This window comes from Neovison vison, chromosome 2 (assembly GCF_020171115.1).
Source record: "Neovison vison isolate M4711 chromosome 2, ASM_NN_V1, whole genome shotgun sequence".
NCBI classification, from domain to species: domain Eukaryota; kingdom Metazoa; phylum Chordata; class Mammalia; order Carnivora; family Mustelidae; genus Neogale; species Neogale vison.
In genome coordinates this window covers 33086112-33201294 of record NC_058092.1, presented here as the reverse complement: position 1 = coordinate 33201294, position 115183 = coordinate 33086112, and the positions used below count along the sequence as shown (strand labels likewise).

General features: G+C 40.5%; 2 protein-coding genes and 1 pseudogene across 4 annotated transcripts; 1 reads left to right on the top strand and 2 right to left on the bottom strand.

The window, feature by feature from the left end:
• Positions 1-2765: 2765 nt before the first annotated feature.
• PPIH (peptidylprolyl isomerase H) lies at positions 2766-19705 on the bottom strand. 3 transcript variants are annotated; one of them, XM_044237984.1, is made up of 10 exons: positions 19595-19705; positions 19186-19250; positions 18840-18920; positions 18527-18571; positions 18216-18258; positions 15155-15247; positions 11182-11269; positions 10657-10697; positions 9842-9930; positions 2766-2966 (listed from the first exon to the last, which is right to left on the bottom strand). In XM_044237984.1, the coding sequence occupies exons 1-9, from the start codon at positions 19658-19660 to the stop codon at positions 9862-9864; spliced, it is 591 nt and encodes a 196-aa protein (XP_044093919.1). In that variant the 5' UTR covers positions 19661-19705; the 3' UTR covers positions 2766-2966; positions 9842-9861. The 3 variants fall into 3 exon arrangements, with proteins under 3 accessions (XP_044093919.1, XP_044093922.1, XP_044093920.1); XM_044237987.1 differs by having other exon boundaries at positions 18840-18863; XM_044237985.1 differs by lacking the exon at positions 2766-2966 and adding an exon at positions 7996-8257.
• A 2213-nt stretch (positions 19706-21918) lies between these two features.
• Positions 21919-84311, bottom strand: CCDC30 (coiled-coil domain containing 30). Its single transcript, XM_044236758.1, is given in 15 exon segments — positions 21919-22186; positions 22188-22280; positions 22618-22682; positions 28360-28459; positions 31134-31270; positions 34997-35138; positions 46756-46868; positions 47380-47542; positions 52207-52361; positions 56997-57206; positions 64518-64697; positions 69285-69528; positions 80601-80770; positions 82752-82889; positions 84192-84311. Coding segments are annotated over 15 exon segments (2127 nt in total). The 5' UTR covers positions 84303-84311; the 3' UTR covers positions 21919-22080.
• Positions 47636-49992, top strand: LOC122898503 (annotated as a pseudogene).
• Positions 84312-115183: the final 30872 nt, after the last annotated feature.

The window sequence follows — 115183 nt, the reverse complement described above, 5'->3', positions numbered from 1 at the left end:
ATTCAACCTTCCAGGTGATCTTTTAGCCATTGCTTCCTTTGAGCTATCACATACTATTCCCTCTACATATAACTCTCCCGTTCTCCCTTCTTCTCTTTTTCCTGCTTAACTTTTCAACCTTTGGGTCTTGCCTCAGATGTTACTGTGTTAGGAGACCCTCGACCCTCCTAACACAGTGTGTTGCATTACTTAAATCTTCCTCTCCTCAGACTGAGTTCCTGAAGCATCTGGACTGGTACCCGACACATGGTACGTTAATAATTTTGTTTTGTGAATAACATGGTATAGAGAATGGACAGGAGAAGGTACTGGCACCAGAGAGGTGGTCTGGGCAACTGCGCCAGTAACACCCAGTGAAAAAGGCTTGCAGCAATAATGTGTATGAACAGAATAGGCGGATTCTAGAACTGCTATTCATGTGTTCCAGCTCCAGGTAACTTTTGACTGTTGAAAAGAAAATGTTTCCTCAAAAGGCAGGTCTGCCAACACTGGAGACATTTAAAAGTGTGCCCTATGGGTTTGAGGCATTTTTCCCAAGGTGGAGTTACAAAGAAATGTGGAACAATGGGAGCAGCATCTCTGTGAGTAAATAAGCAATCTTCCCTATGTAACTGCTTTGAAGGGATGGCTTCCCAAACAGTTAAATTGTTATTTAACAATTCTGCAACATTTGTCTTTAAAATGTTACTTAAGGGGCCCCTTAAGGGGTGGTTCAGTGGGTTAAGCCTCTACCTTCAGCTCAGGTCATGATCTCAGGATCCTAGGTTTGAGCCCCACTCTCTGCTCAGCAGGGAGCTTGCCTCCCCACCCCCCCGCCCCCGCCCCCAACTGCCTCTCTGCCTACTTGTGAGCTCTCTGTCAAATAAAATAAATAAAAATCTTTAAAATGTTACTTAAAAGTATCATTACTTACCAGGTTATTTCATTAAGCTCTCTCTTCATGCTCACTGAGCATAAAGATGAGTTATTTAAGAAACTAGTTTCCTTGTAGCTGCCTCCATACCGCTGCAGAGATGGCACGGAAGCACTAGAGGATAAGTAGTCAAAATTCAACCCCTGGCAGCTCTCCCTTCGTTTTGCTGGCCCCTGCCCAGTGTGGTGAGCACAGTTTAGACAACTCCAGGGCTACCCTTAAGTGATTTGAAAGGCAAGGTTCATTCCATGAATCTCCTTTGCAAACTAATGTTCACCTTGTCGTCCATCTCTAACAGACTCTGGCCCAAGAGCAGAGTTCCTTTTCCTAGAAAGCCCCCAATCTGTCAATACTTAACTCAAATATTACCTCTTCCTTTCATGCTACCCTTCCCCCCACCCCAGCATACCATTCATTGTACATACCATTCATGCAACAATTATTTCTTGAACATGTACTAGGTACTAGATAATTACCTTTTCTAGGTACTGGGGGACATAGCAACAAAGCAAAACAGAAAACAACACAACACAACCGAATTTCCTGCCATCATAAGCGCTCACATTCTAATACCATGCTGAACTGAAATGCACCCATCTCCCATCACAAACCCAATCCTACTCATCTTGCAGCTCCTGTGCTCAGGACAGAGACTGGCCAAGAATGCAGGTGCCAAGTGTAATTGAATTCAACTGAATGGCCCATCATAAGAATGTCAGTCCAGGATCTGAGCTGCTCGTCCTCCCTCCTCTCTCTCTATAGTTCCACCTTGTCTAGTTAAAGATCTCCCCTCCACGAGGTCAGTTTTATCTTCACTTTGTCCCTCAACCTTGTTTACTTAGCTAGAGAGAGTTGCAGATATCTATATTGTGTAGAACCCTTGTATATCTCACTAGCTCCCTGTACCTCAAAACAGTGAAATGGCACTTTTTAAAAAAAGATTTTATTTATTTATTTGACACAGAGAGAGAGATCACAAGTAGGCAGAGAGCCCAACGCAGGGCTCGATCCCAGGACCCCGAGATCGTGACCTGAGCCGAAGGCAGAGGCTTAACACAGGCGCCCCTGAAATGGCACTTTTAGCCAGGTTCTCTTCTGTCACAGAATTCAGCTCTGTGCTACCTCTGCCACTGCCTGGAGTTATAAGTCATCCCTGCCCAGGAGCCAAGAGAAAAAAAGTAGGAATGGCATAGAAATGGCCTCATGAAAGGAACACCATGGAACTCTCTTTACCTCTTGAACGTAATGCTCAGTGGGATCTTTCAATATTGGGCTATGTCCTTTCAAGATAAGCATTTTCCAAGGTATGTTACTGTTTACCAGTTACCATCATAGCCATTTGCTTATTTGACCTTTTCAACAATGCTATGAAGTAGATAGGCATTATTATTCCCACTTTACAGATGAGAAGACTGAAGCTCTGAAAGGGGATGAGAACTTCTCAAAACCTCTACTGTTTAAAAAACGACCCCAGATTGAAACCAAGATTTTTGAGTAAATTATTCTCACTTCACTGTGATTGAGACACATTCTACCAAATGGTCTCTGATTCAAAAATGTCCCAAGTTAGTGACTCTTTCCTCAAAGGCTCTAGAACCAACCACATTGAACCTACTGGGGACATCCTTGGAATAAATTGTGCTTATAGCCCTGGGGCTTTGCCTTCTTTGCCCAGTCAGCTGGAGCCCAAGAGGGGACTACTACAATTGCTTGCAAATCTGAGGCATCACCTAACCACAGTGATGATTTGGCTCTGGTCCATGCTAGCCTCTGGTGAGACCCAGTCCTTCTGGCTGAAGCTAAGGCGTGAGGAGACAGGCTATCATTACAACCATTTTAAAAACAACACATATACCAAAACAAAACAAAACTTTATTTACAATTGAAAACTTAAACAGAAAATCTTGGGTTCTGAATCTGTGACACTTCCAAGGTCTCTTGATCAAAAAGGGCTGCAGCAGGCAGGGAAGCAAACACAGGGGCAATCCGGATTATCTTACTCAAGAGCGTCACCCAGAGCAAGGAAGGTCCACAATGGCAGAGAGGTGAAGGTCTGTTAGGGATGGAAGAGATAAGCAGCTCAGAGGCACTGGAAGGGGACATTCCATGAGAGACAATACTCCTAGCTCTTCTCTACACTCCTAACCTGCTTTTCCCAGAAGAGCAGAACTGGTCTGACTCTTGCCCTCCGTCAGACCTTTGGTTCCCCAGCATAAAGTTGAGAAGTATACTACACAAGAACAAAAAGAAAGAAACTAACATTTATGGCTGCACATATCATCTCATTTATTTACCATTCACAAATTCTGTGTATATATTATCTGTAATCAAGCAAAAGAGGAAACTAGGGTCCCAAGGGGTTTAATGGCTTGATGAGGCTTCCTGGTCTACTTGGCTCCAAAGTCTGTGTGCCTTTTGCCAGACTTCGATGCTCTCTGTGGAGCTCTAGAACAAAGAGCAATCCTTCCTCCTTACAGGTTTTGGTTCCAGTGCTATAGAGAAAGTAAAGTCCACACCCTCTGTTTATGGCCTTGGTAGTTAGTGTTACTTAATGAACGGAGTGAGTACACTCAGAAACTACTCCGTCTCCCTCCCCCTACACATGGCCACCCCCCTTTTCCTCCAGGGAACAAAGAGTCCTGGTGTCATACTGCAGGCTCAGGCTTAGAAGTTTAATCCTGGACCCCCAAGCAGAATATAAAGAACTGCATAAATGCACTTTGTAAGTTCCATGGTGCCCCAGGACCCAAGCTCTCTCCTAGACCAGGCACTGTGTTAGTCAGCATGGTTCCTGCCTCAAGGTGTTCTGTCTAGAGAAAACCAGGCCAACACATCTGTGATATGCTATGTTAACTGCTGTATACAGAAATGAACCAAGTACTGGGAGAGCACCCAGCAAGGCACCGCTGACTGTCCCAGACCTAGACCTAGGAGGAGATGGAGGGACCAGGGAGCGATTCAGACTGATGTCAGCCACATGCCTGGGAGCAGCTGGGTGCAACTAGAATCAGTTAAACTACGTAGATACAGTACGTATTTCTATCACGAGATACATGCTCAATATGGAAAATTCAAGCACATATGGGACAATAGAAATGGGGGGACAAAAACCTCTTGCTATCTCTGTACTACACAAGTAACCGTTACTAACAGTTGGCTGTACTTCACTATAGTAACTTCTGAAATAGTAATTCAAATGTACTAAATATTGACTTTGTCACTTAACATACCCTAAAAATCTGCTGATACATACAGATCTACTTTTTTTTTTTTTTAAGGCTATGTGGTATTTCACCAACTGGCATACCTCAACGTGTGTGAGATCTGATTAAGATGCTGGGTGCTCGGCCTTTGTACTGGATGGGACTGGAATGAAGCCATTCTCCCCTCCCCTCCCTTTATAGCTGGCAGGGTGTCTCTCTTTCAGGGCAGGGAACAACAGTGTCACACAGCCAGCAGGCATGCAAATATTTGCTGCCAAGTCTCTAGCACTCCCTACACCTGTATTTTCACGTGGAAACTTGTCTGTCGCCTGGCCTGCTGCAGTGGACACCTCACTGCCCTCAGCTTCTCCTCCACATTGCTGCCAGAGTCCCCTATGGAATAAGAAAATTCAATCACAGTGTTCTCCTGCTCAAAATCCTCCAGTGGCTCCTGCTGGCCTGGCTCTTTTTGGAGGGCTGGACTGGGCTCCCTTTTGACAATCTCTGGAGTCCGATGAACTCTCACCCCAGGGGAAAAAAAAATGTGCCCACTGCCCGAAGCCCACTCTCAGGATAACACATGAGTATCTCAGCCTGCACTGGTTCTCCCAGCTGGCCCTGGCCTCCTCCAGCCTTACCTCTTACCCTTTGCTAATATGGAATTAAGTGGTTTCCCTTATACTTCCTGCAGTTTCCTGCTTTTGCTCATGTTGTTCCCTCTGCCTGGAATGCCCTTCCATTTTAGCCACCTGAGAAGTTCTCTTCGTTCAACTCAGCCACAGCATCCTCTCTTCTGTAGTCCTCTCAGACGCTCCAGGAGCTCCAGCTTTCCTCACTCTGCTCTGAAGCCTCCAGTACAAGGCTTTACTGTGCTGCCATGGCCAGTCTCCCCAGAGACAGTTCCTTAAGGCAGGAACTGGGCTTTTTAAATTTGCAGCTGCCTATGCTGCACAGGACCCATCTTATTCCAACAGTGCATAGTTGTGGAAGGAATGAAGGATTGGTCCCTGTGCCACCAACATGTCCCATCATCTTCCTCTGTAGGACTATATCGCGTCTATGGGTAATCCCATAATGGGAGACAGGGCTTCCTAAAGCTCGGTCATTCCCACAGCACCTTCACCACGGTTTTAGCCACCATCCACAGGCACAATTTTTTAACCTAATCACCATATGACCTTTAATAATGCCTCACGATAAAATGGTGTGTCGCATTAATTACATATTTTTTTCTAAGATGCAATGTTAAAGGATACTCATCACAGTACTGCCTACAGCAGTGCGAACCCTGTTTCTCTGGTAAGAAGCATCTGAGATGCTTGTTATAGACATAGCTATCCTGGATCCTACCTCAAACTCACTCAAACTCTCCAGGGAAGGGATCTGGGAATTAGTTGCTTTAACAAATGCTCCCAAGTGATTGGCTTCTTTAGGGAAATTTGGGAAACAATGACAGAAGAAAGCAACCTACTGCTTGCTACAGGTACCAGGCTTAGGGTTAACTGGTAGAGCAGCAATTCAGACTAGCTGGGCTGCCAGAGCTCACAGCCACTCCCTTTTCCAAGAGACTCTGAAGCTTTCCAAACAGAAGCTCCACCAGCCCCCAAGTGGTTGTAAGTAGCAAAGAACCTGATCCAGATTACAGCAGGAGAATCCCGGGGGCCAAGGTTCACTTCTGGATTCCTAACCAAATGCATCATAAAAAGCTTTCACAGGACCCACTGAGATAAAACCATGGTCTCTATATTGAGAGTTGAACAGAAAACTTCCTGTTCGCTAAAACCAAAGTCAGGACCTAAGGCAAAACCAGAAAAAGCTTTAGGAGTGCTTCCTGGGGAGGTAGAGCTGATCATGTCACTGAGCTGTCTTCTATCTCCTTCCCGTCTTCTTTTATTTCCAGTGCCTAGACACAAGGCCTCCCGTGCGTGATTAGGTGATATCTTGATTTGAATGCAGCAGATTCCTGCGGGACCAGTGCCACCAAGAGAGGATCACCTTCTGGGTCTTTTCTGATTGGAATATGGTGGCTTTTCGATTAAAAAGCAGGCTCTGTTATCCCACTACAGTCTTGCATTAGCATCTGCTGAGTGCTGGTTAGAAATGCAAAATCTCTGGCCCCATCCGGACCCACTGAGTGAGAATCAGCATTTTAATAAGATCTCCTGGTGATTCATACGTGCATTAACGTTTGAGAATACTGCCCAACAGGGTCTAAAACCAGCATTTATATTAGCTGTTAGCCATTATATTGCCCCGGACAACCTGAGGGATCTGAGGGATCTGAAACACTCCCATATGGCAAGAGAAATTATGGGATGATACTCTGCTCCCCAGGGAATTAATCTCCACTTTTCCTTCCTTTCTCCCAAATCACATTACTGAGAAACCCAAAGTGGGGACACTTTACGTCAGACTGCCACCTAAATTCCCTAACACCTTAAAACTTATGATAAAGATTTTTGGGAAAGTTAAATGAGATAATTCAAGTTCTTAACTCAATATTTGAGCACAAGAAGTATGCAATAAACAACTGCCATTATGATACTGCCTCTAAGTATTAGCTATGAAAGATTCAGTGCTGAGCAAGTCACGGGTAGAAAACTGAATTGGAAGTACCACACTTATATTTAATTAAAATTAAATAAAAAATTCAGTCCTTCAGTCACGTCAGCCACATATTTCAAGTGCTCAACTGTCTCATGTGGCTGGAGCTGCATGATGGACACACAGATATCGAATATTTCCACCATCACAGGAAGGAATTTCTATTGGACAGTTCTGGTCTAAGAAGCTTCTGAAACGTCAAATGGCCCTTGTGGAATTTGTTCTGCTTGGGTTGTAGGCTGAGAAGAGAGGCTTCCTCAGGGGCAAAGGTTTACTTTGCCCTTTGCTAATAAGAGACGAGGAAGGGACGGTTGTGATCACCACCCTCAGGAATCAAGCCCTCGACAAGGATTTCCATTAACTTTCTAGAAGGGACTCAGAAAAATACAGAAAAGCCCCAATCAAAAAATTTCTTAAACACTGTTCTTTTTTTTAATCTCTGTCCTCTGGTAGTGATCAGTAGTCAATCCTTAGAAGGAAAAGGACCTAGTAGCTCAACTCAGGTTCAGCAAGGAGAAGGAGGGAAATGCTAGCCACTACTGAAGGAGGAGAACAGGCTGAGCCCTAGGGATCTCCTAGGCAGGAAAGAAAGCTCAGGGTGTCAACTGTGCCTCAGAAGGGAGTATTTATTTGGCTGGAGAAGAGAGGACCACGTGCAGTTTCTAGCACACACTTGTGCATGCCTGCCTCTGCATTTGCTCATACCAGTTCTCTGCCTAAAATGCCTGACATTCTCTCTCTCTATTAACTCATGTAATAAATTTTTGATGAATGCCTGTAAGTGCCAGATGCTGTTAACACAGAGTAAGTCACAGATAGAGGTATATACAGTTATTAAAATGGTCTGGCATTTGACTAGATCTCCATTCAGAAAAAAAGGCAGAGAGGGGTGCCTGGGTGGCTCAGTCGTTAAGTGTCTGCCTCCAGCTCAGGTCATGATCCCAGGGTCCTGGGATTCAGCCCTGCACATGGTTCCCTGCTTGGCGGGAAGCCTGCTTCTCCCTCTCCCACTCCCTCTGCTTGTGTTCCCTCTCTCACTGTATCTCTCTCTGTCCAACAAATCAATAAACTATTTTTTAAAAAAGAAAGTAAAAAAAGAAAAAAAGGCAGAGAAAAGAAAAATAGACTCTAGGTAATTTTAAAGTATATAAGTAAAACCATAGAAATATTAAAAAAATACAAAAGACTAACTTATGATCTGAGATACTAAGGACCTTCCTAAAACAAGATAAAACCACAAAAGCCGTAAGAGAAAAGACTGATAATTTTGACCTCATCAAAATTTACAGTTTCTTTCTTTCTTTTTTTTTTTTTTTTAATTTACAGTTTCTGTTTAACAAAGGATATCACCAAAGTTAAGATAAGCAACACAACGTCAGTTTTTGCTTAAAATGTGTTCTGGACAAAACAGTCACAACATTGAACTGTTCAAATCGTCAGAGGATAAAATAAGCTATATGCTACAAACACAGCATATTGTCAGTTTGTTTTCATATGAAGTAGTTTTATGTGATGGAAGAGGAAGTCTTCAAGACATCTGCCAAATGGAAAACAAATGAACAAAACAGTATGATGACATTTAGGAAAAACAAAACCGCCCCAAATAAGATAGGCATAGGGAAGGCCCTGATGGTCATACATCAGACTGAAAGCAGTTACCTCCTGGGACAGAAGTGGGATTGGATGGGGAGGACAGGCAATGACAAGGACTTGGAACTGTTTTCTTGAGATTATATTATGTTATTTTTAAGATTAAAAACAACCAAATAAAATATGTGAACCTTCACTGAATTTTTCTTTTTTAGAGCTATTAAAGTTACTATGTGGACAGCTGGGGAAGTTGGAACATGTATATTAAATAATATTACTGTGGTCATGTAGGATGCTATTTTTAGGAGTTGTTTGCTGAAGTATTTAGGGGTAAAGTGTCAAGAAGTCTTCAACTTTCAAATGGGAAAGAAATAAAACGATGGAAGGAATGAAGGTAAAAAGGAGGGAAAGAAGGGGAGCAGGAGAGAGGAGAGGGAAGAAGGGAGAGAAAAAACCAATGTCAAAGTAAAATGGTAACACAAGAATCTTAACCATTGGTAAACCTGGGCAAAAGGGAAATGGGTGTTCAGTATACTTTTCTTCCAAGTTTTCTGCAGGTTTGAGAATTAGAAAGAAAGAAGAAAGGAAGGAAGGAAGGAAGGGAGGGGGAGAGAGAAAAGCAAGGCAAAAGGCACCACCACCCCACACCTAGCTGAAGTGATCAATTTCTCCCTTGAACTCTGATAACATTTAGCAACGTCAGTTATATTACTAGTGATCACCTCTGAGATTGTGTCTTATTCCCTTTAAGCTCCTGAAAGACAGAGGCATTTTTCAACTCTTTGTCACCCAGCACAGAGCAGGCAGTGGCAAGTATGGGGAGGAAGTGAGCTGGTGCAGGCTGGGAAATAGGTTGCGTTCACTTATGAGTCTGGCAGATACAAAGTCAGGCCCTGGAAATGAGCAATGAGCATCACTTCCTTTTTTTTTTTTAGATTTTACTTATTTATTTGAGAGAGAGAGCAAGCACAGAGGGAGAGTGAAAGGAAGAAGCAGACTCTCCACTGACCAGGGAGCCCAACTGGGGGCTTAATCCCAGAACCCTGGGATCATGACCTGAGCCGAAGGCAGAAGCTTAACTGACCGAGCCCCCCAGGCACACTGAGCATCAGTTCCAATGAAAGAGGCACGACGGCTGTGTCTCCCAGCTGCCCAGCCTGCTCCCAGCCTGGAGTCGCCCAGGGGTGGAGCCAGGTTCTGCCAGCAGGGGCACAGGAAAGAACTAGAGTCTGACAGTGCTATGAGACAGATCACTGGCTTTCAGGTTGATACTTTGTAGACGACAAAGTGGTAGAAAAGTTAAATGCCCTAATAAACTTTTTTCTTCTGATCCTTACAAGGAGCCTAAGAAAGCTATTGTCCCCATTTGACAGATAAGGAAACGGGCTCAGAAAAGGGAAGTGATTTCCCCAAAGTCACACAGACAGGAAATGGGGCTCAATCCCATGTTTTCAAGTCTATAGTTCCCTCCACTAGACTCCTAGTCTGGGGGAATGCTGGGGACTCCTAACCAGGAGAAAGTCACACGTACCTGATTAGTCTTGCTCTGGACTACATCTCCCCACACTGTGAGATCACCACAGGCAGCTTGGGCTTATTGTTGGGGCCTGTGGGAACATTCTAGGAGAGAAAGCACAGTGGAGATTCATCGACTCAGACACACACACTCACCAAACACATAGGGATGCCTGCCAGCCCCCGTGCTAAGGACTGAGGACTCAGGGACTGAAATGTTAATAGTCCATGTCCTAGCTGAAGGGTAAAGATAATCCAGATCAAAGAGAAAATGTCCAACATTTAAAAAAATCAAACCTATGATATGAAACAATGCAGTAAATTATAAGACAGAGTTGACACAACAGAGCAGAGGAAGCAACCACTGCTTACACAGGGGACACTTGAGCTGGGCCTTGGAGGATGAATGGGATCCCACTGGAAGGAAAAGTAGAAGAGCATTCCAGTAGAGAAAATAGCACAGGCAAACGCTCAGAGGCAGGAATGTGTATGGCATATTCCCAGGAGAGCTAGTAGCCTGACGAGACTGGAATACGGACGCAGCAGTGGCAGAAGGGGCTGTGGAGACATAGCGGGGCCCAGGTCATGAAGGACCTTGGCTTCACTGCTGAGTAAGATTTTATCAAGTAGGTGAAGGGGCCACCAGAAGCCAAACCTCAGTGAGCACCAGAGGGGCAAACTTCAGGCCAGAAAAATGTGGGGGGGGGCGGCTTGGACTCCTCGTTCTTTCTGAGGGAGCCCAAGTAACTGGAGGCAGTAAAGACAGGGCCTAACACTCTCATGTTACTAGACTAGAACGGCCAAGATAGAGGAAATCAAAACAGGACTCACCTCGATCTTTCGCATCACTAGAAGTCCATCAATGATTTTTCCTGTAGGAAGAGTATGAACTAGACTTTATTTTTCTCATTTGCATAGCACTCTCCAGCTTCCAATGTCCACTCTTAGCCAGCATCTCATTGGAATCTCATACTACCATCAGAAAACTGAGATTTGATGGAAGTGAAATGATTTGCCCAAGGTCAGAGATAAGAAGGAGTAGCGGACTAGGTTTGGGCGATTGCAAAGCCCTACTGTATCGTGCTCCCTCTGTGTGGCATTCTTTAAGTGACACCATCCAGGTTTCCCTCCCAGACATACAGATCACCCCAGTGGTTACACACTACATCAGAAAGTCCCTCCATCCTTCTCTCTAGCATTCTAACCACAAGTTCTCCCCACCTCCCACCACTTCCACTTTCCCAGAGCAGTTACATCAGTCAAGCACTCTTGGGACTAGAGTCTGAGGACTGGCTCCTTTAGAAGTCCCACTCTGTGTGAACAGGGCCCGGACTCTGGGACAGGAAGAGGACTCACCAAACACTACGTGTTTCCCATCCAGCCAATCACATTTAGAGCAGGTGATGAAGAACTGGCAGCCATTTGTACTGGGACCACTGTTTGCCTGACAGAAACCAAGTATACCTTCAGTGAGTTTGCCTGGCCATGCTAGTCAAAGGGCAAGATTCTCAGGTCATGATCCCAAGGTCCCAGGATCGAGCCCCACATCAGACTCCCTGTTCAGTGGAGAGCCTGCTCCTCCCTCTCCCTCTATCTGCTGCTCCCCGTGCTTCTGCTCTCTTTCTCTATCTCTGACAAACAAATAAAATTGTAAAGAAAAAAAAAAAAAAGATTCCCCAAAGAGCCTGTAGCCCTGATTCCTTTCTTTCTTTCAGCAAACCTTACTAACTAACTACTCTAAACCAGGTCCTAAGCTAGGATCCAAAGATACCGAGAGAAACAGGATACATAATCACTGCCCTCAAGGAGCTAGATCCTTGAATAAATGTACAGTTCTCCTGCAGCCTGAATTTTTAAAATGGGAACAATTGTTCGAAGGGACTGATCTGCTGTATTTAATCCGACACTTGTTATACCTGGATTACAGTTACAAGTTAGGTACGATGGAGAAAAAGCCTGTTGCCTGTGCCATAAGCTCTTTTGACTGAATAGCTTTGTACTGCACCATAACAATGGTAATAAAAGACTGTAAGGAGGTGTGAAAAGTTGCTATGCTAGTGCCATGCTAGAAAAAGATGCTATTTAATCAATGATGCTTGCTTTTTATACCCCAAAACCTGTATTATTGAATTTTACAGGAATTAGTATTTTTTAAAAATTGAGAATCTGAAAGTCTCTAGCCCTATCCCCTCTCCTCCCCTGAAATTGTTTCTACATCATTACATTTCACAATGCATTACAAAAGAACAGGCTACGGTTATGATGCACGGAAAGGCATGGAACAGATACCGATGAATGACGAAAAGATCATCAGCATGATAGCTAACCTCTACTGGCCAGTTGCTCAACAAACACCATAGGAGAGTCATTCCTTTTAATCCTCTCAACATCCCTTTGAGATAGGTATAAATGAGAACACTGAGGCCTAGAAAGGTGATGTGACCAAACCGAGGTCACACGGTCATGAGGTCATCGTCTGGCTTCAGAGCTTACTCTTTTTTTTTTTTTTTTTAAAAGATTTTATTTGTTTATTTGACAGACAGAGATCACAAGTAGGCAGAGAGGCAGGCAGCAGAGGTGCGGGGAGCAGGCTCCCTGCTGCGCAGAGAGCCAGATGCAGGGCTCGATCCCAGGACCCTGAGATCATGACCTGAGTCGAAGGCAGAGGCTTAACCCGCTGAGCCACCCAGGCACCCCAGAACTTACTCTTGAAAGCAGTTAGCTGTACTGCTTTGTAAGGAGAGATTTGACTTTCTTATGAAGTGTACTTTTGTACTTTTTATGCTGAGACCCTGGAACTGGCTTTAATACGCTAAATTCAGGCTTTTGTACATCAGCAAGTCCAAGTCACCTTTCAGTACCACTGCCTTGCGACAGTGTCTGTCTCTGTGGACGTTTTATTGCATACTTCCATTGTTTTGGAAAAAAAGGAGTCGACCATGGGAAACTGAGAGTACTATTAAAAGCACAGGTCTCATACGATAACCATGACTGAGGCAGGACTGGAAATTATGAGACAGGTCGATAGCGGTAATCGGATGCTACGTGGATTTAAATCGGTTGGTTCTGTGTTGGGCTGTGTAGGAACAAATGTGTGCATGAAATACATTCATAGCACTGTCCAGGGGAACGCGCTCACTGCCTCACCAGGGATTTTGTGTTATACTTAGAAATGCCCCTCGTAAGATGAGGCTACTCGTGGGTTTTGTGCATGTACTTATGAACAACTCCTACCCGAAAGCAAGGGAATGCCTAAGCCAGTCAGAGGAGGCACATGCTGTGGAATGAGGCACAGGCATCCTGGGGCTCCCAATTTTTTGCTTCCTTCTTTTGACCAGTCAATCAAGCAATCACTCAATCTCCCTTGAGGCTGGTGCAGGGACACTGATTAGCAAGCAGGCAGGCAGAACAGTCATATACATTTTTATGGCTCAAGGGGCACTCTCTGCCCTCTCAGCCCCTGGGTTTGCTCATTCTCTTGAGGCAGTACAGCTCACTGCTTTCAAAGAGTAAGCGCTGGAGCCAGACGATGGCCTCATGATCATGTGACCTCGGTTTGGTCACATCACCTCCCTAGGCCTCAGTGTTCTCATTTGTACCTATCTCAAAGGGATGTTGAGAAGATTAAAAGGGATTAACCCTCCTATGGTGTTTGTTGAGCAACTGGCCAGTAGAGGTTAGCAATCACACTGACACTGACAATCTTTCCATCATTCATCGGTATCTGCTCCGTGCCTGTTTATCAGGTAGTAGGGCTTGGAGACCCCTGTGGCCCAGTCCCTGCCCTTGAGGAACTTAGAATATAGGGGAGGATGGAAACAAAAACAATTGTGCCACATGATCTGTGACAGCACAGCTTCACCAGCGTCAGCCCGAGGGAGCAGAGACCAACGTTTCATTCCATTTTCCTGACTCCTCCACAGATGGCATGCCCCTAGAAAGACCTAGCCCTCCTGGCGAAGATCCAAGCCCACCTGAGCCCACCTGCAGCATTTACTCCTGCATTTGCCCAGCCTGGCTCTCCAAAAAGGGGGCTTACACACTGTTTGCCAGGCAGGTCTCACTCAGTCCTCATGGCAGCCTCCTGACTGGCTTCTCTTACCTCCACCTCTCTATTCCCATCTGCCACTCACACCGCAGCTGGGGGCTTCTCTCTAAATCACGAAGTTGATCAACCCTGCTCAAAAAAGCATCCAGCTCACCATAACCTGTACTTCACCATAACCTCTGATTCTAGCATTTGAAGCCCTTGAGGAGCTAAACCCACTCTTCTCTCTAGTGTCTCTACTGGCCCTTCCCTTCCCCACTCACATCCTATGTCCTCATCTTCCCTCACCTTCTGTTGACCATGCCACCCTCCTCCGTGAAGCCGTGCCTGACCCCTCGGAATGACGCCTTTTATTCCATGGGGCACCCCATGGACTTTTACATACGCTGAGGGGCCCTCACCTCAATAGATGGTGGTGTGATTACCCTACGCTGGGCTTGTCAGTTTGCATGTGTGATTCCTCCACTAGATGTTAAGTGTCACAAGGGCAGGGATCAGGTCTATACCCCTGTACCCTACTCTGAGGCCTGAAACAGAGTGGGTGTTGGCAAACCTTCACTTGATGAATGCCTGCGTAGATAAGTGGAAGGGCAGTCAAGCAGGGCAGAGTGTGTGCCTGTAAATATAGGGTCTGGGGAGGGAGAATGGGGGCACTGCCAGGGAAATGGGTAATGTAGGGAGGTAGGGAGGAGACTGTAGAGTGAGAGGGAGGCAGGATGGGATGAGTAAAAAAAGGAGGGCATGATGAATAAGGGGAAGATGGGGGAGTGAGCACGCAGGAGAGTGAGCATGAGTGGGGCAGATGAGAGGGTTAAGTGGGGCAGGCGAGGGCTGAGAAAGGAGTGAGGTATGGAAGTGGGTCTAAGTAGGAAGGAGAGCAGGTCCAAAAGAGCAGGAGCAGTCAGTGAGCTCGGAGGGGGACAAGCCAGGCGGCAGCATGAGTGGACAGGTGCGGGGGGAATCCTGATGGGTGGAGCGCTGAAAGTACAACTGGCCACACTCTGAGCAACAGGCTGGATGCTGAGCACATTTCCCCGCTCAAACAGAGGTAGGAAAACACACATCAGAGTTCAACTCTGGCTCCCCAGACTGCTAGGGGCCCAGCTCAACAAAATCAAAGCCAACTGAAGAAGGAGGTGTACGTGGCAGAGGTGAGTCCTGGGACAAGTAAGAGAAGTAAAGAATTTGCTTTCATCCTAAGAGATAGCACTGGGCCTCAAGAGGGGCCCAGAACCTGGGGAATACGAATGTAACCCAAAATCTTGACTGGATCTTACTTACCATGGAAAGCAGGCCTGGAGCTGAGTGTCTGAGTTTAAAATTTTCATCTGCAAATGGCCCCCGGTAAATACTGGCAACTCCAGTACCATCTCCCTGAGCAGAAAAAAAAGGAAGTGTTCATAAGTTTTGAGTGTTGCCCCTCCTCCCCCATCCTGGAACCCAGAGGAGGGATGCTGCCGCACCAAAGCCAACTTTTTAAGGTGCGCTCTTAAGCTTAAGGTCACTTTGTGAGACACACCTCTCGGACCCTATCTTATAATCAAAGCCAGCACCATCCCAGGCAACCTGCAGCCCATGCACTGGCCAGGGCAACGCACAGGTTCAGTAAAATAGGTGACAGCTGGGCCTCTAGAAAGCTCAATTAAGACCCAGGCAGAGTAGGGAATGACAGTACAATGATCACATACATAATCCTTGCCACTCCCAAAGACTCTCATGCCTCTTGGCATATAAAATTATCCAATTAACTGACCACTATCTCCGCTCCAAGCTATGCAGGTGGATAGGCTTTTGGAAGCCTCGTCTGTGCAGATACCACCCTCTTGACCAAGGCTGATTGGTCCAAGAGAGGATGCCCAACTAATGGAGTTCCTTCTCTGGGAATTGTGAAGAAGGACTGAGGCTCTCTTTGAGGTTGAAGTTATCACGTGAGCCTGGAAGCTGCCAGTGACCATCGTCTGGTCTGAGAAGAGAAAGAGAAGGCAACATACTTGTATAGAGAACACTAGAGAAACAGAAAGAAAGAAAGGACTGCCTTGGTTCTATGTGGCCTACTAGTTCCTAGTTCGTTTCTTCCTTTGGGTTTCATGAAACACCTTATCATAAATCCCCAATTTCTGCTTAAACTAGCTTTATTAGCATTATCTCTTCGCTCTTCCAGTAACCACATGGAATAAACACTATTATTGTCCTCGTTTTCCAGGTGAGCCAACTTGAGTCAGGGTGATAAAGCAACTTGGCTACAGCCATATTTGTAGTACCTTAAACAGAATACCTGAGAGGGTGACAAAAGACCAATCTCTTCCAGCCAGTTAGCAAAGAGAAAGAATATTGGGTGCATGGCAGAAAGGAAAAGCACTGATGTAGGACAGAATCAAGGGGCCCTTACTGGGACAAAGATTACCAAAGACAATTAACATAAGCCAGACAAGGAAAAAAACTTTCAAAATCAAACTTTTATTTGATTACAAATTAATAAAACCAAGCTCTGTGTAGTAGAAAGATCTGGATGTGAGTTCCGGATCAATCCTTCATGAGCTGGAAAAGTCACTTTGCACTGCTGAGCCTCCCTTCTCTCAGCTAACAAGTGAAGATGAAATCACCTGCTCTTTACACCGCTGCCAGGAAGACCCAATCAGAAAAGACCTTGCAATTGATACGGCACTATAGTAAATGTGAACTATTTTATATATATATATATATATATATATATATATATATATATGATTTTATTCATTTATTTATTTGACTGATAGAGATCACAAGTAGGCAGAGAGGCAGGCAGAGAGAGAGAGAGGGGAGGAAGCAGGCTCCCTGCTGAGCAGAGAGCCTGATGCGGGGCTCAATCCCAGGACCCTGGGATCATGACCTGAGCCGAAGGCAGAGGCTTTAACCCACTGAGCCACCCAGGTGCCCAGAGCTATTATATCTTTAACTCCACACAAATACCTACGTACATACAGAAGAAGAGAAAAACAAGTTCACTTCCAATTTTCCAATAAACCTGGGGGACAGATCACTTCTTGCATCCTTAGCTATAATTACATTATTTATTGCTCTCCAGAAACCAGAGTAGGGAAAATGACAAAATTAATTTTTGGAGCAAACAACAGAAAGTGACTTAAAATTAATTGAATAGGAGCACCTGGGTGGCTCAGTTGGTTGAGCATCTGCCCTCAGGTCAGGTCATGATACCAGGATCCTGGTTTAACGTCCCAGTTTTACAACGTAACACACATGAGACAAACTGTATCTAAAAGCCTGGTTTGACCCAAAATCTGCCACTTTGTAACTTTACCCAGACAGGAAATAGGCCCTTTAAAAACTCCTAAGAGTTAAGCTGAATAAATATACACATGAAGGAGAAAGAACTCTCCCAGATTCAAGAAAACAGCAATTTGTCTTAACCAAATGATATTAATAAGAAAGACCACCATGCACGTGCATGCAAGTGGTTGGCTAAGGAAAAAAGTAGGTCTAAGAAGAGATATGGTTTATTTAGCACCCTCCAAGGTCAGAGAAGGAGAAGAGGCTTAGTATGAAGATACATACAGTCTAGTCACAAGAAATTTATACTTCACAGTAAAGAATTATTCTACTGGGCCCTGTTAGTAAATAGAGGAAATATCCCTCCAGAACCATCTGCCTCTGTTGTCTGATTCTTTGCCCACTAATTGATTTCTGGTGAAAAATGCAACTTTCCTGGGGCACCTGGGTGGCTCAGTGGGTTAAAGCCTCTGCCTTCGGCTCAGGTCATGGTCTTGGGGTCCTGGGATCAAGCCCCGCATCGGGATCTCTGCTCAGCAGGGAGCCTGCTTCCCTCCCTCCCTCTCTCTCAATGCCTCTCTGCCTACTTGTGATCTCTATCTGTCAAATAAATTAATAAAATCTTTTAAAAAATGCAACTTTTCAGGCACCTTGATACCAGAGGTAGAAGGGAATTAGAGCATAAGCACTGAGCTCCATGAAAAAGGACTACTGCCATTTAGAAAAAAAAAAAAAAAAATTTCATTTGATTTCAACCCAAGTGTCATGTGACTAACTAGTTTGTATCCCTAAAGGATCATCTATAGGTATGCTGGGAAAGTTCAGTTTCTGGCTCTAAAAGGCTGAAATTTGGAAGTCAGTGACTCGAAGTGCTAATGTCTTCATCTAGTGGTATAAAGAGTAGTAGCAAGTAACTCTAAAGGACATTCCTACCCCCCCCCCCAACTTACTCCTTCAGAAAACTTCGCTACTGTAGCGAGCCTTAGGACTGAGTCCTGTAGTAGAAGTAGTAGTAGCAGCAATAACAAAAAACAGTATCCCTAAAGGGCTTTGATAGTAAAGAAGTAGTACTTACATTAACAAAATCCCCACCCTGAATCATGAAATCCTTTATGACCCTGAAACAAAGTATAAAGGATCCTGAGAGAAGGTTCTGTCATTTAGAAAAACATTGCTTTAGTCATTATCCTTTAGATTAACATTGATTTAAAAATAAAATGTTTATCACTCTGGCTTTTAATAAGCCTTCAAATCAATTGTTGAGTTCACAAAAACATTCCTTCTTAAGATCTTGGAACTGTCCTATGGTTTTACTTCCCACTAAAGAGATGAATCCCCAAAGGAAGTAATTCTAAAAGCCTGCAGGATGGCTTGCCAAGGCCTTACCTGTGGAAGGTGCTCCCTTTGTAGCCTATCGGAACTCCATCTTTTCTATAACCAAAAAGAAAGAAACTTGGAATGATGATAGGTAATCAGAGGCCTGTCCAGTTTACCACCCACTAGAGCCAAGGAACTCTCCTAAAGATGGTCGGGAGAAGAGAAATAAAGAAGGCAAATGAACTGAAGATATTGGGGTATTACCTTCTATTACTGTCACCAGCAATCATTCAAGGCCTGCTGATGGTTCCCCAAAACCCCACCGCAGCCCCAGGACATCCTTGAGGAGCAAGCAGAGAAATCGACAATGTCTGACACTGACCTGAATTCTCCAGTGCAGAACTGCCTTAAAGGGAAAAGAGTGAACGAATCAGTTACCATGGCATCACAGCTGAGGGCATTCCTATTCGGGTGGGGATGGGGGGGGGGCACAGACATTAGCGCCAGAAAGCCCACCAACGGGCCAGCCGACGTCCAGACACCTAAGCATGCAAGTTAACAACAAAATTGATATGGGAAGAGTAAAAACGGTCACTATACAGAGCGCTACAGAGAAGACTCCGATCTCAAGGGCAGCGAGTAGACAGACAGAGGCAGGCAGAGGATAACGCCTAACCGGTTCCAGCTTCTGGTTCGGTTAACCCAGCAGAGCTGGAACATCTCCTTACCTAAAATTCTCGGCCGTCTTAGGCACAACGTCCGCAAACAGCTCGATCTTCATGCGGCCAACTTCCTGCAAGCGGCGGGAGATGGTCAGAATGCCTGGTCCAAGACCATGAAGGCCTCCGCGAGCAGGAACTGGAGCGGCTGACCCCTCTTCGCCCCCATGCCACTCGGTCTCTACCACCTCCACCTCCACAGCCTCTCCTTTCGCGCCGTCCAGTCCCTCCCGCTGCGCGGCGCTAGGATGGGCAAGACTTCTCCCCTTCCCGTGCCCGTGCCCCTGCCCCGCAGGTCGGTAGGTTCTGGACCAGTTTCGTTTCCTGGATTCTCCAGTCCGCTATCCCTGGGTGGGTGAGATCTTCCCGGCTGGTCCCGTGAAGTGTCCCTTCGGCGCCGTGGCTGCATGGACCTCACCTGGCCGCCAATGCTGACATCAAAGAACACCACGGGATTGACAGGGCTTGAATTTGCCACCGCCATGGCTGCGACCCGGAAGCAGAAGACCGAGGCGTGGGTTCCGGCGAACCTAATCCCCCGCTTCGCGGGTTTACGTGCCGGCGCAGGCGCAAGACGCAACGAAAGCCAGGCCCCGCCCCCGGAAGTCCCTCCCTGCCCCGGCTGCCAAGAGCTCTGTACCTCCCGTGCCGAAACCGGGCGTTGTGGCAGTACGTGGGACCAGGACCTCTGAGCTATCCTACGTGCGACCGGTCTGATCCCTGCCCATTAGTCTGTGAGCCCCACGAAGGCACTTGGAATAGCCTGGTATATGTAGCCCTTCGGTTAAGTCAGTACACCAGAATTTTATTTCTAGTTCTGCCACAAGCTTCCACTCTTGCCACCTACAATTCATTCCTGTAGAGCGGCTAGAGCTTTTTAAATAAATCTGCTTATAAATCATCCCTGGCTTCCCATATTTAGAATAAAATCCAATTCCTTAAATACAAAGGCCTACATTACATTATCTGGCCACACATATCTGGTCTCATCCTGTATCACCCTCAATTATGATTCTCTGGTTTTTCTGTCCCTTGAGGTCATGGAGATTGATACTCTCTTTAGAGTCTTGGTAACAGCTGTTGACAGTCTTTAACACTCTTCTAGATCTTAATGAAGGTAGGGAGTGCTCCTTGTAGCTCAGGGCTCAGCTCAGCGGTCGGTCACTTAACCTAAAGCAGCCCATAGTCACTCCTGCAGTTGCATCACTGGTTTATTTTCCTCTTGCCACACACCATCCAAAATTATATGGTCTGTCACCCCCCCCCGGTGTGTCCCTGTTGCACACACATATCTATCTTCCAACCTAATAGCATATTAACTCCAGAAAAGCAGAAACTGTCTTCACAGGTGTAGCTCTAACGCCTACTATTGAATAGCCCATAGTAGGGATTCAATAAATAGATTCAATGAATTGAGTGAAAGAAGGTGACCTTGGGCAAGGTTTGGAGTCAGAGCATGTATCTGTTATCATTATGTCCTATATCCATTGATCATCCCTTCTGGGTCAGTCATCTGAGGAAGTAAGAGTTACATATAAAAATTCAATATCTCAACTCACAGTGTCTTTTTAATTTTTGGTTACTTTTCCTTTCCTCTTGGTCTCCTCTATCTCCAGTTGAAGAGGAAGAAGAAAGAGGAGGAGAAAAAGGATGGGAAGAAAGAACAGCAGGAATCACCCTTTAGTATAGCTTATAGCAGCTATTTTAAAATAAATTTTTTGAATTGTTTAAATATCCAATGTTGATGAGATTGTGGAAAAACCAGTACAAAGTGCCAGTGAAAACAAATGATACCACCTAGCATTTCTTAAGTAGCTACTAAGTTCTAAATATACATTTCATTTCATTTGGTCCTCACAACTATATGGGACAGGAACGACTACTGTTCCCATTTTATGGATCAAGAAGTTTAAAGATGCTGACTATAGGGGCACCTGGGTGGCTCAGTTGGTTAAGCATCCCACTCAGTCTCAGCTCAGGTCTTGATTACAGGGTCGTGAAAGCCCCACACTTGGCTCCATGCTGGGCATGGAGCCTACTTAATAAAGAAAAAGAAAAGAAAAGAAAAAAATAAAGAGGTTGACTACAGAAACATCATGTTGACTTTTTTTTTTAAAGCAACACAAGTGAAATACCAAACTATATAACATTTGTATCCTCTGACCCAATTATGTCAATTGTTTCAGAATAACTCAAGAGAAAAAGAAGAGCTACATTCACAAAGACTTTCACTACAGCTTAATTTCAAATAGTGAAAAAGTAGAAACAACTTGAATGCAAACAATGAGAGAATTTATAAACATGATGTGGCTACTGAAGGAATAATTACGAAGACTATTAAAATATTGAAAAATGTTTTATGGTATGTTAAACTAAAAATCAGACTGTGAAAATGAACATACAACATAACAATCACTTAAAATATATGCATTTGATAAAATTTGTTTCTAAATTTAAAAAAATATTCATTTGAATAAAAACCAAAAAGGAATAAAACGAAAATAGCTGTCTTGAGAATGCAGGATTATAGGAGATTTCTCTTTCTTTTTAAAGTATTTGATTTAATACGATTACATTGTTTTTACTTTTAAAAAAATAAATAATATCCATGATAATGGGGGAAAGTGCTGAGTTAGCTATATAGGTGCTCTACTGAACAGACCTCTAATTAAACCATTGAGCTTAAGTCACTATTTCAGATCAATATAAGGATATTTGAGGATATCAAGCAAACTTGAGAAATCCATTTTTACAACTAGTTTAATAAATTTATCAGCAATTCTGAGGATGAGGACTCTTCGTTGATGTCCAGTGGGGATCCTTGGTAACTCTTTTACATGTCATGTTCCACCCTCATGCTTTAAGTTAGCAGCTTTATCAGTCTAGTTTTGGCCACCAGTGATTTTATGGCTCTGATTTTTGGTCTTGTTCTTGGATGTGCTGTGTCTCTTTCATAAAAGCCAAGTTCATGTATCCAGCTTCAGAATTCTGTGAACACGAAAGAGACTCATGGAAATTGGGATTTATCACTGCTGCTTCTGATGTATATTTTTGCAATCTCTTGAAGACTTCTGCCTGACTCTACCAAACCTGTTCCTTAAAAATTAAGAATGGCCATATGTGAGGATTTTGTGAAAACAGGATCCCTTGGTAGCACTTTGGGGTTACAGGGACAAGGCAGCCATAGGATTTCAGTTTTTTACAACTCTCAAACACAAAGGAAACCAAATAACATTTACCTTAAACTTATGTGTATGGATTCGAGATCCTGTAAGGTGTGGGGGTGAGGTGGTGGAAAAGAGAAGGGACCGGAAAAAAAATTCAAATACTAAATATAGAAACATTACTCCCAAATGCTATGCTCTGTTAAGCCAGCAACTCAGGATGAGCTAGGCGGTCATGACTCTCAGTCTTGCAGATGACTTTCCTGACTTTACTAACCTGGAGTCTTGTAAGGGCAAGATTTTATTCAATAATTCAAATTCAGGGATGTCACAAATTGTGTTCTGAAAGAAAAGAAAGGATGAATATTTAAAATTATAATTATAAACCATTGGTAATATGATCCTAAAACATGTACTTTATAGATACTTTTGGTTAAAAATTTAACACCCTCCCCTCCTACTTGCTAGAATGGCTATCATTTAAAAAAAAAGAAATAACAAATTCTGGCAAGGATGTGGAGAAAAGGAAACCCTTGTTGAACTGTTGATGGGCACGTACTTTGGTTTAGCCACTTTGGAAAACAGTATGGGGTTCCCTCAAAAAATTAAAAACAGAAATACCATATGATCCAACAATTCCACTTCTGGGTATCTGGAAAAAATGAAATCACTGCCTGAAGATATCTGTGCCCCACCCCATATTCATAGCATCATGATCTTACATATATGTACAATCTTAAAAAAAAACAAACTATAGAAGCAGAGATCAGATTTGTGGTTGCTAGAGGTGTGGGGGGGTCGTGGATGGAGGAATTAGGTGAAGGTGGTCAAAAGGTACAAACTTCCAGTTATAAGATACATTCTGGGGATGTAACGTATACCATGAAGACTACAGTTAACAACAATGTACTGTATATTTGAAAGTTGCTAAGACACTAGATCTTAAAAAGTTCTCATTGCCAGGAAAAAAAATAGTTTTACTTTTTTATACTTTTTAACTTATACAATGAATGTTATATGTCAATTACATCTCAATAAAACTGAAAAAATGTAATCCCTAAATACCTATAGAATATCTAGTAATTATAAAAATATAAATCTTATACTTTTATATTAGCACTTCCATTGTAAGCCTTCTTATTATATCTATTGTCCTACATGTATTACCTCATATTAGCTGATATAATCATTCTGTTCTATTAGGTAAGTTTTTACTTAATACTCTGGTAAACATTTTCTGTCCCTTTAAATCATGAAAAAAAGTATCTTTTTTTCTGAAAAATCTGTGACTTTAAAAACCAAATACCTTTCTTATAGAAACTGATCAACACAGATCAAATATTACATACAATTATGGGGTTTACCGATTCCCCTAAACTTGGACCTCTGTTTAAACTTTGATACACACCAACCCAATTTCTGTGAGAAATTCTTAGTTATCCTGAAATAAATGAGGAGCTTCTATAAGGAAGAAAAAACCACCATTCAGAGAATTTGAATTCTGGCTCTACTAGTTAGACTAGTTAGACTCTTGATATGTCCCATCACCTCTCTGAGTTTTGTTTCCTACATTTAAAGTGTGAGAATAACAATTAATCACTAATTTTTCAGGGTTATTGCAAAAATTAATTAACATAAACATACCTAACATATGGGAGGAACTTAGTAAGTGTTCAATATCGAAACAAGTGTATTCACGGAGAGAAAGAAGCTGCATTTATTGAATGCCATTAATTTGCCAAGCAACACACCAGGTACTTTATATGCATTATTTTAATTATTCTACTTTAACCCCACTAGCCATCTCTGAAATTCAATCATTCATTCATTCACTCACTCTTGTAATAGTTTTATGGAGATATAATTCACACACTATACAACTCAGTCATTTAAAGTACATAATTTGGGGTGCCTGAGTGGCTCAGTTGGATAAGCATCTGACTCTTGGTTTTGGCTCAGGTCGTGATCTCCCAGGTCATGGGATCAAGTCCTGTGTCAGGCTCCTCACTCAGTTTGGAGTCTGCTTCTCTCTACCTTTGCTCCTCCTCCCAGTTGCACTTTTTCTCTCTCTCTCTCAAATAAATAAATAAAAATAAAGTACACAATTCAATGGTTTTTAGTATATTCACAGGGTTGTACAACCATTACAATAAATTTTAGAATATCTTCATCACCCCCGGTATAAACCTAATACCCTTTAACTACACCTCCCATCTTTCAGTGCCTCAGCCCTAGGCAAGTACTCATCTACTTCTATGTCTATATATTTGTCTACTCTGAACATTTTATATAAATGGAATCATATAATATATGGTGACTGGATTTTTCTCATTTCACATAATATCCTTAAAGTTCATCTGTCTTATAACGTGGATCAATACTTCATTCCTTTTTTGTGACTAAATGATATTCCACTGTATGAATGGATATATCACATTTTGTCTACCCATTCCTCAGCTGATAGACATTTAGGCTGTTTACACCTCTTAGCTATTATCAATAATGTTGCTATAAATATTAATATACAGATTTTGGTGAGGAATGGCCACCTTTGAATATTATAACTTCATTTTCCCAGATGAAGGAACTATAAGGTAAATGAGGTTTCCTCCTTCCACACAACTAGTAAAATGCTGAGCCGGTATTTGGGACATAAGGAGCAGTGAGAAGTCCTATCAAGGACACAAAGCTATATTTGGAGATGGGAGGATTCAGAAAAAGCGTTATGGAAGAGAAGGTATTTAGGTTAAATTACGAGGGACAGTAGGAAACAGCCAAGAGAAAATCTGGGGCAAGGAAGTCATGGGAGACGGCAGTGGAGGGAGAGGGATTTCCAAGAAGAGCCTAAGGAGGACTGCGGTAAATCCTTGTATGGCTTTGGGTCATATGCTCAGATTATATTTTGTAAAGACCCTTCTGGCTATAGGCTAGCAGAACAATAGTATTTCAAAAAAAAAAAAAGCCAGGAAGATGAAAGAAGGAAGGAAGATGGGATGTGTCTTTCCAAGTAAGGGAAATACATGATCTAGTGGGAGGAAACCAGAGTTTGGGGGGAAACAGTAAACAGATTGGTTTCCTTTGATCAACTTTGTTTGATATCAGAAAGTTATTTGGACTATGGGAAGTTCCTATGTGGCTTCAATTCTTCTAACTCTGGAAGTATAGCTCTGAAAGCCTTCCCTAACCACCCCAGACAGGTTTAGATGCCACTCTTCCTGTTTTCACAGCATTCTGGGCCTACCATTATGGTAGAACTCATACAGTGTATGGCAGTTGCTGGTTATATCATGGTCACTTTCATCAAGGCTGAGTTCTCTGAGGGCAGACACTCTATATCAAGAGTGTCTATACAAGATAGATCTTGTATATCACCATATCCAAACCACAAGGGAGGGGCAGCATGAGGCCTGGCACTCTGTATATGCCTAATAAATATTTGTTGAATGAATGAACTTTATCGGATAGACAAAACAAGTCTCTGAAACTCTATGGGATGAAGTACTGTGAAGACAGGCAGTGCTTCATGAAGATTAGTCTGGAGGCATGGGCAGGACAGATTAGGAGGAAAGACTGAAAGGAGATGAATTAAGTTGTTGCTCTAACCCAGGTACTAAGTGCTTGGGATGCAGAGGGTAACATGATGGACATAGTTCCTGCTCCTATAGATTTTATAATCCAATAGAGAGGAAAGATGGGATTACAACACAGGATACAATATGGTCTCTTACAAGGCCATGTCCCTGGTTACCCCCATATCCTGAAAGGGAAACAGTAGAGTCGGGTATGATGAGATAGTGGCTAAGAATAAGGTACCACAGAGAGTTGGCTTCAGTCCCTGTTCTTCTACTTATTGGTGATGTGCCTTGGCCAATGATGTCATTTTACCTCTCTAAAGCTCAGTTTCCTCAGCTGTGAAAATGGGCAGAATAGATTGTAGATTAAATGAGATAATGTACATAAAATGTTTAGCACAGTACCAGGCACATAGCAAGCACTCAACAAATGTCAAGCTCCTACCATTTTAGCCTCTGAGGTGTTGCAAGGAAGGAGAAGATCTAGGATATGTCTGATCTCAGGGATCTATATAGTGATCCATTTGTAGTATGATACTCAATCACCGAGAATCAGGAGATGTGGGAAATGTTAGCAGTGTGACTCAGGCATACCATTTAGCCTCTCTTGAGTTTTATCTCCTTCCTGTATAAAATGAGGGGATTGAATTGGAAGATCCTTAAGATTCTAAGTTTAAAAACAATTTTGGAGTTAACACGTATGAAGATGTTACAAGTTGGTACTTTTTTCACATATGAAATGTGGAGCTTGACGTACTATAGTCTTTACCCCATCACATTTTTATCTTCTTTGAGGGTAATGTTGTGGATCTCAAAGCTATCAGGTCTAGTGTATATACACCATTAAGACTCATCAACTATTGGGGCGCCTGGGTGGCTCAGTGGGTTAAGGCCTCTGCCTTTGGCTTGGGTTGTGATTCCAGGGTCCTGGAATCGAGTCCCACATTGACTCTCTGCTCAGCAGAGAGCCTGCTTCCTCCTCTCTCTCTGCCAGCCTCTTGGCCTACTTGTGATCTCTGTCAAATATATAAATAAAATCTTAAAAAAAATAAAAGACTCAGTAACTATAATACTGTAGTGCTTATTCATGTATGTCTCTGTCCTTCTCTACTAAAGACTTCCAGAAACACAGTCTATCTTCATATCCCTAGGACTTAGCATAGTTGAGAACAGCTGTAGCACAAGCAAAAAAATAAACTACTGGAAATTAAGCTGCATAATCTGGCAGTTCTAATTTGGATAAAATCTATGAAACAATTCATGTAGTTTGGAAATAATCACCTTTCTTTTTTTAAAGATTTTATTTATTGACCTGAGAGAAGCGTGTGCACTGGTTGGGGGAGGGGAAGAGGGAGAGGGCAAGAAAGAATTCCAAGATTCTGTGCTGAGTGCAGAGCCCAACATGGGGCTTGACCCCAGGACCCCAAGACTATGACCTGAGCAGAATCAAGAGTTGGACACCCAGCCGATTGAGCCACCCAGCCACCCCAGAAATAATCACCTTTCTGAGAGCAAGCCAGATGTGGGTCCTATGTTCACAGCAATAGTACCCAACAGGCAGGATCTACATGAAGTATCCTGGAAGTAAACATCTAGCAGGTGATACAAACTAGGGGAGAAAGCAAGCAGCCTCTATCTTAGATTCAGAATGCAACTCTGCTCATTGAAGTCCCTCTCCCTGACACATTTACCAGCCAGACTCTGGACCTTCTCTGAGGCTATACTATTGGCTGCATATATCTGGACTTGACTACTTGTCTGCTTGGATCTTTGTGACATCATTGCTTTTCTCTGACTCTGACCTTAGGTTTGACTACTTGCCAAACCAGACTATCTTCATTTAACTCTCAGGGCCTCAGATTTGCTCATTTCTGAGACAGAGCTAGAATAATCCATGGCAAACAGGGTTGAGAATGAGGCATACATGTGAAAATATTTAGTAGTCATTCATTCTCAAATATTTATAGAGCACCTGTCTATAGTTAAAATGACATTTGAGATATAATCCTTGCCCTCCAGGATCTCACTGCTGATTTGATGAGATAGAGAAGCAAAAAGACAATGGTGATACACTGTTGAAAAAGATATGAGACACGCACAATCTCTTTGGGATCACATAGGAGGAGAGTGTTTACTAAAAGCTGACCCAGGAATGCCTGGGTAGCTCAGCTGGTTGGGCATCCTACTCTTAATCTTGGCTCAGCTATTGATCTCAGGGTCATGAGTCCAGGCCCCAAGTTGACCCAATGAAGACCAAAGCTAGCCAAGAGCAGTCTCAGGGTCTACTGCTCTGGTGTAGCCAATGAACTTCTTTGCCACAGGCCACCATGAGGCCAAGTGCAGCCTACAGCTACATGAAGATGGAGACAGAACACAATAACCTTAGCAAACTAAGCTTTATATGAAGGACATGACAGAAGCATGCATCTTATCTCTCCTCTGTAAGCCTGGATGCTCCTTGTGATACGCTCTAAGATACCAACCAGCTGTGTAAGCCGGATGCTGGTTTCCTGCAATTGCTTATTTTCTTTATCCAGAGGAAGTACTCTAAAATGGGATAGATCAGAAGAGTAGTAAAAATCTCTGTATCATTACTAAAAACTCAAAACTATGTCCCACTTACCACTAGCTCTGGGTCTTAGCCCACTGCCTAGATTATGGAACCAACTTTGGCAGAACAACTCTCACCACTTTCCAAGACCAAGTAGAAATGAATAAGCTTTGGCCTGTACACAGTCACTAAAAACATATTGAGAACAGAGACATACCATATGCAAGAGTATGAAAGGAAAGGCACAATTCTAGTCTTGAGAAACTTGATGAAGGATATGATCTCATTTAGGGGTGGGACTGAAATAAGAGAGTCTGCATCCCTTCAAATATTGTAGCTACACAGCCTGTGTATGGTTCTGATCTCATATAGTCATCCCATACTTTTGTAATAGTAGTTGCAGTAGTATTAGTAACCATAGCAACAGTAACAGTGATAGTAGCACCAGTACCAGCAGTAGCAGCAGCAGCAGTAGTAACAGCAGCAGCAATAGTAATAGTAATAGTAATAGCAGCAGTATTAGCAGCAGCAGCAGCAGTATGGTACTAGCAGCAGTAGTCATAACAGTAGTAATAGCAGCAGCTGTAGCAATGGTAATAGTAGCAGTATTAGCAGCAGCTGTAGTAACAGTAATATTAGGAGCAGTAGTAATAGCAGCAGTCACAGCAGTAGTAGTAATAGTAGTAGGTGTAGTAGCAGTAACAGTAGCAGTAGCAATAGTAGTAATAACCATAGTAATAGTCATAGCAGCAGCGGTAGTAGCAGCAACAGCAGTAGTAATAGTCATAGCAGTGGCAGTAGTAGCAGCAGCAATAGTAGTATCAACACAGTAGTAATAGTAGTAGCAGTAGTAGCAGCAACATCAGTAGTAATAGTAGTAGCAGCAGCGGTAGTAGCAGCAACAACAGTAGAAATAGTAGTAGCAGCGGCAGTAGTAGCAGCAACAGTGGTAGTAATAATAGTAGCAACAGCAGTAGTAGCAGCAACAGCAGTAGTAATAGTAGCAGCGGCAGTAGTAGCAGCAAGAGTGGTAGTATTAGTAGTAGCAGCAACAACAGTAGTAATAGCAGTAGTAGTGGCAGTAGTAGCAGCAGCAGCAGTAGAAATAGCAGCAGTGGCAGTAGTAGTATTGGCAGTAGCAGCAGCAGCAGCAGCAGCAGCAACCATTTACCAAATACCGACCGTGTACTTCAGCACCGTGCCTTACCCACAGAGTAAACACTTAAACCTGCTCATGCATTGTGTCATCTGATCTTGTAACAACTCCATGAAATGGATATTGTTATAAAGCCTATTTTACAGATGAGGGAACAGAAGCCCAGAGAAAAGCAACTTGTTTTAAGGACCAAAACCCAGAAAGTCATAGAGCTGAGATGCCAATCTGGCTTTTTTAGATGTCTAAGCCCGAGTTCCTACCCACTCTATAAGACTCGCTTCTCCTGGGCCATGGTTTATTTGGGACACAAGGTGGTACAATACTGTTAATCAGAGATTTGTGTTTGAGTTTGGGTTCTGTCACATACTAGCTGTGTGACCTTTGGCAAATTACCAAATCTGAGCCTCAGTTTACTCATCTGTGAAAGAAAGAAGTATCCTGTAGAAGAAACTTATTCCAAGGAAAGCATACAAGTCCAATCCAGATGGCCAGAGTGTGTCTTTAGGAGGGCAAGATGGGAACATCATTAATGTTAAGGCACGGGTAATAAGTCAGTTGTGTTGGGAATGTCAGAATCAATGACATAGTTTGAGAAGGGCAATGGCTTATACAGAGTATACAAAAAGGGAGACACAGAGAGTAAGAGATTATCAGAGACTCTCCAGGCCTGCCCTGAGAAGTGTGTGCCCACAACAGCAGGAAGGAGAGTTCTAGTGGGCATATCTCCCCACAGACTGCGGTGCTATGGGCTCTACAGCCAAGCTACTGAGGGTCATACACTGCTCTGTCCCTGACCAGGCTGTCTGAGTTCCCAAGTGTCCCTGGACCTTGGCTTTCTCACCCATAAAATAAGGCTAGTCCCAGAGCCTCCCTTGTGGGATTGGTGTGAGAGGACTGGTGAGAGAGAGGGAGCTTAGAACAATGCCTTGCACATCATAAGTGCTCCAAAAATATTAATCATTATAGTTATTATTGGTGACTCTATGTATTAAGATCAAACCATTCTCTTTGCCCTGATTCTGTGCTCCAAGAAAGTTTTTCATTGTAACTGGAGTTTCCTAGTAGAGGAGAGAGCGCTTGGGCTGGCTGATGTGTGAATTCTTCTCTGCTGGGACTATCTCTCATTATAAATGAATACAATGGGTATCCTAAGGGTTTCATGAATTTAAGGCACGAGTATGACTGTTCCTCTCTTGATCTACTTGATTCCACAGGTATCAGATGACAAAAATGAGTGTCAACACACGAAGCAACAGCCAGGACAAGCACAGCTAGGTCCTCAGTCAGGCAATGCCCACGTGCAAGAGCCCATATGAGTAGCTGACCCATCTCCTCCATGATCTTTTTCTCTTTAATTTCATAACATTTCCATGAACTGCTGAAAACAGCAGGCAGCAGAGCAACGATTACGAGACAGGCTGCAAACCCAAATAATAGTCTCTGGAACAATCTCTTCATTGAGGGAGAAACATCCTTGCAGAGTTCATTGGCTCCTCAGGCAAGACCACACCTACCTGTTCTGGACTGAAGATATTATCAATTTATTGTTGTAGATCAATTTTTCTTGTTCTGTGACTTGTTCCAGAAGTTTCCTTTTCTCTAGGAGCAGTATATTATTTTGAGCAATGATCTCATCCTGGAATGCCCTTTTCTAGAGAAAATAAAGCCCTTCATTACCACAGCAGGAGGAAGAATTATGAAGTTGACACCAAATTTCCCTTCTTTACTTTTCCTCTCCTGTCCCCTTGTCTGTTTTTACCTGTTTGCTGACATTGTCAGCTGGATAGTTCTTCTGTTTATTTTGGTTATATTAGGTCCTGTATTCTTTTTGAACAATTAATCATTCTCCTGGGTTAACATTTAAAAATATCGGAGCACTCAACTTCCAAGAAGGTCCCAAGGCTTTCATGTGTATTCTAACACTGTAGGTATCAAATCACTACCAAATGCAACTGGATCCCCCAAAGCTTCAGTTTGACATTTTCCCATATAATACATCTCCATCTGCATTGTGGCAATAGTCTTTTTTTTTAATATTTATTTTTTTTCAATTTATTTATTTTCAGAAAAACAGTATTCATTATTTTTTCACCACACCCAGTGCTCCATGCAATCCGTGCCCTCTACAATACCCACCACCTGGTACCCCAACCTCCCACCCACCACCACTTCCAACCCCTCAGATTGCATTGTGGCAATAGTCTTTTTAAGGCAAAGGGAGGAGATGCGAATTTAGCCCCCACTCTTGGCAACCAGCATCAGGATCTCAGTAGCCTTGGCACATGGAGCAGGTAAGGTGGCTACGGAGAATATCCTTACAGTGCTCATGCTGAAAAGACTTCTAACTTGACACCATGTCTCATTTTCTACCAACAATTTCCCCAGAAAGCAATAGCTAGCAAAGTTATAGCTAAAATGACAAAGGGGTGTATCTTGTGAAAAAATAATAATGTTCTTGTATTGAAAGAGTCAGTAGCTATTAATAAATATCACAGTGGGTGAGGAGTTTAGAAGCTCGAAAGTGTAGAATTGCCCTTCTCACTTCACTGATGCCCTGTCAATGGTAAGTGCCTTCACCCTTCTGTGTTGACACCCCACCTGGCAAAGGTGGGAGTGAGTGGGGATGGGAGAAGGATAATGAGCTGCTGGCAGCTGGTGAATCATAGTTAAGAGGGGCAAATTCATTTCTTTCTTTTAAATAAGGCACTAATATAGATCATCCAGAAAAGATGCCATCTATTATTCAAGAACGGTAAGAGAGAATATCACATTATGTTCTGAAACAAACCACTCCAGATTTTTAAGTTCCACAGCCAGGACCTTTCCATGTCTAACAGCAGTCTTGTCTGCTCTTATTTAAATACATTTTTGGTAAGGATTGAGAATAGAAGCAGTAATCCCACCAACACTACTCTGTGGCTACAACTGGATTAGAAAGGAAACTGGATGGGGCAGACTACTGACATTCTACCCTTGGAAGTGCCCTATTTTTTTTTTTTTGAATGAGAAAATCAGGATGCCTGCTTTAATAAAAGGATAAAATATTTGGAGAAATCTGGTTCGGATGTTTACAACAGTCAGGAGACTCAAATGGCTCACTGTACAAAGAGAAGGCTGAAGGAATGAAATCCCAAAACAGGGGCATTACTTTCTAGAGACTTGGTGCTTGGAAGGTGAGCCCAGCTTTTTTAAGCTCGTGGCTCTGATCCACAGGCCCTAAAATAAGTAAAATCAGGACCTTCAGGTTTGTAGCACTGTGGCATTAAAAGATCTCATACCAGTCTTCTCTAGGTTAAGTATTTCCTATTCTATTAACAATTTCTCTTGTGAACTGTACATCTACCGATCAGCATGTTTTTAAGAGAGCTTATACCAAAAGAAAAGAAAAGAACATCTCTGGAAAGTTGTCTGTGTTAGGTGCCACTTCGGGCATTTCCTATTTTAACTGCACAAAAGCCTCGTGAGGTGGGGATTAGTTCTGCCATTTCATGGACAAGGAAAATGATACCCAGAGATTTGTGCCAGGCCACAGAACTATGAAGTGGCAGGTCTAGATTTTGTTTCTGCCTATGACCAAAGCCCCCAGCAGCCTTCAATGGCAGTGAGCAAAGGGACCAACTGCTCTTCCTTAGCCTCTGCTTATTTGCCATTTCTCCTGGAGATCTGTGGTTCTCTGGGTAGATGTATCAGTTTCCCAATACTGTTGGAACAAATTACCACACACTGGATGGCTTAAAACAACCAGAATTGGTTTTCTCACATTTGTGGAGGCTACAAGTCTGAAATTGGGGTCTTGACTAGGTTAGTTCCTTCTGGGGGCTCCATGCCTCTCTCTCAGTTTCTGGAGTTTACAAACAATCCCTGGTGCTCCCTGACATAGCTGTGTCCCTCTGAGAGCTGCCTGCATTGTCACATGGCCTCCTGCCCCTGCATCTGTCTACACGTGCCTGTTCTTCTTATAAAGACACCAGTCATATTGGATTTAGGGCCAACCCTAATCCACCATGACCTCATTTTAACTAATTACACCTGTGAAGACCTTATTTCCAAATTAGATCACATTCTGAGGTTCTGGATAGACACGAATTTGTGGTGGACACAATTCAACCCAGTACAGTCAGGAAGAAAGAAGTAGGGGGCTGTTTCTGTCATAGAAGTCTAAGAGTGGAAGGCAGGCTATCAAGAGAGTGGTAATGCAGAAGCAGACTGCTATTTCCAGTGGGTCCATGAACCAGGATTTCTCCTTACTTCTGTAGTACTTTTCATGTGCTTTTCCTAGTTGTGAGTCTAACTTAGATCTGAGTCTTTAAAAATTTGACAGTTTAGTGCCCAAAGAGAAGGATACTGCAAAATCCAACTATTTTCCTCTCTCACTACAGTGTAGAGTATCAGGAGGAATTTTTTTTTAAACATTGGTGACCCATCTGTTATAATCCAAAAATGTTTCATTGTGTGTAGTCTAGAATTCTGAACCATCCCATAATAGCCCATGGAATGACTGAAATTACATGAATTCTTTGGGGATCCTTGGCACATACACAAATATGAGTATTTTAGGAGTGAGCACAGAGTTTTCAAAATTCTGATGGGCTAGGCATCTCGAGAAGGGAAAGCATTACTGGCCTAGTCAGTTGAATTCATGTAGTTTAATGATCTCAAGACCGTTCTGCAATTGATTCCATGCCATTGGTCTCACTTTCCTTCTGCCTACCAGTAAGTCACAGGGGCAACGGGACAAAGATGAAGACATAGATATTTAGAAAAAAAGCCTGCAGATACTATACAGGGACTGATAAATAGGGGTCACCAGTTTTCCCTGCCATTTAAAACTGATGGAAGTTTTTTTTTTTTTAAGATTTTATTTATTTTTTTGACAGATAGAGATCACAAGTAGGCAGAGAGGCAGGCAGAGAGAGAGAGGAGGAAGCAGGCTCCCTGCTGAGCAGAGATCCCGTTGCCCAGAACCCTGAGATCATGACCTGAGCCGAAGGCAGAGGCTTAACCCACTGAGCCACCCAGGCGTCCCCAAAACTGATGGAAGTTTGAGGCAAAATGAGGGCACTGTGAAGTAGGATTGCGCTGTGGAGGGCAGTCTGGAAGTCTCTGCTGACGGATATTTAAGAGCAGACATTGTCATTTGAAGACAAGACAATGACCAGAGTTGGAAGTGCAGGATATTTTCAGTGTCTGATTCAGTTTACCAGCACCATGAGTCTTACATACTTTCTGGCAGAATTATTCACATCAAAAGAAGATACAAAGGAAGGAAACGAGAACCTAGGGTATGAAGAGGCCACAAGAGAATCAAAGCACGAGTGGGTTTTCTTGAATGAGCTGAGCCACAGCACACTGGGGAGCTCTTCACCTTTCTGCTCACCTTTTCCATTTGCTGCCGCAGACCTCTGATTTCATTTTCCAGTTGTTCAATTCTCTTATCTCGTAGTTCTATTTTGTGACTTAAACAGTCCTTGACTCTGCGAAGCCTGGCTTTGTGATGGTGATGTTTCTCATTATAGATTCTATAAAAGTAAATTTAAATAGAGGTTCAGCTGAGCACAGTGGATATTTGTGTTGCTTTCTTACTGTGCACCTTTCTTGGGTTTTCTCCTCTTGCTTTCACCAGAGGCAGGTACTTTCCTGCCTTCCATCTGCAGGACTTCTGGCCCCCATGTGGGGGAATGGACTAAGGGTAACCCCCTAAACAGCACCAGCTTTAGTCACCTGCAACTTGACTTTTGATCCCTGTAATTCTGAATCCTGTTCCATGGAGTTCAGTCATTAATTTGTTTCGAATTCTTGTCTATACCCTTGGACAGTGATATAACCCACTTCAGTCTCTGATAACTGAGTCCACTCCTGGTCCTTGCTCCGAGTCTGGACATTGGAGGCCAATTCTAGGCAGGTCTCTGTTCAAGACTCTAACTCAGATTCTGACATAAATCAGACTTATTGCCAATAAACACGTGAATGATGCTCAACATCATTAGCTGCTAAGGAAACATAAATCAAAGCTACAGTGAGAGACTACTTTCCACCCACCAGACTGGCTAAAATAAAAAAGAAGACAATAACAAGTGCTAGAAAGGATGTAGAGAAATTGGAGCTCTCAAACACTTCTGGTCAAACAGTGCAGCATCTTTGGAAAAAGCCTGACTGTAGGACCCAGCAGCTCCACTCCTAGGCATCTACTCTAGAGAAGTGAAAACATTTGTCCACAAAAAAGCTTGCATGTGAATATTCATAGTAGCACTATTCACAATAGCCAAAAGGTGGAAACAATCCAAAGACCAACAACTGATGAAAGGATAAGCAAAACATGGAATATCTGTACAGTGGAACATGATTGTGCCACGAAAAGGAATGAAGTGCTGATGCACGCTATGACATAGAGGAAACATGAAAGGATTATGCTAAGTGAAAGAAGTCACTCATAAAGGACCACGTGTTCTATGATTCCACTTTTATGTAATGTCCAGAAGAGGCAAATATTGAGGATTCCTGGTTGCTTAGGGCTGGAGGTGGGGAAGGAGATGGGGGATGGCAGATGATAAGTAAAGGGTTTCTTTGGGGGGTAATGAAATGTTTTAAAATTGATTGTGGTGATGGAGGTACACTAAAAGCCACTGAATTGTACACTTTAAGTGGGTGAGTTGTATGGTATGTCAATTATATCAATAAAGTGTTTATTAAAAAAAAAAACAAAAATCTGCATTACCGTCTCAAGCTGCTGTTATAGCTAACCTGAGTAAACAAGAAAAACAGATTAAAGTCTCAATACCACCACTAGGCAAATGTCTTTGAAGATGCTATGCTTTCCAAATAAGAATATTGTAACTCAGAAAGCAAATGAAAAATTGCGGAGAAATTTTACTTTGAACCTATTAGGTCTGATAACACAAAATCACTTTAAACTAGGATTTCTTGACCTCTGTCCTATTGACATTTTGTGCCAGATAATTCTTTGTTGCGGAAGTCTGAACCATGCATTGCAGAATGCCTAGCATCATCCTTGGCCTTGACCCACTAGATGCCAGTAGTACCTTCTACAGTGTGACAACCCAAAATATCTCCAGACATTGTAAAATGTCCCCTTGTCCTGGGAGGCAAACCGCTGCCCGCTGAGAACCCTTGTGGCAGCTAACGTTCCTAAACAGGTTTTTCTCTAAGCCTACAGCAGGGATTCTCAAACTGTGCTCTGATCGGCAACATCAGCCTCACCTGGGAACTTGCTGGGAATGAATGCAAAGTCTCAGGCTCTGCCCCAGAACTACAGAATCATAAACTCTGGGAGTGGAGCGGTTCTCTGGGGATTCCAGTGCAGGCTCAAGCTTGAGAGAAAGCTCTGGGCACATTGGGGAGGGAGCCACTCATCACTTCCACTTCATTATAAACAGACTACTTGTGGCGGGCTATAAGGTGCAGGTATATATTCTTTCTTCTTTCCTGCTAACAAAACCCAGATTTCATTCAGGGAGCCCTTGATCTCAAGAAAAGTGGGTAGAGTGCAGGGGTGTGTGTGTGGGATGGCTGGGGGATAGGCTTGTGAAACAGGTACACCTGCTGCGTATTTCTAGGAACTTGAAAAACCATCCCTCTCTGCCCTGGTTGCCCTCTGCTGGGGCTGTGCCACTGGCAACTGAGGTCACTGCCTTGTAACCATGATATGACAAGTCTAAAGACTAAGGGACTGATTCACCAAGCATGGCAGAGCAGAACAAAGGGAAGAGCCCGGTGCCTAACAACACTGCTGAGCCGCAGAATCTACCTCAGCAATCACCTTCCTCCAGATTTCTTGTTCTATGAGAAAAAAATTTCAGTCTAAATATATGTCGGGTGGGTTTTCTTGTTTTGTTTTGTAGTCAATTACATCCTGTTATTTTTTTTTTAAAAGATTTTATTTATTTATTTATTTGACAGAGAGAAATCACAAGTAGATGGAGAGGCAGGCAGAGAGAGAGAGAGGGAAGCAGGCTCCCTGCCGAGCAGAGAGCCCAACGCGGGACTCGATCCCAGGACCCTGAGATCATGACCTGAGCCGAAGGCAGCGGCTTAACCCACTGAGCCACCCAGGCGCCCCCATCCTGTTATTTTTAAAACAATAAAACTACTCTAAAGAAAAATCTTTCTTTCTTTTTTGGTATATAACTTAGTTTAATGTGAAAAACATCCTGGGAGACATATGTATAAAAAAAGAAAACAATAGAAACCTGATTTTTCCTTAAGTTTTCTTTTTTTTCTTCTTTCTTTTTGTAATTTCAATTAATTCATATATAATGTATTATTAGTTTCAGAGGTAGAGGTCAGCGATTCATCAGTTGTATATAACACCCAGCACTCATTACATCACGTGCCTCCTTAATGTCCATCACCCAGTTATCCCGTCCCCTCACACCCCTGCCCTCCAGCATCCCTCAGTTTGTTTCCTATGATTAGGAATCTCTTATGGTTTGTATCCCTCTCTCATTTCATTTTGTTTTATTTTTTCCTCTCTTCTCCTATGATCCTGTTTTTTTTTTCTTAAATTCTACATGTGAGATCATATGATAATTGTTTTTCTCTGATTGACTTATTTTGCTCAGCATAATACCCTCTAGATCCATCCACATTATTGCGAATGGCAAGATTTCATTCTTTCTGATGGCTGAGTAATAGTCCATTGTATGTATATGTATATATATATATATATATATATATATATATATGTCACATCTTCTTTATCCATTCATCTGTTGATGAACATCTACATTCTTTCCATAGTTTGGTTATTGTGGACATTGCTGCTATAACTATTGGGGTGCATGTGCCCCTTTGGATCACTACATTTGTATCTTTGGGGTAAGTCCCTAATGGTGAAATTGTTGGGTCATAGGGTAGTTTCAACTTTTTGAGGAAAAGCAAAAAGTATTCTAATGAGGGGAGCCTAGGTGGTTCAGTCAGTTAAATGTCTGCCTTCACTCAGGTCATGGCCCCAGGGTGCTGGGATTGAGCCCCATGTCAGGCTACCTGCTCAGCAGCGGGAGTCTGCTTCTTCCTCTCCCTCTGCTCCTCCCCCCACAAATGTGAGTAAGTTCTGGCCATTTATTTGTGCTCTCTCTCAAATAAATAAATAAAATATTTTAAAAACTATTCTAATGGTCTCTATAGTCCCTGACTCTCCCTGAATGGCTAGACATTTAGGTAATGCCATTCTAATTGGGAAAAAAAAAGTGTTTAAGGAATGAGAAAACAAAAGCGTTTAAGGAATGAGAAAATAAAAGTGTTTAAGGAATGAGAAAGCTATTCTTTGTTACTGTAGGCACTTGAGGGCATAGTCAGTCAGGCCTGTGATGGCAGGCAGTTTACACATGTCGACAATCTGATCTTACCGGATCTTACCTCTGGCACTTAAACTGGGGGAAGCCCTAACTTAAGTGAAGGGAACTAACTAAAAACCTGTACTCCAGGCTTTTCACAAGACACCTCCTTTGATTTTAAAACAAATTTGTGTAGCCCATCTCCATACTCTATGAATTAGGAGACAGGCTGTGCAGGAATGCTAACTTGGTGGGACGGGGATATCCAAACCCTTCACATTCCTTGACTGGTTCCTGGGAGACAATCTCTAAGCCCTTGGAATATGCTGCTTGGTAATAACAACTTTGTTCACCTGTGGCCTTGGGCCACACCAATATTTCATGCTAACAGTATGATTTATGGTGAGTGCATTTTTGTTCACCTAGACCCCTGGACCATGTTATGTCAATATGACCTTGGGCATTTGGGGGACTAGAGACTGAGTAGTTAAGGTTAATCACTGGAGCATTCCACGTCTCTGTGACTGACCCCTGATAAAATCTCTGGATGTTAGGGCCCAGGTGAGTTTTCATGGTTGGGAATACTTCATATATGTTGTCATATGCCATTGCTGAGAGGATTATGTACTGCCCATTCTACTCCACTGGGAGAGAGCATCGGGAAGGTTGCTTGTGTCTGGTCTCTCCTGGACTCTATCCTATGTGCCTTTTTCCTCTGCTGATTTTAATCTGTATCCTTTCACTGTAATACAAACCATAACCATGAGTATAACAGCTTTTATGAGTTCTGTGAGTCCTGATGAATCACCAAACCTGAGGGTGCTCTTGGGGCCTCCTGACACAGAAGGAATTACTCCTACAGAGAGAATCAACCCCAGAGCCTGTGATCTCCCACTACACAGCAATGCTAAAATAACAGCAAAGCCAACCCAACCAGATGCTGCTGATTTCTCACAGTAACATATCAATTCTTTAACTTTTGAAAATTAAATTAAATTAAATTTTCTTATTTTAAAAATTGGGATGCCTGGGTGGCTCTGTTGGTTGGGCGTCTGACTCTGGTTTTGGCTCAGGTCGTGATCTTGGGGTTGTGAGATCAATCCCCACATTGCGCACTGCTCAGTACAGAGTCTGCTCAAGATTCTCTCTGTCCCTCTCCTTCTGCCCCTCCTCTCTTTCACTAGTTTCTCTAAGAGATAAATAAATAAGGGGCGCCTGGGTGGCTCAGTGGGTAAAGCCTCTGCCTTGGGCTCAGGTCGTGATCTCAGGGTCCTGGGATCAAGCCCGAATCGGGCTCTCTGCTTGGTGGGCAGCCTGCTCCACCACCCTCCCCCCTGCCTGCTTCTCTGCCTACTTGTGATCTCTGTCTGTCAAATAAATAAAATCTTTTAAAAAAAGGAGATAAATAAATAAGTAAATACTAAATTAAATAAATAAAAAATAAAATCTTTAAAAAGAATAAACTGAGGTATAATTGACATATAACATTATATTAGTTTTAGGTACATAACATGATGATTTGATATTTGTATATATTGCAAAATGATCACCACAGCCTGATTAACATTTGTCACCATACAAAGAATTTTTTCTTCTGATGAGAAGTTTTAAGACTTACTCTCTTAGCAACTTTCAAAGATGCAATACAGTATCACTAACTATAGTCACCATGCTCTACGTAACATCCCCATGATTTATTAACTTTATATCTGAAAGTTTATACCTCCTAATCTTATAGGAAAAGCTTGTAGCCTTTCACCATTGAATATGATATTCAATGTAGGTAGGCCTACATTCCAGGTCCTGTATTCAAGTCTTTAATCCATTCTGAGTAAATTTTTGTGTATGGTATAAGACAGTGGTCCAGTTTCATTCTTTTGCATGTAGCCACCCCATTTCCCCAACACTATTTATTGGACAATCTGTCCCTTCCCCACTGTATATTCTTGGTTTCTTTGTCATAAATTAATTGATGATATTTGCATGGGCTTTTGTTTTATGTAAGAATTAGGCAGGAACCAGATGGGAGGGAAGGAGCAAAGCAGACTTATCTGGATGCTAATTCTAGTCAAACTGTGATGGAAGAGCTACTCCAAGAGCATCTTCTGGTCTTGCAAATTATGTCTTACCCCTAAAAATGTTTTTGCAAGACTCTTCCAATTTTCAAAATAGTGTCCCTCTCTTTCCTACTTGCTGATTGTACAGGAAAAAATCATTTTGCATGCTTTCCCTTAGAAGATTAACTTAGCTGTTAGTTAGATACCCCGCTGAGAAGTTCGGATTCCTGGAGGCCAGAGACATACATACCAGGCTCGATACAGAATGTCAGTGTATTTGGCAGTGACTGGTTGCTGGGGTTGTCCCCAGTCCATGTTCTCCTTCTTCTACCATTATAGACCCCCAAGTTTTCAGCTGGGCATTTGGTTGCCCATAAAAATGACCTACTCTTGGGGCACCTGGGTGGCTCAGTGGGTTAAAGACTCTGCCTTCGGCTCAGGTAATGATCCCAGAGAGCTGGGATCAAGCCCCGCATAGGGCTCTCAGCTCAATGGGGAGCCTGCTTCTCCTCTCTCTCTCTGCCTACTTGCGATCTCTGTCTGTCAAATAAATTTTAAAAAAATGAACTACTCTTCCTGACTTTCCTTCCAGGTAGATGAAATGGAAATGTGAGTAAGTTCTGGCCAACAGGACATGAGTTGAAGCAGTGTGTCCTAAAGGCAAATGGAACATCCTTGCTTTCCCCTCTTCCTTTTGATTGGCTTGAATGTGGATAAAGGCAACACGTTAAAGATGCTGGAGCAATGAGATAAAGGAGTCTAGACTTCTGTTATACTGACGCACCAAACCCATCCTGGACTGCTTATGTCTGTGCTGTTATGTAGGAGAGAAACCTTTTCCTTTCAAAAGACGTTGTTATTCAGGATCTCTGCTCCAGCAACTCAGCCTACATCCTAATTAATAGAGTTGGTCTAGATACTTGGGTTAATAAAACTGCCCCAGGCCTGCTCAGTTCTGTGACCCTTGTAGTAACCACTACATAAGAGGAGGTACATACTTTTGCAGAACTGTGTTCACGATTACCGCTCTGTGACTTGGGTTCTCGACAGGGAGATGTCTACATCTCATCAATGTTCTTATTTCCCTTTTTACTAGAAAGAGCCTGGCAGAAGATATCACCGGGGTTCAGCACCCCTGGTCCGTAGCTTCAGAGGTGTAACATCTAGCAGTGTACAAACAACCTCCCTGTGATCCTCCAGGTTTCTCAGCTGTTCACGGTTACTCTGATATTTTGACATCACTTGAAACACGGCGTGTATTTCTGGGATTTATTTTACGTGTATATCTGGGATTTACAGATTTATTTATCCTGCCTGAGGATATTAAAACCCAAATCTTAGCTGCTTTCTTTTTTATTCTGCCATTTGGCCTATTAAGAAACTAATCTTTAAAAAAGATTTATTTATTTGAGGGGGAAGGGGCAAGAAGAGAGGGAAAGAGAGTCTTAAGTAGACACCCCGCTGAGCACAGAGCCCCACGTGGGCCTTGAGGTCATTACCCTGAGATCACCACCTGAGCTGAAAACAAGAGTCGGATGCTTAACTATGCCACCCTGGTGCCCTGAAATTAATTTATTTTTAAAACTAAGAGGATATGCTATAGAAAATTTGGGAAGAAAACCCAACTCCCAGTATGATCAGTATTAAAATAGTGTTGTAGGGGCGCCTGGGTGGCTCAGTGGGTTAAGCCTCTGCCTTTGGCTCGGGTCATGATCTCAGGGTCCTAGGATCGAGCCCCGTATCGGGCTCTCTGCTCAGTGGAGAGCCTGCTTCTCCCTCTCTCTCTCTCTGCCTGATTCTCTGCCTATTTGTGATCTCTGTCTGTCAAAGAAATAAATAAAATCTTTAAAAAAATAGTGTATTTCTTTCTAGTTTTTTTATAAGTGTGTTTTGTTTAGACACTGCCTGCATTAAAATTTTCATCTTACACTCTCTCCATTTATTATATTGTAAGCATTTCCCCATGCCACTGTCTAGTCTTCAGGGCCCCCATCTTTTTCAGTTGACAGGACTTCTATTAGGTAAGTATAATACGCTTGACCTAACTAGCTCCTATTGCTGGATACTCAGGCTTCTGTCTCTAGTGTAATGCATGGCTGGAAGAGTATGTCGATGCAGTACAGCTGGTGAGGGCTAGGAGCCTTCTCTCACTATTGCTGGCTGGCTACTTGGCACACTTCTTGGTTTGGGCAGAAGCTCAGTTGGCCAACTTGCCTGAAGAACATGTGGGTTTTCTAAGTTTATTAACTACTAGATCTATGAGGCAGCACAATACTCATGTTCTAAAATTTAGGGACAATTTCTTGCTTATGTTTAAGCAAAACCATATAGACTTTTCTATTATTTTTCTTTCAAAAGGGCAAAAACATGGAAAAAACAAACATTGCCTGTGAAGGTCAGGGCTGGGATCAGGAGAATGAAAACAAAAACGAACCTAGAGTTTTGACAATTCCTTCCATTTTCTTTCCTAAAGCTGTTTTTTTAACGTTGGATGGCACATCAGAATCACATGGGGAAGCTTTTGTCAAAATGCTGATCCTTAAGCCCTATCCCCACAGATTCTGATCTAACTGACCTATGTTGGCGCCCAGGCACATGCAACTAGGTTAAAGACAATGGGCAGGGGTGCCCGGGTGGCTCAGCTATTAAGCATCTGCCTTTGGCTCGGGTCATGATCCCCAAGGTCTCTGGGATCGAGCCCTGCATCAGGCTCCCTGCTCAGTGGAAAGCCTGCTTCTTCCTCTCCCACTCCCCCTGCTTGTGCTCCCTCTCTCGCTGTGTCTCTCTCTGTCAAATAAATAAATCTTTAAAAAAAAAAGGCAATGGGCAAATAGCATGGGAAAATATTCAGTTTCACTAACCATCAAAGAAATTTAAAATAAAATGACAAATATTTATGACCAGAAGTGAGCATTAAAAATCACAGAATAGGTTGAGCAAAAGAAGTCAGACACAAAAAATTACATGTGCTAAGAATCCATTTAAATGAAGTGCTAGAAGAGACAGAGCTCAGAAGAGTGGATGTCTGGGAGGAGGCAGGGGACTCAGGAGATGCAGATTAACGCCAAAAAGTCCAGATAGAACCTTAAGGGATAATGGAAATGTTCTGGATCTTGAATGGGGTAGTGGGTATGCAGGTGTATACATTCGAATCTCTGCCTTTATTTTTTTTTTAAGATTTTATTTATTTATTTAACAGAGAGAGAGAGATATCACAAGTAGGCAGAGAGACAGGCAGAGAGAGACGGGGAAGCAGGTTTCCTACTGAGCAGAGAGCCCAATGCAGCGTTCGATCCCAGGACCCTGAGACCGTGACCCGAGCTGAAGGCAGAGGCTTAACTCACTGAGCCACCCAGGTGCCCCAAATCTGTGCCTTTATTTTATGCCAATTATACCTCAATTAAAACAAAGAATATTGGGGAAAATATCATCAGAGCCCTCCCTATAATAGCAGCACCCAATGCTAATGAGGATGGTGTAATTGCTACTCTTATATGATAATGGCAGAAAATTTTGGCAGGATGTTTCCAAATGTTTGTCAATACATTTTAAGATCCAGTGTTCCAGGTTTTTGACCAGTAATTCCACTTCTGGGAATTCATTCTATAAAAATAATGTTTAAAACAAAAAGTGTGTGTGTATATATATATACACATATGTATACACACATATCAAAAAGTGTACATAAAGATATGTATACAAAAAGTGTATATGTACTTATATATGCATACACAAACCAAAATACTTTTTTAATGAATGAAAATATCATTCATAGGACCAGTGAATAACTCTTAACTCAATTAGGACTGTGTTGTGAGGGTTGATTCCAGCAGGCCTAGAACTGACCTGAGCTGTTTTGCTAAGTTTTTGCTTGCATTGACCACTGGTCAAGCAATGAGACATGCTGATTAAAACCACGTTGGTTTGTAATCACAGGACTGAGGAGTCTGACGGCAGTTTGCCCCAGCTTGTCAGCACTTTCCTGATAACAGTGAGACTGAGGATATGTACTTGGTCTCAGCAGACCTCCAGAAGGCTGTGCTGTTGAGGCTGGTTACCTAGCAGAAATACGCTCCCATGACCAGCAGGAAAAAAAAAATCTCAGCTGGGACTCCATTGCAGATCCCCGGTTGTGAGGTGTGAGGTGCACACATTCGTAATTCCTGACCCCCAGAGAGGTAGTGGATCCCAGCATGGCCCTAACATAGGGAGTGCATCTGGGGGCCCCCGTGGAACCTCTTGGGACTGTCTGCCGTGAGCCTGCCGTGGGAGGCAATGCACATCCTGACCCTAATTCTGTTGTGCTACTGCATCTTTCTCCTGCAATGAGCTGTACCTTTGGAAGGTACTGTTAGTACCTGGGTTATGTTAGTCTTCTTTAGCTATCAGAACCCGTTTAACTGCTGCTATTAGTGCAAGGGCATAGCAACTTTACGATATATTATGTTCTACAGAAATAAGCAAATTCAAAGACTGTAGCAACAAAGTACAATGCTTATGAGAAAACACGAAGAGGAAAAGAATGTAAAATTGTACCCAAGCTATGATAGTAAAATCACAAAGCTGTGTTTATTGCCAGAGACTAGGCGTGAACACAAGGAGGATTCTGGGCAAGCAATGGATATACACATTAGATTCAGTATCAGTGTATCTGGTAGGCATTGTGGCATTTTATATGCTCTGGATCTAGCACTTCATTCTTCTAACTCTAATACCAAGATAAGAGGTGGAAAGAGCACTATATAGGTTATTAGAGGACTGAGTTCTAGCCTTAGATTTGTAAGCAGCATGAACTGAACCAAGCATACTCCCCTGACCATGGTTTCTACATTTCTCGGTAATGTGGTAATCAAAGCAAGATAAGGAATAGAAAAAATACTCTAAAGAGCAGTAAACAGTGGTTTTTAAATCAGTATCCTTAATACTATCAACATCGTAGGTGAGTAAGAATACAAAAGAATAAGAAATTTCAGCCTAACTGAAGGAATAGAGTAGAAGACTACAGAGCTGGGAGCAGAGAGGTGGATCATGGAAAAGGAACTAAAAAAAAGATATAATAGTAGCTGTGTGTTAGACATTGATCTAAGCAAGCGCTTTATGTATATTTATTCATTTAATGCTCATAACCACTTTATGAGAAAGTACTGTTATTTTGTCCATTTTAAAGATGAAAGACCTCAGGCACAGAGAGGGTACATAATGTATCCAAGGTCACACAGCTAGTTTCTAGTAGAACCAGGATTTGTACCCAGGCAATATGGCTCCAGAGTCCATACTCTGAACTACTATGCTACATTCCAGAAAGGAGGAGAGTGGGAGGAATCTGGTAGAATGATGAGCAGGGAATGTAAGAAAGAACTGGAAGTTCAGAAACACATTTTTTATTGAGCACCTACTATATACTGGAGACTATGGATAAAAAGATGCATAAGACCATGGTCCAGGCCCTTGAAAAGCCTACAGTCTGGTGAGGAGGACAGGTAGTAAAACATAATATTTCAAAAGAATGCGGCAAGTTCTGAAAGAAATACAAAGAGGCATGTACAAAGGCTATAGTGTACAAAGAATGAGCACTTCACCCAGTCCAGGCTGGCGGTGTCGAGAAAGGCTTCTTGGAGAAGGTGATTCCTAGTCTAAGAATTATGAGTTGAAATGAGTTGAAACAAGGAGAGGGTGGTCAGACAGAGCAAAGAATGCAAGGGGAGAAGAGCAGGAAGGCAAATGAAAAGGGTCTATTTGGGGAAAAGCATGAATTCCCCATTCGGAGGGAACTCGTTTTCATTTACCTCACATGGACATCAAGCTGCTTCAGAAACTGCCCGTATTCTTCACAGAGCGCTTTTTTCTCCCGCTGCAGCCCAGATATCTTTTCTGATAATTCTCGGTTGCTTTTGAGATGCTGAAAAACATTTTTTAAAAAATGAGACTATTCTGTGCTGCAAGATTAGAAGTCTGAAAACTACACTTTCCTTGACAGCAGAGTTCCAACAAAGGAGAGGCACTTGCACACAGTCTAGAGGGCAGTGGGAGGGGAGAGCCGTCGTCCTCCAGCTCTAGTGGGGAGGTGACCAGGCAGACATCAGAGGAGGCATTTACAGGGGCTCAGGGAGTGTTTCTGCAACTCCCTCTCTCTGGGGCTGCAGGAGTGGGTTTCCCTGGGGTTTCTGGACTTCTGGAGTTACCCAAAGTTCTCACATTCTGACATTCTCCTCATCCCAGCATCTCCCTTCCAACAGTTTGCAAGCATGTTATTCCCTGTGTTCAATCCTTTCCTGCTTAAGATAGCTAGAGTAGATTCTGCTTTCCTGATAAACTTAAGGGGTAAAATGCTGGGCTCTCAATAATGATTAGCTGTGTCTCGGGTCTACAGGAATAGGAAAACTGAAAAGTGCATCCATTTACTTTCTTACCTCTTCCGATTTTCTTTTTTCCTCTTCCAGTTGTTTGAGTTGGGCCTCCTGTTGCTGAATTCTGGATTGCTGCTGAGAATTGGTTATTTCCAGTTGGTTCCCTTTATCTTGTAAGATTCTCACTTGCTTTTGTAACTCTTTTAAATTCTGACCCAGGAGTTTCCTGAGGGCAATTAATGTACATCAAATTACACTGAATTTACGAAATTCTTTGACCTAAAATTATTATATCATCACAAGGGATTTTACTCGTTCAATGAGGTAAGCTATGTGTCCATAAAATAAAGAGACCAACACAGGGGACCTCTTTTGTGGCAGATGCTCTTCTTAGTTCTTGCTTTCACTCATCAAAACAACCCTCTGAAAAGGAAGTAACTTCCCTTATTTCACAGAGGAAGCTGTGGCACAGAGAGCTTTAACCTGCTAGAACAAGATGGATGTAGGGCTCTAATCCTGAATTCCCTATTCTTTCCCCTCATCCTCACTGCTTTACAAGTTGAGTCCCTTGATCTTGGTTCAATATGGTGCTGTTCGTTACACACACTACTGAGACTAAGGCACACGTGTTAATGTTGCAGAAGCTGAATCATAAATGAGCCTGTGTTTGATGAGGAAGTTCCCTCTTTTCCAGAAGGGGCATAAGTACTTAACTCCTTCAAAGGGAATTTCATCAGACCACCGTTTGTGGAAGAGTTTCTGAAGATTTCCAGCAAGACTCTTTGGATTTAGGAGATTATCTAGAAGAATACAATAAGCGTGATGGAGTAGTACCTACATGCTAGGTCACTACTGATGTTGGACAAATGAGCTCACTTTCTCTAACTTCAGTTTTCTGAAAAACCAGTGGATTCCTGGGAAATGTTAAGAGATTTGAGACATGGGACTCGTACCTCTCAACCTCCAGCACCTCCAATTCTTCTTGTGGTTCCTGATATAAGTGCAGGCTCTGTAAGCTTACCTCCTGCCATTCACATCCACTCCTGCACCAGCACTGCCCTCTTCATCGCTGTTTTCATTTCACTCATTACAGACCCGAGCAATTCCTGCCTCTTACTGTCTACTTCTTTTTTTGGTTCCATTCTGAATTTCTGATCAAGGGGCCAGACTAAGTAATAAGATTTTGAGCTGAAAGGGAGGTTTTTAAATTGCTGGCACTAAGGAAACTTGAGTTAGCTACAATGGAATTTAGGAGTTGGAAACTGTCATTGAAATATAGCAAGTCAAAATTTAAAAAGCAATTGATGAATATGTTAGAAATTAATTCCTACATTACATATAGTTTGAGCAAAGACGAAGAGATAAACCAGTTATGCCAATGAATGAAATTAAGAATGCTCTCTGCTGGGGGCACCTGGGTGGCTCAGTGGGTTAAAGCCTTTGCCTTTGGCTCAGGTCATGATTCCAGGGTCCTGGGATCAAGCCCCACATCAGGCTCTCTGCTTGGCAGGGAGCCTGCTTCCTCCTCTCTCTCTCTACCTGTCTCTCTGCCTACTTGTGATCTCTGTCTATCAAATAAATAAATAAAAATCTTTTAAAAAAAAGAATGCTATCTGCTTCTCTCCATTAGACCAACAGCCACATCTTCCAGGGCAGTGCCAGCCATGTCCATGAGACACAATTGTCTGAGTAAACAAATTTGGTCACATTGGGCACCTGGCCACCAGGGCTACTTTTAACTCTGACAAAGTGGATACTGTCACCATCAATGGCCCCTTCACTGACCTCAACTACACAGTCTACATGTTCCACTATGATTCCACCAATGGCAGATTCCATGGCATAGGCAAGGCTGAGAATGGGAAACTTGTCATCAATGGAAAGCCCCTCTCCATCTTCCAGGAGCAAGATCCTGCCAACATCAAATGGGGTGATGCTGGTGCTGAGTATGTTGTGGAGTCCATTGGGGTCTTCACCACCATGGAGGAGGCTGAGGCTCACTTGAAAGGTAGGAACTGAGAGGGTCATCATATCTGCCCCTTGTGTTGATACCCCCATGTCTGTGAGGGGCATGAACCTTGAGAAGTAAGACATCTCCCTCAAGACTGTCAGTAATGCCTCCTGTATGACCAAATGATTAGCTCCTCTGGCCAAGGTCATCCATGACAATTTTGACATTGTGGAGGGACTAGTGACCACAGTCTATGCCATCACTGTCACTCAGAAGACTGTGGACAGCCCCTCTGGGAAGCTGTGGTGTGATGGCCAAGGGGCTGCTCAGAACATCATCTGCTTCTACTGGCACCATCAAGACTATAGGCAAAGTCATCCCTGAGCTGACTGAGAAGCTCACTGGCATGGACTTCTGCATACCCACCCCCAACATGTTAGTCATGGATCTGACCTCCTGCCTGGAGAAAGCTGCCAAATACAATGACATCGAGAAGGTGGTGGAACAGGTATCGCAGGGTTCCCTCAAGGGCATCCTGGGCTACACTAAAGACCAGGTTGTCTCCTGTGATTTTTCACAGTGACACCCACTCTTCTACCTTCAGGCCCGGGGCTGGTGTTGCTCTCAATGACCACTTTGTCTAGCTCATTTCCTGGTATGACAATGAATTTGGCTACAGCAACTGGGTGGTGGACCTTATGATCCACATGGCCTCTAAGGAATAAGAGCCCCTGACACCAGCCTCAGCGAGGGCAAGAAGAGAGAGGACCTCAACCACAGGGGAGTCCTTGCCCCAACTCATCTCTCAAAACACTGAAAATCTCCTGACCACCACAGTTTTCATCGCAGACCCCTTGAAGAAGGGGAGGGGCTTGGGCAGCCCTACATTGTCCTGTTCCATCAATAAAGTATACTGTACCCAGCTTAAAAAAAAAAGAAATTAAGAAATCAGTAGATTGAGGAACTCCCTGTCTCCCCAATAGCTTCAACCTCTCAATCCATTCCTTACGTAGCAACCAGAGTACTCTTTCTACATCACAATCTCATCATATCATAAAGTCTAAGCACTTCAATAGAGCTTGTTAGCTAGCTCAGCTTTCCAGCCTAGTTTTCTTACCACTCACTTCATCCCCAAACATTTTGTTACAGGCAAAATGAACTTTTTTCACTTCCTGAAATAAGTCATCCTCTACCCTTATTCCTCCCCTACAACTCCAAGCTTTTCCTTATCTTCCTCTCCTAGGACTTCTTTCCCCTAATATTCTCTATTGAGCCATCCACCCCAAATACCTCACATTCAGTTTAAATAGCTTTCTTTGAGCAAGGCTTTCTTGAGCTTCCTAGACCAGATTAAGTGTCTCTGCTATGCACTGACACAGCACCCTAAACCTCCCTTAGTATAACGCTCACCATAAAGTCTACGCACAAGGATATTCAGCATTATTTGTAACAAAATGTAAGGATATGCAGCATTATTTGTAACAAAATGTCTAAGAAGCATTTTACATAAATTATAGTATATCTATGTAAAGAATGCTATACAACTGTTTAAAATAATGTCATGGAATTAAAAATCAAGGTTGCGTGGGTGGCTCAGTCATTAAATGTCTGCTTTCGGCTCAGGTCATGATCCCAGGGTCCTGGGATTGAGCCCCACATTGAGCTCCTTACTCGGCAGGTAGCCTGTTTCTCCCTCTCCCTCTGCTCTTCCCACTACTTGTGCTCACTCTCTCTCTCTCTCTGTCAAATAAATAGATAAAATCTTTAAAAAAAAAAAACCTTATAATATGGGAATCCTTGATACCTAAACTGAGTTGTTTTCCCCCAGAGATAATTTGGGGAAACCATGGGGCTGTCTACTGGGGAACACTTCAAGACTCCCAGCTTAATACCAGAGTCTCTAGTTTACATCTCCCACTTTGGGGCAAACTTCCTCAGCAACTTTTTCCCAAACCTGGGGCTGATGTTATTACTTGCCCCCTGACTTAGAAGTTTATTTACATTCATCGTTTTTGTTTGAGCTTATTATATGTTTGCTGTTAGTGCTTTCTCTTGCTTTATCGTGGCTAATACTTTAAAAGGTATGCTCATAGTTTATTCGGGATCTAGCTGTATCATAACAGGAGGAAGGCCTACCATCCTGTTAGATGTGGCAGTGAGGCAAGTGTTTTTCCACTGTACCTCACTGAGTGAACTCATTATTCATTCATACGTTCACTCACTCACTTACTAAAAGATTCATTCAGTCACGATCTCTGAGTATCTACTGAGTGCTGCGCCCTTTGCTATAGCTTTTTACTAAAACCAAAAGTAAATTTCTCAGCTTCATAATACATGTGAATGTCCGCATGTCTTTGCAGTGGCTAAAACCATATTTTTCTTAAAATATATGCGAATCACTCGAAGTGTCATAGAAGTAGGAAGCATTGGTTACTGAATTTTAGGTCATCCAGGAAGGTCATTTAAGTAAGAATTGTGATAGTAATAATTTTAGAAAAAAAAAATGAAAGCTCCTAACAGGTTACAGATTCTTGATGTAATCATCAAGAATGATGCCTCTAAAGTACTTGGAAATTCTTTGAAGAAAATCAGCTAATAAATACAAAAGTCAATTTCATTTAGTTTGCATTTTACGCCAATCATGCTAGAACTAGAAAAGCAAATCCCAGAGTAGCATATTTCATAGGTCATCCAGTCATTCAAGAAAACTGACTGGTGCACCCTGTGTGTCTCAGAGCAACAGAAGTAATCCCAGGCTTGAAGAAATCTGACACTCTGGTGTGAAAAGCAAACAAGGCAAGCAAGGAGAATACAGTGTGATAAGAGGTTGCGTGCGGAGTTCACGTCAGTGGGAACAGTGAGGAGATGCACAGGAACACTGACAGGCGGGTGCGCTCAGTGGTTAGCCCCCACGACCCTGACATCTCTGTTCCTCTTACCTCTTGTGCTGTTCTTCCTGATATTGCTGCTTTGTTTTAGCTTCATTTTCCAACGCTGCTTGTATTCTTTGCTCTAGTTGCTTCATCCTCAAAATACAAGTGTCGGAGAGACAGACTTTTTGAGCATGTTCTAATTTCTGCTGCAGATCCAGGATCTTGAAGGAAATATTTTGTGAATAAAACATTAAGAAAAGTCTGACCTTTTTTCCAGTTAGGGAAATACCCCACGAGCAACCAGCAAACGTCACGCTAACAAACAAATCTGGTCTAAAGTAAAGAGCATGGCCAAGTTTATTTTAACTTTAAAATAAATTACCTATGTTTTACATTATATGATACATTTGCATAGTTTAGTGTATGTTTGTGTAAACGAAGTTATATAGTGAAAACTCCTCATCTCTATCCTGTCTTCCTGCCAGTTTTCCTCAATCATGTAGGTAATTAATCACTGGTATTAGTTTCTTGTGTACATTTCCAGATATTTATTGATGCCCACATAAATATTATTATGCAGTTCTCTCCCATATACATATTTTTTTACACAAATGATGGCATATCATATGTACTTATGCACCTTGCCTTTTAAAAAAATTTGGGGGAGCGGAGGGGCAGAGGGAGAATCTTAAGCAGCCTCCACCCCAGTGCAGAGGCCCCCCGACAGGGCTCGATCTCATGACCCCAAGACCATGACCTGAGCCGAAACAAGAGTCAGAGGCTTAACCAACTGAGCAACCCAGGCACCCCTGCACCTTGCTTTTTTAAAGTAATAAACTTGGTGATTTTTCTGTATTACATGTTTATGTAGAATTGCCTTCTCTTTTATAGCCACATACTATTCTACCATAAGGATATACTATAACTTACTTAAGTAGATCCCTACTGATGGGATATTTAAATTGATTCCAATCTTTTGCTATTACAAACAATTGTTCTAGAATAAAATATGAGATAAGAATTTGCTATGGCAAAGGCTATTACTTGTTTGTTTAATAGATAATGCAGGGGCATCTGGGTGGCTCAGTGGGTTAAGCCTCTGCCTTCGGCTCAGGTCATGATCTCAGAGGCCTGGGATGGAGCCCCACATTGGGCTCTCTGCTCGATGGGGAGCCTGCTTCCTCCTCTCTCTCTGCCTGCCTCTCTGCTTATTTTTGATCTATCTCTCTCTCACACACACAAATAAATAAAATCTTTTAAAAAATTGATAATGCCAACCTGGCTCTATAGGTATTAGGCTAATTTATACTTCCAACAGCAATGTGTGAGCGTGTCCAGTTTCTTTAAAGTGTAGCCAGATTCACAACAAGATTTTAAAATAAAGCAGAAGCCTCTTACAAACCAAGTACTTATTAGGATATCACCTAGCACCAGTAACACATTCTTCAATGTACTGGTAGAACTAAAAATAAGACTTATGAATTTGATAGAGAGATGTATCATATTATTTCAGAATTTACATGTTAGATTAAAAGTATCATTAAAAACTTTTTTTGGTAGGTAAGTCTATTTTTGTTTAGCTATTTTTTATAAACCCTTGTGTCACCCAAAACTGTGACACAATTTTGTATGCTATGTACTGGTACATAGTAGATGCTCAATAAATATTTGTTGAATGAATAGTTTTTAGCAAAATAGTTATTGTTTCCCAGATGTATTTTTTTTTTAAAGCTTTTATTTACTTATTTGACAGAGATCACAAGTAGGCAGAGAGGCAGGCAGAGAGGGAGAGGGAAGCAGGCTCCCTGCTGAGCTGAGAGCCTGATGTGGGACTCGATCCCAGGACCCTGAGATCATGACCTGAGCCAAAGGCAGCACCTTAACCCACTGAGCCACCCAGGCGCCCCTCAAATGTGTTCTTGATCTGACAATGCATGCGTTACAATGGTTTGGCACCACATTCCCCACAAACATTCACTGAATGCCAGTGAATGGCACTCCTTTTTTTAAAAGCAGGGCTTTGTGCATCAGTCCCAGGTCCTTGCAGAGCCCATGAACCATAGGGGAGGTGAAGATGCAGAATGATTCAAGGTCAGTGGTAGTGGACAGCCAGTCATCATGAGGTCAACTCAAGTTCCTTTGAGCTGCCCCACTTAGTTCTGCTTAGGGAAAATGATTCCTTAAACATATGCACTCTTATTTCCACAAATGACAATATCACCCTGTTGGCTTCTCTGCCAACGACATATGCAAACATTTGAACCTGTCACCCAGTTTAAGAAAATAACATTTCAGGGTGCCTTGATGGCTCAGTGGGTTGAGCTTCTGCCTTCAGCTCAGGTCATGGTCTCAGGATCCTGGGATCAAGCCCCGTGTCAGGCTCTTTGCTCAGCAGGGGGCTTGTTTCCCCTCTCTCTCTGCCTGCCTCTCTGTCTACTTGTGCTCTCTCTGTCAAATAAATAAAATCTTAAAAAGAGAGAAAAATAACATTTCCAATACTTTTGAAGTCTAATCTGAGACCTTGCCGATTAGTCCCCTTCCCTCTCCACTCGAGAAAACCAGTATCTGAATTTTGTATTAACCGTTTCCTTGGTTTTTCTTTAATATATAAGCTATATAACATGGATTTTTTTTAAATTTTTAAAAGATTTTATTTATTTATTTGACAGAGAAAAATCACAAGTAGACGGAGAGGCAGGCAGAGAGAGAGAGAGGGAAGCAGGCTCTCCGCTGAGCAGAGAGCCCGATGCGGGACTCGATCCCAGGACCCTGAGATCATGACCCGAGCCGAAGGCAGCGGCTTAACCCACTGAGCCACCCAGGCGTCCCTAACATGGATTTTATTGTATACCATTTTGACCTTTATATCAATGGACTCGTACTGTGTTTCTGGTGATTTGGTTTGTTCTTTTTTTGTTTTTGTTTTTGTTTTTAAAGATTTTATTTATTTGACAGACAGAGATCACAAGTAGGCAGAGAGGCAGGTAGAGAGAGAGGGAAGCCACTCAGGCGCCCCTTGGCAATTTGGTTTTTATTCAATATATGTGGAACTACAACATGTACCTATAATTCATCTTTTCTCACTGTTTTACACTATTGTATAAATATACAGCTATTTATTCTATCTTATGTCAGTGGACATTTGGGTTGCTTCCAGTTTTCTGCTATTTGGAACAATGTTCCTACAAAAATGATTATATTCCTATCTCCTGACACATATGTGCAATATGACATTTTCTCCAGTATTTCTGCCTAGTGGCAGAAGTGTTGGGTTGTATGGTATATACATCTTTAATGTAACTAAATAAATACAAATGCCAAATTGCTTTCCAAAGTGTTTACATTGGGGTGCCTAGGTGGCTTGGTTAAGTGTCAGGCTCTTGATTTCAGCTCAGCTCGTGATTTTGGGGTCCTGGGGTCAAGGCCCACATGGGACTCTGTGCTCAGCAGCAGGGGGTCTGCTTGAGGATTTTTCTCTCTCCTTTCCCCCACTACACCTCTCCCCCACTCTCATGTGTGCTCTCTCTCTATAATAAATATATCTTTTAAAACCCCCCAAGTGTTTGTACTAATTTGTTCTCCCAATTGCAGTCAATAAATGAGTCCTTGTTGCACAAAATCCTTACAAATATTTAGTACTGTCTAAATTCAGGTTTTTTGTTTGTTTGTTTGTTTTTACTAATCTGTATATATATATATATATATATATTTTTTTACTAAACTTAGGGTTTTGTTTTTTTTTTAATAATCTGTAATTACCAACTACTTTTTAAATGGAGTAATAACATACATAAAGTGTGCATATCTCAAGCATACCAAATGAAGTTTTACTTAAACAACCACCTCTCACATCAAGACATACAATACTCCGGGGCACCTGGATGGCTCAATGGGTTAAAGTCTCTGCCTTCGGCTCAGGTCATGATCCCCGGGTCTTGTGATCCCAGGAGCCCACACTGGGCTCTTTGCTCAACGGAGAGCTTGCTTCCCCCTTTCTCTGTCTGCCTCTCTGCCTACTTGTGATCTCTCTCTCTCTGTCAAATAAATAAATAAAAATCTTTAAAAAAAAAAAGATATACAATACTCCCAGCACCACAGAAGATTCCCTCTCATCCTCTCCCAATTAGAAGCCCTCATAAAGACAACCACCATCTTCTGATCACAGCTGAGTTTTGTCTATTCTTAAACCTCATATCAATGAAATTACACAGTATGAACGCTCTTGTTCTGGTTTCGTTAGCTCAAAATTAGGCTTCCAAGCATAATTAAGATTGCTATCATCTACTTTTTGATGTTGGTTTTATATTTATATGGTCTGATGAAATGATTTACTTATTTTATGATTTTTTTTTTTTAATGTGAGATTGGACTCTCAAACCCACAAATCAAAATGTGCTACTGTTACATATCACTGCCACCTGGTGTTAGGCAGTATGAAATGCAGGGGCATGATTTCCAAACATGCTTTTCACAACACAAATTGCCTCCCCAAGTTACAAGATTAAAAATCATATAAACAAACAAATGAGAGGTGAATCAGTTTTTTAAAAGTTGAAAGCATAAAGCAAAACTCATATGGCTTCAATCAGTTACTTTAGGTTCATGTTACAGCTTTATTAAACCTACCTTTTTTTTTTTTTTTTTTTTTTTAAAGTTCATGCAGTTTAAAGAAACACGAGCTTTACTGAAACTGCAGGAGCAGGTGAAGTCAAGAGAGAGGAGAGCATGGAAGAGCAAAGAAAAACCCTAGAATTCTATCAAGTCTGCATCGCAGCTACTTCTTAGACTCTTTAGGGAAATGGGATTTCAGTAGTGGAATCCAGTGCACGCTATTTATTAAGCATGAGGATAATTACCTTTGCCTCCGCATCAGCAACTTTTGATTTCTCCTGAGCCAGCTTTTCCTGCAGGTCGTTCTGGGATTTGATGGTCTGAGCCTGTGTAAGTCCCTCCAGCTCCAGTTCCCTGATTTTCTGCTGACTGTGATTCCATTCTGCTGTGAGTGAAGAGCACATCTTTGTGCTATCTAATAACTTCTGCTGGGCCTGCTTTAGTTCAATTTTGATCTGGAGGTGGGGAATAAACAAGAGTGATAGAAAAAAGCATGGCAAAAAGGTGAAGGTGAGCCAGAACAAGCACTTTTCATAGTAGTGCTGTCCCCCAAGAGCTGACAAATAACCAGTGTCACACGCATGATTACCTCTCCAGAGCTGTCATGTGTTAGTAAGGCTTGCCAAAGTCTATCTAGCCAGATGGCAGCTGGACAGAGGAATTTTCCCGAGAGTTTCTATACATGCCTGGTCTGAACATTTTCCATCCTTTTGTTCAATCAACTGCAAGCTGGCTTTCATTCCCACTACTCCGTGAAACTCTCTATGCCAGGGCCACTACTGATCTCCCTACTGCCAAAATGAATCCAATGGACAACTGAGCTTTTAGGTAGCATTTACTCCCTCCATCTCAGAAAGTTCTCTTGGAGTCTATGATACTGAAGTCTCCTGGTGTTCTCCTGCCTCTTTGCTGTTCCTTCCTGGTTCTTCCTGTGTAGACTATTATAATGTGACTCAACTTCTAAATATCACTGGACTACTGTAGGCCTTGAGAGTGGCTCATTCTCTCCCTAGGTTCATGATTTGAAATACCATCTTCATGCCAATGACTGCTAAAATAAAACTCCTTGAGTCTGTCCATATCAAACATCATTTTTCTCTGTCTTCCTGATTTCAGTAAATGATGCCACCATCTAAGGTTTTGTTCAAGCCAGTAGTCTGAGAGTCATCCTGAGTTTTCCTTACCTATCATGAGCCCATTCAGCACCCACTGGCATGTTGCCTCAACAACATGTCTTGCATCTGTCCATCCGTGTCCACCACCCTTGTCTATGACACCATCATCTCTAGCCTGGGTCACTGCAGTAACAACGTGGTCCTGCCACTTCCATCCATTCTCTACATTGCTGACCAAGTGTCCTTTTCTCTTTCTTCTTCTTTCTTTCTTCCTTCTTTCCTTTCCTTTTCCTTCCTTTCTTTTTTTTTAAGTTCATGCAGTTTAAAGAAACACAAGCTTTACTGAAACTGCAGGAGCAGGTAAAGTCAAGAGAGAGGAGAGCATTCTTTATCTCTTTCTTTTTTTTTTTTAATTTTTTTTTTAAGATTTTATTTATTTATTTGAGAGAGAGACAGTGAGAAAGAACATGGGCGAGGAGAAGGTCAGAGGGAGAAGCAGACTCCCCATGGAGCTGGGAGCCTGATGCGGGACTCGATCCTGGGACTCCAGGATCATGACCTGAGCCGAAGGCAGTCGTCCAACCAACTGAGCCACCCAGGCGTCCCTCTTTATCTCTTTCTTTCAAGAGCAAGTACACAGGTTAGGGGTGGGTGGGAAGAGAGTGAAAGGGAGAGAATCTTTTATTTATTTATTTTTTATTTTTTTAAAAATATTTTATTTATTTGACAGACAGAGATCACAAGTAGGCAGAGAGGCAGGCAAAGAGAAGGGGGAAGCAGGCTCCCTGCCGAGCAGAGAGACCAATGCGGGGCTCGATCCCAGGACCCTGAGATCATGACCTGAGCCGAAGGCAGCTGCTTAACCCACTGAGCCACCCAGGCGCCCTGAAAGGGAGAGAATCTTTTTTTTTTTTTTTTTTAAAGATTTTATTTATTTATTTGCCAGAGAGAGAGAGAGCGTGAGCACAGACAGACAGAGAGGCAGGCAGAGGCAGAGGGAGAAGCAGGCTCCCTGCAGAGCAAGGAGCCCGATGTGGGACTCGATCCTGGGACCCTGGGATCATGACCTGAGCCAAAGGCAGCTGCTTAACCAACTGAGCCACCCAGGCATCCCGAAAGGGAGAGAACCTTAAGCAGGCTTGATGCCCAACATGGAACCGACACAGGGCTCCATCTCACAACCCTGAGATCATATCCTGAGCCAAAATCAAGAGTTGGAAGTTTTTTTTTTTAAGATTTAATTTATTTATTTGACAGAGAGAGAGACACAGTGAGAGAGGGAACACAAGCAGGGGGAGTGGGAGAGGGAGAAGCAGGCTCCGTGCAGAGCAGGGAACTCAATGGAGAGCTCCATGTGGGGCTCCATGTGGGAGGCTTGATGGGGAGCCTCATTGCAGGGCTTGATCCCAGGACCCTGGGATCATGACCTGAGCAGAAGGCAGATGCTTAACGACTGAGCCACCCAGGCACCCCAAGAGTTGGAGACTTAACTGACTGAGCCAACCAGGTGCTTCCTCCCTCCTTTTTTCCCCTCGCCAACCTCTTTTATTTAAATCACAGGTTATTTAGTACCATGAAAGTAAAAAGGATCATCTCCATATTTAAAAACTGATGACTAGGGGCGCCTGGATGGCTCAGTGGGTTAAGCCGCTGCCTTCGGCTCAGGTCATGATCTCAGGGTCCTGGGATCGAGTCCCGCATCGGGCTCTCTGCTCAGCAGGGAGCCTGCTTCTCTCTCTCTCTGCCTGCCTCTCCATCTACTTGTGATTTCTCTCTGTCAAATAAATAAGTAAAAAAATTAAAAAAAACTGATGACTAACTTAACTAAAAATTTTGAAAATCTAAATGAAAAATTTCTATAAAAATAAAATATACCAAAGTTGATACAAGAATTCTTAAAAAAGGTAACTTCTTATAACTATTAAGAAATTGAATAAGTAATGGAAAATCTTTCCCAGAAGAAAACTCTAGAATCAGAAGGACTCAGAAATGAGTTCTTATAATTATTTAAGAAGAAATAATTGTAATTTATTTTTATGAACTCTTCCAGAGAATAGAAAAAGAGGGTATGTTATCCATCTCATGTTAAGGGGCTAGGGTAACCTTGATGCCAAAATCTGACATGGATATTATAAGAAAGAAAAAAGACAGGCCAGCCTCATTTGTGAACTAAGATGCAAAAATTCCAAAGAAATCTTGGCAAGCTAAAATCAGCAATGTAGAAAAAGGATAATGATTTAGGATGAGGTTGGGTCTATCCCAGGAATGCAAAGTTGAGTTAACATTAGAAAATCAGTCAATGTAATTCACAATAACAGATTCAAAAAATCAAAATATGCAGAAAAAGAATTTGATGAAATTCAACATGTGCTCATCATAAAACACTGGAAGTGTTCATCACATGAACACTAGAAAAGAATTTTCCTAATGTGATTCTTAAAAATCTATTTTTAAAAACCCTATGGGGTGCCTGGGTGGCTCAGTTTTTAAGTGTCTGCCTTCGGCTCAGGTCATGATCCCAGGGTTCTGGGATTGAGCCCTGCATCAGGCTCCCTGCTCAGCGGGAAGCCTGTCTCTCCCTTTCCTACTCCCCCTGTTTGTGTTCCCTCTCTTGCTGTCTCTCTCTCTGTCAAATAAATAAATAAAATCTTAAAAACAAAAAAACAAAAAACACCAGCCTTGGTCTCCAAAACTTAAAAAAAAGAAAAAACAAAAAACCTCTAAAAACATACTAAATGAAATATGAGAGCTTTCCCCTTGAGACAAGGAAGGAGAAAATATACCCCATCACCAGCTCTATTTGGCGCTATACAACCCACTGCTTCGAACAAGAATAAAGAATAACAGGTATAACATGTGGAAGGGAAGAAAGAAAATTATATTCTTAGGTGATATGATTGTTTACATATAAAATACAAAATGACAGAAACATAAATTATAAGAAGTAATTTAGGGGCACCTGGATGGCTCAGTTGGTTAAGCATTTGCCTTCGGCTCAGGTCACGATTCCAGGGTCCTGGGATCGAGCCCTGTATCAAGCTCCCGGCTCTGCAGAGAGCCTGCTTCTCTCTCTCCCTCTGCCTGCTGCTCTGCTTATTTGTGCTCTCTCTCTCTCTCTGTCAAATCAATAAATAAAATCTTTTTTAAAAAGTAATTTAAAAGTATGGCAAGGTTTTTATTAGAAAAAATTTATTGCATTTTTATGTATTAGCAATAGTCAGAAAGTGAAATTTTTAAAAAGTTACCAATTACAATAGTGTGGAAAGTATCAGCACCTAGGAATATGTCTAGCAAAAGATGTATAAGGGGTGCCTGGGTGGCTCAGTGGGTTAGAGCCTCTGCCTTCGGCTCGGGTCATGATCCCAGGGTCCTGGGATGGAGCCCCGCATCGGGCTCTCTGCTCCGCGGAGAGCCTGCTTCCTCCTCTCTCTCTGCCTGCCTCTCTGCCTGCTTGTGATCTCTGTCTGTCAAATAAATAAATAAAATCTTTAAAAAAGAAAGATGTATAAGACCTCTACAAAGAAAAATATGATATTGGGAGAAATTAAAGAAGACCTAAATATAATACACACACTTTTAAAAAAAGATTTTATTTATTTATTTGACAGACAGAGAGAGAGAGAGAGCACAAGCAGGGGGAGAGGCAGAGGGAGAGGGAGAAGCAGGCTCCCCGCAGAGCAAGGGAAACCCGACCATGACCTGAGCCGAAGGCAGTGGCCCAACCAACTGAGCCACACAGGCGTCCCTACACATACATTTAGCAGAGGATTTAATACTGCAACGATTTAAATTCCTCCCAGATTTGAGATGCCTGGGTGGCTCAGTTGGTTAAGTGGCTGCCTTTGGCTCATGTTATGATCACAGGTCCTGGGATCGAGTCCCACATTGGGCTCCTTGCTTAAGCAGGGAGCCTGCTTCCCCCCCTGCCTGCTCTGCCTGCTGCTCCCCCTACTTGTGCTCTCTCTCTCTCTCTCTGGCAATAAATAAAATCTTTAAAAAAAAAAGAATTCTTCCCCAATTTATCTATAGATTCAGTGTATAAATTCAGTGTATAACTCTCAAAAGGTCATTTGTGTATATATGTATGTGTGTGTGTGAGTACATGTGGGTATGTGCATTTAACTTGACAAGCTGTTGATAAAATTTTTATAGAATTTCAAAAGGCCAAGAATGCCAAGGCATCCTAGAATAAGAACAAGATGAAAAGATGTGTTCTATCAAATATTAAGATTTACATAAAGCTAACATAATTAAGATAGCATGTTACTGGCACAAGAATAGACAAAACAGGACAATGGAACAGAATAGAGACCTTGGAAACAGACTACATATATGCCAATATTCTTTTTTTTTAAGATTTTATTTATTTATTTGACAGAGAGAGGCAGGGAGAGAGAGAGGAGGAAGCAGACTCCCTGCTGAGCAGAGAGCCCGATGTGGTGCTCGATCCCAGGACCCTGATATCATGACCTGAGCCAAAGGCAGAGGCTTTAACCCACTGAGCCACCCAGGCGCTCCATATGCCAATATTCTTATGACCCATGTAACAATATAGTAATGTAGGAGAATATCTTTATGACTTTGAAGTTGACAGATAACTCTCTTTCTTTTTTTAAAGATTATTTATTTATTTATTTATTTGAGAGAGAGAAAGCAAGAGTAAAGGGGAGGAGCAGAGGGAGAAGGAGAAGCAGATTCCCTACTGCACAGGGAGCCCAATGCAGGGCTGGATCCCAGTAGAATCACGACCTGAGCCAAAGGCAGATGCCCAACCAACTGAGCCACACAGGCGTCCCTCAAAACATATATTTAGAGAGTGAACATAAAAGCCATAGAGTAGAAGCTGTTTGTAATACACACCTGATCAAAGCTTCAGATATAAAGAATTCCTATAAATTAATGAGAAAATGAAAATGACAGAAGCCCCCCAAAAAGTAAGCAAAATCTTGAACAGGTCTTCACAAAATAGCAACTCAAATGTCAAAGAAATATATAGAAAGCTGCTCAACTTCATTTGTAAACAGGGAAATGCACTTTAAAACTGCTAGGAGCGGGGCGCCTCGGTGGCTCAGTGGGTTAAGCCTCTGCCTTCGGCTCAGGTCATGATCTCAGGGTCCTGGGACGGAGCCCCACATTGGCCTCTCTGCTCAGCAGGGAGCCTGCTTCCCCATCTTTCTCTGCCTGCCTCTCTGCCTATTTGTGATCTCTCTCTCTGTCAAATAAATAAATACAATCTTAAAAAAAAAAACTGCTAGGAGCTACCACAATACACGTACATGAGATTAGCAAAAATTGTCAAGTCATAATCTGTGTTGCTCTGGTCATTACACCTTGAGAAAGATGTAGTATTGCTTGAATATGTTCAGAGTTAGACAGTGAAAATTATCTCAGAAATGTGTTTAAAAGGAAAAGTGAAATGCTGTCTTACAAGGAAATATGATCAAGATTTGGAATTTAATTAACTACTACAAAGGCTTGAAGGAATATGGTCAATATTCAAAAAATCATGAAGGGTGAGGAACAAGGAAGCAGTTTCTTCAAATAATCCTGGAATACTAGGACTCTCTAGAAGGGCCTCCCTTCAAGTTTGACGTAAATGACTACTTGTTTTCCTCTGTATCTCCCCCACTGTGTTGTGAGTTCCTAAAAAGGAGGAACCCTTCTTAATCTCTTTTTAGGTCACTTTTCCTATAAAGGGCCAGAGAGTATATGTTTTAGCCTTTGTGGGCCACATGGTCTCTGTCAGAACTACTCAGATCTGCTATTACAGTACAAAAGCAGCCATCCATAATATGTAAACAAACAGGTGGGGCTGTGTGCCAATAAAGCTTTATTTACAAAAACAAGAGGCAGGCAGAATTTGACCCATGGACTCCTACTGACCAGAGGATAAGCACTTTATCGGTTTTACCTATGGTTAAACCCTCAGTATCAACAAGATTGCCAGCCTGGATTATGACCAATGCCTTGTACATATTTGTTGAATGCTGAATTCCAGAACTTCAGATAGGGACTTATAGAAAACTAGGTCCCTAATATATGCTTACAGAATTGAACCTCAATTAAAAGGAAGCACTATTTTTATATGATGGTTCAGTTTGAATATTTGTGTGGTTCATAAAATTTAGATGAACTCTGTGGCTGGCAGTTCTACATAGATTATTTTAGAACAAGCATGTTTGGGAGATGTCCTCCTAACTTTCTGATAGAGTAAGTTTTCCCTCCTATGAATTGTACTTTGGTGCAGTTGATATTTGATTCAATCAATAATAAGGGATACGGCTCTTAGGGATAAATAAGCCTATAGATAGAACTAGGGCAGGACCTTCAGCGTTTGGGATCAGGTCATTCAAATTTAGTTAAGTGTGAAAAGTTTTAGCTAATGATTTCAAAAGATTGTGTAACTTTAAAAAGTTTGTCTCCTTTATAAGTTGACAGTATACACACAACTTCAGCAGCAGGGAAACAACTGAACTGTGAGCCTACTTGGTGGGGCAGAGTCAGAGTGAGTTATCAGAGAGCTCACATCGCCCACACATCTGGGGGTCCTACCACGAATTATGCGTTTATTATGGGGGATGAGAACGCGTTTATCTCTAGGGCTGATTAGCAACTGAGACCCTCCGATCCAGGGTATGCCCCGAGAATCACCTTAAGGCTTTCTTCCTGAAGTAAGCTATTATGCTGTTTCAAGTCCAAGTTCTTTCCTCGCTCATACCGGAGCTCTTTCTCAGCCGAGTTACACAGAATCTGGAGCCGGTGCAAATTCTGACGAAGCTGGTCTACACCATCTTGCTGCTGGTATTTCACCTTCTCTCCAGATGATGGACACTAAGCAAACATTTTTAAAAGAGAAACATGGGCAATTTGAAAGAATATTGGTAAAACATGGGTTCCAGCTCTCAGAAGCAGAAATGTCAGAACTATTCACACATAAATATTCTTGGGAGTTGGCTTACCTCCAGCAAATTACTCTCTTTTATACTTATGGCCATTTGGTACATGTTCACATAATTTAACTCCCGTTATTTTAGAGTGAAAATATCAATGAAATTATTTGAGCAAAGCAGTTAAGCATAGACAATTAACTTTCTTTTCTTATGAATGAAGGGAAAGAGAAACATGGACCATTTTAGAGTAAAACATGCTTTAAGTGGGGAGTTCAAAGAGCCAATATGTGAAGAAGGAAAGTGTAAATGTGTACGCATTGTGTGTGTGTGTGTGTGGGGGGGTATCTGTTGGCAAAAAGAAAGAGAACATTTAGCAGAAGATCTTAAATTCCCAGTCTTCCTCATTGCTTTCCTGTTACTTTCACATGATTCTTCTTCAGTTACTATACAACCACACACTCTCCTGCAGGTCTCCAGGGCAATAAAACCACCTTGATCAAAGGAGGAATCATGGGGTTTTCTAAAAGGTAGTCTCACATGGGTGTGCTATGTAGATAAAGAATTCAACCTTATCCAATTCAATAGATAACATATATTTAGAGTTTCCTGAGTCTTGGTCCAGGGTCCTTCCTGCCCATGACTTTCTGGAAATCCCATGTCATTAGTCCAGTTCTTTCTTGCTTACAACAGAATTGCAACACAGAATTCCCCAAGTCCTATAAAGCCCTTTAACTCCTATCTTGATTTAGTCAAGAAGGCAGTCTAAATCCAGTTTGCTTGTCCTAGAGCTTCAAGTGTCTAAGATCTCTAGAAAAAATCCTTTAATAGAATTATAATGTAATTATTAAGAACCCTAGCTTTGGAATTAGTTTCAGTCCTGAATCTATCTTGAAGAAGTTAGTTTCTCTGCTTTTTATTTCCTTCATCTGAAAATGGGGATAATAATGATAACTGCTGGATAGAGTAAAAGATATGTAAGATAATGCATGCAAGAACTTAGCATGATGCCTGGCACACAATAAATACTCAGTAACATGACCCAGGACTGTGGGTGCTACCCAGCTTTATTTTAACTGCCTTCCAGTTCCATCTGAAAACAAGAATTCCCTGAAACCTGGAAGTCCTTGATCACCAATGTAGCTTCTTATTTAATTATCAGACAGCAGCTTTTAATAATCAATGGATAACCAGCAGCCCATATGGCCACTGAACACGCCCAAACAGACATATACAAGAGAAGCACTCCCTTAATACCAGTGTACAGAAATTTTTAACCTGTTTTGAAGATGAGAAAAGCCAGAACAAAAGTTCTTCTGGCCTACGTTTTCTAGTCAAGTCACTTAGCCCGAGCAGAAATGCAAATTATTTTGCATGAAAGGCAACTAACTAGTAAAGAAGCTACCAAGCAACCAGTCAAGTGGCCAACGTAAAGGGTCTCTATTTTCCCCACGTGTAAATGGCTTCCTGGCAGAAGGTTATTACAGAGACATTTAGACTCACTCAGGCTACTAGGAACCATGTAGAACTGCAAAGTAAAGTACTTAGCTTCCTTTCTTGACCAATCAACAGATTTATTAAGCCAATTACTTCTCCGAGTTCAGCTGACTCATCTGCAAATTAAAGGCATAAGACCAGATGACCCATACACAATGTCTCCTCAATTCATAATTCCTTAAGAATGAAAATGAAACAAATTGGAACCAGCATTAATTATCTTAATTTTATAGGCTTAAGATCTAGCTTTTAATATTTTCAAATATTATCTTCACACAATAAAAATTTAATATGAACCAAATCCATATACTGGTGCCGATGACAAGATCATTCCTTTTGTGGAAACAATTAAAGCCTATGAGCCTTCGAAACTCTCATTCAGTGGGTGTGGATGGAACAGGCTATCCAGCCTGCAAAGATGTCAAGCATCAAACCAAGTCCACTTATTTGGACTCCCTACTCATCAAACATCCTTCAAATTTGAGTTTCCTTCTGAGCTCTCTGTAGGTAAACATGTGTTCATTTAAACCTGTTCAAGTGCTATTTATAACTAGTTATTACAGATAATAACTAACTGACATTTTGGTTTTAGCCAATAGTCTTGAAAGTTTGGCTTAATGTGAATTCATCCCCAAGATACAGATCTATTCTAGGGGGACTAATGCATCAAGTTTTAGAGCCTGTGAGCCAAAGGGCCAAACCTCAAATAAATTCATCAAGATAATCAATAACAGACACCTTGGGAGGGCTTTTAGAAGATGGCTTGCCAGCCTTCCTTAGGAAATTAGCTTTACAGGAGAACTGTATGCTTTCTTTGACTTTCTCAGCAAGGGGAGACAAATGACAGGGGTTAAGACAGGTCAAGTTCTAGGGTAGACAGACCCAGGTTCCACCGCAATGTGTCATTTTGGGAAAATTATTTAACCTCTCTAAAGCCTCAGTTTCCTCATTTGTAAAGTGGCAACAACACCATCCTGCCTTGTTGTGTTGCTTAATATATACAAGGTATTTAGTGTAGTGCCTGGAACAGAACAAATATTCAATGATGTCATGGAAAAACATGAAGCTAGATTTTTAAACCTATAAAATTAAGCTAATTAATGGTGATTACAGTTTGTTTCACAAACATTGCGGAAGTAAAAATCTTGAATTCAGCTCTTACAACCTTACCTGGAATGCTGTTGAACAGCAGAAATTAAGGCACCAAAGGTGATCAGCATCCCCAGATGATGTCACAAATACATAAGAGCAATAGAGCTCACCTACTTACTCATAAAAGAGGAACTCACAGTTCTTTTTTTATGTATTTGCCATCTATAAGCATTCTTTAGAGTTTGACATCTGGTCTCAAGCCACAGTTGCTTAAATGTGTATGTTAGATTAAAACAATAGAGCAAAAAGGAGGTAGGCACTAGACACTAATGGGACAATAGGGGTGAAGACCCAAAACTTCACATACACAAGAACTAAAAGGCAGAACAATTTCTAGCCACCAGTACATCAAAGTACCCTCTACACAGAGAAAATTTCTGAAATTATCATTGTACAGAACCCTGGAAACAAACAAAACTTGTCTAAAATGTCTTTTCTCCTTTGCCTGCTTAAAGAAGTGAAATTGTGTGTGTGTGTGTGTGTGTGTGAGAGAGAGAGAGAGAGAGAGAGAGAGAGAGGGAGAGAGATACTGCTTTGGGACATGTAAAGTTCTAAATATAAATATGTTATTTTTTCCCAAGAGGCCCACATCTATCTTGTTTCCTACTATAACACAGGGGCCCAACACAGGTCCTGGAAGGTCATAAATACTCGGATAAATGAGTAAGAGCAAATTACCCTTCTTTCACTTACTATGGAGCAAAATTACTGAACTCTGCAAGAATTCAGTGAAACCCTAGAGGCTATGTGGTTTAAGGACCATTTGTCCTTTTACAAAGTGGCTCTTCTCCCAGATGACCCACATAATTTTTATATATTTAATCATTTTTCACCTCCCTCCTGTGTATTGAGAGATGATTCTTCAAATAATGAGAAAGGGTACATTAAATAAAATTAATAAATGAACCCAGGTGTTGTCATACTCTCCAACTCATTGTTGGAGAGTAAATTGATCATTTTAAGCTCATTGATCATTTTAAGCTCTTAAACCAAGATTTTATAACCTATGTGACCACAGTGTCCATCCTCTGCCCAAGTCTCTATGTTGCTCAGTGCCCAATAAAGGGACTGCCTGGGGGATTTAAAATTAACCTTTTTTTGAACATTGGATGTCATATCCCCCTTTGGTCTTCTCAATAAATGCAATGGCTCCCTTCTCTTTCAAACGTGTGTGAATCTCCTTTCAGGGATCTATTTTCCTTCTTTACTGTGACTTGCCTTATTTTCAGACCCTATATTTGCATTTCTTTTCAAATGTACTTTTGACTTTCTTTACTATTACTCTGCCTTTTTTTCCTGTGTGTATTTGAAGCCATTTTTAAATGTGTATTATCAGTCTTTTGAAGTTGGCCTATGTATGTGTACAAAGGCCTCCCTCTAGGGATCTCAAAATAATTCCTAGAAAGGCATGTGTACAGAAATCTTAATTTGTACTAGGGGGAACCTGCAAAATTGAGGTGTAAGAGCTAAGGCATGGTTGAGAGTCACTCCCGGCATTTCTCCAGCAGGCAGATCTTGAGTAAGTAGCAAAAGCCAAACTCAAATCAATTCCATGTCTGTGGTCTTTTACCCACCCAAACTAACTATTTTGTAATTCTAAGCCAGGCACTGATGAATAGAAAATGTGGCACAAATCCTGCCCCTCCCTACCCTGCCTTCCTGTGGGAGATGTTAAGGACCAAGCATTTCTTCCTGCTGAGCCTAACTGGAGCCTAAGAACCCTTTAGAACAAAGTGTTTCTGTTGACTGTTTTATCACCACTCAGGCCATGGTGATGATCTTGCTTAACAACTTTCATGAATGTTGATATAAAAATGGTACTTACATCCACAGCTGGCCAGAGGAAATGGACCTAATCAGAGTACGTGTTTACAGCACCTACCTTGGCACTATTGTCCTCTGAACTATCCCCCGAGCTCTGAGATTGCAGGAGGCTTTGATTTATACGATTCAGCTCTTCTCTAAGCCTCTCGATTTCCTCAGGCTTCAAGATCAACTGCTGTCCTTCACCCTCCATATTTTGGTTCTGTTGTGAGTCCTCCTCCTTCTGCCTCTCTCCTGGCAAAGTGCCCTCCTTTACTGACTCCTCTACATTTTCCTTCTGCTTACTTTCTCCTTGTTCAGGACTTGGTACAAATATAACAACAGAAAACTGTCAAAATTCTCATTATAGTAGCAGAATATGGACCCCACCCTCCAAAAATCAACCAGTACTGCAAGCAAATCTTTCAACTTGAATTCTGTAGCAGAATAGTTCTCTTACTCTTATACAGAAATTTTTAAAACAAATGAGTCATATTTTTTTACTCACATTCAGGGAGATGACCCATCAGAGAGTTTCGTTTATACCAAATCAACCAGTTTAAGGGAACTTTTCACTTTTTCAACATTAAATATGGCACTGGGCAGACACAGCTTATAAAGATTTTTTAATTACTCAATAAGCTCCAGGCACTTTGGCAGGCACTGGGACTACAGTAGGACATAATCCCTGCCCTAGAGGGTTTACAATTTGGTGAGAAATAAGGATATTAAGGGAGTAGATTACTCACTCGTAGTAAGTAATCTGAGACCTGATGGATGACTAGGCACAAACCAAGCAAACATAAAGGTACCATTGTGTGCATACTAGCATGTGTATGTGGGTATGTTGGGTGAAGGTGCTGGTTGGTATAGATGGGAACAGAGAAAAATAAATCCTGGTGCTCCAGGATGACTTAATGAATAAAATGCCTAAAAGCCTAGAGGTGAAAGAGAGAACGTCCTTTAGAAAGACCATCTGGATGTCACGGAGTGGGGAAACCAGAGATGGTTAGTGATTGATGCGATTAACAATGATGTCTAGAACAGGAAGTGGGGATGGAAACAAGCAGTGGATTCTAGAAATATTTACAAGACAATATTGGTAAGATTTGTCATGAATTTGATGTGGCAGGAGAGGAAGAATAAGGTATAATGGATGACACTTGGTTTCTGTCTCTGGCAAATAGGCAAGTGGGTGATAGACCAAGAAGGGGGAATGTGGATATGGATTGCGGAGTTGACTCTGGTGAACATGCAGAAGAATGTGAGCAGCAACCTCAGGATCTGGTAACAGGAGCCAAGGAGAAGGGAGAAGGTGAGAAGACCATTCTAGACAGATGTCTGAAGACTCGTAAGGAACAAGCAGAGGAAGGAGAACCTGGAGAGGAGGCTGAGAAGCCAGAGGGAGGAGGAAAACCAAGAGACTGTGAGCCACAGAAGCCAAGGGGAGGGAATGTACCTCCATTGGTCAGACAGTGTGGATGACACAAATATGCTGAGTTTATTGTTATTTGTTCATTTTAAATTTGTTTAGCTACCATGGAGCTGAGATAGCGTTGCTTCACAAATTATAGTTGGTGCTCAAATTCTTCAAGAAGGCAGTTTGGCAATACAGATCAAGAGCCATAAAAATGTTCAGAAGCTTTGACTGAATAATTGAATACCAATGAATTTACTGCAATGGAATAATTCATAAGATGAAAAGAGCTGAATGTATAATAATGCTCATAAGCATGCTATTTAAAACAGTGATTAAATGGAGACACAGAAATGGCTAAAAGAATTAAAGATAAATCAAATTGAAAGTGGTATAAAGATATTCATCAACATGAAAAATACTTATTAAAATAAAATGGCAGAACAATAAACTATATAAATGTGTATGTATGTGTATAAACATACATAATACCATGGGAATGTATATATAGAAAAAACTGGAAAGGAAGAGGGGAAAAATTATGGCTAGGGAGTTTTTTTTCCCTTTTTAAATTCTTTTGGCAAGGACAAAAAAAGAAATAAATATTTTATTTTTAATTCAGCACGTTTTTTGTTTTTGTTTTTGTTGTTTAGAGAGAGAGAATGTGAGAGGGAAAAAATGGGAGGGGCAAAGGGAGAGAGAGAGAGAGAATCTTAGTCAGGGTCACCCCCCCAGACAATATGAAATAAAGACTAAAATCCTTTAAAAATAAATTTCTGATAAAAATAACAATGATTTTTTTCTATCTTCCATGAACTTTTTTGCTTTTCCTACTCCCAGTGGAAGCCAAATACACTTGGAAGACTGGGGAAAATGCAAACATATACTTCATAATTTTTAAAATGGAAAAACTAACTTCTGCTTCCAGGAAGATGGAATAAACCTACTTTTTCCTGTTTCTCCAGCCAAGTGCAACTAAAAACCTGGGCATTATATATAAAACCAACATAAGAAGACTCTGAAAGGTAGAGAGAAGGCAGACCAACTAGGGTACTCAGGACCTGAGGAGTGAGATGACTGTGGGCTTCCTGGGTTTTAACTGCTTTACTCTAGCCAAACACCACAGGAAAAATCTATGCTCCCCCCACTCATGTCAGCCAAGGTCAGGAGCCTATACTTCCACCTTTACCAGGCTATAATGAGGCACCCCTTTTGGGGTGGTGTCACAAGTCAACAGGGAGCGTGGACTTTCATCCCTGCCAGGCAGCAATAGACACAGGGAGTCTGGACTTTCACCTGCACCTGGCAGTGATGAGACGCCTTGCTCCTTTTCCACGGGGCTGGTGTCAGATGAGGCCTAATGGAGAGTAAAGACTTTCACTAACAAGACCACCCTTACACATCTCCGTGTGGTATCATGGAGACCCAGTGGATAGCAATAACAAGGCACTCCTCCCTCTCACAGCCAGAGCACTATAAGCAGAGGCCTCCCACCCTCACCAGCAGTAATGAGGAGCCCATGGAGTTTGAGTGGGGAAGCTCAACTTGTACCCCCAACCTGGGGTAGTAATGAGACAGCACCCTCCTATTCCCCCTGCCAGAGTTAGAAGAAGCCAGTTAAACTGAAGGTTTAAATAAGACCTAGAGTCTCATAATAACCCAAGTACTCAGATTTTAACCTAAAATTACTCCTCATACCAACACCCAGGAAAATGAGAAAAGGTAAAAATAGATGATAAAACTAACTTGTCAGAATTATCTGACAAAGATTTTTAATCAGCCATCATAAAAATGTTCTGATGAGCACTTATGAACACAGTTGAAACACATGAAAACAAGTAAAGTCTCAGAAAAGAACTAGAAAGTCTTGGCACAGAAATAGAAAATATAAGGAAGAACAAAATGCAAATTTTAGAACTGAAAAGTACAATAATCAAAATAAAAACTCAAATGCAAAATGGATTTAAATTATAAAAATATACATAAAACAAGGTGTGTCTTCAAGATTTAAAGTTAAGCAGAGTTCTGAGACCTAACACTGAAAGTATGAACCATAAAAGCAAAGACTGATATGTCATCAAAATGAAAAACTCCACGTTGAGAAAATTCTCGTAAGAGGGAGGACAACAAGCTATGAACTGGGAAAAAATATTTGCAAATCACATACCTGACAAAGGACTAATATTAGAATTCATAAAGAACTCTGAAAACTTAAAAGTGAGAAAACAAACCCGTTAGAAAATAGGCAAAGACACAAAAGGAGACTTCACTAAAGAGGACAGACAGATGAAAATAAGCACATCAAAAGATACACAACATTATTAGCTTTCAGGAAAATGCTGATTAAAACTACAATGAGATACCACTGTACACCTATGAGAATGACAAGTGACATTACAAATTTACAAGTGACAATACCAAATGCTAGAGAAGATGCGGAGAAACTGGATCACTCCCATATTGCTAGTGGGAATGTAGAAATGATACAGCCACTGGAGGAAATGAGTTTAACAGTGTCTTGAAAGCAACAAAAAAACCCTAAACACATAGTTACCATGTGACCCAGAAATTGCACTTTTATCCCAGAGAAATGAACAATTATGTTCATATAAAAACTCAAATATTTATAGAAGCTTTATTCAAAACATTCCAAACTAGAAATAAACAGGATGTTTTTCAATGGATGAACAGTTAAACAGTGGAACAGCCATACTATGGAATACTATACAACAGTCAAAAGGACCCAATTGTTGATTCAGAAATCTAGATGAATCTCCAGAGAATTATGTTGAGTGAAAAAAAGGCAGGCCCCAAAAGATTACATATTGTGTTATATTTCTATAACACTCTTGAAATGAAAAACTTACAGAAATGGAGAATAGACTAATTTGAATTAGAATAGGGCCTAGAGTTAAGAAGTGGGTGAGATAGGGGGAGTGTTGGGAGGGAGGGTCTATAAAAGAGCAACATGAGGGATCTCTGTGGTGATGGAAATGTTCTGCACCTGGACTATAGCAATGTCAATATCCAGGCTATGATTTTATACTATAATTTTATAAGATGTTACCAATGGGGGAAACTGATAAAAGGTACATGGAACCTCTCCATTATTTCTTACAACTGTATGCATGTGAATCTACAAGTACCTAAAAGTAAAAAGCTTTCTTTTAAAAAAATGGCAAATAAGAACTGGTCATGTAGGCTTCATATGTATGCAGGTTGCTTGATTTGTTACATTTAGAAGGGTAAATAACTTTATAAAGAGTAAACTTAGCCAGACCTAATGTAAATTCCTTCTATAATTGCATAGCGGCCATGTTGACACAGAAGAAAATTAGCCTTCATTATGTTTCTATAGTTCAAAGATAAAGTTTAAATGGTCTTCCTCTCAGGTGGGTTTATGAGATGTGCCTGTAAAGCTATACTGAGAGCAAGGCAGTCAGTAAGTCTTCTCTGACTTGGAGGGATGATAAGCAAGTGCTCTCTAGGGCACAATCCTGGGGCTGATGAGATTTTACATCTTCATTAAAGGACTGAAGAAATTAACAGCATTCACATGAATTCGTTAGTTGATTAAGGAGAATTAGTAATATCGTGGAATATGGGAATTTAAAGTGATCTTGATACATGAGGACAATTATCCTTTAAATAAATGCCCTCCAAAGAGAATAGGCTTTATTCTTTCAAAAGACACAGAGAAAATGTGCAATTTAGAAACAAAAGGTAAACTGAACAGATTTTTAAAAAGTAGTACATACTACTATATATTACTTATTTTACTTTTATGTAGTAGTAGTAGTAGTAATGACAATAATAATGATAATGATAATAACATAAAAGGTGTATGGGCAAAAGGAGACCACCAGCCAGAAATGACATGTTGCTGAGAACATGTCTTTCAGTCCTGCACACCTGTACTTTAGGGCCTGGAAAACTCACCATGGCTCTCAAATTTCTCCTCTAACACAGACCTATTTCCCTCCTGCCCCAGGAACATCTTTCTTTTATGTTTTATTAAACGTTTTGCTTTAATCCATTAGTTAACATACACTATATTAGTTTCAAATGTACAATAGAATGATATGGCCCTTCCATACAACACCCAGTGCTCATCACATCACAAAGAGTGCACTCCTCAAACCCCATCACCTGTTTCACCCATCTCCACCCACCCCTCTGGTTCTTAATCTTTATTTGAAAGGATCTGTTGCCCACTTCTGACCGAAACTCACCCCTTCTGTGATTTTTATGTCATGCTATAAGTGTGCAACTATCACCAAGCTTCAGCTAGTAGGAGGTGCCTAGGGAGCACCCCTACCCTGTTCTTTTTCTAATAACGTAGATACATAGTCTTGAACACATAGAGAGATTCAGGAAAGAGACTGTGATGCAGTAGAAGCTATGAGTCCTGGTCCTGGATCTTCTACCTACTATTCACATAACCTTTGGCAAGGCACAATTTCTCAGAGTCCTAGTCTCTTGAGTTGCCTTACTCATAAGATTGCTGGGATCTTACGAAGTAAAATGGGACAACATTTTGGAAACCTACAAGTATAATGTGTGATTAAAATGAATTCAAGCCTAATAGAACAGAATAGGGATGGGTAGCAATAGAACTCTGTTTCCAGAGAGGAAGGAAAAGATTCATTTATTCATTTTTTTCATCAAATATTTATTGAATATCAACTACATGTCAAGTGTTGTTCTTTTTTTTTTTTTCCAAGATTTATTTATTTATTTTGGAGAGAAAGAGAGAGAGCCTGTGAGCTGGGGGAGGGGCAGAGGGAAAGAATCTCAAGTAGATTCCCCACCCAGTAGAGAGCCAGATGTGGGGCTCAATCCCATAACCCTGAGAACATGACCGGAGCCGAAATCAAGAGTCAGATGCTCAACTGACTGAGCCACCCAGACGCCCTGCCAAACACTGTTCTGTGTGCTAAAAAGTCAATGGTGATCAAGAGAGCCAGGTCCTTGCTCTCAGAGAGCACACACCCATAGGAAGAATATGAGGACAAACAACAAACAAGTAAAGATAATTAAATTATAAGTCACAAATAAGGTGACATGGTAGAGCAGGAGCTAGGATTTCCCCATATGTGATATTTACTGATTACCTCTCTGAGAAGGTGCAAAGGAGTTAGCCCCATGAAAACCTGGGGGAGGGGCATTCTGGGCAGGAACAGCTTTTCAGTGCAAAATTCCTAAAGCAGGAAAGTGCTTTAAGGGCTAGAGGCTCTGAAAGACTGCATGATAACAAGGCAGAGAGTGGTACAGTGATGAAATTGAGGAGATGGACAGAAGTTAAGTCATGGAAGGCCTTACAGGTAATGGTAAGTGTTTAGATTTTATTTTGAATGCAATGGGAAAACACTGAGAGGTTTGTAAGAGAGAAATAATCTCATTCAACTTTCATTATTAAAAGATGACTTTGGCTGTTCTATGGAGAATGAACTGGTAATGAGGTATGGAAGCAGGTATGTCAGTTAAGAAGATATTGTGATAGTCCAAGTGAGTGATACCAGTGTCATGGAGTAGAGTAGTAGCCGTGGATATAGTAGAAATAAACAGATTAAATATTCGTTATTTTCATGGTGGAACTGACAGGATTTGTGATGGTTTAGTTGTGGGAAGGAATCAACAGTGACTCCTTAGGTTTTGGTCTGATCAACTGTGTGAATGGAGGGGGCTCTTCACTGAATGAATTGGACTGGAGAAGAAATAGTTTAGAGGAAGAGGAAAAATGTATCAGTAGTCTCTAAAATGGATATAAATTCACTATCAAGTTGAACTGGAAACATAAATAAACTTGAACATTTATCAAATAATTCTTGATAAAGGTAGTAAGAATGCAAGGAGATAGTGAATGAGAGTGTGCTAGAAAAATACACAGCTCATTAAGGCATTAAGGTCCAGAGAAGCTACTAGCTCCTCTGGCCCACGCTTCCTAACAAAGCAAACCCAGGCTGAGATCAGCTGGGCTCTGTAAGCTTAGGGCTGCCATCGGAGGTCCATATTTGGGTTCAACTGCAAGTATACAGTGAGGGTAGAAGGAAAACTTCATTCACTCCAATATTTTTAAAACACCTGCTATGTGTCAGGCATTGACATTGTTCTGGAACAGTCCAGAACAAGACAGATGGGACTCTATTCTTACCCCTTCTACCCATGTTATACCTATACAAAGACTTTATGGTATTTTTAATACCATAAAGCTCACTTTCATAGCAACTACCTAGAACCCAAGTGTCCCAGCACCTTCTTGCCCTTGAGATATTTGTGACTATGCCCTCTCCAGAGTAGATTTACTGCTAACCTCTGACTCAGAGTTAGGAGACTTGGGAGCTCCCATAGTCTTGATGATAACTTGCTAAGTATGAGACTGTGACCAAAATAGTCACTTCAGTTCTCTTGGTCTCAGAGACCTCTTCCATGAAAGGAGAAGACCAGCTAAATAGCTGTTTTCAAACAGTTGTTTGAAATAGTTCAAACAACTGTTTGAACAATAGTTCAAATAGTTGTTTTCAAACATTTCAGCTGTGGCCCCTTTCTTGAAGTAAAATCTTACACAGATTTCCACATATGAAACAGATAAAGTAGGTCTTCTCTGGCTGAAAAGGATGGAGGGCTCCCAGTCTCACTCATCAGTCTTTCCTCATCTCCAACGGCAGTTTCTGAGCCCAGCAGAGAGCTCCTCACCCCTCAGTTTACTCCCATTTACCATCCCATAAGATGCGATCTAGGAAGCCATTTGTTTTTTGCCTTTCATTGGAACAACTCTTACTAAATAAAGTCTTCAACCACATTCTTAAACCTGAATTCAATAGTCACCTTTTGTTCTTTATTTTCTTGGCAATACATGACACTATTTACTATTTCTTCTGGAAACACTCTTCAATCTGGCTTCGGTAGCACACACTGTCTTGACTTTTCTTCTACTTCTCTGGCTGCTTTGTCTAAGTTACCTTTGGGATAATTATTTTTGTCTCTTATAGAGAGGCTTCCCTTACATTTCTACCTTTGGGTACTTTCATCAAGAGACTTACAGGACCATATCATCCATCACAGGATTTCTGTTACCATCTACTTATTGATGATTTTCAAATTGACCTCCAGCCCAGGCTTCACACTTGGCATGGCTGTTCTAAAGACACTTCAAAGTCAACATATCAAAAGCTGTACTCCTTTCACTCCTCCCTCAAAACTATGTTCCCTAACTCAATGGATGACACCTTCAAACCAGAAACTTGAATGTCTTCCTTGATCTCTGCTGACACCCAAGTCCCTACCTACCATCCCTTCTTCCTCACTTCCTATACTCATTAGTTCCTAAGTCTTGTTGATCCGCTTCCATCCACTTTTCTCTAACCTCACCAACACTATCCTCTCTCACCCAGATTATAGCAACAGCTTCCAAACTAGTTTCACTACCTCCAGTCCTATACGAACAATCTATTTCCCACACAGCAGGCCAAGTGAACAGGCAAATCTGTTTTGGTCTCTTCCATGTTACTAAACACTGAGGGAGTTTCCTACTGTCCAAACTTCCCCATTCCTACTGTCCAAACTCATGTTCCCTCGTGACAGGGTCCCTGCCTACTTCCTCACTCTCATTGTCTCCTTCCCCATTTCTTCTCTTCACAATCTGCGCTGTAGCAGCACCGAGGTCACTGAGTTCCTCCAACAAATCATGCCTTCCCTTGCACATGTCATATCTGCCCTGAAAATTACTCCCTCACTTTTTGCTTGGCCCTGGGTTATCTATACTTCAGGACTCAGTCTGTTACTTCCTTTAAGAATATTTTCTGGTTTCTGGGCGCCTGGGTGGCTCAGTGGGTTAAGCCGCTGCCTTCGGCTCAGGTCATGATCTCAGGGTCCTGGGATCGAGGCCCACATCGGGCTCTCTGCTCAGCAGGGAGCCTGCTTCCTCTTCTCTCTCTGCCTGCCTCTCTGCCTGCTTGTGATCTCTCTCTGTCAAATAAATAAATAAAATCTTTAAAAAAAAATAAAAAAAAGAATATTTTCTGGTTTCTTAGCCTGGACAGGGCACCTCCTTTGTGCTCCCATTGTATCCAATACTGCTTTGTTTAATTGTCTATCTTCCCCCTGCAGGCTATACGGACCATGAAGGTAAGAGCTATGTCTTATTTTGTATCCTCAGTATCTCCCTACAGTACCTGGCACATGGAAGATATGCAATTTTACTGTCAAATGTTATTATGTAATGGATCTGAGATAAATGGAGCCTGGGAAGTAGGACACAGGAGATAAGTAAACAAGGAAACATTCCAAGAAGAGGAGAGAGGGAAACATAGGGCAGATACACAGACTTCTCACAGTCCCAGTGATGGGAAGTAATTTGGACCAAGTAAAGGAAACAGGTAGCAACAAGGAGCTCTTTAGAGAGAAGTCTAGTATCTTTATAATGGCAAGGTTCTCCACCACCAACTGAGTTAAGGCCACAGCCTTCCTCCCTGTGGCAAATATCCCTACCAATGATCCTATGTCAGCTGGGTGGATTTTTGTCAGCTTTGATAATTAATGTCAGTATCTCCTCTGAAGATTGGCCACTTCAACTCCACTGCCACCTACTCAATCTAGGTCACTATCTCTTCACCTGTGGCTCATATCTGGATTAATTGCTGTTTGCTCATATCTGGATTAATTGGTCTGTTTTTCTTCTTCAGTTTATCTCTTCTAGAGAACTAGATCAATCTCCCTTAAAACCTGGTAATACACTGTTCTAGTGCTCAAGAACAAGACTTCCACTTTCCCCTACAGCAAACCTAAATACTGTGACCAATCTTCTTGGCTCTTCACTCTTGTGACCACTATCGTGCCTGTTACCCACCATGTCTCCAATATGCTTTTCCCACTTCTGCAACTAGGTTTCATGATTGTGAGTCTTGGACTCAGAGCACATTCTAAAGTTAAAGGCAACTTTTGGGAAGGCATAAAATTCAGCAGTCCAAAACTAGCAAACAAACAAACAAAAAACCCTCCTTCTACATTAAAATGTTTACAAAGATAGAGCTTAGGCTGCACCTAGACTATATTTTCCTAAATCACTGATGATGTATCCTTCAGTATATGGTGTAAAAGTCAAAATTGCCATCTATTATTCCTTCTGATGATCTAGTTCTAGGCTTTTGCCCAGACAAAATTTGATTGCATCTATTCGTTTTTGTGGCAGAGTAATGCATTAGCCCAAAAGCTCAAGAGTTTCTGTGAAAGATACTTCTGGTAAGATACTTCTGGTGAAAAAGAAGCAATACAAGAGTTTGAGGGCAAGATTATCAAAAAAGGAGGGAAGGAAGGAAGGGAGGGAGGGAGGGAAAGAAGAAAGAAGGGAAGGAAGCTTATCAAAAACAAACCATGAGAGACTATGGACTTGAAAGACTAATTGAGAGAATACGGACTCCGGGAAACAAACTGGGTTTTAGAAGGGAAGAAGGTGGGGGAATGAGTGAGCCTGGTGATGGGTATTAAGGAGGGCACAGGTTGCGTGGAGCACTGGGTGTTATATGCAAACAATGAATCATGGAACAGTACATTAAAAACTAGTGATGAACTGTATGGTGACTAACATAACATAATAAAAAAGAGAGAAGGTTATCAAAATGATTATCAGATATGATGTTAAATAAAAACAGCAAAAAATCTCTTGGCAGAGTATAGTTAAATTAGGACATTAACAGATTTCCTTAGTGAAACTAAGGGTTATTATCAATCCTTTTATTTTTCCATGCTTTCCAAATTTTCCTCAAAATGCATAAATTTATTTTAAAAGCAAGATAAAATTTTAAAATGCAGTAACATATCAAAAGACAAACTCCTTGGGGGAAATGCTTGCTTATAATTAATTTTTCCACTCACACCATTTAGAAGTGAATGTCAAATTCTTACAACGATCAAGCCAAATAAAGTAAGTGTATCTCTCCCCCCAAATAATTAATGTGATATGGGACTTTCTCAATTTACCAGAGTTCCTCTTTCTCTTCCTTTGGGCTTTGAATCTCTGCTTCCAAAATTGTTAGTTTAGACGCAAGATCTTTACAGATATTTTCACTTGCAATTAAATTAGCAGGTGTAGTATTTCTCCCTACAGTAAAATGATTTAATTGTTCAAATTCTTGTGAAAGCTTCAAGATCTAAAGTGAGAAGACAAATATTCTATTTTGTATATTCTAATATATAATTATGAGAAAGTACATTGAGTCTATTAAATGTTTAAATAATTATTGACAAATAACATAAATAGACATCCTATTTGAAGTCATCTTCTAATTTAACTTAATGCTTTGCTGTTGTTATGTAATCTAATCCATTTTTACCATAGGTACAAGGATGCAGAAATCCGTGTGGTTTTAAAGAAGGGTATCTTTGGAGAAGGGAAGATGGAGAATGATAAAACAAATGCGGTACACCATGCTAATACTGGAGGAGTGAAGATACATGGGAATTCTTCGTACGATTTTTATAACTTTTCTGTAAGCCTGAATTTATTTCAAAATAAAAAGCTTTTTAAAAAAGCGAGCAAGGGAGAGCCAGATTACCAGGATAGTGATCTGAATCTGTTTTTACATTATATTCCTGTTGCCACAGTTCATCTTCTGTGTTGCACTGTCCAGTGATATTTCATAAGACAAGATCCTTTAATTGTACAGTGTGATGACTGTACAACCCTTTGCTGACAAGGTCCTCCAACAAAGCTTAGGCTGTGCCCCATGTATCCCCCTTTCCAGGTAGCAAACCCCGTGTTCTGGACCTTTCCATTACTAGGTCATATACTGTTTGCTCCAAGTCCCAATCCCTCAGCAGCCAGCACCTTGCTTTCAGGATAACAACTTCACAGAGGATAAATGAGGCCTGGGCTTAGTCCTTCATTTCACATGTGCTATGAAAATATAACCCAATATATTTTAGTTGTGTGTTCAAGCCTTCACTCCTCCCTACCTTTTTAATCAAGACCAAGGGAGTAACCAAGGAAGAGAATTTTCAGCCAGGAGTAGTTAATAAGTGGGACTCCAGGAATCACCCTGCAGGCAACCTCTCCATCTAACTGTGGTCTGGTAGCCATTTTTATACTTGGGAAACGTATCAGGGGCAGGACATTTAAACATTTTCCTAATTCTAAGTATGAGCCTGACCTTCAGTATAACTGAAAAAAAAAAAAAAAGCTTTGATTTGAAGATTTAAGGTTGCAGATACTTAAGTAAACTTTTGTTTGTTTTGTATTTCGGGGGGTGGTAGTAAAGTACACATAACATAAAATTTACCATCTTAACCTTACACACTGAAGTGTGCCTTCAGTGGTATTAAATACATTCACAGGGTTGTGTGACCATCACCATCAACCATCCCCAGAACTCTTCATCTTATAAAACAAACTCTATACCTATTAAACAATAACTCGCCCTCACCCCTCCCCCAGCCCCTGAAACTACCATTACACTTCTTGTCTTTATGATTTTGCCTACTCTAAGTATCTCACATAATTGGAATCATACAGTGTGTGTGTGTTTGTGATGGTCTTATTTCACTTAGTGTGATGTCCTCAAGATTCGTCCATGTTGTAGCATCCTGCAGGATTTCCCTCCTCTTTTAAGGCTGAATAACTTTCCATTGTGTGTTACATACCACAGTTTCCTTTTCTATTCATCCATCAATAAACACTTGGGTTACTTCCACATTTCAGCTATTGTGACTAGTGCTGCTATGAAATGGGTGTGTAAATTATCTCTTCAAGGCCCTACTTTCAATTCTTTTGGGTATATATCCAGATAGTGGAATTGCTGGATCATTTGGTATTTCTATTTTTAAGTAAACCTTTTACATTATAATATGTACTCTAAAAATTAAACTGTTTGGAAACTGATCTAAAGTAAAGAATTAACAGCGTAATCCTAAGAGTGAAGACTGAAGTCTATTCAGAGATGCAGATTGGCTTATAACCTACACAATATGGCAATTTATTCTATAAATTATATAATTTTATATATATGTAATTATATGAGTAAAAGATATGCCAATTTCCAAGTCATCTTTTCCTGAAAATTAATTTCCTTTTATCTTATCCTAATAAAAGATAAAGTCAAACACTGAACATTTAAAGAATTAATTCAGTCTCACCTTTGTTTCTAATTCAGAGTTCTCTCTTTGTAGCTGGTTATATTTTACTAAAAAATAGTCTCCATTTTCTGACGCCCCTGGAATACTTTGAATTTCATTGTAAAGGTATATAAGTTCTGACTTTGATTTTTGCAATCCCTGATTAAGAAACAAAGATATTTAATAAAATAAACTAAGACTTTCCCATAAAAGGTATAATACTTCTAAATAGAAATCTTAGAATTTCTTTTGTTGTTTTAAATATTCCAACTTATTCTTCTGGCAGAAATACTTTCTTAATAATTAAAGTTTACTTAAATCAATTAATTAAACTGAGCATTCCTAGTTTCTATCATTCACAGGTTGAAGGACGGGGTTTCTAGAGTCATTCCTACTTTCAGCAAGGCTTCTATAGAGGTAAATTCTTCAGCAACTCCTGCATTAGTTATATTACCTGTTTTAAAATATATCTTTTTTTTTAAGTTACCTTTTACAGAACCACCATGCTTTAAATTTTGTGACAACCCCATGCAGTCCGGTTACTGATACAGGCTCAGAGAGTGTAAGTGGGCTGCCTAAGTTCACATAGCTAGGAAGTGGTAAAGCGAAGATTCACCTGTCTGACCAACTTCAAACTCTGTGTTCTTAACTACAGAGTATGCTGCCTTACTTAATAATGTACATTCAGTGACTTAATCAACTCTGATTTTTTTTTCTTTATCTGTGAGAGAAAACACTTCACTTATATGTAGATTCTTATCAAATTTCTACACTGATGATATGGAATATACATTTTGGTTGGTGGGTGACTGGGACCTGAGAATCTGTGGTACCCTATGAAGGGAACAGGTGATATGAAATTTACTTTAGCAGAGGAGTTACTTGGTATTTTCCCAAAGCCTTGAGATCAGAAAGGGAAGACAGTGTTGATGAGGAAGGTGTGGGGCAAAAAGGAGAGAAAATGGAGAGTGGCCACCTAAAACCACAAGAAGAGGGCAAGTGGCATCAGTTTCCTGCCTCATTGCATTGAAAATTCCTGTAGGTCATCAGGATGGGATTTGGGGCGTTGCACAGGCTGTCACCCACCCTGCAAACTGATTAAGTGTCACCATCCTCTAAATTGGTGATCTAGACTTCCATGGACTCACATCCAGATCTCTCTTCCAAATATAGGCTGGTGGTCTCCTGATAGACCTTTCCAAGATGGTGGGGCAAGCACTTAAAAGGAGAGACAAGTCCATGACTCTATGACCACCATAATAATCAAACACCTGCTACTTCAGGCCCCTCTTTGGCTGGTGCTGGAACTCAGCTTGTGGAAAGGACATTCACCCCATTATTACTAACAGAAACACGTATTCTATAGCTATGATTTAGTTGAAAACCAAAATAAATGGTAACATGAAATCCCTAAAGTAGGAATGCAAAAAGAGGGAAATAACATCCTGAGTGGCAAAATACCTCACTTTCAACTTTCAAAGCCTTCTGTATAGCAGTAAAATCAGATACCAATTGCTTTCTCCTTTCTTCTGACAACTCACTTTCAAATATTTCAATTTTTTCTTGGCTCATTTTCAAAATCTGCAAAAAGCATTTTACATAATTAATTCTATATACAATGATCATGTTTAAATTAAATCATGTGTAGATTCTGATAACAGTAATTTCCTGCCTAACTCAATTATAAAGTCATCTAGGGGAGATATGAAGCTAGGAAAAGTAATTCATGGTACCATACCTCATAAGAGACATTTTTCTCTCTAAGCCTCTTTCTCAATTGTAAAATGGAGCTGATGCTGTTCTATTATATACATTATAACCATCAGAGTAGGAATGAAGTGAGATTTTGAAAGTATTTTGTTAAGCAGCTATCAGATATAAAGTCTTGTTAAAATCTTTCCAGATTAATTGATAATAATAATTGCAATAATAATGAAAGTAATTACTAGTTAGTGTTTGCCATGTGTCAGACATCATGATACATGCTTTACTTGCATTATCTCATTTTGTTTTCCAGGACCCCTACGAAATTGGAATATATATATATGTATATATATATATATAAATATGGTTAAGTTATAGACTATATAATATATTATATAAATATTTATATAAAGTTAATAACATATAAATATAATTAAGTTATATGATATATTTATATAAATATAAGGTTATATAAACATAATTAAGTTATATAATATATATAATATATAATTATATATATATATATATTTTTTTTTTTAAACAGAGAACAGAGGTGAGGCTCAGCTATATTAGATATTTTTCCCAAGATCAGCACTGGGATTCAAACCAAATTTAACTTATAAGCCCTTACTTTTAATATCTACTCTATTTGAACTTACCAAAGCATATTTTCTCTTGTTACAAAAACCTAGTAGGAAATTAAATTGAGGCCAAAATGCAATTTGGTGGCTACAGACTGAGAACTGAGCCAGTTCTCATAATACTGCCATCAAGCTGTGGATCCTTCTTGTTGGTCAGAGCACACCTGTCAGGTGAGCTAACTACTCCCTTGTACCACCCCACTAGGGAGCAGCATGAAATGGATAGGTCTCTACTCTCCAACTTGGGAAACCAAGAATGATTTGTGGGGGAAAAAAGTCTTACTGGTCTTGTTCTATTTACCAACAGCGGAAAACTGAGTCTGTTACTTAACTTAGACTCAGTTTTGTCATCAGAAAAATGAGGACAATGATCCCTACGCACATGTGGGCACCTCACTTACAGCGATGCTCTGTAAATGGTGGTTTGTGTTATTGGGTTGTTCTGAATTTTCACGTTTACTCAGTTGCAAGGCAGTACCTTTAAATACCCTTCCAATTTCAACACACTAGTCTATCCAAAATATATTTTACTGGGCTCCTTCCTAACTGACCTGTGACCACTGATTACAATCATAAGATGTAGGTTTACCATTCCTGCAGGTGTATTTTCTCCCTTTGCCTATATTCAGCTATCCTTAAGCATCCTTATGGAGTGTGCCGCAACTGAATTAGCAGCTGTCACTGGAAATGACCTTTTTATGTCTTACCTCATTTAAATCTTGTATTTGCACTGTCTCTTGACTTTCCATACAGGGTTCTCTGCTGTTTTCCTATATTACTGATAACTCAGGCTCTAAGAGGGAAGTCTCAATTCAAATAAATCATCAGTTAAAATACATACATGCATGTTTTATTCTTAAAAAAAATGAAAAAATAAGCTATAGTTTTTAAGCATCCTTCCATGAAGATACAACTTGAAAACTTTCTGTACCGACAAGTTTCACCTCCTGTTTGGTCTTGGATCCTTTGAAGAGTGGCTTTATGAAGTGTTCGAGCCCTCACTGCTGTTTGGCAGCTGAACCAAAGGAACCAAGTGTTAGAAGAATATACTACAGGATCTTCATTGTCCTGATATAAGTTGCTAATGTGCCCTTTTTTTTTCACTTTTGAAAAGTAATATTTCATTGTAGATTTGGCCCAATAACAAAACTATAGGCAAAGGAAGCTTCTGAGTATTTAGATGTAATTTAGAAATAGAAGACACCAACACTGATACTACTTTTTCTCAGAATTCGGTTTCAACAGAATCTTCAATTAAGTTTTTAGTTTAATTCAGAGACAAAAACACTCATTCACTTAAGCTGAAGAGGAAAGCATTGATCCACCAGAGTTCTACCCTAATTAAATTTTGGAGAAAGTATTCTGGGGCTTTGCTGGTCCTTCTGGATTCATATTTATTGCCAGATATGTATTAAATTAACCAACAGGTTTAAAAAAAATTACTTTCTTAGTTTATTATTAATAAAGTAATATTTATTAATATTAATAAATATTATTGATTATTATTGATTATCAGTAATTTACCTTTCTCGTGTTTAATAGGAAGCGATGGGTTAGAAAGAATGGGACAGGCAACAGTAAAAATGGATGCTGAAACCCCAGTGTAACTTTTACAACTCCTCCTGTCTGGGGGTATAGAAAAAAGACATGGTTAAGAATTAGGTCGACTTCCTAGCAGGACTGGGCAAGGACATAGGAGAGGGCAAAGTTTTCCCTCAGGACAGCTTCTCCCCTTCACCAGCCCCCCTTTGTCCTGATAGACATTTCTGCAGGTCCACAGATGAATGCTGATGCATTCAGCACCCAAAGCCAGAATCTCCTTGGCTCCACCGTATATCACCTGAGATGCTTCAGTACCAAGTGCGAGAACCATTTCAACCCTTAAAAATGAAAACTCCCATCATTTCCTTCATGTTTTCCCTTGTGTAATTCAGTATAAGAACATCATGTATTTTAATGCTATTAGTTTTAAAAGATAGCTTTTCAAAAGAATATATATATATGAAATTTAATGTAATTTGTGGCATATATGATGGTTATGCATTTAGGCAATGTGTGTCCTTTGTGTACTGCATGGTGACCAAAGTCTAAAGCAGAAAAAGGCAGCAGAGGGGCAGCAAATACTGTAAGAAATGAGCAGTGGGAGAAAGAGAGCTCTGGGTAGCTGATGGGTGCCTACCTCACCTGTCAGGCAGCAGTAGGCAAAGAGAAGCAACCAGGTTTGCTAGGGAATTGCCCCATTGGCATGGGGTAGCCACCAACGACTCTGGAGAAAGGTGTAACAGCTCAGAATTTTCCACTTTCGGTATTCTACTGCCCCAAAGGTGGGGATCATCTAATGCTCTGAAGCAAACTGTGCCTCCCAGGCGCCGTTTGACAAGTGCTACTACCATCCCCACCACATGCCTGCACTCTGCCCACACCCTCTCGCAGGCACAGTCCATGGGGTGGCAGGTGCAGGCAGTGGGCAGGATGGAACATGCGCAGTCACCACCTCCAGGTTGACATGATTTATGTGCTCAGTGTGGAGTATATTGTAACCCCCAGGAGGTATAATTAATTCCCTATATAAACCCTCCATAAATCCTCACTAGAGTTGACATGATGTGTTGTGATGAGCCCTGGGTGTTACATGCAACTAATGAATCATTGAATAATACATCAAAAACTAATGATGTACTATATGTTAGCTAACTGAACATAAAAAAAAGAAGAGTTGATCTGATGTACATAATTAGCTCTAAGTCCAGACTAAACCCAGAACAACTCCTAGCTCTGCCTCTCACTTTGTTCACGTCCCTTTAAGTTCTCTCAACCATGAAATGGGAATAGCCCTACTTACCTTGGGGAGGGCTGTTACAAGGATTATTGGGATTATGTAAACATGTCATGGCATATTGTGGCTATTATAATTTCTTTTAAAATTTAATTTATTTATTTGACAGAAAGAGAAAGAGAGAGCACAAGCAGGGGGAGTGGCAGGCAGAGGGAGTTGAGCAGGGAGCCCTACATGGGACTCCATCCCAGGACTCTGGGATCATGACCAGAGCCGAGGCAGATGCTGAACCGACCGTGCCACCCAGGCACCCCAGCTATTATCATTCCTATCAGATACCTAGAATTTCTTCTTTTCAAGCATTTTCCCTGAGAATATGCATGTTAGCAGCATTAAGATGGTCTAATTAGTGGTAAATCTGTCTACATATAGAAATAGGTAAGGAATACAGGTCATTGTCTTGAGGAGCTTGCACAATTTAAGGGATTGGTTTTCTAAATTATTTGTCTTTTTAAAGTCATCCCCTCCCATTTATTTTCAAAAGAATTCTTATGGGAAAACTGTCTACAGGGAGCCCAGAAATGGAGGCTTCTCTGGCTGATGTGGAGGCAGAAGACCTGGAACTCTGCATCTGTGTAACATCAAGGATCCTTGAAACACAGTTTGAAAATCACAGTGGCAAAAACATGGGTTTTGTAGTCAGTTGAAATTTGAAATCTTCAGGGCACTTGGGTGGCTCAGCTAGTTAAGCATCTGCCTTTGGCAGGTTTTATCCCAATGTCCTAAGCTCAAGCCCCACATAGGGTTCTCTGCTCAGCAAGGAGCCTGGGTCTCTCTCTCCCTCTGCCTGCTGCCCCCACCCCTGCTTGTGCCCTCAATATATCTCTCTGTATAAAAGAAAGGAAGAGGGGTGCCTGAGTAGCTCAGTGGGTTAAAGCCTCTGCCTTTGGCTCAGGTCATGGTCTCAGGGTCCTGGGATCAAGCCCCACATCGGGCTCTCTGCTTGGCAGGGAACCTGCTTCCTCCTCTCTCTCTCTATGCCTGCCTCTCTGATTACTTGTGATCTGTCTGTCAAATAAATAAAAATCTTTAAAAAAAAAGAAAGAAAGAAATTTGAAATCTTTACATTTATGAATTTGTGATCTTTGTTTCCTCACCTATGCAGGGAGTTGAATGATACCTATCTCCCAGAATTTTCTGTTAACATTAAATGAATTATATCAAACCCACAGCAGAGTCATTACAATATTGTGTAGGCACTGAAATCTTAGTTTCCATCCTCTAACTTCCTTTTTTTAGGGAACAGAAAGTAAAGTAGTAAGAGACCAGGAATGATGGCATGAGGCACCCACACACTCACTAAAAAGCTGAAGATCCATGCTGAGGGAAGCATGACCTTGCATCAAGATCTGAAACTCCTAACCTACTGATTACAGCACTCAGTTCACTCAATTCCATAGCTGAGAATGAGCCCTTAGTGAATACTTAGTGATATCTCCATTGCTTGGCATTAAACTTGATCAAGAAAGCTTGAGTCTTTTTCTTCATGGAAGATCAAGAGATCAGAGAGAACTCTGATCATAAAAATATATTCAGTATTATTTTAGAAATCACATATTTCAAGTCTTGATAACAAAGTAAAGAAAGCAGCCTAGAGGACTGAGATTACACAAAGAAAAAACTTCTGGTATTTAAAATTAAACATGAGAGGGATATGTATGATCTTCTTTTCTAAACATGTTTTAAAATATGACATATACTCATTTATTCAGAATGTCATAGATGACATCTATCATAGAGGGAGGTGGATTAACCAGTCACTCTCCAAGGATCTTTTCTACCATCAAGAATTCTGTGACACAGAGAGCCACATGGCAGTCTACCACTGGTAGGTATCTCTCCCTTCAGGGAAGAACTTGGCACACTCTTCCCAGGTAACCTCCAATGAATGACTAAGCATGCTGGGGATAGTAAGACCTGTCCATTTCTGGTTAATGTGGAATTCCTTCACAGGTTATCACTGTGCCAAAGCCCTATTGGTCTGAATGAGACTTCTTAGAGTTACACCACAGTCTGAGGGTCTTCCTATCCAATCTTCCTTCCTTCTCCCTGTTTAATGGGTATCAGAGCTGCACCATGAGCTTAAAGGCTTTGCTAGCCCACAGCTTCCATTCCCTTGATCCTTCTCAGGTACCACCCCGAATAACTCTCTTGTAATTCTAGGTTTGTTTTGGTCCTGGTTCCCAGATCAGCCTCCTCCCAATGGATATAAGGGTAACTGAAGAAGGAATGGGTCACAGACATGGTCACCATCAAAGACAAAAGAAAATGATATCTTGGTTGAAGACATGAATATAAACATCCAAGAAGTGCACTGAACTGCAAGAAGGATTAAATCAAAGAGACCCACACTGAGACATATTATAAACTGGCCACTGAAAGCCAAAGATAAAGAGATAATCTTGAATGCAGCAAGAGAGAAGTGACTTGTCATTTATAGGAGATCCTCAGTAACAGTACCAGCAGATTTCTCATCTGTAACTTTGGAGGCCAGAAGGCAGTGGGCTGATATATTCAAAATGCTAAAAGAAAAAAAAAACCTGTCAGCCTAGAATTCTATAACCAGCAAAACTGTCCTTTCAAGAGTGAGAATGAAAGTAAGACATTCATAGATAAACAAGACCTGAGGGAGTTTGTCACTGCTAGACCCACCCTGTGAGAAATCCTAAAAGGAGTCCTGCAGGTTGAAATAAAAAGATACCAGACAGTAACTCAAAGCCATATGAAGAGAAACATCTCAGTAAAAGTAAATATATGGACAATGATTAAAAACTAGTGTTATAGTAACAGTGGTTTAAAACTACAATTTTGTTCTCCACATGACTTAAGAGATTGGTATATGGCTTTAAATATTATTATTACCCTAAAACCTAATATTATTGGAACTTTCACTCTAATCCCACAATTAAAATTCTATGTAATTTAAGAGACTAAAACATTTTAAAAAGCAATTATTAATTCATGCTTTTGGATACACAATATATAAAGATGTAATTTTGTGGGGCACCTGGGTGGCTCAGTCGTTAAGCCTCTGCCTTCAGCTCAGGTCATGATCCCAGAATTCTGGGATCAAGCTCTGCGTCGGGCTTCCTGCTCAGTGGGAAGCCTCCTTCTCTCTCTCCCACTCCCCCTGCTTGTGTTCCCTCTCTCACTGTCTCTCTCTCTGTCAAATAAATTTTTTTAAATCTTTCAAAAATTCTCAAAAAAAGATGTAATTTTGTGATGTCAATTACTGAGAACAAAGCTGTAAATGAGCAAAGTTTTTGCATATTATTAAAGTTGAACTGACATAAATTCAAATTAAAGTATTATAACTTTAGCATGTTAAATGCAATCCCTATGGTAACTGCAAAGAAAATAGTTACAGAACATACTCAAGAGGGAATGAAAAGGAATTAAAATGTTTTATTACCCCCCAAAAAATCAACTATATACAAGAGAGACACTTAAGCAGGAAATGAGGAAAACCAAAAGCTATATGATACATAGAAACAAATGATGAAATGACAGAAGTCCTACTTTAATAATTACTTTAAAAGTAACGTAATCTCTCAATAAAAACACAACTTGGCTCAACCATATACTGTCCACAGATGATTCACTTCAGATCCAAAGATGCAAAGAAGGGGCAAGCAAAAGTATGCAATAGTAGCCAAAATAGGGCAAGGCTAGTAAAACTAACATCAGACAAAATAGATTTTAAATCAAAAAAGATTACAAGAGACAAAGAAGGGCATTATATATTAATAAAAGTTTCAATACAGCAATAAGATATAACAGTACTTAATCACTGACCAAAATATATAAGGCAAAATTGGCCAAATTAAAAGAAGACGTAGACATTTCTACAATGAGTTGGAAACTTCGATACCCCACTTTCAATAATGGATGGAACAGATATAAGAGAATTAAGGAAATAGAGGACTTGAACAACATAATAAATCAATAATATCTAACAGACATATATAGGACACTATTCAATGACAGAAAAATACTCTTCCCAAGTACACACAGGACATTCTCCAGGATAGACCATATTTTAGGCGATAGACCAAGTCTTAATAGATACAAAATGTCTTCTCCAACTACAGTAGGATGGAGACAGATTTAATAACAGAAGGAAATTTAACAGAAGGAAAACTGGAAATTTCATATATACATATACATATATACATATATACAGATATATGTGGAAATTAAACAACTACTCTTTTTAAAAGATTTTATTTATTTATTTGACAGACAGAGATCACAAGTAGGCAGAGAGGCAGGCAGAGACACAGAGAGGGGGAAGCAGGCCCTCCGCCGAGCAGAGAGCCCGATGTGGGGTTCAATCCCAGGACCCCGGGACCACAACCAGAGCTGAAGGCAGAGGCCCTAACCCACTGAGGCACCCAGGCACCCCTAAACAACTACTCTTAAACAACCAATGGATAAAGAAGAAATCACAAGAGAGATCAGGAAATATCCAGAGATGAATAAAAATAAAACATGAAACTACAACATTCAAAACTTAGGGGATGTAATGAAAGATGTGCTAAAGGGGACATTTATAGCTATAACTGCTTGTATTAAAGAATGAGAAAGAACTGAAATCAACAACCTAACTTTATGATTTAAAGAAGTATAAAAAGAACAACAAACTAAGTCCAAACACAGCAAAAAGAAATAATAAGAGCCAGAGCACAGATAAAATACAGAAAAACAATACAGAAAATTAGTGAACCCAAAAGTTGCTTCTTTGAAAAGATCAAAATTGACAAACCTTTAGCTAGAATGACTAAGGAAAAAAGAGAAGACTCAAAATACTAACATAAAAGTTAAGAATGCATTCTTACAAATTTTACAGATAAAAAAGCATAGAAGAAAGTATGTTGAACAATTGTACACCAATAAACTGGATAACCTACATGAAATGGACGAATTCCTAGAAACACAAAACTAACAAAGACCAGGGATACAGAGGCACCTGGGTGGCTCAGTGGGTTAAGCCTCTGCCTTCAGCTCAGGTCATGATCTCAGGGTCCTGGGATAGAGGCTCACACCGGGCTCTCTGCTCGGTGGGGAGCCTGCTTCCCCCACTCTCTCTGCTTGTCTCTCTGCCTGCTTGTTATCTCTCTCTCTCTATCAAATAAATAAATAAAATCTTAAAAAAAAAAAGACCATCTGTACCCCAATGTTTATAGCAGCAATGGCCACGGTCGCCAAACTATGGAAAGAACCAAGATGCCCTTCAACAGACGAATGGATAAGGAAGATGTGGTCCATATACACTATGGAGTATTATGCCTCCATCAGAAAGGACAAATGCCCAACTTTTGTAGCAACATGGACGGGACTGGAAGAGATTATGCTGAGTGAAATAAGTCAAGCACAGAGAGTCAATTATCATATGGTTTCACTCATTTGTGGAGCATAACAAATATCATGGAGGACAAGGGGTGTTAGAGAGGAGAAGGGAGTTGGGGTAAATTGGAAGGGGAGGTGAATCATGAGAGACTATGGACTCTGAAAAACAATCTGAGGGGTTTGAAGTGGTGCGGGGTGGGAGGTTGGGGTACCAGGTGGTGGGTATTCTAGAGGGCACGGATTGCATGGAGCACTGGGTGTGGTGAAAAAATAATGAATATGGTTTTTCTGAAAATAAATAAATTAATTAAAAAAATAAAAATAAAAAAAAATCTTAAAAAAAAAAAAAAGACCATGGATACATATGTGGTTCAATCCAGTTAGTTGTCTGCCTTCAGCTCAGGTCATGATCCCAGGGTCCTGAAATCAAGTCCCACATCAGACTCCTTGCTCAGCGGGAAGTCTGCTTCTCCCTCTGCCTGCTGCTCCCCCTGCTTGTTCTCTCTCTCTCTAGCAAATAAATAAGTAAAACCTTAAAAAAATAAAAAAGAATCATGCTATAACTAGTAGGATACTGATTCAGTAATCAAAAAGCTCAGGTACAAAGAAAAGCCCAGGCCTGATGGCCTCACTGGTAAATTCTACCAAACATTCAAAACAGAATGAACACCAATCCTTCTCAAACTTTTCCCAAAACTTGAGAGGGAAGTAACACTTTATAAATCATCCTGTGAGGCCAGCTTACCCTGACATGAAAGTCGGACAAAGATACAAAATGGAAGAAAAAACTACAGACTAGTATCCTTTATGAGCATTGAAGCAAAAATTCTCAACAAAACATTATCAAATTTAACACCATATTAGAAGGGTTATATACCATGACCAAGTGAAATCTAGTCCTGAAATTTAAGTATGGTTCAACATACAGAAGTCAAGCAATGTAATATATCACATTAAAAGTATGAGGGAACATTGACATGATCATCTCAATTGATGCAGAAAATGCATTTGACAGAATCCAACACCCTTTCATGATTAAAAAAAACATGAAATAAACTAGGAATAGAAGAAAACTATCTCAACATAATAAGAAATTTTTAAGAAACTTACAGGGAACATCATATTCAATGGTCAAGGATTAAATGCTTTTCCTCTAAGATCAGGAACAAATCTTTCACCACTTCTATTCAATGTAGTATTGGAAATTCTAGTCAGAGCAATTAAGCAAGGAAAAGAAAGACATCCAAATTAGAAAGGAAGAAGTAAACTTATTTCTATTTGCAGATGATATTATCTTACGTAGAAAACCTTAAAGATTCTACAAACAGTTAGACATTAACAAATGAATTTACCAAGTAATAAGATCCAAAATCAACACACTTCTACACACTAACAACAAGGCAATCTGAAAAGGAAATTGCAAAAACACTTCCATTTATAGTAGCATCAAAAAGAATAAAATAGTTAGGAATCAACTTAACCAAGGAGATGAAAGACTTGTACAATGAAAACTATAAGACTTTGCTGAAAAAAATTAAAGAAAACAAACAGAAACATATTCCACGTTCATGAATCAGAAGACTTAACATTGTTAAGATGTCAATACTACCCAAAAGATCTACAGATTCAATGAAATTCCTATCAAAATCCCAATGTTATTTTTGCAGAAATAGAAAAACCCATCCTAAAATCCATATGGAATCTCAAGGTATGCTGAAATCATCTTGGAAAAGAACAAAGCTTCAGGACTCATATTTCCAGATTTTAAAATTTACTACAAAGCCAGAGTAGTCAAAATAGTGTGGTATAGGCAGAAACACAGACATACAGAACAATGGAATAGAATACTGAGACCAAAAATTAACCTTCATGTATATGCTCAAAAGATTTCTGACAAGTGTGCCAAGACCATTCAATGGGAAAAGGCCAGGCTTTTCAACAAATGATGCTGGAATAACTGAATATCCATATGTAAAAGAAGGAACTTGTACCTTAACAGCAAATATAAAGATTAACTCAAAATGAATCAAAGATTTAAGTGTAAGTCTTAAAACTGTAAAACTCATAGAAGAAAAAAATGGGAAAATCTTTACAACATTGGATTTGGCAATGACTTCTTGGATATGATACCAAAAGCACAGACAATAAAACAAGAAATGGACAAACTGAACTTCATGAAATTTAGAATTTTTTGTGCATCAATACAGTGAAAAGGAAACCTATGGAATGGAATAAGATTTTCAAGTTATATATTGATAAGGGATTCATATAATCAAAATATGTAAAGAGCTCCTAAAACTCAACAACATAAAAACAACATGAGTTAAAATAGGCAAAGGGGAGGTGAACCATGAGAGACTATGGACTCTGAAAAACAGTCTGAGGGGTTTGAAGTGGCGGGGGGGTGGGAGGTTGGGGTACCAGGTGGTGGGTATTATAGAGGGCACGGCTTGCATGGAGCACTGGGTGTGGTGAAAAAATAATGAATACTGTTTTTCTGAAAATAAATAAATTGGAAAAAAAATAGGCAAAGGAGGGGAATGCCTCAGTGGCTCAGTCAGTTAAGCATCTCCCTTCCCCTCAGGTTGTGATCCCAGGGTCCTGAGATTGAGTCCCACACTGGGCTCTTTGCTCAGCAGGGAGCCTGCTTCTCCCTCTGCCTGTGGCTCCACCTGCTTGTGCCTGTTGTCTCTCTCTCTCTCTCTCTCTCTCTGAGAAACAAATAAAAAATTCTTGCAGCTGCCTTCGGCTCAGGTCATGATCCCAGCGTCCTGGGATCGAGTCCCACATCGGGCTCCTTGCTCCACAGGGAGCCTGCTTCTCCCTCTGACTCTGCCTGCCACTCTGTCTGCCTGTGCTTGCTCTCTCTCCTTCTCTCTCCCTGACAAATAAATAAATAAAATCTTAAAAAAAAAATAGTCAAAGGACGTGAATAGGTATTTCTCCAGTGAGGACATATGAAAAGTCAATGAGCACATGAAAAGATGCTTAACATCATTAATTATGTAAATGCAACTCAGACCACAATGAGAAACCACCCTGCATCCATTAGGATAGCTTGCACCAGAAAGATAGAAAATAACAAGTGTTGATGGTGATATGGAGGAACTGGAACCCTTGTGTACTGTCAGTGAGAATGTAAAATGGTGCAGTCATTATGCAAAACGGTAAAATGGTTCTTCAATAAAATGAAAAAGAATTACCATATGATCCAGCAGTTCTACATCTAGGTATATACCCAAAGGAATTGAAAGCAGGGACTTGAACAGATATTTGCATACTCATGCCCATAGCAGTAAACACACAGCCAAAAGGCTGAAGCAAGTCACGTATCCCTTGAGGGATGAATAGATACACAGAATGTGGACTATACAATGGAATATTATTCAGCCTTAAATTGGAAGGAAATTCTGACATATGCTGCAATGTGGATGAACCTTGAAGACATTAGCTGCTTGAAATGTGAATCAGAAAAGGACAAATAGTATATGACTCCCCTTTTATGAGGTACTTGGAGTAGTCAAAATCATAGAGATAGAAAGTAGAATGGTGGTTGCCAGTGCCTGGGAGAAAGGCAGAAGGGGAGTTACTGCTTAATGAATATAGAGTTTTAGTTTTACAAGATGAAGGGAGTTCTGGAGGTGGATATCAGTAATGGTTACACAACAATGTGAACGTGCTACCATCACTGAACTGCACACTTAAAAGTAGTTAAAATGAGGGGCACCTGGGTGGATCAGTGGATTGAGCATCTGACTCGATTTCAGCTCAAGCCATGATCTTAGGGTTGTGAGACTAAGCTTCATCTTGGGCTCTGCACTCAGTGTGGAGTCTGCTTCTCTTTCTCTCCTATGCCCCTCCCCCTGCCTGCATTCTCTCTAAAATATATAAATAAGTCTTAAAAAGAAATAGTTAACATGATAAATTTTCTGTTATGTGCATTTTACCGTGGTAAAAGGCTTTTTGGGAAAAAAAAGGCAAAACAAAGACTTTTGCAGACAAACAAAACCAGAAAGTTTATCACTAGTAGATCTATACTAGAAGAAATGTTGACTTGTGTTCTTTAGGCTAAAGAAGTACCGTACCAGATAGAAACTTGGGTCTATGCAAAGTAATGATGAGCTTTAGAAATGGTCAATATGTGGTTAAATGTGAAAAACTTGTTTTCCCTTTAAAAGGTAATAGGCTGGGGTGTCTGGGTGGCTCAGTCAGTTAAGCATCTGCCTTTGGCTTAGGTCATGATCCCAGGGTCCTGGCATAGAGCCCCTCATCGGGGTCCCTGCTCAGCAGGAGGCTTGCTTCTCCCTTTCCCACTCCCCCTGCTTGTGTTCCCTCTCTTGCTGTGTCTCTGTCAAATAAATAAAAAAATAAAATCTTAAAAATAATAAAAGGTAATAGGCTAAGGAAAAATAATAACAATGTATTATAGGGTTTAGAACAATAAGTGTTGTTCCTTTTTATTAACCATTAATTCAACTTACCTCTTTCCTCTCACATTTTACCATAAGCATCAAGGTTAAACCATACCTTACACATTTTGTTTGGAAATCACCACAGATAAACATCCAAGTTCATCACTTAAAGGTTCTACTTTCCACTCAATGGTGAAAGGTAACTCAACCACATTCTCTGTTACTTTATAACAAGGATTGTCTCTTTTCCAGAGTCAAACAGTATGTTGCTCATTTCTCTCTGAGGCCTCACCAGAAACACCTTTGACGTTCATATTTCTAGCAAGATACTGGCAATATATGTGTTCTCTGAGATGACAGTAGCTTTCCCTGTAGCTCTCACTTCTTTCTGAGCTCCCACCAGAACCACCTTTAAGTTCATATTTATACCAACAGTTACTTCAAGGCAATTTAGGCTTTTTCTATCTAGCACCTCAAAATTATTCCAGCCTCTACATATAATACAATTACAAAGACACTTCTCCAGTTTTAGGTATTTGTTATAGAAGTACCTCACTTTCTGGTACCAAAATGTCAACGAGTTTCCTAGGATTGCCATAACAAAGTACCACAAATTAGGAGGCTTAAAAAAACAAAAATATATTTCTCATAGCTCTGGAGTCAGAATTCTGAAATCAAGCTGTCAGCAGAGTCAAGTTCCCTTTGAGACACTGGGTAAAATCTTTCCTTGCCTCTTTTAGCTTCTGGTGGTGGCTGTTGATCCTTGGCACAGCCCATCACTCCAACCTCTGCCTCTTTCAGCACATGGCACTTTCTGTGCATTTCTGTCTTCACACAGCATTTCCTCTTCTTATAGATACACCAGTCATACTGGAGTAGGGCCCATCCTAATGCCCTCATTCTAACTTGGCTACATCTGCAAAGACCCTGTTTCTAGATGCAGTTGTATTCACAGGTACCGGGGGTTAGGATTTCAACACATGTCAGAGGAGGCACAAGCCAATCTATGACAGAGACGAATAAATAGAATATATAAAGAGCCCTTGCAAAAAAAAAGACAAATAATGTCATTAAAAATTGGCAAAGGATATAAAAAGACATTTTCTAAAGAAGATATACAAATGGCCAGTAAGTGTAAGAAAAGATGCTTAATATCACTCAGGGAAGTCAAAATTACATTAAGATACTACTCCACACCCACTACAATGGCTATAATAAGAAAGACAGAATATAACAAATATTGATGAAGGTGTGGGGAACTCATAGAGTGCTGATAGGAATGTTATATGGGGCAGCTGCTTTGGAAAACAGCCTGGCATTTTCAAAAGGTTAAACATAAAATTAACATGTGACTTACCAATTCTACTCCTACATACATACCCAAAAGAAATGAAAATATGTCCACACAAAAAATTGTACATGTATGTATATAGCAACATTATTCCTAATAGCCATGAAGTGGAAACTACCAAATGTCCATCGACTGGTGAATGAATAAACAAAATGTGTTGTAACCCATGCAATGAAGTATTATTTAGCCATAAAAAGAGATAAAGTACTGATTCATGCTACAATATGCTTCAGACTTGACAAGATTATGTCAAGTGAAAGAAGCCAGATGTGGAAGACCACATACTGTATGATTCCATGTGTATGAAATGTACCAGATAGGCAAATTCTTAGAGACAAAAAGCAAATTAGTGGTTGCCAAGAGTCTGGAGGCTAAGGGAATGGAGATTGACTACTAATGGATATGGGGTTTCTTTTGGAGAGATGAAAATGTTCTGAAATTAGATAATGGTGATAATTGTGTAACTTTGTGAATATACTAAAAACCACTTAATATACTTTAAAGGGGTGAATTTTATGGTATGTAAGTTATAGTTCAAATTTTTAAAAGAATAGATGAGGGACGCCTGGGTGGCGCAGTTGGTTAAACGACTGCCTCCGGCTCAGGGCGTGATCCTGGAGTCCCGGGATCGAGTCCCACATCAGACTCCCAGCTCCATGGGGAGTCTGCTTCTCCCTCTGACCTTCTCCTCGCTCATGCTCTCTCTCACTGTCTCTCTCTCTCAAATAAATAAAATAAAATCTTAAAAAAATAAAAAAAAAATAAAAGAATAGATGAAATTACACATAGGTAAGAACTGTGTGCTGAAAACGATAAAACATTGCTGAGATAAAGACTCAAATAAACAGAAAGATATAGATCATGTTGACACATTGGCAGACCCAATATTGTTAAAATATAAATTCTGCCTCAGCTGATCTGCAGATTCAGTGCCATCCCAATCAAAATCCTAGCAGGCATTTTTGTCAAAAATGACAAGCTGATTCTAAAATGTATATGCAAGGGGCACCTGGGTAACTCAGTCAGTTAAGCATTTGCCTTCAGCTCAAGTTATGCTCCCAGGGTCCCCAGGCCTCTCTTGCTCAAATAAATCAATAACATCTTTTTAAAAATGTATATGAATGCAAAGAACCTAGAACAGTCCAAACATCTTTGAAAGAAAAAGTTGGAAAGATTTTCTTTCTGATTTCAAGACTTACAATAAAACAACAGCATGATATTATCCTACAAACAAATGTTTAGATTAATGGAACAGAAGAGAGTCCAGAAATTGAGCTGAATAACAGATTTTTTATAAAGGTGCCAAAGTAATTAAATAATTATCTTTCCAATAAATCATTCCAGAATAACAGGATATACATTTGGAAATAAATGAACCTCAAACCTCACCTCACACTATATACAAAAATTATCTCCAGTGGATCATAAACCTAAATATAGAAGCTGAAACTCTAAAACTTTTAGAAGAAAAGAGAGGACAAATATTTTGTGTTGGTATAGACAAAATTTCTTAGATGGCTTATATGTCCTATAATAAAATTTTAAAAGAAAACTTTGATAAATTGGGTTCCATCAAAATTTTAAAACAGCTATTATTCATAAAACACTTTTAAAAATGAAAAGACAAGTCATAGACTGAGAGAAAATATTTAAAGTACATATATCTAATGAAGGACTAGTATGCAACATATATAAAGAATTCCTAAACTTAATATACATATAATTCAGTTAAAAACAAGCAAAATATTTAGATTGAGGTTTCATAAAAAAAAAAAAACGTATACTAATGGTTAATGGGCACATCAAAGCATACTCATTGTCATTAGATACTTTCAAAAGTCAAATTAGGACCACAGTGAGGGATGCTTGAGTGACTCAGCTGGTTATACGTCTGACTCTTGATTTTGGCTCAGGTTACAATCTCAGAGTCGTGAGACTGAGCCCCATGTCTGGCTCCATGCTCAATGCAGAGTCTTCTTCAGATCCTCTCTCCCTTTCCCTGCCCCTTTGCCCCTCTGCCCATTCGTACTCTCTTTCCCGAAAATAAATAAAACTTTACAAAATGATAAAACCATAGTGAGATATAACTACATGTCCCCTAGAATATCTAGAACTCAAAAGACTGACAATAACAATGTTGATTAAAATGAGAAGCAACTGAAACTTCCATACTATTTTTGGTAGGAATGTAAGATAGTACTGCCACTTCAGAAAGCAGTTTGGCAGTTTTTTTAATAAGGTTAAACATACATTTACTCTATGACTTGATAATTTCACTACTAGGTATTTATCCAAGAATTTAAAAAAAAAACAGTATAAGGATATTAGTGGCAGCTTTATTTGTAACAGTCAAAACCTAAAAACAATTTGAATGTTTATCAACCAGCGGGTGGGTAAACAATTTCTGGTATATCTGAATACAGGGATATTACTAAGCAATATAAAAAAAAATGAACTACTGACAGGCAACAACACATAAATATCATAACTGAAAGAAGTTAAACAGAAAAGTATATACTAGATGATTCTACTCACTTGAAATTCTAGAAAAGTTATGATAATAGAAGATGGTGGAGTAAGGACTGGTGGGAGGTGGGGTTAATGGCAAAGGGGGAGGGAAATTTATAGATTAATGAATATGTTTTCTTTCTTGATTGCAGTTATAGTTATAACTTGATTATAGTTATATATAGTTATAACTTGATTACTTGAGAGCTTGAATATAGTTATAACTTGATTCCAGGCTGTAGTTATAGGTATACCCACCTGTCAAAATTCACTGAACTCAACTCTTAAAATATGTATGTTTATACTGTATTAAACATTTCAATGACGCAAATTTTATAAAAGAAATGTAATAACTTTTAAACATATGAAAATGCCCAATTTCACTATAAATAGATAAAGGTGCATTAAAACTACACTTAGATACCCATTCTCAGCTCTCATTTAGTAGATAATATATTCAGCTGGTGAATTCTTTAAGAAACTGATTTTTACATGCATTGTGTAAGGAGAGGAAAATGGCATAATTCTTTCTGAGGAGTATCAGACAGTATCTACCTGAATTTAGATCCATCTACTCTAATCCCACAATACCATTTCTGTGATTCTATCCTACAGAAATACCCACATATTTGTGCAAAAGACCAGAAACAACCCAAGTGTCCATCAAAAGGAGACTGGTTAAATAAATCATAGTACATCCACACAATAGAAAGCAAGACTGCTCTAAAGAATGAGGAAGACTTTGGGGCACCTGGGTGGCTCAGTGGGTTAAGCCTCTGCTTTTGGCTCAGGTCATGATCTCAGGGTCCTGGGATTGAGCCCCGCATCTGGCTGTCTGCTCAGCAAGGAGCCTGCTTCCCCCTCTCCTCTCTGCCTGCCTCTCTGCCTACTTATGATCTCTCTCTCTCTCTCTGTCAAATAAATAAATAAAATTTTAAAAAAAATAAAAGAATGAGGAAGACTTTTTTGTATGATATGGAAGGATCTCTAGGAGCATCTTAGTTAAAAAAAAAAAAAGAATCCAGGAAAGGAGGAAATCTGAATAAATATTCAAATTTTTTATATTTGAATAAAGAAATACTGGAAACTAATAAGAAAACTAAGTAAGAAACTAATCAAAATGGTTACTAAAAATAAACTTGCCTTTTTTAAAAAAGATGTATTTATTTATTTATTTATGTATTTAACACAGAGAGAGAGAAAGAGAGAGTGCACAAGCAAGGGGAGCAGCAGACAGAGGGAGACGGAGAAGCAGGTTCCCCTAGGACCAGGAAGCATGATGCAGGGCTCCATCCCAGGACCCTGGGATCATGACCTGAGCCAAAAGCAGATGCTTAAATGACTAAGCCAACTAGGTGTCCCCCAACTTGCTTTTAATTAGAGCACCCTGAGTTCTTTTTTTTTTTAAGTTTTTTTGTTTTTTTGTTTTTTTTTTATATTAAAGAGAGAGTGGGAGAGTGTGAGGAGGGGAAGGTATAGAGGAAGAGGGAGAGGATCTCAAGAAGACCTCCACTGAGCAGGGAACCTGACTCAGGGCTCAATCCTACAACCCTGAGATTATGACCTGAGCCAAAATTAAGAGTCAGACACTCAACCGACTCAGCCACCAGGCACTCTGAGCACTACTGAGCTCTTTGGGAATAGTTTTGGTAAAAGTTACTGAAGTCTTGCCTGGAAATTCCTTCTTTCCTTCCGTCCACTCCTCTCTTCCACCTTCTCTGCTTTTTCTCCCTTCCTTCCTATAAAAATGCACTGCTTCTATGTAAGAGGGTTTTGGAAGAGAAGGAAAGATAACAGTTCCTTGGGTCAGAGCCAAGAAATCCTAGAGCTGTAGTTTCCATGATACCTAAGCGTAAGGGCCTTTTTAGCCAGAGCTACTCCATCTAGGTTTAAAGCCATTTTATTGTTTGTGCAGTAAAACTTAAACTGACCCTGCCCCCCCCCAAGAGAAACTTACTTAGAAGCAAGTCTGGGAAGCCAGTAAAATATGGTCAGCCAGTTCCTAATAACAGAGCCCAGAATACAAGGCCAGGTTGGCTAGTTCCTGATAGCAGAGTCCAGAATACAAGGACGAGTCAGGCCAGGTGGAGACATCCAATCAGTAAGAAACACACATACTTTTTCGCTAACCACCAAAGAATGTAAACACCGCCGTAAACCCCGCCCTTTGGGCGCCAACCTTGAGCACCAATTCTGACCAGAATAATAGGTTAGGTCAAACAGCTACTATAGGGTAAATTGTAATTCAATTGGCCACCTGCACGTGGCCTAACATGACTATACAATGTTACAATCTCATTGGCTACCTATATGTGGCCAGATTTTTGCTCTATAAAAATTAGTCTATAAAGCTGGGAAGGGTCACTCTCCAGGGAGTGGCCCTGGCTGGTCAGTCTGATTTCTAATGCTTGGCATAGTTTAAAGCTTTGCATAACTTCAATTTTGTTTACTTCTAATGCTTAGCATAGAATAAAGCTTTAAATAACTTTCTGTTGTCTCAGTTTCGTTTCGTTTAATAACAGACCTAACATAAGAGATCTGGGCTATAGGGACGACGGAGCTACAAGAAAAGCTAGCTCAGCAACAAGGAATGTCACTCATCTTAGGTAAGTAAGAGGAAAGCCCCCCCAAAGCAGTCTAGCTCCTTGCCTTGAGTGTCTGACACAGCCCTATCTAAAACATACGGGCTCCCACTGCATTCCAGCTTGATGGTGATTGCTTTGCCCACCACTGCAGAGGCTGATCATGCTGAAAAGACCAGAGACCATGCACAGCATCTAAGCCTTTCTGGCTCTTTACCATAGTTTGTTCCTTTAAGTGGGACTTCAAATACCCACTCCATCATTATTGGTTGATTCTATAAATCAATTTCATTTTGATGATTAAAAATGCCCAAATTGGTTATACCTTTGTACAATTCCTTTTTTTTTCTTTAAAAAAGAATATAGTCCATTATATTCTTCATATAAATTTTCCCTGTGGGGAAGATGTGAACAGAAACACATCCTCTGTACCCCAATTTCTTCCTCTACTCTAATTGGCCAAGCAATAGAAGAAGACAAGCAATAAGAGGAGAGAAGCAAATAATTAGTATAATCACGCAGTGTACTCTGCAAAAATGCAACTCACTTCATAATTTGAAATCAGAAATAACAGACTTTAAAATACCTGTTCTCTCTGTTCAGCACCCACACTTTTCCCAAGGGAGTGGTTTCCAAGTTGCTTATTCTCTTGAGATTCATGAATCTCTCCTTTAAGTCTTTCAACCTTAAATACAAAAAGTATTTAAAATATGAGAGGATGGGGTAAGGGAGGTGGTTTGCTTTGTTTTTAAAAGATATAATACATGAATACATTCTTCATGAAAAAATTTCAAACAACATATAGGTATACAGAGTAAAAAGTGAATTTTTCCCTCACATAACCTTACCCCACAATCCCATTTCCCTTTCCAGAAGTATAACAATGTTTGGGATACACCCTTCTTAAATTTTATCATGTATGTGTGTGTATGTATTACATACATAAGTATATGTTGGTATTAAACACATAAATGTAAAAAGACTAAGACAACTTGAACAGTTGTTGTCTACTCATTTTTTATGACTACATTTTAAAAATAACGATAAAATATACATAATATAAAACTTACCATGTTGACCATTTTCAAGTGCACAGTTCAATATTAGTAAGTACATTCTAATTATTATGTACCATCACCATCATGGATCTACAAAATTCTTTTCATCACGCAAAACTGAAACTCTATGCTCATTAAACAAGAATTTCCTATTCTGCCCTTCTCTCCCCCCAGTCCCTGGCACCACCATTCTATTTTCTGTCTCTATAATTTTGGCTATCTTGGTACCTCATAAAAGGGGAATCATATACTATTTGTCCTTTTTTGTCACATTTCAATTAGCATAATGTCTTCAAGTTTCAGCCATGTTCCAGCATAGGTCAGAATTTCCTTCCGATTTAAGGCCGAATAAAATTCCATTGTATAGTCCACATTCTGTGTACCTATTCATCCCTCAAAGGCTTCAACCTTTGGGCTGTTGTGGATAATACTGCTATGAACACGAGTGTGCAAATATCTGCTCAAGTCTCTATCTTCAATTCTTTGGGTATATACCCCAAAGCAGAATTGCTTGATCATATGGTGATTCCACATTTACTTTTTAGGGAAAGTGCCATGCTGGTTCCTACAGTGACTGTAGCATCAATTTTTATTCTCAACAAGGCACAAGGATTCCAATTTCTCCAGATTACCATCAACGTTTGTTATTTTCTGTTGCTTTGATGAGAGCCAATCTAATGGGTATTTATTCATTCTTGCAACAAAATTACTTGAGCGCTTATTATTGTGTGATACACAGGTGTTGTGTGAGATGCTAGGGATACGGTTGTAAAATGAATATAAACTAAAATTGAAGACACATATACCCAGAACTTGGAAGTACGTATTAAAAATCAAAAATTACTAAAAAGAAATGGTTCACAAATGTGACACAACTCAGACTTAAATTATATTGAAAAGAAAAGATCTAAAAAAAAGAAAAAAGAAAAAAAGAAAAGATCTTAGGGGTGCCTGGATGGCTCAGTGGGTTAAAGCCTCTGCCTTCGGCTTGGGTCATGATCCCAGAGTGCTGGGATGGAGCCCTACATAGGGCGCTCTTCTTGGCAGGGAGCCTGCTTCCCTCTCTCTCTCTGCCTGCCTCTCTGCCTACTTGTGATCTCTGTCTGTCAAATAAATAAATAAAATCTTTTAAATAAATAAATAAATAGATATATACATACATACATTCTAAAAACAAATTACATTAAACAACTTACCACTTCTCCGAGCACTTTTTTTTCTGAGTCAAGTGATCGAACCCGGTTTCTTAAAGCCAGAATTTCCTTGTCCAGTCTCTCATTATGTTCCCTTGCTTTCTGTAGGTCAACTGAATCTAAAACAGAGAACAGGACACAGTTGGCTCAACTGGATCAAAGTTTCGATTGGAGGGACTAACTTTAAAAACCAAGGAAGTGCTGTTTCCTGCCTTCTCGTCGGTCCTTCCGTGTCTCTACATATGTGACTCTCTGCACGGGAGAGCTGCAACTCTCAAGTCCAGCCCTAGAATATTCTACAAACCTATCGAAGCAGAATCTTTTTCTCACACCAAACTAATGAGCTGGATTTTTTTTTTTTAAAGATTTTATTTATTTATCAGAGAGAGAGAGGGGGAGAGAGCGAGCACAGGCAGACAGAATGGCAGGCAGAGGCGGAGGGAGAAGCAGGCTCCCCGCCGAGCAAGGAGCCCGATTTGGGACTCGATCCCAGGATGCTGGGATCATGACCTGAGCCGAAGGCAGCTGCTTAACCAACTGAGCCACCCAGGCGTCCCTGAGCTGGATTTTTTGAGAATAGGATTTCCAGCAATAAAGGCTCTTTGAGTTAAAGCAGTGGAACCTACGTTCTAAGAGTTATACAAATGAGAAAATTATCTTCCCATCTTGCTTATGCTCCTGTCTTTCTTACATACCATATATACTCCTAGACACATCTTCTACTCAGCAACAGTAGCACCCCACAGATGACAAGTGCTGAGCCATGAGCACTGAATGGACAGATTTTCTAGCTAAATCAAGTTTATGCACCAAAGCCATCTTTCTGTCTGCCCCACAGCCCATAAAATGGTAGTCCTCTCTGAGCTTAGCACCTCAAGGTAAGACCTGCTCTTTCCAGTGCTCACCAGTTTCAATATTGCAAACTTGCTACCTGAGACTTTCCTGAATTTGTAGCTGTTTCTTTTGAGCTATTTCTGCTCATATTTCTCTTATTTTTCTTCTGCTGCTTTCAAGTCTCCTTTGTTTTCCTTCTTCATCACCTGTTCCGTATCAATTTTTCCTTGTGTTTTTTCTTTCCTCCTTTTTTTCTTTTGTCCCCTTCGTATTTTTTCTCCCGCATGTAATTTTTTTAATTTGAAAAGTGCAAAAAACACACCAAAAAGAAAAAAAATAATTCATAATCCTCCCCTGTATGTGTGAGTGAATGTGTATATATAATGAGAGAGACAGAGACAGTTTTTTGCCTGTGCAGTTTTTAAAGATGTAAACAATGCTACATAATCTGTCTGCAAGTTTACCACTTGTGACTATGTCATAGATGTCTTTACAGGAAAATCTTTATAAAGTCACTTTCCATTTCTCATTTGGAACTATTTTTAGATTAGTTTTTTAAAATCATTTAAAAATTTTTTTTATTAACGAATAATGTATTATTAGCCCCAGGGGTACAGGTCTGTGAATAGCCAGGCTTACACACTTCATAGCACTTACCATAGCACACACCCTCCCCAATGTCCATAACCCAACCACCCTCTCCTACCCACCTCCCCCCCCCACCCCGCAACCCTCAGTTTGTTTTGTGAGATTAAAAGTCTCTTATGGGTTGTCTTATTTTTAGATTAGTTTTACTGGTCCTTGCTCTTCCTATAAATGGAATCTTAATATATGTATTTTTTGTGTCAGGCTTCTTTTGCTCAATATATATTTGGGGGATGCCATCTGTCATATTGATAATTTATTCCTCTCTACTCTTTAGTCCTTCTTATTCATATACCACTTATTAATATATCAGTCTTCATCCAGTCTCATTTTGTTCTGCACAGTGCAGCACTGTCCCAATGTGCCACAATGTGTGTCACTTTTCCCCTACTGAAGAAGATTCAGGTGTGTTGCCAGTGCTTTACTCTTACAAACAATTCTAACATCATTATCCTTGTTTATCAATCTTTAGGCATTTATGACATTATTTCCAAAAAATAAATCCCCAGAAATGGGACAGCTGGATTGTAAGATATGTGCATTTAGAAAATTTGATAGATATTGCCAAATTACTCTTTATTTATTTTTTAATGATTTTTAAAAAAAGATTTTATGTATTCGAGAGAGAGCAAGAGACAGAGAGAGCATAAGCAGAGGGAGAGGCAGAGGGAGAGGGAGAAGCAGATTCCCCACTGGGCAGGGAACCCGATGTGGGGCTCGACCCTTCCAGGATCCTGAGATCATAACCTGAGCCGAAGGCAGATGCTTAACCGACTGAGCCACTAAGGCGCCCCCCAAATTACTCTTTAAAAAGATTGTAGAAAGTTACATTTTGTGCAATGACACCGCCCATTTCTCCACACTGAATGTTACCAGAATTTCAATTTTCATAAATCTTAAAAATGCATTTGAATAATGGCTCATTGTAAACAATGATTTATTTATTTGAGAGAGAGAGAGAGAGAGAGTAAGGGGGAGGGCAGAGAGAGAGAGAGAGAGAAAACCCAAGCGGACTCTACAGTAAGTGCGGAGCCTAACGCAGAGCTCAGTCTCACAATCCTGAGATCATTCAGGCCTGAGGTGAAACCAAGAGTGGGACACAACCAACTCTACCACCCTGGCACCCTAATAATGACTTGTTTTAAATGCAATATTGTTTTGCTGATCACAATATAAATGAATATAGGCTTTTTGTTAAAAAGAAAAAAGTATACGGTTATGTTCAAAGTGAATATTCTCATCTAACCCTTACTCACCACCCTGGCCCAAAATAATATGGCTAATATTTAGTAAATATTCTTCAAAATATTTTATATGCATATTCTTCAGACAAGAGTTGTACTAAAAATATGCAATAACTCCTAAATCATGGCCCCTTATGTATAAGAACATAGCTCCAGAGAAGAGTTCTAGAGAATTGCTAAGTATTATCTGTTTAGTGGCTGGGAAGACAAAGGGCAGAGAGGAGCTTGGCCAGCTGGAGTAGGTGACAGACAGCTGAAAGACTCAGGCCAGCAGCTATTTACAACTGATACAAAATTATTCCTGTGTCTTCACAACTTTATTGCCATACATTAATGTGTACCACCTCATGGCAGTCCTGTGAACACACACAGACACACATACATACGCAAAAAATAAAAACCAGAATAGCCTTATACCACATATACAACTTGCTTTTTTCACTTGATAATATATCACAGATATCTATTCACATCTGTGCACATAGATTTATGTTCTTATTAATAGATAAACAGTCACTTAGTTAGCCAATCCATTGTGGATAAATACAACTTAATTTTGTTACCCCAAAAGTTACTTCTTACACTTTGTACTTCTTTTTTTTTTTTAAGATTTTATTTATTTATTTGACACAGAGAAAGAGAGAGATCACAAGTAGGCAGAGAGTCAGGCAGAGAGAGGAGGAAGCAGGCTCCCCGCTGAGCAGAGAGCCTGATATGGGGCTCAATCCCAGGACCCTGAAATCATGACCTGACCTGAAGGCAGAGGTTTAATCCACTGAGCCACCCAAGTGCCCAGTACTATTAATTCTTAAAACTTTTTTTAGAATTTACTAGTGAAGACATCTGAGCCTAGAGTTTTCTTCATGGGAAGATTTTTTTTTAAAGATTTTATTTATTTATTTGACAGACAGATATCACAAGTAGGCAGAGAGGCAGGCAGAGAGAGAGAGAGGAGGAAGCAGGCTCCCCGTGGAGCAGAGAGCCCGATGCGGGGCTCGATCCCAGGACCCCGGGATCATGACCTGAGCTGAAGGCAGAGGCTTAACCCACTGAGCCACCCAGGTGCCCCCTGGGAAGATTTTTAACTACAAATTCAATTCCTTGGGCAGATTTCTTCTTGAGTGAGGTTTAGTAGTTTGTCTTTGAATGAATGTGTTCATGTCATAGAGGTCATCAAATATAGTGGCATAAAGTTGTTCAAAATATTCTCTTGTTATCTTTTTGGTCTGTAGAAATGTTCTGTCATTTCTTGTACTGGTGATTTGTTATCTTCTCTTTTCATGATCAAATTAGAAGTTTACCAGTGTTATTGATCCTTCCAAAGAACCACTCTTGGTTCTACAGTATACTCTCCTGTGGTTCTGTCTTTAATTTTTTTCACTTCAACACTTATTTTTAATACCACTTTCATTTCACTTGTTTTTGCTAGGTTTTTAAGGTGAAAGGTTGGATCACTTTGAGTCCTTTATCAATTTCTGGTATAAGCATTAAATGGTATAAATTCTCATCCAAGAACAGATTTAGTTACTTCCCCCAAATATTGATATGTTTTTTTCATTTTCATTCAAGTTAATTATGGAAAATATTTTCTAACATCTCTTGTAATTTTTTCTCTGAAGGCATGGCAGTTTAGAAATACCTTATTTGGGGATGCCTGGGTGGCTCAGTCAGTTAAGCAGCTGCCTTCGGCTCGGGTCATGATCCCAATGTCTTGGGATCGAGTCCCACATCGGACTCCTTGCTCGGCAGGGAGCCTGCTTCTCCCTCTGCCTCTGCCTGCCACTCTGCCTGTCTGTGTGCGCTCTCTCTCTCTCTCTCTCTCTGACAAATAAATAAAAATAAAATCCTTTAAAAAATTTTTAGAAATATCTTGTTTGGCTTCCAAATATTTGGGGATTGTCTAAACATACTTCTGTTATTGATTCTTAGTTTAATTCTATTATGGTCAGAGAACACAATTTGTGGACTTCAGTTCCTCCACAGAAAGTTGTTTTACGGCTCAGTTCAGCCTCTCCTTGTGAATGTTCCATGCATACTTGAAAAGAACCTGTGGTTTGGTGTTTTCTATAATTATCAATTAGGTCATGTTGGTTGGTACTATTCTTAAGTCTTTATCCTTACTGATTTTGTTTCCTTGTTTTATTAGTTGCTAAGAAAGCAGTGTTCATGTTATAAGTATTCATAAATTAAGAAAAGAAGGGTTAACAATCCTGATCACCAATTACAATGCATGGGGATTTTTTTCCCCACACATCCAGGCAATTCTTGGACACCAGCCGGGTATCCTATAATTCAACTCAATTCTGACACTATCTAGCTCGAGACAGCATCAGATTCCATAGGTAAGGGCTCTGTCCCACAAGAATGCCTACCATTTTATTTTATTTTTTTTCCCAATTTATTTATTTTCAGAAAAACAGTATTCATTATTTTTTCACCACACCCAGTGCTCCATGCAAGCTGTGCCCTCTATAATACCCACCACCTGGGAAACAGTCAAAAAAACAAAGAGGCAACCCACGGAATGGGAGAAGATATTTGCAAATGACAGTACAGACAAAAGGTTGATATCCAGGATCTATAATGAACTCCTCAAACTCAACCCACACGAAACAGACAAACACATCAAAAAATGGGCAGAAGATATGAACAGACACTTCTCCAATCAAGACATACAAATGGCTATCAGACACATGAAAAAATGCTCATCATCATTAGCCCTCAGGGAGATTCAAATTAAAACCACATTGAGATATCACCTTACACCAGTTAGAATGGCCAAAATTAACAAAACAGGAAACAACATGTGTTGGAGAGGATGTGGAGAAAGGGGAACCCTCTTACACTGTTGGTGGGAATGCAAGTTGGTACAGCCTCTTTGGAGAACAGTGTGGAGATTCCTCAAGAAATTAAAAATAGAGCTTCCCTACGACCCTGCAATTGCACTCCTGGGTATTTACCCCAAAGATACAGATGTCGTGAAAAGAAGGGCCATCTGTACCCCAATGTTTATAGCAGCAATGGCCACAGTCGCCAAACTATGGAAAGAACCAAGATGCCCTTCAACGGATGAATGGATAAGGAAGATGTGGTCCATATACACTATGGAGTATTATGCCTCCATCAGAAAGGACGAATATCCAACTTTTGTAGCAACATGGACGGGACTGGAAGAGATTATGCTGAGTGAAATCAGTCAAGCAGAGAGAGTCAATTATCATATGGTTTCACTCATTTGTGGAGCATAACCAATAGCATGGAGGACAAGGGGCGTTAGAGAGGAGTAGGGAATTTGGGTAAATTGGAAGGGGAGGTGAACCATGAGAGACTATGGACTCTGAAAAACAGTCTGAGGGGTTTGAAGTGGCGGGGGGGTGGGAGGTTGGGGTACCAGGTGGTGGGTATTATAGAGGGCACAGCTTGCATGGAGCACTGGGTGTGGTGAAAAAATAATGAATACTGTTTTTCTGAAAATAAATAAATTGGGAAAAAAATAAAATAAAATAAAGAATGCCTACCATTTTAAATGCCAGTGACAAACCCATCTTGTTACCTGTGCTTCTGACAGACTGGTTATAAATCAGAGGTTGCCATGACCCCCACCTTAATTTGATTAATTTGTCAGAGTGGCTCACAGAATTTACAGAAACATTTTACTCACTAGATTGCCAGTTTATTATAAAAGGATATAACTCAAGAATAAACAGATGGGAGAGAGGCACGGGGCAAGGTATAAATAAAAGGGTGAGGAGTTTCCATATCCTCTCTGTAGATACCACTCTTCCCAAATCTCCATGTGGTCACCAACCCAGAAGCTCTCCAGACTCTGTCCTTTGGGGTTTTTATAAAGGCTTCATTCATAGGTATGAGTGATGAAATCACTGGCCATTGGTGGCTGAACTCATCTCTAGCCACTGTCCCCTTCTAGCCTCTGATAACCTAGAGGTTTTCCAACAGTCCCCATTAACATAACAAAAGATACTTTTTATCATTCCCATCTCAGGAAATTTCAAGGGTTTTAGAAGCTTGGTGGCAGAAACGGGGCCAACAATGACAGATGAATAGATAAAGAAGATGTGGTGTACACACACACACACACACACACACACACACTCACACACACACTGGAATATTACCCAGCCATCAAAAAAATAAAATCTTGCCATTTGCAATGATGTGGATGGAACTAAAAGGTATTATGCTAAGTGAAATAAGCCAATCAGAGAAAGACAATTATCATATGATCTCACTGGTATGTGGAATTTAAGAAACAAAATAGACAATCATAGGGGAAGAAAGGAAAAAATAAAACAACACGAGACTAGAGAGGGAGACAAACTGTAAGAGACTCTTAATCATTGGAAACAAACAAGGATTGTTGGAGGGGAGGGGAGTGGGGGGATGGGATTACTGGGTGATGGACATTAATGAGGGCATGTGATGTAGTGAGCACTAGGTATTATATAAGACTGATGAATCACAGACCTATACCTCTGAAACCAGTAAAACATTATGTGTTAATTAATTGAATTAAAATAAAAAATTTTTTTAAAAAGAGGAACAAAGACCAAAAATATATTTCTTATTATAAAGCACTGGGTAAACCTAGTTTTAGAATTATTTAAAATGGGTAATATGTTATGGATGCCAGGAAACAAACTGAGGGTTTCAGAGGGGAGCAGGGAGGGGGATGGGTGAGCCTGGTGATGGGTATTAAAGAGAGCACATATTGCGGTGAGCACTGGGTGTTATACTCAAACAATGAATCATGGAACACTACATCAAAAACTAATGAAGTACTGTATGGTAACTAACATAACATAATAAATAAGTAAATAAATAAAATGGGTGACATGTTTTTAATTATTTCACTCAAATCTCATTGTATTATTTATAGCTAGTAGCGTTTTTACATAGTCAAACTAGGGTCAGATTAACTAATTCATCATGGATTCGAAGCCTGTTGGTTTCCAGGTAAACAAGTATGTGTGAGGTATTGTTGAATTCATCATAAGGTGTCTTGATCTCAGTGGTAAAATATGTACTATTGACCGCAGGTTTTGGAGTCAGATATCTATGGGTTCAAATACCAGCTCTACATTATTTAATTCATTAATACTTAATGTAGCTATTGGATAACTCACTTAACCTTGCCATAACTCAGCTTCTTTGTCTATGAAATGGAAATAATAATACTCACTACTTGGAATTGTTGTGAGGATTAGAGTTCATATATATACGGCATCTGTTACTCAGTAAGCAGTAAGTGGTAGTAGTAGTTATAGTAGTAGAAATAAGTAATAAGTGGCAATAGGCTTTATTATTAGAGAAGATACTATGTTAAAACATGTACAGTAAATTTATGCTATTAATGTATATTAAATATATCTGCTAACATGCACAGCTCACCTTTTTCTTTCAGCTTTGTCAAATTTTCTTTCAGTTTCTCAATTTCTAGCTGAGCCTTCTGAAGTGCAGAATCTAAAGAAACAAGAAAATATTTCTGTGAGGAGCAAATGGTTAGTGTGATGATCACATTTAAAATTATTCTCTTTTTTTGGAACACTCCCTTTCTGCTGATTGTCCTTTGAGTTTCTACATAAATGTCACCTCCAGGAAACTCTTAGACTCGTCCTCTTAGTGCTCCAACTGCACCCTATCATTATTCCTGATTATGTAATCTCATAATATTACTGTTTCCCTAATTAGAGTCCATGTTGAAGAGCTTGGACCACCATAATCAATAGGAGCAGCTCAACGTTTTAAGCATGGTACTATCAGCTTTGATTACACTCAGAAACACTTTTTTTTAAGATTTTATTTATTTATTTGACAGACAGAGATCACAAGTAGGCAGAGAGGCAGGCAGAGAGAGAGAGGGGAAAGCAGGCTCCCTGCTGAACAGAGAGCCCAATGCGGGGCTTGATCCCAGGACCCTGGGATCATGACTTGAGCCAAAGGCAGAGGCTTTAACCCACTGAGCTACCCAGGCACCCAGACACTCAGAAATACTTAAAATTAATTTTTGCAATTAGTAATACTTAGAATTTTACCAGTAGTGCTCAGCATCCAACTCTTGATTTTGGCACAGGTCAT

Excerpts from the sequence above, each read along its gene's own strand:
- PPIH (XM_044237984.1), bottom strand. The coding sequence starts at position 19,660 with ATGGCGGTGGCAAATTCAAGCCCTGTCAATCCCGTGGTGTTCTTTGAT. Across the intron at positions 18,572-18,839 it reads TTCTGCACTGGAGAATTCAG|AAAAGATGGAGTTCCGATAG; the intron begins GTCAGTGTCAGA and ends TTTTGGTTATAG. Across the intron at positions 9,931-10,656 it reads TAGTGATGCGAAAGATCGAG|AATGTTCCCACAGGCCCCAA; the intron begins GTGAGTCCTGTT and ends TTTCTCTCCTAG.